Source organism: Bos javanicus, chromosome 6, assembly GCF_032452875.1.
Source record: "Bos javanicus breed banteng chromosome 6, ARS-OSU_banteng_1.0, whole genome shotgun sequence".
Taxonomy (NCBI): Eukaryota; Metazoa; Chordata; class Mammalia; order Artiodactyla; family Bovidae; genus Bos; species Bos javanicus.
The window spans coordinates 11916081-12049277 of NC_083873.1; the positions used below are offsets into that span (position 1 = coordinate 11916081).

The 133197-nt window shown below is 39.2% G+C and overlaps 1 protein-coding gene across 1 annotated transcript; it reads left to right on the plus strand.

Moving 5' to 3' along the window:
• Positions 1–32332: 32332 nt before the first annotated feature.
• Positions 32333–118893, plus strand: ARSJ (arylsulfatase family member J). Its single transcript, XM_061419305.1, has 2 exons — positions 32333–33085; positions 114909–118893. The coding sequence occupies exons 1-2, from the start codon at positions 32685–32687 to the stop codon at positions 116305–116307; spliced, it is 1800 nt and encodes a 599-aa protein (XP_061275289.1). The 5' UTR covers positions 32333–32684; the 3' UTR covers positions 116308–118893.
• Positions 118894–133197: the final 14304 nt, after the last annotated feature.

Below are 133197 nucleotides of genomic sequence, written 5' to 3' on the forward strand. Positions count from 1 at the left end.
CATAACACATCACCAAATCAGGAGGACCAGGCAGATGGGAAACCAGAAGAATACACCCCACTTTGGAAAATGCCCATTATAAATTTGATTTAGGCCAGATAAGCTGCTGGGGCAGGTTAATTTCCATAAGTAAGACATACTTTACTCTCTTTATTTTGTTGTGTTCCTTTAACAGAGAAACCGTGTTTTTCTAAATTCTGATCTCCTGTCTGGTATTGTGCCCCTTGTAAACTTCAAAATACTGGCTAAGAGGGAGATCTCAAGATGTAACATAAACGGTATCTTTTCTCAAGGATGGAAATTCAGCATATGAGCCAATATTGAATTTCTGACAATTATTCATTCACATATTCAACTAATGCATTTTTAATTGAGACAAAGCAGGAAGGTGCTAAGTGCTAAAACTTTGAGCATTTTAGCAAATGGCTACGGCCCTGACATTTAGTAATATGAATTTAAAGGAATAAGACATTTTCTAGTTCTCCATTGATCATACTACCCAGAGCAAACTATCAGATAAAAAATCTCAGAAATAAAAGAAAGACCAGTTACCTGTTTATTCCCTAGAGAGTCAAGCAAAATGAGAATGCTTCTAATTTTTTTTGCCTTGATAAAATCCATGGACTTTGTTGTTCAGTCACTAAGTTGTGTCTGACTCTTTGTGACCCCATGGACTGCAGCACACTAGGCTTCCCTGTCCTTCATTATCTTCCTGAGTTTGCTCAAACTCATGGCCACTGAGTCAGTGACACCATCCAACCATCTCATCCTCTGTCATCCCTTTCTCCTCCTGCCCTCAATCTTTCCCAGCATCAGGGTCTTCTCCAATGAGTTGGCTCTTCCCATCAGGTGGCCAGTTGGGCCTTATACCTTGTCAAAAGATTTTCCTCTTTTGACAATCTAGAGGTAGATTGTCCTCTACCAAGTTGTAACAGCTTGGTAGATGGTTTTATAAATCCTCCGTTTATAATTTGAAATTGGAATAAGGCATTTCAGAATTCTCATCAATTTATTTTATAGATCATAAAATTAGTATCTAGTGACTTGCTTAAGTTTTATCTGCAAATCAGTAGTTAGAATAATCAAATCCTCAACTTAAACAATAGTATCTCCTTACACCATAAATTTTCTTAGTTAAAAAAGGTACATTTATTACTTTATCTGTTGCGGTTTCTCTCCTGCAGGGTACAGGCTTTAACAATTTCACTGGTATTGGGGGAGTGGGGACAGAGGATGCCCAACTCTGCTTCATAGAGCCTTTGGAAAGGGCATTTGTATATAGAAAACATTCCATTGATATATACATGAAAAACAAATCAAATCAAGTCATGACATTGAGAAGTTTATTATGTTTCTCTTTGCTTAACATTTATAGTCACTGATAAAATGATATTTCTAAAATATACCTTTGAAAGCCAAAAATGTGTTTACTTCTCCTATAGCAAAAAGATGGGGAAACCTGGAAAGTTGCTTTCTGTGTGTGTTTGCGGTGTGTTTAATTTCTAACTCCTTTAGTTTTCCTTTATAGTTTAATTTTGCTGTTTAATACTGAGTTATATAAAGTTGTCAGAATAGGCATATATCTTCACAAACAACTATCCTTATTTTATGGATTAAGACACTGAAGCTCCCAAAACACAAATAACTTGCCTTGAACATTATTACCTTAAATTCAACAAAGCCACTGATATTCATTGTTCAAATATCATAAGTAAACTACTTATTGAAGGGTTTTTATGTAATGTAAAATAAACAACAAAGGAAAATTCTGTCTCCAATTAATGATTTTTTTTTAAGTTAAAATACAATTCCTGATTTAATATATTCTGTTCCCTTGAGGTTAAAAACAATGTGCCTATGTGTTCAGGGTCAAACCCAAACCTCCATTAGAAATTAACAAATTTTCATATAAATCATAAAGAAAACTTGAAAACTTTTCACCTACCATATACAAATAGCAAAGATTTTTGTATGAAGTAAAAAAGATACAGATATCTTTCTCTTCTTTTCTCTCTAGTCATTAATTTTTCCTTTTTCCAAATATAAGTACTTTTTAAATTATATTTATTACTTAACTTTTTTTGTATAGAATCCAAAAAATATTGAATCAGTACCTGCAAATGCTGGCGCAACAGCAATTTCTTATTAGAGTGATCATCCTTAACAACAATTACACAATCAGATATGGTCTAGGCAAGTCTTTCGTTTGTCAGTTTTAAAATAACACAGTCCTACTCAGGAAGTTAGCAAGAATGCATATTTCCATCCAGGTGGGAGATGTACAGCATGATCACTTCCTGAGAGAGGGCTTAAGGCCCATCCTTTCCAGGTGTTTGGTATATTTTTGGCAGTCTTTTCTATTTGCTTCTTCCACAGGGGACAGCAGAATTCCAAGCTCTTTAGTTACAACATTCAAGATAGATCTTCTCATTGTTTGGGGGGAAAATATTGTGATTTTTAAAAAACTACTTCCAAAAGTTAGAATGTTTATTCAGAGCCCAGTATGAATCACAGGGAAGCTTTCTGTGGACAAAGTCTAATTCTAACAATCTAACTAGGTTAGTAGGTCACTGAAACTATTTTTCCCTTCCTTTAAGCTAATATTTCCAGGAGGTGAGAGGGCTGGGGAATACTCTAAGCAAATATCAATAAGGCTTCCCTGGTGGTTCAGACGGTAAAAAATATGCCTGCAATGTGGGAGACCTGGGTTCAATCCAAGATCGGGAAGATCCCCTGGAAAAGGAACCAGCAACCCCCTCGAGTACACTTGCCTAGAGAATCCAATGGACAGTGGAGCCTGGTGGGCGGCAGTCCATGGGAGTGGACTGCGGGAGTGGACGTCCCACAAAGAGTGGGACGCGGCTGAGAAACTGACACACCTGTACACACACACACACACACACACAAATATCAACGTGATCAGTTTTTCTAAAGTTTTTGAGAACTAACTAGAAAAAAGTGAAAAGTCTGTGATACTACATTTTACAGCTTAAAAGGAAGTCATGGCTTTGCCCATCTCGCTCAGGTATGCCAGCAATGGTAGTGTGACTAGTGCTTTTTCTCCAGTCCTGTGTCCTTTAACTTACTTTCTACACTGTGTCCACTTATAATAACATACATATTTAGTCCCTGCTTTTAATATTTTTACTTTTTTGGGTGGGGAGTATGAAGTAAAAAGGATAGCTTTATTGCTTTGCCAGGCAAAGGGAAACACTGGGCTTCTATGTTTAGGAAAGTCCCTGCTTTTATTTTATCATGATAATGGTAAAATAATTCATCTTCCCTATTGTTCCATGTTCCTCTGTACTTTTTAGCACTGAGACTTGTGTCCAATAAGGTTTTCTATTTACAAACTCCATTATGAACAACAGACCTTGTTTTTTCATTTCAGTGATTATTCACCTTCCACTTTAAGAAGTCACTATGAATTAAAATTCCCATGCTTCTCTCACTTTCAATTAAAAGACAGTACTATTTATTTAACAAGGGAGGAAAAGGCAGGTAAACGTGGTAGAAATCACACTGGACCTGACTTAAGCGACCAGGATCCTGAGTTGGTACAGTAATTCCTGAGTCCAGGATCCAACTCATTCATTCAGATACTATTCATAAAAGTGTTTCTAGATCTCAGATTCTGTGCCAAATACTGAAATAATATAGTGCACAAAACATTCATTTTCTCAGTCCTAACACAATGTGGTGAGGAAGATAAGAAGTAACCAAATAATCACACAAATTAAAAATATTATTACAAATGTAGGCGAAGTTTGAATACATCTGAAAGGTTAATATGTGCATCAGATATCCTAGAGGAAGTGATATCTGACCCAAGATATGAATAGGTTGGACACACAGAGCAGAGAACACGGGTCTGGGCAGAGTAGTCTTTAAAGAAAGGCCCTGAAGTTATGGTTTTTCCAGTGGTCAGGTATGGATGTGAGAGTTGGACTATAAAGAAAGCTGAGCACCAATTGATGCTTTTGAACTGTTGGTGTTGGAGAAGACTCTTGAGAGTCTCTTGGACTGCAAGGAGATCCAACCAGTCTGTCCTAAAGGAAATCAGTCCTGAAATATTCACTGGAAGGACTGATGCTGAAGCTGAAACTCTGATACTTTGGCCACCTGATGAGAAGAACTGACTCATTGGAAAAGACCCTGATGATGGGAAAGATTGAGAGTGGGAGGAGAAGGGGATGACAGAGGATGAGATGGTTGGATGGCATCACTGATTCAATCGACATGAGTTTGAGTAAACTCCAGGAGTTGGTGATGGACAGGGAAGCCTGGCGTACTGCACTCCATGGGGTCGCAAAGAGTAAGACATGACTGAGCGACTGAACTGAAGCAGCAGAGTAGTTTAAAACGGAACTTTAGGTCCTTAGGTAAGGAGAAGACAGTACCAGATATGATAGAAAGAGGCCAGATCCTGCAGAATCTAGGAGGACTCGTTAGCAAATTTGGTCTCAAAGTTAACAGCAATGTTAAAAAAAAAAAAAATAGAATTGATGACATTGGATTTGCATTTTAAAAAACTGCACCAAATCTGTGGAGTATGGATTAGAAAGGTGTAAAAGCACAACGAGGGAAAAGAACTTTACAGGAATCCAGAATGTAGATTATGATCATTTGGACCAGAGAGATGTTTAGTAGGAGAGAGAAAAGTAAATGGATTCAAATACACTTTATTTGAGGAGTGAAATGAACCAAATTTTATGACGAATTGGATATAGCCAATGAGAGCGTCCATAGGGACCTACAGGTTCAGGGCTTGCAAACGCCATTGACTGAAATGGGCCATGTTTGCAGGGAATGTAAGAAGTCTGGTTTTACATTACTATGTTTGGGGTATCCTTGATCAACAGCTTGGAAACCGCTCACTTTCCATACCTTTAAAATGAGAGACTGAGTAAATCATTTCTAAGACTCTCTTTCAACTATATACTTTGATTTTATTCTGTCGCTTTTAAATGTTTTTTAATACTGATTTTTATTTGCTTTTAAATTTATTTTTACTTATTTTTTACTTGTATTTATATTTGTTTTTTATATTACTTTTATTTTGTTGTTGTTGTTATTTATGAATTCACTGGACCTTTTCCCATGGACTAGGGTTGGGGAGGTTGGGATGATTCTAGCACATTAAATTTATTGTGCACTTTACTGCTATTATTATTACATCAGCTCCACCTCAGGTCATCAGGCACTAGATCCTAGAGGCTGGGGACCCCTGTTTTAGAGGGAAAGATCTTTGGTGTTCAAATTGTCAACTTATAATTTATTGCTTTTGGCCCTAAACTGAATACAGTATCCAATTCCCTATTCAGTTCCTCTGTCAGTTGTTCTTAAACATTTTTACAGCTCTCTTTTCCATCAGGGGAGGATGGTGCAGTGGGAACAAAGGACTGGTAAGAACAAAATACCATTAAAAATGTAGAAAGACAGTAAATACACAAAGAAGATCATAAAAGGAAATTCTATGGTCAAGTCTACAAATGTATTAAATAGTGCATACATTTCAGAAAGTGTAAACTGCAATTAGCTCAAGGCAACATTACATATGCAGTGATAACACAGGGTCCTTCCTGACAATGGCAGTAATTCCAACTATCTTTATGGGCTTGTTAAAAGTAGGATTTGGTTACTGGGGGATCTTCCCTGGTGGCTCAGACAGTAAAGCGTCTGCCAATATGCGGGTAACCCGGGCTCAATCCCTGGGTCAGGAAGATCCCCTGGAGATGGAAATGACAACCCACTCCAGTGCTCTTGCCTGGAAAATCCCATGGACGGAGGAGCCTGGCAGGCTACAGTCCATGGGGGTCACAAAGAGCTGGACACAACTGAGTGACTTCACTTTCTTTCTTTCTTGGTTATTGTGGAAGGCAGCCTCTAAGATACCCCAGTGATCCCCATCTCTTGGCATTCACACCTTTGAATGAAAGCTGATCTTTCTGGTTGTATTCCATCCCTAACCCCACACTTAACTAAAAGCCAGGAGTACATCAGAAAACTACTATTTACAGCATATGCCAAACAGACCTTTCACTCTTCACTTGTTCTCTGTCTGAAAGATTCAACTGCCAGTAGGAATGCAAACTTCAGTTATAAACCCAAACTTTTGAATTTCCTACACAAGAAAAATTGTATGCTGTAAATATACCCCCATGTTTTTTTCATGAGATTATCATTTACCCCCACATCAACTATGTATCACCACTTGATCTCCGAAAAATCTTAGGAAGATAGAAATAACACATTAACATGGAAATCACACTTTGATGCTTCTGTGATATGCTGATTGTTTCATATAACCCTCACAGTAAAAAACTATAAAGGACATTAGCCCATTCATGTAGAAACTAGGCTATTTAAAGAAGCTCAATACATTACTAAAGGTCTTATCTACAGCCAAGATTCAGTACATCTGAATCTGATCCTGCATGTCTTAGAGATATGCTTGAAGAAGCAGCCCCCAACCTCCCCAAGAGACGATACTCAGTATCACCAGCTATCATAAATGCTGTTTCCTCACAGGACCAGTAGCAGATTTCCTTGCAGCTTTCAGAGTTGGGGATGTTTCTTGTTGTTTTGGAATTCTTCAAAAAAATAAAAAAATAAATAAAAGAGAGCCTTCAAAGAATGTCTCCAAGGGTACAGAATGGCATTTCTTTGTGCCCTTGTCAGTTTCTTCTCTCTCTCTCTCCCTCTCCCTCATATTCACTCTTTCTTTTTCGTCCTTCCCCTTTTCTCCTCTTCCTTTCTGTTTCTCCTATTGCCAGATGTGTATTCCTTTCATATTACTGAAATCTTCACATTCTGTCCTCTTTTATTCTCACTTCCTCCACTAACTCCAGCAACTCTTCCATCTCTAGACCTCTAGAGTGTGTGGAGAAACACTCCTTAAGCCCTTTCTCCTTCTCAAGCATGCCGTGTGATCTGTTTATGATGCTGGTGTTCACCTTCAGCAGGAAGGAGGAACTCTCCCAGCAGTCACCCAGATGGACTTTCAGCTTTCATCCTCCTGGTTAACGATGGCATTCCTAATGGAAATCTTGTCTCCTGGGGCACAGCTGTTAACAACTTATTTGGCTAACTGTGCACTAGAAAACCAAATACATCCATTGCCTTCTATTTAAGCTGATTTGAACAGGGCTTCATCTTAATCTTCCAGAAGGAGATGAAGGGGTGGGGTTGGTATGGTTATTTTTCAATTTGGGCTCCCTATTCCTAAAGAGGAAAGAACCCCTGCTCAGCCTGTTAAGCTGCATTTTAATTCTTCAACTCATCCCTTCTGAAAAAGTTAACACAGTCCTCTCAGGTGAGTGACTCTCAAGCAAGGAAACTGGCCTGTGAGCCAATGCACCATTTCTTTCTGCTGCCATACTATCGATTGTAAAAGCAGACCTAGCTACATAGTCAAAACTTCATTACCCTTTATTCTAGTGTTTGCTGTAACATGTGTATGCATGCTCAGTCACTTAAGTCGTGTCTGAATCTTTGTGACCCCATGGACTGTAGCCCACCAGGCTCCTCTGTCCATGGGATTCTCTAGGCAAGAATACTGGAGTGGGTTGCCATATCTTCCTCCAGAGGATCTTCCCAACCCAGGGATTAAATCCACATCCCCTACATTGCAGGAGGATGCAATGTAGTGGTTCTTTACCACTGAGCCACTAGGAAAACACTTTTTTGTTGTAGCACACTTCTTAAATATTTAAGTGAAGAAATAATAAAAGAACAAATTAATAAATATGAGTCATCTCAGTGTACCCATGAAAGATAAAAGCAATTTTTTTCAGCCAGACATTTGATGGACTTTGGGAGTCCTCATAACTTCCCAATCAGTCTCTCACTTCCAAAGGGGCAAGGGGACGGGGCTGGGAGGCGGCGTTGGAGAAGTAGAGTTAACTGAGACATTTTTCAAAGTTAAGAAGCGATATCAAAGATCCTAGAACCTTAATATTCACTGAGATAATTAAACACAATGTAGAAAGGACCCTGATTCCGTGTAACATCAATATCCATGAGCACTCTTCCTTCAGCTGATATTCATTAAGTATTGCTATAGAACAGACATTGTGCTAAGCCCTAAGTCTAGCAAAGCCTGACCTACTCACTACTGCAGTGGGGTTGGGGAGGCAAGCATCAATCAAATGCACCATCGTTATAAGCTAAAATAAGCATTCTGGACAAAAGGCACTTAATGTCCTAGACAGACAAACACAAAAGAAACAGATCTGTTTTTTTTTTTTTTTTTAATATAATTGCTGAATGTAGAAAATCAATTGGAGGAAACCCAAGTAATTCATCATTGTGCAAAGTAACTGACTTTTTAATATTAGATTAATGAAAATATACACAGAAGAAATCTCATCTTGTGTGCACTTGTCTGGAACTTTGAAAAATAAATTTTATATTCTACACAGGAAAACATATAAGCTGGGCAGCACCCAGGCAAAATTACTCTACACTCAAGGTACTTTTGATGTTTCCCTGTGTATTAGTTTCATGCATGGTTTAACTGGAGTGGGGTCTCAGTGGGTGGGAGGCAAGTACCCCTTGTTAAACCTGCTGTAGTTGTGTGTGTTATAAAACTTCAGGATATGGTAACAGTGGAACTACATTCAGCTGCTTGTTATTTCAGAATCAATGCATTAGTTCAACAACATGGATCTTTAATAGGAACCACAACACAAAATATACTTTTTCATAACAGATTCCTCTAGTTACTTCCAGAAAATAACACTGATTTAAGAAATTCAACTAATAGACACGACATCAACATGTTAAAATTAGAACAGTATGGGGAAAAGCTACCTTTTTATTGAAAGTGAGTTCTTTCCATGTTTATATATTTTTTCTTCTTTTAAATTTATTTATTTTAGTTGGAGGCTAATTACAATATTATAGTGGTTTTTGCCATTATATATTTTTATTTTCTCTAAATATTTAATTATCCTTCCATTATTCTGCTATAATCTTTTCCCATTTAATCTCAAATTATTTGAAACACCATTACTTGCTTACCACTCCCTATACAGTCTAACATTTCTAGCATTTAAAGTATTTACTTCCTTCCCTTACATTTTGACTTTTTCTACTTCACAAAATAAGAACTAGAAATTTTCTCACTACAAATGTCATTAAAGTTTATAGCATTGAGGGAAAGAATGCTTAATCAAATCATAATTATTTTCCACCTATCAAATTATAAATTTGAAAAGCTCCTATTAGACTAGTCGTAAGAAAATCCCATGGATGGAGGAGCCTGGAAGGCTGCAGTCCATGGGGTCGCTGAGGGTCAGACACAACTGAGCAACTTCACTTTCACTTTTCACTTTCACGCATTGGAGAAAGAAATGGCAACCTACTCCAGTGTTCTTGCCTGGAGAATCCCAGGGATGGAGGAGCCTGGTGGGCTGCTGTCCATGGGGTCGCACAGAGTCGGACACGACTGAAGCGACTTAGCAGCAGTAGCGGCAGCACACCTATAATTATACATTATTCTATGTTGAATTCAGAGACACATAAGTTCACTGGATAGTTTCACAAAAAAGATATTATATGATTTAATGTATATTTACATGTAAGTTTTTGCTCAAACTATTAACATATTAAAAAGGAAGTGTCGACTCCTTAAATTCATTCACACCCAAAGAAATTTATGACTGCTACAAAACTAGTTTCCATGCAGTATTAAACTAAAAGAGACAGAATACATTCTATTTCCAAAAGTTTTTAAGGTGGATTTTTTTATAAACTAGAATCAGACTGTAGTTCATAAGCAGACCTTATAGCTCAGAATTCTCAATATGCTAAGAGAAATGTCTGCAGAAAATCTATTTTTTTTTTATTTATTGTGACAAGTAAACAGAAAATAGCCACAAGGGAAAACATGACCTATAAAACCTTATTTTTATTAGCTGAATCTTTGGTATCACAAGGAAATTACATCAATTACTATAATATGTAAAGCAATGAAATGCCTTTCCCGTAGTATTATTTTCATATGGAAATCTGAAAAACAACATTCTAAAATATGGAATGCAATTTTAAAAGATATTTAAAAAGACTTATCAGTAAAATGTGTCCATTTTGGATTAAGAATAATATAAAACATTTGCATGTATTTTAGTATCACCAAACAACGTTGTTAGTATTGCTACAGCTGACCCAGCAACTTAAGAATCAAACACTTCCTAAGAGACTGGAGTGGGGGCAGTGGGGGGCTAAGCATTATATTATATTCCATCTAAATATAGCATAGTCATTACCAATTCCACTTATTTTCCACTTTCTGAAAATTAAATTCCTTCTGAATAACTGAATATAAGAACTGACTTCATTAATATTTTTACAGAGGGCTATGCTTTTTTAACTTTTTCTAAATCAAAATCTTCCAGTATTTAATTTATAAAAAAGAAGGAAGGCCTCTACTTTTAAAAATAATAATAGGGAGCATGATGTCATGAAAAAAGGAAAGCTTGAAAGCAGAGACAAGAGAGACCCCTCGCTTTTCATTGCCAATTGTGTCTGGGATCTGCGATGTGACCTTGAGAAGTCAACTAACAACTCAAAGCCTCGCTTTACTTGTCTGTGAAGCAAATACAAAGTTATAGTTACCAGCTGTTTCCAGGGTCCATGAGTCTGGGTGGGATCTTCCCATGTCACATACATGCACGTCAGCTGGGCTTGGCTGAGCCTGTATGGGACCAAAAGGCATGTGCTCCGTCACGACGCCTCCGCCGTGGCCAACACCACACACGCGGCACCAGGCTGCAGAAGGTCCAGGGAGGCATCGTTCCTCCCACCGGACACACCAAGTCTGCAACTACATATGGAGCAAGGCCTCTGTCAGAAACCTGAAAACTAGCTGAATAGCTAGCTCCTTCATGGGAGGAAATAAGAAAAGCGGCACAGCCGCAGATACGTAGGAGCGGCTGAGACAGTCTCGCGATAAACATGCTCCGTAGGAGACCCACAATCGCGGAGAAACTCAGAAATTATCCATCTTGAAATATCCTAATGGAAAAATATTCATTGAATTTACTTCTTTTCCACAAATACTGCCAGAAATATGTTGAAATTCTGTATGTATAATATTGAAGGAACTTCTTTCACAAAAGGCTTACTATATGACAAAAGTTAAGGTCAGAATAGACTTTCTACTATGTCCATTAGATTCATGACTTTTATTCCCAGCTGCCTGTTGCCCTCTAGTTTTGCATCTCCTTTCTAAGAAGCCATTCAACTCGTTTTTCTCCTCACCTCGGTACCTGGAATCAGTCCTTGTTGGTCTTTCCATTCTCAGTTCAGCATGCTTCTGTTTTAGGAAAAGCATGCTTCAATCCTGACCTTTTGTTGTCAGCCCTTGAATCATGGCCTGGGTACAGGCAGAGCCAAATTTACCGCAGGGTGGTTTGGCAACGTGACATTGCTGGCTAGCAAGCAACACCCAAACTGAGTAGCTTAAAATAATAGTCACTTTATTTGCTCATGATTTCTTGAGTAAACTGGGCAGTTCTTGTCTGTGCAAGCTTGACAGATCCCAGTGGTCACTCAGGTGTGTCGGACTCTTTGTGACCCTATGAACTGTAGCCTGCCAGTCTCCTCTGTTCATGGGATTCTCCAGGTAGGAATACTGGAGTGAGTTGCCATTCCCTTCTCCAGGGGATCTTCGAACACGGGACTAAATCTGGTTCTCCTGCATTGTAGGCAGATTCTTTACCGTCTGAGACACCAGAGAATCCCCAGAAGGTGGGCTGGGGCTAATGATCTTGGATGGCCTCCTTCATAACTAGTTAGGCCTGCTGCTGCTGCTAAGTCGCTTCAGTCGTGTCCAACTCTATGCGACCCCAAAGACGGCAGCCCACCAGGCTTCCCTGTCCCTGGGATTCTCCAGGCAAGAACACTGGAGTGGGTTGCCATTTCCTTCTCCAGTGCATGAAAGTGAAAAGTGAAAGTGAAGTCGTTCAGTCATGTCCGACTCTTAGTGACCCCATGGACTGCAGCCTACCAGACGCCTCCATCCATGGGATTTTCCAGGCAAGAGTACTGGAGTGGGGTGCCATTCCCTTCTCCGAGTTAGGCCTAGTGGGCTTCATTTCTGGAAGGACAGACAACTAATCTCTGCTTCATGTAGTTTCCTATCCTCCAGTAGTCTAGTTCTGGTTTCTCGAGCTTCTGAAAAATGGGAACAGAACAGACAAGTCCCCAAGTACAAGCCCTTTTTAAACCTCCATTTATATTAATTGTGCTTGGGCCCCTTTGAACATAGGAAGTCACATGGTCAAGCTCAGATTCAAGGACGGGAATAGTGATTCCTTCTCCTGATGGGAGGACCTTTGCAAAGAGCAGCATACAGAGAGATAGGAAGAATTTATGACCAGTTTGCACAAAAGGCTGAGCCTAAAAATAGAAGCCAATATATCACAAATATTAGGGGGAAGGTGAAATTTTTGATATTGGAAATTTCAAAAAGGCATTAAAGTTATTATTATGGAAAAAATCAGTACTAAGTTGGATTTTCTTAAGATGATATAGGATCCTGATGTTTTAAATTATATGTGGAACAAAAATGGGCACTTCTTTTCATTACTTAGAGTCTTAGTCCATTTGGGCTGCTATAGCAAAATACCACAGACTGGGTAGCTTCATTTCTCACAGTTTTGGAGGCTAGGAATTCAAGATCGAAGTGCCAGCATTGTTGTGTTCTCGTGAAGACCTTCTTCTTGGTTCCTATCAAGGACTTAAAAAATATGCACCGTCTAAAGGTTGAGAGTTATATTTTATTCAGTGGGAATTTTTAGGACTTCAAGTCTGGGAGACAGCATCTTAAGTAACCCTGAAAGAACTGCTACCAGTAGTCAAGGGGAGGAGCCAGTTTATATAGAAGTTTTGCAACAAAGGGCAGGTAGTCTGAACATCAAAAGATTATTATTGATTAGAGAAAACCAGATATCCCAAGTTAAGGAATTCAGCACTTTTCTATGTGTGGGAAGATGCGGGCGTTTGGGTTCACAGTAAGCATTCCTTCAACATGCACCTCAGCTCTCTGGGTCCAGTTTCCTGTGTTTGTCACATCCTGAGTTTCCCCAGGACTCACCAGAGCGAGTGACTGCAGTCTGATGGCTGCTAGATGGCAGATATTGTTTCTTTCCTGAATTCCCTTCAGTTCAGTTCAGTCGCTCAGTCATGTCCGACTGTTTGCGACCCCATGAATCACAGCATGCCAGGCCTCCCTGTCCATCACCAACTCCCGGAGTTTACCCAAACTCATGTCCATCGAGTTAGTGATGCCATCCAGCCATCTCATTCTCTGTTGTCCCCTTCTCCTCCTGCCCCCAATCCCTCCCAGCATCAGAGTCTTTTCCAATGAGTCAACTCTTCACATGAGGTGGCCAAAGTACTGGAGTTTCAGCTGTAGCATCAATCCTTCCAATGAACACCCAGGACTGATCTCCTTTAGGATGGACTGGTTGGATCTCTTTGCAGTCCAAGGGACTCTCAAGAGTCTTCTCCAACACCACAGTTCAAAAGCATCAATTCTTCAGCACTCAGCTTTCTTCACAGTCCAACTCTCACCTCCATACATGACCACTAGAAAAACCATAGCCTTGACTAGACGGACCTTTGTTGGCAAAATAATGTCTCTGCTTTTGAATATGCTATCTAGGTTGGTCATAACTTTCCTTCCAAGGAGTAAGCATCTTTTAATTTCATGGCTGAATTCCCTTAGGACTCACCAACTCACCATCCATGGTGGTCACAACTGCTGATGATTGTGGCATCCTCTGTTTACTGATGTGACAGGAAATATTCCATTTCTTACTATCTAGTGCCTCTTGCTGTGTCCTTGCATGGTGGAAACAGGGATCTCTCTGGAATCTCTTTTATAAGACATTGTTTCCCATGAAGTTTCCACCCTTGTGACTTAAGCACCTCCCAAAAGCCCCACCTACTAATACCATCACCTTTTGAGAGGTTAGGATTTCAGCAATGCATTTTGGGGAGATACATTCAGATCATAGCACTTAGAAACTCCAGGGATCTACTTTCAGTCCTCCCTTTCTTTGTTCGCATCCATAGTTGATACAGTTTTAGAAGAAGCAGTTTCAGAGGTAAACCTGAAACTAGACAGCGCATCCTCATTTTATGATGCCAGTAATATTAATATAGATTCAAGATACAGTCTCATCATGCTGGGTGCAGAATCCCTAACTCTGCTGTATTATTTCATCCAAATGTGAGCAGATTAGCAATTTATGTGTTATTTACACTAACCAAAACTATCAGAAAATGATCAAAAACTCAAAAATCCTAGTTTATTTTTTGAATTTATTATTATAGTTTCAGTAGCCAAATAGGCTGCCTTTGCTAGTGAAGGTAAATGCTTTCTAATTCCTTGTAATTTAAATAGTAATAAAAGGTCAAGCAGTGAGAAATCACTCAAGGCAAATAGATATGATGATTCTCAGGAGATATTTCATGCAGACACAGATAGAAGCTGAGAGTGTCTAGGCTCTAAAATGAAGGGGAAACCTATATCTGTCATGTTTTCACTATTAAATTTGTCTGTATCCTTCTGGCGTGAGCTTATCACATGTAGATGACAATTACATCAGAGCCTACTTTACACTGATTACATTTTAGACTTCAGAAAGGTATGGAAGAGGAGCTTCAAAATCATTAAAAGAATTACTAAAGAGCAAGAAAAATCCCTGCTGAGACTGAATAGCATAAAATCAAATAATACTAAACAGCATGGAAACCAAAGTAAATAAAATAGTGCTGAATTTACCTAAGTTGGGATATGATTGCTCCCATATAGACAGTGCGTGTATGCACATGCATGCGTGTGTGCACACGAGTGCACATTCACGCTCACTTGTGTCTGACTCTTTGCAACCCCATGGACTGTGGCCTGCTAGACTCTGTCTATGGGATTTTCCAGGCAAGAATACTGGAGTGAACTGCCATTTCCTATTCCAGGGGATATTCCCAATCTAGGTATCAAACTCCCATCTCTTGCATCCCTGCATTGGCAGGCAGATGCTTTACCACTGCTCCACCTGGGAAACCCTCCCATATAGATTAGGCCCCTGTTTTAGACTCTCATAGGACTAGATATATCATCTTCAAAGCACTCATCACAATTGTAACTAATTACCCATTATCAATTCTCCCAGTAAACTGCAATGTCCATGAAAGCATGGAAAATACGTGTCTTATGCTCTGTTGTATGTATTTCCAATGACTGAGCAATAGCGGACCCTCAACAGGGGATAGTTGAAGGAATGGCAAGGCAGGAGGAAGGACAAAACAAAGATGTAAAACAAGCACATTAAAAATGGATTGAGAAGATGTGAACGAAGTGAAGGAATACATAGTAGAGGAGCCTGGTCACACATGTTAAGAAAGGAAATGATCATCCACTGAAATAATTATAACAAGAATATATTTGGTAGGAATAAGAGTAGAAATAGGGCATGAGCAAAGACTTGTCGTTTTGAGGGATTAGGGGACCCAAAGTGAAACTAAGCCTAAGGGTGATTATTGTGGAGGCAGGAAAGAGATTGGGCAGTTGAAGAGATTGATAAATTAAAAAGCCAGAAACAGTACTGTAGACCTAGCAAGAGAGGCACCCACTCCAGGTCCCACCCTGTAAAGGACCTGCTCTCTGGCTCTCTTCCAGTTCTGTTCCTTCCCAGAAGGCAGGAAATCTACTCAGAGTCCACATACCCTCTTTTAGATCACATGTGGAATACACAGGACCACAAAATTCCATGCAAAGATCCTGTTACAGATCTGTTATCCTGAGGGTGGGCAACACAACAAGAGTATGCTCCTTGGATCAAGGTGGGAATAAGCCAATTTAGCAGGATACAGTTTGGTCCTGTGTGGTCTGGAGGGTCTGCACACCAAGTATCTAAGGCCTTCTGGTGCAGGAGCCGGGACAGAAAGAGAAAGGCATGAACATGGACTTGGGGCCTCCTGAACCACCAACTTATGACAGGGAACTCTGACAAGTTCAGGAATTCTAAATAGGCTTCCAGATCATTCTGAAGGTAAATATATATGCTAGCTCTCAAGTGATATCTTTGGGACTTCCCTGGTGGCCCAGTGGTTAAGACATTGTGCTTCCAATGCAGAGGGAAGGGGTTCCATACCTGGTTGGGGAACTAAGATCCTGCATGCCATGTGGCATGGTCAAAAAATAAAGGAGTCAAATGATATCTCTGTTTCCCAGGTACATTCTCTTGTTCTTCCTATAATAAGAGAATGCAGGATTTCTAGGGCACAGACAAGTTGCTGCTGCTGCTAAGTAGACACCAGCTAAACTGAAGAAGTCAGAGATTTCAAACCAAAGGAATTCATTGTATAGAGGAGAGTAGAAGCTATTTTATTAGTCTATTTATTAGTCTATTTATTAGTCTATTAGCATGACATATGGAGAAGGAAATGGCAACCCACTCCAGTATTCTTGCCTGGAGAATCCCACAGAGGAGCCTGGTGGGCTACAGTCCATGGGGTCGCAAAGAGTTGGACACAACTGAGCACACATCTAGAACTGGACATGGAACAGCAGACTGGTTCCAAATAGGAAAAGGAGTACGTCAAGGCTGTATATTGTCACCCTGCTTATTTAACTTATATGCAGAGTACATCATGAGAAACGCTGGGCTGGAAGAAGCACAAGCTGGAATCAAGATTGCCAAGAGAAATATCAATAACATCAGATATGCAGATGACACCACCCTTATGGCAGAAAGTGAAAAGGAACTAAAGAGCCTCTTGATGAAAGTGAAAGAGGAGAGTGAAAAAGTTGGCTTAAAGCTCAACATTCAGAAAACGAAGATCATGGCATTCAGTCCCATCACTTCATGGGAAATAGATGGGGAAACAGTGGAAACAGTGTCAGACTTTATTTTTCTGGGCTCCAAAATCACTGCAGATGGTGATTGCAGCCATGAAATTAAAAGACGCTTACTCCTTGGAAGGAAAGTTATGACCAACCTAGATAGCATATTCAAAAGCAGAGACATTACTTTGCCAACAAAGGTCCGTTTAGTCAAGGCTATGGTTTTTCTAGTGGTCATGTATGGAGGTGAGAGTTGGACTGTGAAGAAGGCTAAGCGCTGAAGAATTGATGCTTTTGAACTGTGGTGTTGGAGAAGACTCTTGAGAGTCCCTTGGACTGCAAGGAGATCCAACCAGTCCATCCTAAAGGAGATCAGTCCTGGGTGTTCATTGGAAGGACTCATGCTGAGGCTGAAACTCCAGTACTTTGGCCACCTCATGCGAAGAGTTGACTCATTGGAAAAGACTCTGATGCTGGGAGGGATTGGGGGCAGGAGGAGAAGGGGACGACAGAGGAGGAGATGGCTGGATGGCATCACTGACTTGATGGACGTGAGTCTGAGTGAACTCCGGGAGTTGGTGATGGACAGGGAGGCCTGGCCTGCTGTGATTCATGGGGTCACAAACAGTCAGACACGACTGAGCGACTGAACTGAACTGAGCACACAGCACAGCATGACGTAAGTATTGAATATTCAGATATGACACATAGGTATCCAGTTTCAGTCTTGAGACCAGCTATGTAATGTTAGGGGTGGGCCTAGGCAAGATGTTTACCTTATGCTAGAAGGCTGTGATTTTGTAATGATCTTTCACTACAGGTTGATCTTGACTGGTTGTGGATTTCTTAGTATCCATAACTACTCTTACTTTTACATGGAAAGTTAACCAGATTGTTCCACAACCACTCGCTTAGGCTTAGAGTTCCACCCACTCTTATCAGCTGAATACTGAGCCATTCATTTTCTCAGGAGTCTCCAGAGGCCAAGGGTTTTTCTGAAGTCAGAAAAGTAAAGAAAACTGGGGTGAGATGAAGGACCTATATGGTGCTTGAAGCTTTTAAAACACTTTTATGTTTTATCATCTCAATTTTGTTTTTAGAACCACACTGTACAAGTAGACGTGTGAGTGCTCAGTAGCTCTGTCGTTTCTGACTCTTTTGTGACTCTATGGACTGTAGCTTGTCAGGCTCCTCTGTCCATGGGACTTCTCAGGCAAAATACTGTAGCAGGTTTCCATTTCCTCCTCCAGGGGACCTTTCCAACCCATGTCTCCTGCCTGGGCAGGCAGACTCTTTACCACTGAGCCAACTGAGAAGCCATGTGCAAGTAGATGGGAGGTATTCTTTTCTTTCTTGACAGCTGAAAAAATTGAGAGCTTGCACTTTGGTGGATACCAGACCTAGAACTTGAATCTAGTCTTCAAGTAAGGAATCCATTTTTCAAGTAAGGAAAGAAGTAACATATTTACAAATGTTGAGGATATATTTTAATGACATAAGATATGAAAACCTACAACGAATAACTATATATAAATTCACTGTGAGAAGATGATGTAGTACTCTTTGAAAAGACAAATTCTACTCTTCAGCTTCTGTTTTGAAATCTTTTTGACTTCATCAGTTTAGCTGGTTCTAACAGATGAAGGCCTCGAAATCCTATATGTTTATTAAGGAGAGAGAAAAGCAATATAAAAATGAAACAAAGGATATCATTTTAGGGCTAGAATTCTTCTTACTCTTAATTTTTACTTGATGTCACTGAAGCTCAGAAAAGTTAAGTAAATTGCCCTTAATCACAAAAAGACGGAAAAATTTGACCATGAAACCCCATCTGATTCAGAACTCTGAGGCTTCCTTTCTCTCTGCATCCCTTGTATTATAAATAGTGGTTGCATGACTCTTTCATCACAAGGAAAGTGGGCTTCCCTTGTAGCTCAGTCGGTAAAGAATCTGCCTGCAGTGCAGGAAACCCTGGTTCGATCCCTGGGTGGGAAGATCCCCTAGAGAAGGAAATGGCAACCCACTCCAGTATCCTTGCCCAGAAAATCTCATGGACTAAGGACAGAGGAGCCTGGTGGGCTGCAGTCCATTGGGTCACAAAGAGTCGGGCACGACTGAGTGACTAACACTTACTTACTGACTCTTTCATCAATAAACCTTTTTTATTCTACTGAATTATTTTCTTAAGATAAATGTCAAAGAATGCTATTACTGATCTAATGGGTTGTGATATTTGTATGGCTTGTGATACAGTATTGCAGTATCTATTGTCATACTGTTTTTTAGGGATATATCAAACCAATTCTCTCAGCAGAGTACCTATTCCACTCCAATCTTAACTAATATTACATATCATATGTGATTCTTTTTACTAATTTAATAGGTATGAAAATGTATGATAGTTTGCTTTACTTTATATTCCCCTCATTACAAAAAGATAATTAATTTTATATTCTTTTGATCAATTTCTACTTGCATTAATTGTTTGCCCAAATTCTTACACACTTATTATTGGTGGTCAAGATATTTTTCTTATAAATTCAAATTAACTATATGAAAGGCATATGATCTCTTTTCTTACTATCATGCTCAGTCACTTCAGTCATGTCTGACTCTGCAACCCCATGGACTGTAGCCCACCAGGATCCTCTGTCCATAGGATTATCCTGGCAAGAATACTGCAGTGAGTTGACATTTCCTTCCCCAGGGGATCTTTTCAACCCAGGGATCAAACCTGTGTCTTCTGAGGCTCAAGGCTGCATTGGCAGGCAGATTCTTTACCACATAAGCAACCTGGGAAGCCCCATTTCTTGCTATCATATGAGAAATATTTTACCAATTTATCTTCATTTCAAGGTTTAGCTTTAGTAACTAATTTTCATACAGTTAAAATTTATACATGTTACATTGAACAAGCATAACAAAGTTCTTATGACTTTGTTTTTAATTTCTAAGTGTTCTTTAAATTCTATGAACCTGATGTCTCTTGCACACAGATTTCCTCACTCCTGAATAACAAATAATCTTGTGGTCACTGTATATCACAAAAGTGAGTGAAGTCACTCAGTCGTGTCTGACTCTTTGTGACCCCATGGACCGTCGTAGCCTAACAGACTCCTCTGTCCATGGGATTTTCCAGGCAAAGGTACTGGAGTGGGTTGCCATTTCCTTCTGCAGGGGATTTTCCCAACCCAGGGATGGAACCCAGGTCTCCAGCATTGCAGGCAGATGCTTTGCCATCTGAGCCGCCTGGGAAGCCAATATATCACAAAAGCCGATCTTAACTCAGAATTAGGATGCTCAATCATATATAATTAGGAAAACTCTGAACTTCATCATATAACAAATCTTTTGTCCCTTCCCCAGATCAGTATTACTTCAGTCTGGAAACCAAGAGTGTTTTCCATTTCTGTGTTCCCTGCCTAGTATTTCCACTTCTCCCTCCCTAGCTTGTTAACTTCAAATTCTGCTCCTCTCGGATCAGTGTGCAGGGAGGGAGAACAGAGAAGGGAGTCAGGTAAGTTCTAGAATGAACCCTGTGCTGCATCTAGGCCTAGCAGGTGTTCAGGGTGATTTTCCTCATATGGACTCCCTGCAGTGACTTCTCTGCATTTCTCTTGACATGGGAACAGGCATCTATTCTAAAGAGGTCTGTTCTAAAGAGGCACCCTCTCAGAATGGACAGCTACTGTGTGATTCTCTTTATGGAGGTCTGCCTGAACCTGTAGGAGACCTTTCTGAACATGACAGATAATTCCAGGCCTGCTTCTTTTCACAGGTAGCCCACATCTGGTTCCCAGGGAACTCTCAAGCATCCTTTGCCCACACAATCTCTGGGAGAACTGGCCAGAGTTTTCTCTTCCTATGCTATTCATTGACAGCCAGTCCTGATGCTTTCTGAAGCAACATCTAAATAGCAGACCACAGAACCTCAGAGTCAGTATGTCCCACCTTAGAACCACATAGGCAGGTTAGGTGTTTTCAGGGCATGCCAACTACTTTATGAAAATATGTCTTCACAAATCCTCTTCAATCTCCATACACCCTGACCCTTTATTGCCTTGGCATGGGTAAAAATTTTCAGAGTTGCCAAACTGGTTTTTAATAATCTCCTTTGAGAACTGGTATCTTGTTCTGGCATACCTCTTTGGAAAATCACAGCTTGAATCTTGGCACCTCTATTAAAACTTCTGATTTAATACTCTGTTAAAAGTATTTCATAATCAATCATTTACCACTGAAATTTCTGTATCAATTAAATACGGAAAATAGAATAGTTTCCCCATATATCTGATGTATAGTCAATTAAATTTTCTGCTGGAGTTTCTTTCATTTAAATTGTTAAGCTCTCCAACTTCAACTGGATGTGTTTTTGCCTTGGTGTGTGCTAATTATTCTTTTTTTTTTTTTTTGCTATGGTTACATAATTATCCAAGTATGTTTATCTCTCTGTTTTTAATCCTTTCTTCCATTTTGAAAAGTTTATTTTCATATATGTATCCATTTTTGGCCTCTCCTTGCTTTCATTAATCAGCATTTAATTATTATTGTATAATAATATGTTCTATTATCTGGTTAGGCTGGGTCTTCCCATTGCTCTTCTTTTTGAGATTACCTCATGTTGAGGTTTTGATTGAATGACATTAAATTTAGAAATAAGTTATAATTTAGGAATAATTATTATAATAAAAGAAAATTAAAACAAATATTAAAATGCTTACAATTGTCACAGGGTTCTATGTGCTTTTCAAATATTAACTCATCTAATTCTCAGAATAACTTTGATCTATTTAATTATTGGCCCTATTTCTTCACTCTTACTATATCATCCACAGCTTTGTCATGGCCTAATGCTGTGAAAGTTCTGCACTCAATATGCCAGCAAATTTGGAAAACTCAGCAGTTGGCCACAGGACTAGAAAAGGTCAGTTTTTTTCCAATCCCAAAGAAAGGCAATGCCAAAGAATGTTCATACTACCGCACAAATGCACTCATCTCACACGCTGGCAAAGTAATACTCAAAATTCTCCAAGCCAGGCTTCAGCAATACGTGAACCATGAACTGCCTGATGTTCAAGCTGGTTTTAGAAAAGGCAGAGGAACCAGAGATCAAATTGCCAACATCTGCTGGATCATCGAAAAAGCAAGAGAGTTCCAGAAAAAATCTATTTCTGCTTTATTGACTATGCCAAAGCCTTTGACTGTGTGGATCACAATAAACTGTGGAAAATTTTGAAAGAGATGGGAATAGCAGACCATCTGACCTGCCTCTTGAGAAACTTATACGCGGTTCAGGAAGCAACAGTTAGAACTGGAGATGGAACAACAGACTGGTTCCAAATAGGAAAAGGAGTACATCAAGGCTGTATATTGTCACCCTGCTTATTTAACTTATATGCAGAGTACATCATGAGAAATGCTGGGCTGGAAGAAGCACAAGCTGGAATCAAGATTGCCAGGAGAAATATCAATAACCTCAGATATGCAGATGACACCACCCTTATGGCAGAAAATGAAGAGGAAATAAAAAGCCTCTTGATGAAAGTGAAAGAGGAGAGTGAAAAAGTTGGCTTAAAGCTCAACATTCAAAAAACAGGAGGAGAAGGGGACGACAGAGGATGAGATGGCTGGATGGCATCACCAACTCGATGGACATGAGTTTGGGTGAACTCTGAGAGTTGGTGATGGACAGGGAAGCCTAGCGTGCTGCAATTCATGAGGTTGCAAAGAGTCGGACATGACTGAGCAACTGAACTGAAGTGAACTGAATCCTGGGAAGGATGTATTTCCTACCCCTTGACTCTGGACTTTGTCATAAGATTTGCATTGGTGAGTAGGATGGAAAGAGATAAGCTGAGTATAGAAATATGCTTCCCAACTTAGCTTGGTCCCTTGTGCTCCAGTCATTGCCGTAAGAAGAATATGTTTCTATCCCACTGAACCAGGAGGGCCAGGAAACACTTAGAGCAAAGATGGCCCAATGGATGCACAGATTATAAGAGTAAATTATTGTTGCTTTTAACCATTGAGTTTTGGGGTGGTTTGTTAAGCAGTATTGTTTGGCAACAGCTAAGTAATAAGCCACAATATTCAATAGGCACTATTATTATTACCATTTTAAAAATGTGAAAAAATGAGGCAAAGAGAGGTTAAGTAACTTACTAGCTAGCAAATGGGCAGAATGGCTCCAGAGTACATGCTTTTAACTATCTTCACAATATTTGAGCCTTCATTTAAAAGAAAGTTTAGTCAAAACCGTATATTCTATTTTTTTCATCTTCTAATATAAATATATACTTTTCTTTATAAGGATGCCACACATCTCATCTAGTTTATTCTGAAATATATATTTGATGATTATCAGAGTTTATCTTTATAGATTTTGGACTAAAACTTTGTTTTATTTTTCAACCTACTTTGTTATCAATACTTTAAAACTTTAGAGCTCCGTCATTGTCAACGTTGGTAAACACATGAGAAAAAAGCTTTAGTAAGCTATTCACCATTTCTGTCCTTTATCGAGCCCATCTTTGCATGAAATGTTCCCTTGGTATCTCTAATTTTCGAGAAGAGATCTCTAGTCTTTCTCATTCTATTGTTTTCCTCTATTTCTTTGCATTGATCACTGAGGAAGGCTTTCTTATCTCTCCTTGTTATTCTTTGGAACTCTGCATTCAAATGGGTATATCTTCCTTTTCTCCTTTGCTTTTCACTTCTCCTCTTTTCACAGTATTTGTAAGGCCTCCTCAGACAGCCATTTTGCTTTTTTGCATTTCTTTTCCTTGGAGATAGTCATGATCCCTGTCTCCTGTACAATGTCATGAACCTCTGTCCATAGTTCATCAAGCAGTCTGTCTATCAGATCTAGGCCCTTAAATCTATTTCTCACTTCCACTGTACAATCATAAGGGATTTGATTTAGGTCATACCTGAATGGTCTAGTGGTTTTCCCTACTTTCTTCAGTTGAAGTCTGAATTTGGCACCAAGGAGTTCGTGATATGAGCCACAGTCAGTTCCCAGTCTTGTTTTTGCTGACTGTATAGAGCTTCTCCATCTTTGCCTGCAAAGAATATAATCAATCTGATTTCGGTGTTGACCATCTGGTGATGTTCATGTGTAGAGTCTTCTCTTGTGTTGTTGGAAGAGGGTGTTTGCTATGATCAGTGCGTTCTCTAGGCAAAACTCTATTAGCCTTTGCCCTGCTTCATTCTGCATTCCAAGGCCAAATTTGCCTGTTACTCCAGGTGTTTCTTGACTTCCTACTTTTGCATTCCAGTCCCCTATAATGAAAAGGACATTGTTTTGGGGTGTTAGTTCTAAAAGGTCTTGTAGGTCTTCATCAGATCAGATCAGATCAGATCAGTCGCTCAGTCGTGTCCGACTCTTTGTGACCCCATGAATCGAAGCATGCCAGGCCTCCCTGTCCATCACCAACTCCCAGAGTTCACTCAGACTCATGTCCATTGAGTCAGTGATGCCATCCAGCCATCTCATCCTCTGTCATCCCCTTCTCCTCCTGCCCCCAATCCCTCCCAGCATCAGAGTCTTTTCCAATGAGTCAACTCTTCACATGAGGTGGCCAAAGTACTGGAGTTTCAGCTTTAGCATCAGTCCTTCCAAAGAAATCCCAGGGCTGATCTCCTTCAGAATGGACTGGTTGGATCTCCTTGCAGTCCAAGGGACTCTCAAGAGTCTTCTCCAACACCACACTTCAAAAGCATCAATTCTTTGGCGCTCAGCCTTATTCACAGTCCAACTCTCACATCCATACTTGACCACAGGAAAAACCATAGCCTTGACTAGACGGACCTTTGTTGGCAAAGTAATGTCTCTGCTTTTGAATATGCTATCTAGGTTGGTCATAACTTTCCTTCCAAGGAGTAAGCGTCTTTTAATTTCATGGCTGCAGTCACCATCTATAGTGATTTTGGAGCCAAGAAAAATAAAGTCTGACACTGTTCCCACTGTTTCCCCATCTATTTCCCATGAAGTGGTAGGCCCGGATGCCATGATCTTCGTTTTCTGAAAGTTGAGCTTTAAGCCAACTTTTTCACTCTCCACTTTCACTTTCATCAAGAGGCTTTTGAGTTCCTCTTCACTTTCTGCCATAAGGGTGTCTTCATAGAACCGTTCAACTTCAGCTTCTTCAGCATTACTAGTTGGGGCATAGGCTTGGATTAGTGTGATATTGGATGGTTTGCCTTGGAAACGAACTGAGGTCATTCTGTCGTTTTTGAGATTGCATCCAAGTACTGCATTACGGACTCTTTTGTTGACCATAATGGCTACTCCATTTCTTCTAAGGGATTCCTGCTCACAGTAGTAGATATAATGGTCATCTGAGTTAAATTCACCTATTCCAGTCCACTTGAGTTCGCTGATTCCTAGAATGTCGACGTTCTCTCTTGCCATCTCCTGTTTGACCACTTCCAATTTGCCTTGATTCATGGACCTGACATTCCAGGTTCCTATGCAATATTGCTCTTTACAGCATTGGACCTTGCTTCTATCACCAGTCACATCCACAACTGGGTATTCTTTTTGCTTTGGCTCTGTCCCTTCATTCTTTCTGGAGTTATTTCTCTACTGATCTCCAGTAGCATATTGGGCACCTACCAATCGGGGGAGTTCCTGTTTCAGTATCCTATCATTTTGCCTTTTCATACTGTTCATGGGGTTCTCAAGGCAAGAATACTGAAGTGCTTTGCCATTCCCTTCTCCAGTGGACCACATTCTGTCAGACCTCTCCACCATGACCCACCCATCTTGGGTGGCCCCACACGGCATGGCTTGGTTTCATTGAGTTAGATAAGGCTGTGGTCCATGTGATTAGATTGACTAGTTTTCTGTGATTATGGTTTCAGTGTGTCTGCCCTCTGCTGCCCTCTAACAACACCTACCATCTTACTTGGGTTTCTCTTACCTTGGCCATGGGGGATCTCTTTACGGCTGCTCCAGCAAAGCACAGCCGCTGCTCCTTACCTTGGACGAGGGGTATCTCCTCATGGCCGCCCCTCCTGACCTTGAACGTGGAGTAGCTCCTCTCGGCCCTCCTGCACCCACACAGCCACCACTCTTTGGACGTGGGGTTGCTCACATCTTTTAAAAATGCATTTAAAAAGTGGCTGTATCTGTTAAGTGTCTGAGTACATGTTTAGGTGAAAATAAATAATCTACAGAAAAAAAGAAAATAGCGTTAACAGGCATGCTGTCTTACTGCTGCTGCTGCTGCTAAGTCACTTCAGTCATGTCCGACTCTGTGCGACCCCATAGACGGCAGCCCACCAGGCTCCCCCGTCCCTGCTAGGCAAAGACAAAACAAACAAAATCTTGTTTAGGGGTATGTGGTTTGCAAGTTAGGGCAATTCTGTCTATCCACATTGGGGAGGGTACAGAAAATGTCATATTTATGATGAGAAGCAATATAAATATTTCAAAGATATCCTGGTGCTACTCCCCATTTTTCTGCTCATCTGTGGCTTTCTTAGCTTCTCCATTTACAGATAGGCTTCTCACGTCCACTCCTTCGTTCCACCCTTCACCCCTGACCATCCAATACCCTTGGTGTGGCCACTGAGGAGCTCCAGGCCACGCTGTGGTACCTTATTCTGAGCCCCTCTCTCTGGTAGTGAGGATCCTGCCGGGTTACCCAGTTTTCCCTGCCAGCAAACTTTTCCATTAATGTTATCCAATTAAATGAAGTCATATCTGTGTCTCTTGTGCCTTTGTCCCTTGCGTTCCTCTTAGTTGATTTACTTCCTCCTTCTAAACTTTGAATGAATGCTCTCTTCCATCAGATGACATAGCCATTTGTTGTTGTTCAGTCGCCCAGTCGTGTCCAAGTCTTTGTGACCCCATAGACTGCAGCATGCTAGGCCTCTCTGTCCCTCGCCATCTCCCGAATTTTGTTCAAGTTCATGTCCATTGCATCAGTGATGCCATGCAACCATCTCATCTTCCTCCTCAGAAGGAGAAAATGGTGTCAGAGGACAGAGCCATAGCATAATTCTTTATCCTAAGGAATATATTACTGTAGAAATTTTATCCATCGTGACAGTTGCATGACTCTAGTCTTCACTCCCTAAAATCTCTCCCTAAAAACATCCTGGGATTTCTTTTCCTATATTTTTCATCATCTCTTGCTCTAAAACAAAAATCCTCAAGAGACTCGGTACTCTCAGGGTGAAACTACAATTCTTCAAACTTATCAACTGAGGCAATTCATTATTAGTCTATTTCTATAAATCCCAGAAATAACCTCAATAAGATTTAATAGAATATATTATCATGCTATGTCCTATTTAAAGGACCTCATCACTTCTGATGCCCCTGGAATCAAGTTCCAGCCCTTCATACCTTTTCAAAGCTCTTCAATATCTGGTGTCACTTGAACTTTCTAACATTATTTCCCAAACTCCTCCAGTCCAAATGTGTCTCAGCTGGTTGGTATTCTCTTTTCTTTTTCATGAAATGTCCTTCCTTTAACTTCTTCTTTCCTTCCCAAATTTCCATCATACTTTAAGACATAGCTTTAGTCCCACCTCTTGTTTAAGTTTTGCATGAATAATCAGTTCACACTAATTTCATCTCTAAGCAATCCTGCTTTTCTCATCTTTTAAACTGAACCAAATAATACCTTTAGTTTTTGTATAATCATTCTATAACTGGAGGAGTATATTTGCAATGTGACCACATCCAAGCCAAAATAAACCTAAGATGTGATTCCATAGGGAAGCTGATGCCTGAACACCAAAATACCAGCTCAGAAAAGAAGTAGAAGTTATTGGGGGTCTTTAACTTTGGATTTCATGAGGATGTTAGAACTATTGCTTAGAGTACATGAAACCCAATCCTATAATTAGAAATGTGAAGTTTATATAGTTAAAATATCAGTAGAGGTACAATAAAGGCTAGACCATTAAACTGCCTCTGATTTTATTCTCAAGTCTTTCTTATGGATGTGGGTATAACCCTTACCTATTCCCTACTGTGGGCAGGGCACCCAGCTGATGGATTTTACCCTTCAAGTCACATCTCAGTTGGTCTGCCATGGCATGACCATTCTTGTTTCTTGGCTCTTACTACCAATTGTAAATAGTTCTTATTCTCCTTTTGTGTTAGTCCTGTTTATTCCAGAAGTGGCTTTTTTAGGGCTGAGTTCTGCCTTTCCGTCCTACGTGTGGATTGTCTGCATGCCTTGTGTGGGAATTGGAATTCTCCAGCTCTAGCAGCTGTGTTCTGTCCTGTGTGGCTGGAAAACATCTTAAAACCACTTATGGGAAGAATATCTTTTGAAAAACATGGGTCTTGAAGTCATACAGATTTCTAAGTCTAAATTTCCTGCATAAAGGGGATAACAAGCAAAATAACATCACCTTCAATTTGAAGGTCATTTCTTGTACCACCCTACTCACTAACCACACCCAGTCTAAGACACCTTTCTTTCTTTTAAAATTTTTTTGAATTGTTTCTTCACTTTTGAATACTTATCTGAATAGTTATACAGAACACCACAGAATAATAGGTATTAGAGTTTGGTGATGATTAGCTTATCAGTATATTTCTTCCCCACCACAATTTAAGTTCCACTAGAGCTGAGGCCACCACCCTTATGACAGAAAGTGAAGAGGAACTCAAAAGCCTCTTGATGAAAGTGAAAGTGGAGAGTGAAAAAGTTGGCTTAAAACTCAACATTCAGAAAACGAAGATCATGGCATCTGGGCCCATCACTTCATGGGAAATAGATGGGGAAACAGTGGAAACAGTGTCAGACTTTATTTTTGGGGGCTCCAAAATCAGTGCGGATGGTGACTGCAGCCATGAAATTAAAAGACGCTTACTCCTTGGAAGGAAAGTTATGACCAACCTAGATAGCATATTCAAAAGCAGAGACATTACTTTGCCAACAAAGGTTCGTCTAGTCAAGGCTATGGTTTTTCCTGTGGTCATGTATGGATGTGAGAGTTGGACTGTGAAGAAGGCTGAGCGCCGAAGAATTGATGCTTTTGAACTGTCGTGTTGGAGAAGACTCTTGAGAGTCCCTTGGACTGCAAGGAGATCCAACCAGTCCATTCTGAAGGAGATCAGCCCTGGGATTTCTTTGGAAGGACTGATGCTAAAGCTGAAACTCCAGTACTTTGGCCACCTCATGTGAAGAGTTGACTCATTGGAAAAGACCCTGATGCTGGGAGGGATTGGGAGCAGGAGGAGAAGGGGACAACAGAGGATGAGATGGCTGGATGGCATCACCGACTCGATGGACGTGAGTCTGAGTGAACTCCGGGAGTTGGTGATGGATAGGGAGGCCTGGTGTGCTGCGATTCATGGGGTCACAAAGAGCTGGACACGACTGAGCAACTGAACTGAAATGAACTGAGAGCAGAGGCCTGGCGGGCTGCAGTTCAGTCCAAGGGGTTGCAAAGAGTCAGATAGGAGTGACTAACACTTTTAAGTGGGGCTTCCCTGGTGATTCAGACGGTAAAGAATCTGCCTGTAAATGCAGAAGACCTGGGTTTGATCCCTGGGTTGGGAATATCCCTGGAGAAGTGAATGGTTACCCACTCCAGTATTCTTGACTAGAGAATTCCACAGACAGAGGAGCCTGGTGTGCTACAGTCCATGGGGCTGCAAAGAGTCAGACATGACTGACCAACACTTTTCAGAACAAAAGCTATGCCAGACATAGTTTACCATTGTTTCCAGCCTATAGCACTGGCCCAGCTCCTCAAATATTTGTTGAATGGGTAAATTCCTTATAAGGCTGGTGGAGAAGGAGAGGAGGTAAAGAGTGTAAAACACTATATAAATATTTAGAGCATGTGTGTGTGTGAGTGTGTGTTTATCAGTACACAGAGTACTACGGTTAGTACATGGTATTTGGTTAAAGGTCTGTCTAGTCCAAGCTATGGTTTTTCTAGTGGTCATGTATGGATGTGAGAGTTGGACGATAAAGAAAGCTGAGCGCCAAAGAATTGATGCTTTTGAACTGTGGTGTTGGAGAAGACTCTTGAGAGTCCCTTGGACTGCAAGGAGATCCAACCAGTCCATCCTAAAGGAGATAGTCCTGGGTATTCACGGAAGGACTGATGTTGAAGCTGAAACTCCAATACTTTGGCCACCTGATGCGAAGAGCTGACTCATTTGAAAAGACCCTGATGCTGGGAAAGATTGTGGACAGGAGGAGAAGGGGACGACAGAGGATGAGATGGCTGGATGGCATCACCAACTCAATGGATATAAGTTTGGGTAGGCTCCAGGAGTTGGTGATGGACAGGGAGGCCTGGCGTGCTGCAGTTCATGGGGTCGCAAAGAGTCAGACACGACTGAGTGACTGAACTGAACTGAACTGAACATTTATTTTTTTATTCTTGCTTGAAATCTGAACTGAAAATAGCCCTCCCTCTTGCAGTAGCAACACAGACACTTCTTGTTGTTATATCACTGACTCTCCCCAGCTAAAAGTAGTGGATTGATCTGAATGTTCATTTGCCTCTTTTCTACTGAAGCACCTGATTAGGCCACAGAGCTGGGAGCATTACCTCACAGTGCTTTCAGTCTCCCAATACTCAGTTCTCTCATTACATATTTGGTGATTTAACTCACAGACCTGCTAAGATCACATTCCCAAGCAGTCTTCTAAAACTGCCCATCTCTCCACAGACTAACCAGAATGGCCTCAGAGAAGAGAACAGCCTAATGGAAGACTACACGTGTTAGCAAAATTACCTGCATGGAGCACATAGAAAGTTTCAAAGGTGTTAAGTTTCCATTTTACACATTTCGCCTAGAAACTTAACAGGAACTTCAGCAACATGGTGGAATATGATACTGTAAACCAATTATACTTCAATAAAATAAATAAGTAAATAAATACACAAAAATAAATAGCTAAGTAAAACTTAGATTTATATCTAGGCAACAAAGAGAATCTGACATTTTATGTGCCAGCACATAGTAGGTGCCCAATAAATAGCTGCTGAATAACTTTGGGGAGGGGGAAAGTATGTCTCAGTGGCTCCTGGCCTTGATTGCCTCCCCATCAGATACTATAAACCCCCTTCCTGTCTTGGAGCAGGGCTTTAAAAACACTACTCTAGTAAAAAGCAGGCGTATCCTCACAATCAAGACAAGCTTTTGTTTTACTCCACGGTTTAAAAAAAAGGGGAGGGGGGCAGAGTTGCCCGAATTTCTAGATGGGAAATGGTGGTTTCTTTACTGCAGGAGTGCAGACCGGCCTCGTGGTTCCTGGGGGTGAAACGTGCAACTCTTCTTCCTCTCCGTGTTCTTGGCTGGAGATAGCTGTGGGTAAGTTTGGGGAGATGGAAGAAGGCGATTTCAGTGTCTTCACGTAGAGACGCTAATCAGGAAGTCAGCAATAGCCAAAAATCAGGAAGCCAGCAATAGCCAAAGGAAATTCAACTTGTAGTCGCGACTGTTTGGAAAAAAAAAAAAAAAGAGGCGGGGATAAAAGTAGGAAAAATTGGGGGAGGGGGAGGCTAGTAAAGGAAAATCAGAAAAGAGAGTGTGTCTGCGCACTCTGTTGTTTCTCCTGCGCTTCCTTTCTCTCTCCCTCCAGAAGCTAGAAAAAGTTTGCAGGCGCAGCAGTCGGGATGGGTGAGCGGGATGTTGATCTGCAGACCCTCGAGGAAAAGCGCCTGCTTCCCTCTTCTCCATTCCCGCAGCCGTCTTCCCCTCTCGGAAGGACGGAAGGCAGTCCTCCTGGAGACCCAGGGAAGCTGTAGCCCGCGATCCCGCAGGGCTCAAGCAGCGAGCAGCACTGTCTCTCTGGCAAAGCCTCCCCTACCTCTTCCATCCTCCTCCCGGAAGGGAAAAAGGCAAGATCGAACCTCTAAACCGACTTTACCCCTCCCCCTCTTCCTGGGGGAGCTGAAGCAGAAAGTACGGTTCTGTGATTCACTGGAGAGAAAAGAGGGTGGAGGCAGCAAAGAACTCCGAGTGCCAAAACTAAGTTGGTTAGCTGACAAAACGCACGCAGCTTGCAGCGCTTCCGCGGGTGCTCCAACCCCGCGGAGACCAAGCGTGCTTGGCGCGGAGCAGGCGCGGGGTCAGGGACCGATTTGCGCCCCGAGGGCTCCAGGGGCGAGGAGAAGTTCCTACAACGAAGGGGTGGTCAACGGTGGAGGGAGATCGGTTAAGCGGGGTGTTTTTTACTCATTTGGCCGCCTGGAGAGTGTCGGAGAGATTGGCAAACGCCTGGGAGAGAAAAGAGAAACAGAGCCCTGAAAGAGTGGAGAAAGTGATCAGGACTCCGGTTCACTGCCTGCAGCTCTTTATCTGCCTTGGCTAGTGCTTTTTATCGGCGGTTCAGCTTCCCAGTACTTTGCAGCTGAGGGGACTTCTAGACCGACGGTCGATCCCACATCCTTCAGTGCGCGCGCCTCCCAACTCCGCAAGACCCTCCTCAACTCCTCATCCTCGAGGGCGAAAAGTTCCGGCCACGAGTAGTTCCTGCCCAAGGTGATTTTCAGTTCCTTACTTGATTTTTTTGTTTTCCTCTTGGGAACTTTTGGGTGGAGGCTTTGACTTTTTGTGTGGAAGCTACTTTGGGGAGCGAGGAGGGGGGGAAAGTGCAATTTGATGGAGAAAAGCGAATCCTTGTTTTCTCACACGTCCCGTCCCTTAAGCCACCACTTCTAGAAGATTAAAGTTGTTGGACGTGGGGACAGCTGAGAGGAGAACAGGACTTCTTTCCAGGTGGAGCCCCTCCACCGCCTGTTGAGTCTGTTCCTCCTGCGTGCATGTGTGCGCCAGCGGCGGCGCGGGGTGCGTTGCTCTGCTTTGGAGTCTCAGCTGGGACCAGAGTGAATGGCCCCCAGGGGCTGCGCGGGGCCTCTGCCTCCGCCACCTTCTCCACAGACCTGGGTCTGGCCCAGAAAGATGCTAGCCATGGGGGCGCTGGCAGGCTTCTGGGTTCTCAGCCTCCTCACTTATGGTTACCTATCCTGGGGCCAGGGCTTGGAGGAGGAGGAAGAAGGGGCTTTGCGAGCTCAAACTGGAGAGAGACTGGAGCCCAGCGTAACTGCCCTGTCCCAGCCCCATCTCATTTTCATCCTAGCGGATGATCAGGGATTTAGAGATGTGGGTTACCATGGATCAGAGATAAAGACTCCCACTCTTGACAAGCTTGCTGCCGAAGGAGTTAAACTGGAGAACTACTATGTCCAGCCTATTTGCACACCGTCCAGGAGTCAGTTTATTACTGGAAAGTAAGTGTTACTTTATTCTTTGCAGATATCTTAAGCATTTAATTAAGATGCAGCTCCTAACTTAATGGAGTTGCAGTAAATATGGGAAACGAAATGAATGAATGAGTGAATGAATGGATGGATTTAATGCATTTAGCTGTGGTGGGTATTAAAATGGATGTCCTGTTGATGATCTTGAAAGTCTCCTCGCTAGATTAGTCTCATTTTCCTTACTCTCAGCCTGCTGTGAAGTGCGTTCAGAGTTTTAAAATGAGATCAGAACTTATGAACTCCCATCTACCAACCAGAGATCTCCAGAAGTGTTCCTTTCTAAATGGATTTTGGCTTTTGAGCTCTCTTAGATTTTGTTTCCGGTGTCAGAATTCCTAGTCACGTCACTGGTAAGAGAAATAGACCAAAATTTTTCTGGACTCTTGGTTTATTTGTAAATCTAGGATTGAATAATCAAAGCCACAGGTAAGCACAGAGAGAAGAAGGGCAAAGAAACTTATGGAAGGCAGTGTAAAATCTGGTCAGTGTACATGGGACTCTGGGTCTTTGATAGGTAATTTTCTCTTACAAGATCATTAGGGAAGGCAATATGTAATCACCAAGACAGTTCTCAAAAAGGGGAGAAAATACAGTGGTAAATGCTCAGTATGAGTTAAAATTCATCCGAAGTCTTCCACTGTCCCTCACATGTCTGGGGATTTTCTGATTAACTCTAAGAAAGATAAGATTATTTGGATGCTTAAGAAAGTGTTTTTAATATTATTGTTACTTTGCTAAATAGCTAAATCTCCTACTCAGGGCGTTCACTCATTCATATTTTTACTCTATCCTATCCGAATATAGGTTACTATAACTAGTTTGCTGGTCCAAATTCAGCCTGTGGAATGGAGATAAACTAGGAGACCCAGAGGTTTAGCTCGTGGACAGAGGTAGAAGAAAAGCCTTAGAGGTTTCAGTGAATGAGTCTTGTGATTTCAGTTTCAGGGTAGACTTGCTTCAGTGAAGTTGTTCTTGGAATTGGTTCCTGTAAGAGTAGCCAGTATCCATTGGAAAAATAAAGACTATTTTGTAGGAATCTCTGTCTTGCAGAGACTTTTGCTTACTACCCGATTTCCACTGCTTAGCAAACTGTCAGAAGTTAGCATCACTGCCAGAAAAAAAAAAAAAAAAAATCCAATCATTTCCTGTCTTGAGAGTGAGAGTAAAGAAGACTCACTGTACTTAAGAGTCATTCTAAAGGTTAACTGTGGCATCAGAAAGTCAGGGGCATTTGGTATTTATAAAGTAGCAGACTGTTGGCTAGAAAATAACAAGTCCATTTGATGGCCTGAGGGTCAAGTTCTTTATATCTAATCCCAAACATCCTTATATTTGGTATTTGAAATAAATTTGTCGTAAATGCTTCACTGAAACTCTTCGACTAAATTTATAGAATTTGGATTTATTCAGATAGCTAAGAGTAATTGAAAAACATATACCTAAATGGTATTAATTTATCTTTCACAATAGAACATTTAAGACTTTTTTTTTTCATCAAAAAACATCTAGTTCCTAAAGCATTATCTTGCACTGATAAAATATCTAGGTTTTTATCTTTCAATCTTGATGTTTAATTAATGACAGGAAGCAGAAGTCAAGGTGGAAATAAATTCTCATTTTTCTTTGTTGTCAAAGGTTGACTTTCCTGTCTTTTCAATGCAAACACCTCAGGAAAAGAGTGATTCTCCTTGTTAAATTTTTCTGTTCAGTGTAACAAGTTGTGTAACTGTTTTATAGAAAAAAAGTTCAAATAACTACTGTGATTTGACTTAAATTTCTGTTTGAATTAAACAGTTGAAGACGTTTACACTTTCAGTTCTCCTTTTAGACAAATTGCTGGAACCTTCCTTAAATGAACACAGATGTAAGAAAGAAAGTGGTTATAGAAGCCTGGTTCTGGGTCTAATATTCATAATGCAAGCCCAGAAAATATGATCATTTGTCCTCTACATGGGTACTTTTCTATTATTTCTGGATCCTCTAAAGTTAATAGAAAACCTAAATTAACGAATTACATTAAGGGAAAGAACAGGTTATGTGGAATATGATAAAATTCAAAGACTGTCACATTTATGAAGGAAGAGTTGAAGTGATTGAAGCTGCAGCTACTTTTGATACTATTAACAAAACAATCCTGCCTTTATATTTTGCTGGAGTCAAAATGTAAAAATCTATTCCCTTATACTGTACATAGCTATGATAAATTCCAATTTCTTTAACAATTTACATCCTATCAGTCTGGCAATATTGAACATAAGCCAGCCTGTCAATAAGCATTCACTGTGTACAGATGCCATATTGGAACTGTGAGGAGCAAAGAAGTAAGCCCTAATCTCTGGACCGTGACTCTCAAGTTTGTGCACAAAGAATCAGCCCAACTGCTAGTAGCTGAAGTATAGTCTTCCAGCTTCAGTGGTCTGGGGTTGAGCCCAGAAATTAATAGTAATTTAACAAACGTATCCAGTTATTCTAATAATGATACTAATATAAACTGAGTGTTAATATTAAACACTGGCATCTACTGAGCAGTTCCTGTGTTCCGAGATAATGCATTTTTATCTCATTGAATCTTTCCAACAGTTCTATGAGGTGGTTGTTACTGTTATCCCTACTTTGAGTAGATGTGGCAGTCGATTCCAGGAGAGAGAGTAATGCAGACATTCTGTGTACTGGGCTTTGAGAAACAACACTGTAAGTGTTCAAAGTTAGACTGGAGATAGAAAGGTTGATTGAGAAAGCAGCTGCCTACATTTGATTTATTTCAAAGTAATTTTCCCACCTTTAAAAAAAATAGTTTTTCAAATAAAGACATATAGCAATGACATCATTTCTTCTTAAAGAGAATATAATGAAGGCCTCAGAAGAATTATAAATTTTGCAAAATTTAGATGTGTTTCATGCAGACTTTAGAGTTGAAAAAACTGGCAATCTGAGCTGAATATATATCTTTGGCAATACTTTTTTGTTCTGACTAGTTATTCATTTTTTCCCACTTGAAATACCATGATGATCATTTAACAAATGTAAAGATAAACCAAATAATGTGTATTTGTAATACGATATTTGATTTGATAAATTAACAAAAAAAAAAAAAAAAACAACCCCTGCAACTCACCAAGGGTAATCACGACCCAGCTTCTAACACTTTATTTTGCCTGTTTTTGAACTTCATATAAATAGAATGGTAGAAAAGGTATTTTTTAATGTCTGGCTTCTTTCTATTAACATTTTGTTGTAAAATTCACCCATATTGTCGGCTGGAGTTATAATCCACTTATTCTCATCAGTGAATAGTGTTCTTTTATATAAATATACTATATTTATTCTTCCATTCTGTTGAATGACATGTGGGTTTTTTTGGTGTTGGGCCATTATTAATAGTGCTGCCATAAACATACTTGCATATATTTTTGGTGAATATATTTGTATGTGTCTAGGGTATCTATCAAAAAGCAGGATTACTGGATAATTGGAATATATATATATATATATATATATATACACACATATATATACACACACACACAGTTTTTGTAGATACTTCCTAGCACTTACCTAAAGTGGCTCAGCCACCATATATTCTCATTAGCGATGGAAAGTTTGCTTCACATTATTGCTAACACTGGTTGGTATCTCTTTCATTTTAGTCATTTTGGTTATTATGCACTGGTATACCATTATGGTTTGGTTTGTATTTCCCTGGTGACTGAAGAAATTGAGCATATTTCATATTTTTATGGACTGGATATTTACTTGTATCTGATTTTTTGCCTGAGTTTTCATTAGGTGATTGCTTTTCCTTATTGATTTGTGGTAGTTATTTTTATATTCTATTCCTTTGTCAGATATTTGAATTGCAAATGACCTCTCCCATTCTGTGACTTGTTTTTTTCACTTTCTTAATGTTTTTTGATGAACAGAGGGTTTTAAATTTATTATAGGCTTATTTATAATCTTTTTCTTGATGTCCTATTTAAGGTATCTTTGACTAAATCAAGATCATTACAATGGTCTTTTAAAAAATTTTTATAGTCTTCTTTTTGTTTCCATCTATAATTCATCTGGAATTAATTTCTAATGTGGTATAAATCAGGATTCAAACCAACTGTTTTCCATATGTAAACTCACTTAATCCACACTATTTATTAGAAATATACTTTCTCCACTTTACCACAGTGTCATCTTTTTCATAAACCAGAAAAGGTATGTGTTTGGGTCTGTTTGTGGACTCTATTCTACACCGTTCAGTTCAGTTCAGTTCAGTCGCTCAGTCGAGTCCGACTCTTTGCGACCCCATGAATCACAGCACACCAGGCCTCCCTGTCCATCACCAACTCCCGGAATTCACTCAGACTCACGTCCATCGAGTCAGTGATGCCATCCAGCCATCTCAACTTCTGTCCCCTTCTCCTCCTGACCCCAATCTCTCCCAGCATCAGAGACTTTTCCAATGAGTCAACTCTTCGCATGAGGTGGCCAAAGTACTGGAGTTTCAGCTTTAGCATCAGTCCTTCCAAGGAAATCCCAGGGCTGATCTCCTTCAGAATGGACTGGTTGGATGTCCTTGCAGTCCAAGGGACTCTCAAGAGTCTTCTCCAACACCACAGTTCAAAAGCATCTATACCGTTAACGCTGTCCATTCTTCTGCCAATCCTACATTCCCTTAACTATTGTAGCTCTATAATAAATATTGATATTTGTAATGTAAGTCCTTTTACTTGCTCTTCTTCCAAATTGCCTAAGCTGTTCTTTACTAGTTCATTCATTTTCATATGAAAGAAGGGAGGGTATAGATGTACAGATTCAAAGAAGTTGAAGGATTTGGTTTTGGAGAATATGAGGTAGTTCTCTTCTGATTATTCTACTTTCTAAGTGAAATAATAAATGAGTTCATTAGATGAGAATGAGAATCTTAAGATTTAAAGACAGATAGAAAATATTCTAGGAGAGTGAGAAAGTGAATTAAGTAGAGAAGTGCTGTAAAAATACTGGGGCCACGACGAGAACCCATTTGAGATCTGCGGCCATAAATTTAAACAGAGACCAGTCCTCACTTGTTTTTCTTGCACCATGTTCAGGTGTGTGAGTGCAGAAGAAGCACTGTTGAAGAGGTGGATTTCACTAGATTTGGAGCTTTGCCAAGTGAATAGAGTAGGTCTTTAGACTCTAAACTTGGCAAAGGAAAGAGGAAGACTATAAGCAGTTTATATTCTTTTAAAAAGTGCCAGGGTCAATGGATTGTCTGTCTAGGGTTGGAGTGAGGACACTACAGTCAACTTGGAAAACTGGAAAGGTAGATAATGATGGTTGAAGAAATGCATGCTGAAGCAAAATTTTATAAGTAGTGCAGTTTTTAGAAATGATAGGAGAATCGTGAGATGGAGGATAAAGCTTTAGAAGTGAAGGCAAGGTGTGAGACAGACATGGAGTTGATGGATCACTTGGGTGGATATTTGAACCATTAAGAACAATGGGAGAAATTGTATTAAAGAGCACAGTAAGCTAGTTGCTGGAATCTGACTGGAAGCAGAGAGAGGGCAGGGCCTGGAATTGGAGGACTCTAATAGGAAAGATTGTTGTTGTTTAGTTCTCTTAAGTTGTATCTGACTCTTTGTGACCCCATGGACTGTAGCTCCTCGGAATCCTCTGTCCATGGAATCCTCCAGGCAAGAATACTGCAGTGGGTCGCCATTTCCTTCTCCAGGGGGATCAAACCCACATCTCCTGCATTGGCTGGCAGATTCTTTACCACTGAGTCATCGGGGAAGCCCATAATAGGAAAGATAATGAGCCTCTGATCTGTTGCCTGACTTTTCAAAAAAGTTGAACCTTTAAAAAGAAATAGGAGCCAAACCATGTAGAAGTGCCACTAGGAAAATACCCAATCCCTGCTTCGGAATGCTTGATAATTGGCCTGTGGGTAGAAGAATCGTCTTAAGTTGAGAGGATAACCAGCAGTCAGCCAGAGCAACAAGATGGAAGGAATGTCCAGGAAACAGATGAGGTCATAGAGGATTTTGCTGATGACAGATTTTTAGTAACAGAAGCCTCTTTGGAAAGAAGGAGTTAAGAGGGGAGAAGGATTTAATCAGAGCAGAGAATATACAGTGATATATATAGAGAGAGATTAGACTCTGAGTGAAAGATACATTGTAAAGATTGGAGAAAGACTGCAGTTCTTGTGAAGATTGAAATAAAAGGAGCTGAAAAGCATGGTGAGAATTTTTCCAGATGATCTCTTAGGAAATATGTGTCAAGTTGTAATTACAGCTTCTTTCTAGAGATTGACTGAGCGGGGCCTCCTCCCTATCCATAGCCAGCTACTGCAGCCACACTGTACAGTCAGGCACACAGTCAGATCTGGGGGTTTTGTCCAGAAAAACAAGATCTGTGTTGGCTTTTTGCAGTGGGCTGTAGCAGCAAGAGAATGTGTCTTCCAGTAGTTTAGAAACTATTGGTTTCAGATATGAAATTGTCAGCTAACAATTACCCCAGTAATGAAAACCTTGAAAGAGTAATTGAACTCTTTTGATATCAACCAGAGTCTTGGCCTTCTCCAGTCAATAGAAATTGACTAAAGGCCAGATAAGAAATTCAGGCAAGGCTTTACTGGGGCTCCTGTGCTGGCTGCAGGACGGAGCAAAATAAGTCACAAGATCCATTGCTCCTCCCCCAAGGGGAGGGGGCAGGCTTATTCCTTATATGGATTGAAGGTAGGGGTGTGTCCAGGGGGGTCAGACTGGAGGAGTGGCTTAGATGGTTTGCCCACCCCTTTGTGGTATTGAGTGCAGGGTGCATGCACAGTACCCTGTTTTTGCTCCTGGCTCTTCAGAAATGGCAGTTTTGGTAGGCGGGGGGAGGGTTGTCTTTTTGTATCTTTTTGTGCAGAATTTGCCCCAGGGGCACAGGCACACAGTTATTTTTAGTCCTATATTGTTTCTTTATATTTTGTAGCTTGAAGAGAGGTGTGTCCAGGTACAAACATTACAGCCCTGAAGCAAAGAGTCCCAGGACCCAGCCTGGGAGAAAGATTGAAGAAAGCAAAGGTTTCTTGATCGTTCCATTTCACAGACATGTGATACATACACACAATATCCACCCCCCACACACACACTTAGATTGTAAACATCAAGGATCATGCATGCTTCTTCCATCCATTTCTTTTCTCCAAGACCTAGTTTTAAATAGTGTTATACACCCTAAAAGTACACAATAAATACCAGTTACTAAGAGTTCACTTATTGCATTCATAAATATTTAAATAATACGTAAACATTTAGAAAAATGTTTGTAGTTGGAGAAGTTTGGAAGGAACACTTTGGCTTTGGAACATGAATGTTAATAGCAAATGGCCTGCGTGACTTTAAAAACCTCACATATCCATTTCAAAAAGAATGGCTCAATAGATGACACCATTCAACAAATAGCTGTCTCTTCCTGTTTTACCATATGGATTTTCCTGGCAGTAGAATCAGAGTCAAGTAAGCTATCTTGCACACCCTTCTGATCAAAGACCCTACTTATAAATGAGTCTTTTTAAAAAGACACCCTTTGAAATGAATTCCTATTCAGGTAAATCTGATGAGTTTCCTGAATGGCTGTCCTGTAAGGTGTAAATTTATCCAGGTGCTGAAGTTCAGATCATTTTGTTTCATCCTTATGACCTCTCCCAGAGATCAAAGACAAGGGAGGAACCAAAAGGCTTGGAACTCCTGCTTCTAGTAGGAGCTCAGCATGGAAACTTTATTTCAAAGTTTCGTTTCGTTTGGACTTTTTACTATAGCAATATTATGGAATTCATTTTTATGTAGTCTTTTTCTGTATTTTACTTTGATATAATTAGAGTGTGTAGCAATGTTCTTTTCTCATTCCAGATATTAAATATTCCCAAGAGTGTAACTTCATTGAGACATTCATTTCCCTGTGTGCTTTATTACAAAAAAGACTTTTTGTCCCTCCTGCTTTTCCTCCTCTCTCTCCCTAATTCACCCACCACATTTGCTTTACTGGGACATGACTCATTATATCACCAGCCTCAGCAAACTAGGGTCTCTAGTTCCCAATGACTACCGCAGAATGGGGAAGGAAAGTGATTTTTACTGAGGGCTTCCTTGTGCCGGTTGCTTTTCAAACATCCTGTCATTTGACCTTCACATCACCCTGACGGTAAAATATTTTTATAATTTTGACAAATATTTATCAAATATTTAACAAATACCCTCATTTTATAGGTATCTGAATGTTTTAGAGAAATTATGTAAGTTTTTGGTGTTCACACAGCTTCTAAGCAGCAGAACATGTATTGGAATCTAAACTCGTGTGGCTTCAACGACATCCTTGCTGTTTTCATCACCCCATTCCTTCTGCCATGAAATTTGTAAATACCTTAGTCCAGTCTTCGAAAACAATTTTAGCCTTATCTTTCTTTATCTTTAAACTCTGTACTCCAGCGAAAAGAATGATTCACTGTTTCTCGAGCATGTCTCATACGTGACTTTCTCCCTCCTTTTGCACAGACTGTTTCCACTCCTTGGAATTCACATCCTATCTCACTTGGCCCTAATGCCAGTTGCTCATTAAGACTCGGCTAAAATACCAACTTTCCTATACAGGTTTCCATGATTCCTTAGCCAGAAATATTTATTCCAGTGATGACCTTACATAATTCTTTCTGTTACTGTCTTATTAGGCACGATTTTCCACCTCGTTCACACGCTGGTCCCCTGAGTGGCAAGGCTGATTTATTACCTCCATAAATTTCACAGCAGCCAACCCAGTGCTTTGTACGAACAGGCATGAAGAATGAATGAATGAAAAGATGAATAAACAATTATGTATTTCCCTCTGGCAGACCATGTGACACAGCAGAAACAACAGAATATAGTGAGGAAATCTGATTTACAGTTCTGATTTAGGAAAGTCCAGACTATGACCTTGAATGAGTAATTTAATCTTTTGGAGACTCTATGATTTTATCTATATAATAGGAGTAATGACAATCTCAAAGGTTGTAGCACTTAACTGAGATAACATATGAGGAAAATAATTGGAAAACTTTCAAGTATTATATAATTTTTAAGTAAAAATTCCTCTATATTTAGAACTATATCTCCTTAATGTTTAATCACTGATTTTAAAAGAACTGACTACTTGTTCTTTTGAAAAGCTGTGTGTGTACTCATATCTCTTTTCCAATTTCAATCTATAAGTACAAAAATTTACAAGTAAATCCCTTATATTTCAATTTTAATCTATTTTATCCATCACAGTTTTTCATATGATATTTTTAGTTCTGAAATGTCCAAGAAGGTGATTAGGGCTCTATTTTTCTTTTAAGTTTCTGCACTTGGAGGTTGTATGTGTTGCTGTTGGTTGTCACGCTTGGCGTGTTGCTCTCATCATGCTTGGCAGAATCTGTTGGAACCCTGCTAAGCCTGTGACAAGCAAAAGCCAGATGTATGTTTAAACAATAACATTAAGAGTACCACACTAAATGAGAATTAAAAGTTGGGTAGTGGAAAGGCCAGTGATTAATTATTTCAAATTCCTTCAATCAACAGTAATTTAAAAACATTTTATTGAATATAATTCTGTAACTTATTTATGTTTGAGTGCTAGCTTAGCTTAACCCAGGGATGACCACTCAGTAGGTGTGCAATAATGAGTTTTGAATTAAGATTTTGTTCGAGGCTTCATAGTGACTGGAATTTCGTGTGCTTTATAATCACTATTTCATTACCTCTTAAATGGTTATACTGCCTGCACCATTTGAATCCACAGTGCACAGTAAGACCTGAGTGAAATCTCTGTCAAAATCACACAGTCAAAATTATGCCACTCGCTGCATAAAATCTTTTAGAAGCTGCCATTACCTGTAGACTAAAGCCCAATTCCTAACTATTTCATATCAGGACCTTCAAAATCTGGCCTCTGACAAGATTCTGGTACAGTCTCTTAACACTTTCCCCTTATACCCTCTTTGGATTATCACTGCCAGGATACCAAAGCTATTCCCCTTAAAGCCCTGTTCCCTTCTAAGCAGAATTCGCTTTTCTAGAATGTTCTTCATTGTCTCCTGGAAAAATACCATTGCATCCTTCCCGACCATCTACGTCCCCCATCTCCCCTCCATCACTTCTTTGATCATTTACACCTTTATACACAGGTACACGTTTTTTGGCCTATATAAGATGCAGCAGTCAGTACACAAATGATAAAATTCTTAGAATTCAAAGGCATGTTGCACACACCTTTTTCCAACAAAGAACATTGTTGATCATTTTAAAGTAATGAATGGGGACTCTTCTCTCCACTGACCAGATCATGTCTCTATCATATGGTGAGTATCAGTCTACCAAGTACCTGGGCTTGGCGGAGAAAAAAGCCAGAAAATGATTATTAAGTCATTGTCCTCTTGCTGAGGAGTACATTGACTGCTTTCTCAATACTTGGTTGTTCTCCAACTTGTTGGAGGAGGAAAGGAAGTAGCCCTGGATGAGAAAAAGGCTGGGGAAATGGACAAGATCCTGTGAGAGTACTGGACTGTTCCATGCACAGTGTCCAGACAAACTGGATAAGCATAATTTGGCAACATTCAGTGTCTGAGAAGGTCCAAGTGAGTAAGTGGGCATAGAAGCAGATGTCTGAGTGACAGCCAGTATTTGATTAAATTAAATTCATGATCACAGATCCAAAATATGCACACAAGAATGCCCAGTGATCCTTTAATCACTGGGCACTTTTCTGTTCAGTGTGTCCAATTCTTCAGAACTTTCAAGATTTCAAGTATGTGTCCAGTTCTTCAGAATTGTATCCTCTAGTTTGTGTCCAATTCTTCAAGATTTCTCATCTCAAGCTGCCAATATCCCCTCATCAGCTCACTGCTTTACTTCAAAATTCCATTGAGAGAAAAGAAGCAATAGGGAATTATCTCTTTCATATTGCTATGCTATGCTATGCTAAGTCACTTCATTTGTGTCCGACTCTTTGTGACCCCAGAGATGGCAGCACACCAGGCTCCCCCATCCCTGGGATTCTCCAGGCAAGAACACTGGAGTGGGTTGCCATTTCCTTCTCCAATGCATGAAAGTGAAAAGAGAAAGTGAAGTCGCTCAGTCGTGTCCGACTCCTAGCGACCCCATGGACTGCAGCCCACCAGGCTCCTCCATCCATGGGATTTTCCAGGCAAGTGTACTGGAGTGGGGTGCCATTCTTTCATATTACCAGTACAAAATTTCCGAACCCAGTGGCAGCAGTAGCCACGTTGTCTGCTTTCCTTCCTCCAGTAGGCATTGAAGTACTTGCATCTGTCAGACACACACCTCCCAGAGCTTCTTGCCTCCTCAGACACTTGATTTTACGCTTTTTCTCTTTTATTGTTAAATGTTTTAATCTCCACAAAATCATTTTCATCTGCATGTGAATGAATTTTAGTTCCTTGCATCCACAAACAAAAACATGAAAAAAAGTTAATTGACCCAATTTCTCTGCTCTCCCACCTAGCAAAAATTCATGAGTTATCTATACTTGGGAACTCCATTCTAAATTATTAATTTATACTACATTAATCTATAGTTACATCTGTCAATCTACATTTATCAATAATTATCAATCTATATTATACTATAGTTATAAATATATTGCAATATTATAATTATCAATGTTTATTACAATTGTGATAATATAATCTAATGCTATAATGTTAATTGTATTAATGTATGCCATAATAATGTATACTATAATGTTAATGTATACTATGGGTGATCAAAATTTTAAGATTTTCAATCTGTAATTTATTAGAAATTTACAGAAAGATTATGCCATAATCTTGGATCTGAAAAACTCAAGAAGTTTTTAATTGCTTTATTAGACTTAATAATTATCTTTGAGATTGAATTTCATGAGGTTAAAGACCATGTTATATCTTTTGAACACGTCAAGTTCTTACAGAAGATAAAGCCATAATAAATATATAATAAATTTATGTGAACTGAGTAATTCATATTCATCAATTCAAGTTTAATTTAGATTTTGTGAACACTCTTAAAAGTATCAGTTCAAATACCTAAAATCAGTTTTTTACTTTGAGTCTTGTTTGGGTGTCTTTATAATGCTATAAAATTAATATAACTATACATTTTTATAGCTAAATGATTTAGTTGAAGATAAAATCTTAGACATAGAGATGTGACATTTATTTGGAACTTAAGTATTATTTGGCATATATATATTTTATATGTGTATATTAATATATAATACAATTTTCTAAATTATATGAGGGCATCAGAGGGCAGACACACTGAAACCATACTCACAGAAAACTAGTCAATCTAATCACACTAGGACTATAGCCTTGTCTAACTCAATGAAACTAAGCCATGCCCGTGGGGCAACCCAAGATGGGTGGGTCATGATGGAGAGGTCTGACAGAATGTGGTCCACTGGAGAAGGGAATGGCAAACCACTTCAGTATTCTTGCCTTGAGAACCCCATGAATAGTATGAAAAGGCAAAATGATAGGATACTGAAAGAGGAACTCCCCAGGTCAGTAGGTGCCCAGTATGCTACTGGAGATCAGTGGAGAAATAACTCCAGAAAGAATGAAGGGATGGAGCCAAAGCAAAAAGAATACCCAGCTGTGGATCTGACTGGTGATAGAAGCAAGGTCCGATGCTGTAAAGAGCACTATTGCATAGGAACTTGGAATGTCAGGTCCATGAATCAAGGCAAATTGGAAGTGGTCAAACAAGAAATGGCAAGAGTGAATGTCAACATTCTAGGAATCAGCGAACTCAAATGGACTGGAATGGGTGAATTTAACTCAGATGACCATTATATCTACTACTGCGGGCAGGAATCCCTCAGAAGAAATGGAGTGGCCATCATGGTCAACAAAAGAGTCCAAAGTGCAGTACTTGGATGCAATCTCAAAAACGACAGAATGATCTCTGTTTGTTTCCAAGGCAAACCATTCAATATCACAGTAATCCAAGCCTATGCTCAAACCAGTAATGCTGAAGAAGCTGAAGTTGAACGGTTCTATGAAGACCTATAAGACCTTTTTAGGACTAACACCCCATTATAGGGGACTGGAATGCAAAAGTAGGAAGTCAAGAAACACCTGGAGTAACAAGCAGATTTGGTCTTGGAATGTGGAATGAAGCAGGGCAAAGACTAATAGAGTTTTGCCAATAAAATGCACTGGTCATAACAAACACCCTCTTCCACAACACAAGAGAAGATTCTACACATGGACATCACCAGATGGTCAACACCGAAATCAGATTGATTATATTCTTTGCAGCCAAAGATGGAGAAGCTCTATACAGTCAGCAAAGACAAAACCAAGAGCTGACAGTGACTCAGATCATGAACTCCTTATTGCAAAATTCAGACTTAAATTGAAGAAAGTAAGGAAAACCACTAGACCATTCAGGTATGACCTAAATCAAATCCCTTATAATTATACAGTGGAAGTGAGAAATAGATTTAAGGGCCTAGATCTGATAGAGTGCCTGGTGAACTATGCATTGAGGTTTGTGACATTGTATAGGAGACAGGGATCAAGACCATCCCCATGGAAAAGAAATGCACAAAAGCAAAATGGCTGTCTGGGAGGCCTTACAAATAGTTGTGAAAAGAAGAGAGGCAAAAAGCAAAGGAGAAAAGGAAAGATATAAGCATCTGAATGCAGAGTTCCAAAGTATAGCAAGAAGAGATAAGAAAGCCTTCTTCAGCGATCAATACAAAGAAATAGAGGAAAACAACAGAATAGGAAAGACTAGAGGTCTCTTCAAGAAAATTAGAGATACCAAGGGAACGTTTCATGCAAAGATGGGCTCGATAAAGTCCAGAAATGGTATGGACCTAACAGAAGCAGAATATATTAAGAAGAGATGGCAAGAATACACAGAAGAACTGTACAAAAAAGATCTTCACGACCCAGATAATCACCATGATGTGATCACTGACCTAGAGCCAGACATCCTGGAAGGCGAAGTCAAGTGGGCCTTAGAAAGCATCACTACGAGCAAAGCTAGTGGAGGTGATGGAATTCCAGTTGAGCTATTCCAAATCCTGAAAGATGATGCTGTGAAAGTGCTGCACTCAATATGCCAGCAAATTTGGAAAACTCAGCAGTGGCCATAGGACTGGAAAAGATCAGTTTTCATTCCAATCCCAAAGAAAGGCAATGCCAAAAAATGCTCAAACTACCGCACAATTGCACTCATCTCACACGCTAGTAAAGTAATGCTCAAAATTCTCCAAGCCAGGCTTCAGCAATACGTGAACTGTGAACTTCCTGATGTTCAAGCTGGTTTTAGAAAAGGCAGAGGAACCAGAGATCAAATTGCCAACATCCGCTGGATCATCGAAAAAGCAAGAGAGTTCCAGAAAAACATCTATTTCTGCTTTATTGACTATGCCAAAGCTTTTGACTGTGTGGATCACAATAAACTATGGAAAATTCTGAAAGAGATGGGAATACCAGACCAGCTGATCTGCCTCTTGAGAAATTTGTATGCAGGTCAGGAAGCAACAGTTAGAACTGGACATGGAACAACAGACTGGTTCCAAATAGGAAAAGGAGTATGTCAAGGCTGTATATTGTACCCTGCTTATTTAACTTATATGCAGAGTATATCATGAGAAACGCTGGGCTGGAAGAAGCACAAGCTGGAATCAAGATTGCCGGGAGAAATATCAATAACCTCAGATATGCAGATGACACCACCCTTAGGGCAGAAAGTGAAGAGGAACTCAAAAGCCTCTTGATGAAAGTGAAAGTGGAGAGTGAAAAAGTTGGCTTAAAACTCAGCATTCAGAAAACGAAGATCATGGCATCCGGTCCCATCACTTCATGGGGAACAGATGGGGAAACAGTGGAAACAGTGTCAGACTTTATTTTTTGGGGCTCCAAAATCACTGCAGATGGTGACTGCAGCCATGAAATTAAAAGACGCTTACTCCTTGGAAGGAAAGTTATGACCAACCTAGATAGCATATTCAAAAGCAGAGACATTACTTGTCCGTCTAGTCAAGGCTATGGTTTTTCTAGTGGTCATGTATGGATGTGAGAGTTGGACTGTGAAGAAGGCTGAGCGCCGAAGAATTGATGCTTTTGAACTGTCGTGTTGGAGAAGACTCTTGAGAGTCCCTTGGACTGCAAGGAGATCCAACCAGTCCATTCTGAAGGAGATCAGCCCTGGGATTTCTTTGGAAGGAATGATGCTAAAGCTGAAACTCCAGTACTTTGGCCACCTCATGCCAAGAGTTGACTCATTGGAAAAGTCTGTGATGCTGGGAGGGATTGGGGGCAGGAGGAGAAGGGGACGACAGAGGATGAGATGGCTGGATGGCATCACTGACTTGATGGATGTGAGTCTGAGTGAACTCCGGGAGTTGGTGATGGACAGGGAGGCCTGGCATGCTGCGGTTCATGGGGTAGCAAAGAGTCGGACACGACTGAGCGACTGAACTGAACTGACTAAGCCTTATAATTTGTGTATAAATATTAATATCCACATTTTACATAAGAAAAAAATCAAGCTCTCAGAAGTAAAATGCCTTTGGCAAAGTCCTATGGTAAGTAATGAGACTAGAATTCCAACCCCAAAACTATGATTTTCCACTACATTACACAGATGGTTGACAGGATGGATTTGGTATAGCTAGCTGTACAGCTTATCTTTAGAGTAGAAATAAATGAGTATCTTGTTCAACAACAAAGAGCTAAATATAGTTATTCTAAGAACCAGAACTCTTTTAAAACTGGCTTTCCCATTCAGTTTGGGAAAACTGGGCTCCATTCTTGTTCTTCATTTGTTTTATATATAAATTAAGGATAATGTTATGAGTTTACCTTTCAGAATTTTTAATACTTAAATTATTAATCAAAATATTAACCACTGGAGAATTTGCTAAAGCCTTCATTCCTTTCGTTCCTCTGGGCGCTTCCTCAGATATTTTTTTCAAAATCCCACGGACGGAGGAGCCTGGTGGGCTGCTGTCCATGGGGTCGCTAAGAGTCGGATACGACTGAGCAACTTCACTTTCACTTTTCCTTTCATGCATTGGAGAAGGAAATGGCAACCCGCTCCAGTGTTCTTGCCTGGAGAATCCCAGGGACGGGGGAGCCTGGTGGGCTGCCGTCTATGGGGTGGCACAGAGTTGGACACGACTGAAGTGACTTAGTAGTAGTAGTAGTAGGAGTAGTAGGGTGGGCCCTGAGATGCCACATCTCTGTCAGTCTGCCTGGTAATGCTGAAGTTGTGCATCTGAGAACTACATTGATAACATATTGATAATACATTGATTGATGACAGTACAGTTTGGGCATTTAATGTTCCATGACTGTGTATTACCATCTGTATCTCTCTCTCTACTTTTTTAACCATTTATGTAGCAGTCACTTTATGCATCCTGAAATTAAAGATGCTAGGAAATGTAGGCATTTGGACACGTTGCTTTTTTCTTGTAGAACCTTTCTACTACAAGGCCAACCCAAAGAAAGTAGACATTTATTTTGGGGTCTTGTTTAACTCAAACTATGAATTTGATCAAGTTGGCATCAGTTTCATATACATGTATATCCTAATTTTCTACAAGGTTGTACACACTCTAGCACAGCTGAGGAATTCATTGTCATCACTTACCTTTAAAAGAAAGTTGAGGCATTTGGATCAGGAGTCCAAGATTTGCTAAAGTAATTTAATGACTTGGTTCTAACAATAACACTTTTCCGATCGCTTTTCTTTCTCTCCTTCTTTGGCCCTGTAGGGGCTTAGTTGTGGCACACAGGTTTCTCTAGCTTCTCTAGCCATTGGCTGCTCTCTGGTTGTGGCACGGAGGCTCCAGAGCACACTGGAAGGCGGATTCTTAACCCCCGGGCCACCAAGGAAGTCCTGCAGATCTCCTTTCTGGTGTGGCTCTGAATGTCTCCGATGTCAAAATAACAACAACAACAAAAATAGGTAATTTAGAGGTTTTTTTGAGGCAAATGTTTATATTGTCACTCAGTCCACATCACAAATGTGTGAGGTAGGTGAATGTTAACGTTACATATTGAACATTAACCTCAACGTTAATGTTTAACATTGAGGTTAATGTTAAAAATATTTCTCAGTCTTGTAAAGGAAATCCCCAAAGTCAAATGCAAATCCTTAGACATTCTATAGGGGAGAAACTATGCATTGACTCATTTGTCAGACTTGGTGTAAGTCTTCCTAAAACTTCCCATTACCAGTTAATAGTTCAGGAGGTAACGATCCTTGATGTGGTTGGGCTTCTTGTTTTTATTTCCTTGAAATTCATTTATTCATTCATTCAATACTAAGCACCTACTTTTTGCTAGATAGTGTTCTAGGCACTGGGAAACATTTCAGTCAACACAACCTCCAAAACTCCCTTTTCTCGTGGTGGTTATATTCTAGTCCTAGGAGACACATCTAGATCAGATGTATAGTGTGCTGGGGGCAGAATGGGCTTCCCAGATAGTGCAGTGGTAAAGAACCCACCTACCAATGCAGGAGACATAAGAGATGCGGGTTTGATCCCTGGGTCGGGAAGATCCCCTCGAGGAGGGCATGACAACCCACTCCAATATTCATGCCTGGAGAATCCCATGGACAGAGGAGGCTGGCGGGTTACATACAGTCCATGGGGTCGCAGAGTGGGACATGACTGAAACGTGTGCACGACATAGCATGCACAGGAGGCAGTATGCCCTGTAAAGGAAAACATACCAGGAAACAGGGCAGAAATTAACAGATTAAGGGTTAAGGGTGAAGAGGGCAATATCATGGAGGTCAGGGAAGGCTTCACTAAGAAGGAGGTGAAGGATGGAGCCTCCTACGTCACTGCTCCAGGCAGACAGAACAGTAACTGCACTGGCCCCATGACAGGAGCACCCCTGGTCTGCTCACTTACCATCCAGAGGCCAGTCCAGCTTGACTGGATCAGACAGGGGCAGGGGAGAGTAAGGGGAGGGGAGGTCAAGGTGGTCAAGGGACCCAGGTCCTGTAGTGCATTGCTGACCAAGGCAGAGACTGACTTCCACTCTAAGTGAAGAGCAGAGGGGTGACACGACCCACCTTGGGTGTTAACAGAATTGCTTCAGCAGATGTGCTGAGGGTAGATCCTAGAGATAAGGTTTACAGCAGGAAGACCTAGAGGCCTAGTAAAGAGACCATAGCACTAACGTGTTTGAGAGATGATGGGCTGTGGAGAGGGGTGACAGAGAGGGTTAACTCTGAGCACGTTTCAGAGGCAAAGCAGAAATTTGCGGTAGACTACAAGTGGGTTGTATGATTGGAAAGAAAAAGATGAATTAAGTACAATTTTAAGGTCATTCATTCTGCTGCTAGCAAAAACACAAAAACAGAAACAAGTACTCACTCAAGCAGATTAAGTCATAATTTAGAGAAACCTCTTTAACAATTACCTTGTACACTTCAAAGCCCACTGGTGAAAAAATAGCCTGTTTCTCCATTCTCCTTCCTTTGCCTGACTCCTTGATGTTTGAAGGATTACAGTAATATGTATATTTTCATTATATACATGTATATATATATTTCATTTTATGGTATAATTTAGGGACTTCCCTGGTGGCTCAGACGGTAAAGTGTCTGTCTGCAATGCAGGAGACCTGGGTTCTATCCCTGGGTTGGGAAGATCCCCTGGAGAAGGAAATGGCAGCCCACTCCAGTATTCTTGCCTGGAAAATCCCATGGACAGCGGAGCCTGGTAGGCTACTGTCGATGGGGTCACAAAGAGTCGGACACGACTGAGTGACTTCACTTCACTTCACTTCATGGTATAATTTAAGCGAAGAGTAGTAAATGGTGGTCAGAAGATCTGCATTTGTGTTCTAATTTAGCCACTTCCTAATACTTCAAATGAAAGACCTTTGAAGCAGCTTAGATAAGTGTGGAAGAGGGGGCTTTTTAGAGCAAGGATGGCTGTCCAGCCCCAAGGCTGTCCCAGAATGGTACTGACTGGGTGAATTCATCATTCCTGTCACTTAACCACACAAACCCTGCACATGTAGAGTGTCTTAAATGGTTGATTTTTTTAAAAAAGGAAACCAACAAGAAACCAACAAGTTCATACCTGGTGTATGAACTCAATATTCCTCTCGGTTTCTGTCATGCTGAAAATGCTGCTACTTCACACTGGGTGTCAAGTGTATGCAAACACGCATGCAGTCACACGTTTCTCCCTTTCTCTTGGATCACTGTCAGGACCATTCGGTCTGGACAATGCTTTGTGCTTAGCTCTGCACCTGTAAGTTTAGAGTTACAATGTTAAGGCATTGCTTCTTGTAATACAGTGGTTTTCATTTACATCCATTTTGCGTCTCAGTTTGAAATGGCTAAAAGTAGAAGATCTGCTTTTATTTTTAGAAAAATAGCCATTTAGGAAAATTTTCCACTTAGGTGATCTCTTCTTTTTGCTCTTCACGTTAGTAAAACTCTTCCTGAATAACTTATAAACCACCTCAGTAAGTTGTGTTACTGCTGACTTCTGCTGTTGTTTCTCTGGACCAAAGAGTCAGTCAACAGCTGTGCAGACACTGAGAAAAGCTATGGTGAGAGGAATGTTTGTGGCCATGCATTCACCTTAGTTAACCCCCTACAACTGAGATCAAAAGGTTATACCAGAGCATGTTTCCCTTTCTTGGATTTTAAGAACAAGCACTGCAAAAAATCTCCTACTGATGGGAAAGAAAATTTTCAATGATTTGTTTCTTAAAGAATGCTGAATATAAAGAATCTTTCCAGTCCCTCCTCTAAGTCTCTTAATTTTAAGTCTTTGTGTGAAACTGTAGCCAAGCCACATTGTCCTGTCACGTAAGTGTTATTTCACTTCCCAAGTTGCTGGAGGCCTTCTCCTGGTCTCAGAAGCAGGCTCTGAGTACACATCCCAGGCTGTCTACACAGGAACTGGACGGCTGTCTCTTTCTCCATTACTTGCTTTTGACCTCAAGGAGCTGGCCAGTTCATGCATGTTTGTCTGCCATACGTAAATTGGTTTATTTCCTTGTTGGACTTAAAACCTGCTCTGTAATTTACAGACTTTTTTTTTTTTTTAAACCGTGGAACTTTTTATTCAAGTGAATTCTTTGATGGAATAGCCCCGTATACAAAACATACGAAAGCAGAACTGCTGCTGGAGAGAGTTCCCAGCCTCAACCCCTTCCTTCTAATGCAGGCTCACAGCCCCTCCGTTCAGTCTCCAGGGCTCCAAGAGACAGATATTGATAGAATGGACATTACTTAGTACCTGAATGAACATAGCTTGAAGTGGAGGAGAAACTAGAAGATTTTCAGAAAAGTTCTATTCAGAGGACTGGGAGATCATAGAAACATTAACCAAAATAAGAATTAATCAGAATTCAAGGTGGGGAATATTCTAACTTTAAACCATGCTCTTTGGCTTTATATTTGGACTCCCATTTTCAGAAACCAAATACCATTTGCTACTATGCGACCATATACAATCTTCCGGTGAGTTAACCTTAAATTAATTATAGTTGCCAAATGGTCTGAAAAAATCAAACTAAATGAATACAAAGTGAAATATAGCATCTGTAAAATTTATATTTAAATGCTATACATGATCATTGTACCTACATAAATTAAAAAGGATAGCAAATTGAGGTTCCTCTAATAAATGTTGAAATTCAGAAAAGATAAGACATGAAAAAATTGTGAATCACTTTATTGTACACCTGTAACATATATAATATATACATCAACTATACTTCAATTTTAAAAAAAAGACATGAAACAAATTTATTGTGATTTCTCTCTTACCCTGGCCATTCATAAAAGTTAAACACTCTGTCTCCCTTGAGACTGTGAAATTGTTCACAGGTTCACAAAAGTCCCTGATGTTCTAATAGCTGAGTGTCCTGAGGAACTTTATTACTCTGACTCACGTTTGGCCAGAATGATTCAGCATTAGGAAATTTATTCGCTGGGTCAGGACTGTTCTGTGCATTTGAAACATTAAACAGAAGATTTTTAAAAGGAAATGCCGTGCATATTTAGAAGTAAAGCTGTTAATGTGACGGAGCACTGGACTGAGGATAAACAGAAATCATTTCTCCATTCCCCAACCCCCGCAGTGCACTGTTGGCTTCTGAGGTGTGTGTTCTAGATAAGCCATTCAAAAATATGTCTGCAGCAATTTGAGGCAGATTTCTTAACAACATTTGCCTGAAGAGAAATGTTCTTTTCAGTTAGTTCTAGTTATTATTACAATATTTATGGTCCTTTAAAATCATTATTTTCAGAAGAAAGACATTTTATCTGCCCCTCCAAACTCAAAAAGCTTTGATTCTGGAGAGGTTGTTAAAAGGGTAAGTGGAATAGAAATAAAAAGAGTGTGTGTAACCTGTATGAGGGCTTTGGCCTTGAAACAAAAGCAAGAGAGAACTATGTGGTAATTTAAAAAGTAGCAGGTTCAAAGAGAGGGCATTTTCAAGATAGGGACAAATGCTTGAAGAGGTGGGTGAAGGCACAGCAGAAAATAGAGGGGAGTTTAGTGGGAAGTAAGTGATTAAACCAGTGAGAGAGGTAAAATTATGCCACAATCATCCTCTTCGCAGCCTATTTGAAATATTACTTATTCTTAAGGATCCAGATCAGTGTCCTCCAAATATGCTATGTATTAAGCCTTGGTATATAAAGACATGTGTGTGTGTATATGTGTGGGTGTGTATTTATAAGAGCTATAGACAAAATATTCAGGTTACTATATAAAGAGAAAAATAGCAAATCTATAATGCAGAGGCTTGGTATTTATTAACACTAATGATGCACAGACCTTCTTTAATTATGATAGGTGTCTGGTTTGGGATATCTAGTACAAACAGAAAAATAATTAATGCATTCCTTAATCTTTCTACACATAGTGAAATATTAGACTGCATTCTGTCTTTAATCATAACCTTGATAACACTGTTCTTGCTCCTGGTTAAGCATGCAAGTTTTTATTTGACACTAATTTTGCTTCTGTAGCTCTCTCCAGTTCGGCTGGATTTTCATATTGCAGTGCTTTATGCACAGGGACACTGAGTAAGTTGGCTGATTCTTCACCTCGTTTTTTACCGGGCAGCCTCACTCAGTTCAAGTTGCAGAAGAAGAACTGCTGTTCAGCTTTCATTTCCATGGCAGTTTGGAAGGAGAGAGTAAGAGGAAACAGAGGCTACAGGCACCAGCAACAGCTGGAAGGCATCTCTAATTAAATTCCAGGCAGACTTGGGCCACATTTATAACTTTCCATATGCTGGCTTACAGTTTCTTTTAAAAAGGTTCCCAAAACAACTTGCAAATTTTAAAAGATTTTCTGCACTTGTATATGTCACTCAGTACAAAATGGTTTTCTTGAGCACCTTAGCATGGAGAATAGAATGGTAATCAGTCGTGTCCGACTCTTTGCGACCCCCTGGACTATAGAGTCCGTGGAATTCTCCAGGCCAAAATACTGGACTGGGTAGCCTTTCCCTTTTCCAGAATGGTAATCACTGGCTCCTGATTTAGGGGATGATATCCAAAGAGATGTCTTTGAAGGTCTGTGTGCTTGACCCATTTGTTATTTATTCATAAAAGTTTTATGACTGCCATTACATCATAAGATTAAAAGATGTGTTTAAGCCATGTGGATGAAATTCTATCTGACTATTAAGGTTTTTCTTCACATGGGCAATTTGGAGTCTTTCTTACAAGTTAATGTTACTTAAAAAAAAAATTAAACAAACCATTGTGTTCAATATACAAACAAATGAGTGGCCATGAACTATGAGAGGATATGTTGTGCTTTTGTACGTATGGCTTTGTATTCAGCAATAGAAAGAGAACTTTGGAGTTGTTACGTTTTGTCTTTCAATGCTATATCCTGGAAAGATTGATTTGAAATTTTCCTACTTGATGGAATTAAAAGTCACATTGTTGCAGAAGAACTTTAAAGACCCATTGCCATTCTTAAATAGTTGATTTAATTTTACATTTTAAATGTATTGCTTAGCTTTGCAGTCATACAAGATTTATTTTTGTGTTCCCTTTTCTCAGGAGGGGACTCTGAAATTAACTTTTAAAAATCAGATGCTTAAAGAAGCCTTAATGCTATTAACTTACTGTGTAATGAGTCCCCTTCAAGACCTGCCTCCCCAAGCCTGGCCCTGCCCAAAAACATTTCATAATTATGATCTACTCATAGTTATTAAAAACATTAATTATTCTAAAGTAAAATGTATTATCTGTGTGACAACACGCATAGTTCTGTAGGTTCATCTTACCTGTACGATTGCAACAGCTTGTGAAATGTCTGTGGGCACCATTCTCTTTTTCCACCACTTTTTTCCCTTAAGCCAGTGAAATCCGCTCACTCAGTTGCATATTGGATGGTGCTCTTTCTTGACAACAGGGAGCCTACATCGTGACACAAAAGACCCCTCGCAAACTAGTCCCTCGCTGTCTTTCCAGAATTCTTTCTCATCTCTTCTCCAAGTACCCTGTTAATCTACTTATATGTCTGATCATGTCGCCATTTCGTGAACTTACCTCTTTCTCATACTTTTATGCCTTTTCATGCTGTTCCTCCTGAAGAGCCTCTTACCTTTCTTATCCTGTGTATATGTGATTTATCCTTAAAAACTCAAGTCAGATTTTACTTCTTAGGCCTCTTTCTGCAGATGGGTTTCTCCTTTTCAATTCATGTATTTTATGTACACTCACCAGTACTAAGCTCTCATCACCATATTCTCCATTGTACTTTGAGCTCTTCAAAAGCATAGGCCTTGTCTTTAAAAATTTAAATTTGTTCAATATGTGAAACTGCTTGGCATGTAGTGAACAGTCACTGAATATCTATTAAGTGAGTATATGTCTTACTGATTTTTAGTGTATTTGTAATATTTCTTAATATTTTTGCTTTCATTAGCTTAGATCCCTGTCTCCTATTTTTCTTAATTCTTTATGTTATAAGGGAACAATATATGTTAACTACACCTATAAAGAGAGGAGGTTCCTTTGGATCCCAATTATTTTGTTTTAGATGTTTTTTATACAGCAGGCTTTATCTCTCTCTCTTTCAAAATTACTATATGCTCCAATAGTATTCTCATATTTTTGGACAAGGACATTTTAAAAGATTTTTTTTTTAATTTTTTTAGCTTAGTGACTATTCAACTTTTCCAATGCTGACTTGAAAAAATATTCAATGCATGTCTGTTTTAACCTTTCCCATGTATCCAATCTTGGTTAAGAGATGGGGTTCAATGAATATTTGGTTATAGTTTAAATTATATCTTGTTCCAGATAATTAGAAAGAAACCTAAGGCAGTTGGAAATATAAAGGCAAAAAAAAGAAAAGAGAAAAAAAGGGAAATTATTATCAGACTGTATGCCAAATAGCTACCATTTGAGCAGAGTTGGCAAAGAAGCCTAAATATATGTTGTTCATTTTTCCAAATATTTTATGTCCATTTGGATTTCTCACTAATATGTTCTGTGGAATAACAGTTATATCTCTATAATAAATTTCTAATCAGAATTTTTAAAGTTATAAAACTGTTTTATCCTTACTGAATAATTTAATTTTACTTAATATAAGTGGAAAGATTTTTTTATTTTACACATTTCCTTAACATATTAACTTTCTGATTAAAATCAGGATATAATAGGGAGAGGTTGAGTTATGTACTTTGTCTTCTCATAAGTAAGATGATGTATTATTTTCTAGAACAATCTGGGAATGAGTTTTATTCCTTCTGTAGCAGCTTTGGACAATCTATTTGCTTTATGTTAAGTTGGAGCTACATGATAGCTGAAGAATTTCTCAAAGTTAATTTTTACTGAAAAAAATAATGAAGAGAACATCCAAAGCATTCTCTGATTTTAAAAAGTCATAGTTATTTTCAACTGCATAAGCAGCAAGGTTCCCCTACCTAACCAGTTAAGCTTCTTCACGGTCAGTGGAATTAGACTGCTTACCCTGAGCTACCATTTTCGTAAGTTATAAATACCTTTATTCATTCTTTAGCCTTATTTCCTGAAGCTTTTGTTTTGGTGGAGTGTTTTCTGTTTCCTCATGACTGCGTTACACATGTATTAAGAACTCGACGTGAAGTAAATGTTAGCAAAGCACTTAGTTTTCATAAGCTAGATAATGGTATATACAGATATATTTATACTCTCATTTATATAATAAATATGTGTGATTCAGAAAGCACATTTTTGTGACTAGCTAATCTCCAACAAAATAAAACTTATAAAATAAACTAATATAGACTGGATAAAATAAAATACAATAATTCAGCGAACATTGCATTCTTCCTAATAGAACTGATTTACATGAAATTTTTTCACATAAAGAAAAAAGCATCAATGAAGATAAAGAGATTGCATGTTATCTACTAGGTGGTATCATTTAAATTTCTCATATTAGGACTTTTTAATGGTGCTTTTATACCTTATATATATATAAACAAAAAGACAATACAGTGCTAAGATGATAATATTTTTTAAAAAGCAAATTAAGGAAAAAGAATAAAAGGAATTGGCCTATTTCTATAGGGCATTCAGGGAAGTTGTCTGTGACAAAGAAACATTTGCAACTTGAATGAAGTGAGGGACAAAGTAATTTCACAATTGATCCAGGCTGATGGAACGACAGTGGCAAAGGCAGTCAGCTCGGCGTGGCTGAGGAATGGCCAGGACTCTGGTGTGGAGTGAAGAAGCATAACGTGGTGGGAATTGAGAACAGAGGCGAAGGCAAGGGCCAGACATAATAAGGGCCTTGAGACTTAACCCAAGAGCGATGAGATGCCACGAGAAAGGTTTTGAGCAGATGTGCCATGATCTAATTTATGTTTCAGAATGATGCATTTTGTCTTGAGTTTCTCACTCAGACTATATGAGGCAGAAGACTCCAGATTCACAAAGGATGATGTGTCTCCCGGGATAGAGTAAGATTTGCTGTCTCTACTCATAGCCTTTTGAATACTGAGCTAGGCCCAGGGAAGCTGGTCCACAGAAGCAAATACTGACCCCCAAACAAGCCTCTACTACAAAATACAGGCTCACGCACGTGCACGAATGTAGTCTGACTCCCCGTGGTTCCGAGGCAGGCTTCCCCAGTCCTACCCTAAACCCAACCCAGTGTTCAGAAGCAGAGAACACCACCACTCCTCGCTGTAGCAGCCTCCACAGCTTGTTTATAAAGGCCCCATCTGGTAGTGCAGGGACCTTGTCCCTCAACCCAGTCCACCAGTGGAAGCATTTGGTAGAGGTAGAGCCTCGTCAAAGGTGGACAGCTCCTAGACCATTTCTAGTGCATCACTGAGGCTCTGCCGTGAGGGGGTCAGTGGGACCAAAGAGCCCCCGTTTATTCTGGCCTCTGGACAAGATCAAAATCTTGTTCATTATCGTCTTTGTTTCTGTTAAAATTACAAAATTGTCGTTTGTGATTAAAATAAAAAGCAGTTTTAGTTTAGCTACTCAGAACTTCATAAGCTATTCTTTGTTTAAATATTTTCATGTGTTGCTCCAAGCTAGAGCATTGCTTTTAACTTTTTTGGAATATTTCTGCTATAGAGATGCTACAGGCCTTTTTATAAAAAGTGTGAGCTCCAACAGGCTTCATGTGAAAGCACATTAACTACTCTTAGAGATTACATTTTCTTATCTAATTAAAGACATGGTTATCTATTTTTCCCTCACTGAAATGAATATATATCTTTTGGTTCAGAAACCTTTATAATTGTAACAGCACTTTCATCAAAAGTAATCAAAGTTAGTATGCTTTGAAACTTTATTTTCTTAACACTTGTTAAAGCAGTGATCTTTATTCTGAGGCATAACATTATTCTTGAGTTCTTGGCACTTTTGTGTAGAGTACTTGTCAATGACCGTGAGGATCCCTGGATGAGGTTTTAGATTGGCTAGGGCTATAATCTACCCAAACTGCAATTTTCAGTACACAGAAAAAAAGTTCAGATAGAATCAAATAAAGTGGAACTAAACAAAAACATTTAAGTTGACTTCAATAACATAGCCAAAGTTTCGGTTTAAAAAGATTCTGTTTCTATACTACAAATGGCTCAAAAACATTATCTTCATGAAATATTAAACCATAAAACCTATTGCTGGAAGATATTAAAAGGCAATATTTTCTTTAAAATACATTAAAAAGTATAATAACAACATTATTTTACCTCCAATGTAGAATTTGTTCAAATATTTTTGAAAAGAGGCATCACAACATTGTATAAATAACACTACAATTGGAATCAGAAAGTCTCATTTTGGAATTTGAAAGTTATGGTTTTAAATATTGTCTTTTACTTTGTGATATTACTATTCTTTTATTTTTTAGTTTATTTTTAATTGGGGGAAAATTGCTTTGCAATGTTATGTTAGTTTCTATACACAGCAATGCAAATCAGCTGTGTGTGTGTGCACGCCCTCGGTCATGTCTGACTCTTTGAGAACCCATGGACTGTAGCCCTCCAGGCTCATCTTCCATGGACTCTTCCAGACCAGAATACTGGAGCAAGTTGCCTTTTCCTACTCCAGGGGATCTTCCCAACCCAGGGATCAAACCCGTGACTCCTGAGGTTCCTGAAGTGGCAGACAGATTCTTAGTGTCATTAGCCACAGTTAAACATATCTCACCTCCCTCTTGAGCCTCCTTCTCCTCCCGCATCCCGCCCCTCTAGGTCATCAGAGAGCACCAGGCTTGGCTCTCTATGGTATATATTAATAGCAAATTCTCACCAGCTATCTGTTTTATGCACAGCAGTGTATCCATGTTGATGTTCCTTTCTCCATTCATCCCATTCTCTCCTTTCCCGACTGTGCCCACGAGTCCATTCTCTAGTCTGAGTTTCCATTCCTTCCCTGCAAATTGGTTCATCAAGTCCATTTTTCTAGATCCCATATATATGCATTATTATATGATATTTGTTTTTCTCTTTCTGACTTACTTTACTCTGTTTAACAGGCTCTGGGTTCATCCACCTCATTAGAACTGAGTCAAATTCAGTCTTTTTAATGACTGGGTAATATTCCATTGTATATTTACTATGTGATCTTAACTAGTGCATTTTACTTCCATACGATTCAGTCCCCTTATATATAAATGAGGATTATAACAATTATGAAGGTTAAACAAAGCCACGTGTAGACTAGAAAGCACTCTGCACATGTTAATCATTATTATTTTCATGGTATTTATTGAGCTTTACTCCTGTGAGCTTGGTGCCTGGAGAAACTTAACAGGCTACATCCTAGTAGGTTCTCTTATAATAAAAACTCTGGCACAGCCCCTGCAAGATAGTGTGAAACCTGGGCTTCTGAGTATTTCAGCTGATTCTCTTTACCAAACTGCTTATTTAGTTATATAATCACTCAGATATGGTTACCATGAGTCCATGTAGATTTAGGACCTGGAAGAAGTTAGCTAATCGGTTGAGTTAACATACAAATAATAACCAGTCTGTCCAGTTACTTTGATAGATTTTAACAATAATTTGGGGGGGTAGGGGCAAATAAGTGTAATATATCTGCCATGACTGCTCAAGGACTTCCTCACACGGGACCTAAGTGCCACTGGATCTAATAAGACCCTGAAAGTGGCATTAGCCTGTTCCCAGTAATGGGTGTTTCCATTTTGCAGTTCCTGCTCTACCATTCTATTATCCCTTGCCTATGATCTCTCTTTCCTCAGATTTCTCCAATGATTAATTTCATCCATCTGTCATAGACTCAAAAACAGATGCTGTGTGCTCACATATGCTAAAGAAAACAGTCAAGAAACTGAGAGAAGAATAGAAAAGAACATAGCTTTGTTTGTAGGAGAAAAGGAGGAAACCAAAATAATTCAAGACAGATAAGTGTATAGAAAATAACAAAGCAGAAGCATTACTGCATTAGAACAAATTACCAATTATTTCTAAGGGCGTCCATCTGGCTCCCAGAGTATAGGTGTTGAATGTTTATGGACGTTGCAGAAACAGCACAAATTTAAAAGGCGTGGCTCTATTTTCAGCAAGTGGGTCCATTAGAAGATTGCTGCCTGGTATGCTGCTGCTGCTGCTAAGTCTCTTCAGTCGTGTCTGACTCTGTGCGACGCCATGGACTGCAGCCTACCAGCCTCCTCTGTCCATGGGATTTTCCAGGCAAGAGTACTGGAGGGGGTTGCCATTGCCTTTTTCGGCTGCCCAGTGTGAGCTGGCTTCATCTCTCTCGCTGCTGTGAGATAAATTCCCACCTGTACATCAAAAAATGCCTATAGTAACTGGAAGTCTTTGTTCTTGGAACAGTTAGTGTGGTACGAATTAAAAGAGATAGATATGGACTTCTAAAGTACAGTCTATGTTTAACTTTCAATGAGATGAAGATATTTCAGTTTATTGAAACAGATGTTCCTAAGTACTTTATTTGGAGCAGAATTTGAAATAAACATTATTTTTTTTTCTTTGATAAGCATTTGAAATCTGTATCCTCATAAAGGATGAAAACAGGCAAATAATATGAATTACAGATTTGTGTTACATGAACTTGAAATTTTGTTCTATTTCATACCAGTTGCAGATTGTATTTCTTTAAAATCAGAGAACGCTACTATGGAAACACATATTAATATCAAGGAAAAATCTTTCATGATTGCAAGGAATATTTTTTATGTGCTGGGAAAAGAAGGGAGACCCCACTGTTAACAGAGTTCCATGTATTCAGATATATAATGGATATATTCAGCTATCTAACGAGATATCAGTGACTAGGAAACCAAAAGACATCCTTTCAGAAAATCTAAAATAGATTTTGGTTTTAATATATTATTTTAATTACTTATCTGCTGAGAAAGTCATTAGAAACTCAGAACAGTAAAGTTATGAAGAACCACACTCATTTACTTAGTCCTAAATCTTGTTCTCAATATGCACTCAATATGCCAGCAAATTTGGAAAACTCAGCAGTGGCCACAGGACTGGAAAAGGTCAGTTTTCATTCCAGTCCCAAAGAAAGGCAATGCCAAAGAATGCTCAAACTACTGCACAATTGCACTCATCTCACACGCTAGCAAAGTAATACTCAAAATTCTCCAAGCCAGGCTTCAGCAATACGTGAACCATGAACTGCCAGATGTTCAAGCTGGTTTTAGAAAAGGCAGAGGAACCAGAGATCAAATTGCCAACATCTGCTGGATCATCGAAAAAGCAAGAGAGTTCCAGAAAAACATCTATTTCTGCTTTATTGAGTATGCCAAAGCCTTTGACTGTGTGGATCACAATAAACTGGAAAATTCTGAAAGAGATGGGAATACCAGACCACCTGATCTGCCTCTTGAGAAATTTGTATGCAGGTCAGGAAACAACAGTTAGAACTGGACATGGAACAACAGACTGGTTCCAAATAGGAAAAGGAGTACGTCAAGGCTGTATATTGTCACCCTGCTTATTTAACTTATATGCAGAGTACATCATGAGAAACGCTGGACTGGAAGAAACACAAGCTGGAATCAAGATTGCCGGGAGAAATATCAATAACCTCAGATATGCAGATGACACCACCCTTACGGCAGAAAGTGAAGAGGAACTCAAAAGCCTCCTGATGAAAGTGAAAGTGGAGAGTGAAAAAGTTGGCTTAAAACTCAACATTCAGAAAACGAAGATCATGGCATCTGGTCCCATCACTTCATGGGAAATAGATGGGGAAACAGTGGAAACAGTGTCAGACTTTATTTTTGGGGGCTCCAAAATCACTGCAGATGGTGACTGCAGCCATGAAATTAAAAGACACTTGCTCCTTGGGAGGAAAGTTATGACCAACCTAGATAGCACGTTCAAAAGCAGAGACATTACTTTGCCAACAAAGGTCCGTCTAGTCAAGGCTATGGTTTCTCCTGTGGTCGTGTATGGATGTGAGAGTTGGACTGTGAAGAAAGCTGAGCGCTGAAGAATTGATGCTTTTGAACTGTGGTGTTGGAGAAGACTCTTGAGAGTCCCTTGGACTGCAAGGAGATCCAACCAGTCCATTCTGAAGGAGATCAGCCTTGGGATTTCTTTGGAAGGAATGAAGCTAAAGCTGAAACTCCAGTACTTTGGCCACCTCATGCGAAGAGTTGACTCATTGGAAAAGACCCTGTTGCTGGGAAGGATTGGGAGCAGGAGGAGAAGGGGATGACAGAGAATGAGATGGCTGGATGGCATCACTGACTCGATGGACGTGAGTCTGAGTGAACTCCGAGAGTTGGTGATGGACAGGGAGGCCTGACGTGCTGCGATTCATGGGGTCGCAAAGAGTCGGACACGACTGAGTGACTGAACTGAAATCTTGTTCTAGAATGCTTTCAATATACTTAAAAACACTGGCGTTTTGAATCTCACATTTCTTGAAACAATTTTGTTCAAACTGTGTCACACATCTTTGACATCAGTGACCTTATCATCACTTCTGCTACTTTTTGAATCTTTTTCCTCCCCAGAGCACTTTATCTTCATTTCCATCTAAGTTATTTAACACTCAGCAGTTTTAAAATCCTTTTCTATGCTACCACTAATCATGGTGGGGGTTTTTTTGTTTGCTTTATAGATACTAAAATTATAAACCCTTTTTTACCTCTTTAAATATTTCCTCCATTAATTTATTAGTATGCATTTTCACTAAGTTGATCTGGTGCTAAATTTTGTGGCCAATATCTGGGTCAAAAGGTCCTGATCCTATTTGAAATTCAAACTGTTGGTGAGAATATTTATTGCACAAAGTTTGTATTAAATCCATAGAACTAAAAAAAAATGATTTATTACAAACTATACATTTACCTTAAGACTTTAAAGAAAATAGAATGTATTTTGTTTATATCCTGCTTAAAAAAAGCACAATGAGCTTCAAACTGTAAAGAATTAATGAAACATGATTACGATTACTAGCAAATAGAAGCCCAAGGTAAATGTGTTCCCTCTCCACAGATTTAAGAGAGAAGGCCAGGACCTTGAAGTCAATTGTCACAGGTTTTTGCCATGCTCTCTTCCCAGAGTTCTAATGATTGAGTCAGGATGCTCTATAGTCTTTCAGCATTGCGAATACATGCTTTGGTGCTCCAGAGACCTCTTTTCAGATCCCAGTTTTGCACATAATTTCCTTTTTATGAAATAAGGATGCTGTTACTTTCCAAAGGTTGTTCCAAGAATGGGAGATGGTGTTGCTTTATTACTAGACATATATAGTAAACACTCAGTAAATTGTATGTATCATTGCTGACTCTGTGCCATTTTTGATCTTAGCTTTGAATACAGACCTCAGCCATAATGCCAAGACGCCAGTTGTTGAGGATATTTCTGATGTTGAAATCACACTTCCTAAAAATCTGTGTCCTTGCTGTGTCCTCCATCTGAGTGCTGACTGGCGGATCCATCTTGGTCATCCCAATTGTACCCCAGTTATGTGAACCGTGTATATAAACTGGAATTTTTAGATAAGCCTAAAAGATTTGCTTCTCCTACAAAGGACTGGCCTTCAGCCCATAGGTATCTTGTCCTACCAGCCATCACCCAGTACACTCCCTATTTCTCAGCCCTCTATTGCCCTCTAGTGACTGCTTTCAGCACTACCTCATCCAAGGGTTTATCCTTGTACTGATGCACTTGGTTACCTGGATTAAGAAATTGTAACAACAACTGGTTGAATTGAGACTCCACAGTGGATTAAATTACTTGGCATATTTGGAACAGTAACATATGTGTGAAAAAATTGGAAAGCAGCCATTCCATTGAGAACTGAGAAGTCAATGCATCAGAAATTGAAGGTATGTAGCATCCCAGTGTCAAAAAGAGAAAAGTCTGGATTTTAGGAGCAAGAGTGCTTAATTAATTATGGTGACCTGATTAAAATTTCTGCTTGACTAGGCAGTTAATTGTTATTGAGTAAGATTCGATCATTAAAATCTATCCCACAGTTATTGAGAATACATCCCTCTCACTTAATTTTCTTTGGGCATGCCAACATCAGGGAAGTTACAGGTATACAATATCTCAGTTTCAACAAATTTTATGTAAAAGCCAATCCTTTTAAATAAAAAATAGACTTAATGATAAGTAAAACGTTGAGTGAGCCATTCAAAGTGAACTGTGAAATCAATCAAAGTTAATCTGAGGGCAGGTCTCCAGTAACATTTTATGAGCCTTTGCTCTGAGTTAATGCTATCCCCTCAAAGTCTTTAACACATGAATCAGGTTTACCAAAACTAACAGGGATGGACTAGCTAACATACTGGACAACAGAATCAAGTATCTTCTGGGTCATCAAGTGGCAAGAAGAATGAGATTTTAAAAAAATCAGGAAATGGGAAATTCTCTGTGTAGATTCACCAATTAAACTGTTCTTCTACAAGATGCAGGAAATCTGGCTTAAGAAAATCAAACATGAGAAAAATAACTTAAGGTTTTAGCTGCCTGTGAACTCATCATGTGCCAGCCATGTGAACTGCCAATAAATTGATGTGACTTCTCACAAAAGTGTAGACTGCACATCAAGGAAGGTAATAGTCCTGCTGAACTTTGCACTGAGACCATATCTGGAGTGTTATGTTCACCTCGCAGTACCCGATTTACAGAAGGACATTGATGAGCTGGACTGCGTGCCAGGGAGGAGATCTGCAACTGCTGAGTGTGAGGATAGGCTGGAAGAGCTGACACAGCTCTGCAACATGGCAACTGTCTTCACATATTTGAAGAACTGTAATGTAGAAGAGAGTCTGCATTTATTAAGATTCCAGACAAGTAAGTAGAGCCTGAATCAATCCAAATAAGAACCTTCTATTAGCAGACTCCTCAGAAAAAAAAAAAAATGAGCTGTCGTGAGAAACTGAAACTCCCATCTCTGGAGGCTTTCTAGAACAGGCAGTGAGACTAGGAAACAGGTATGGCTCTTGACAACTTTACTCGTTGGGCTTTTACATGCCTTTCCTGTATATCTTTTAACGTCTATGATTCTGATTCCTTTCCCTCTTTTATATTTGTTTCTTTAAACATGGAAACCTTCACTTAGTTTCTTTTACTCCCCAGTTCGTGCTCCCGGATTTGTGAAGTTGGATGAGAAAGTGCTGTAAACAGAATTACATAGTATCCTGGCCAAGCCAGTATGCCAGTGTTTCCATTGTATGCAGATTTCTTTAAGAATAGGATGCTGTCTCACAACAGACTCCAGAGAAAACAATTCCTGTTTCTATGCCTAGTTATGGGATAATCAGAAAAGCATAACCTCTTAATATGCAAGCCTTTATATTTAGTGACTATAAAAATAAAGAGAATACAGACACTTTAGCATAAGCCTAAGGAGCTGGTGAGCAGTATTTTGATATTCATGTTACAGAACCAAATAGAATATATGTAATTCCAGAATTTGCAGGCCCTTTGAAATAAAATCAATCTCTTTCTCCCCACCCTTTGCTCTCTTTGTTTTCCTTTTATTCCCTCCTACCTCTGCTCCATTTTTCCTCTTTCATTCAAGATTTTCTCACAGCTGTTGCAGAATGATTCAGTGGTGCCCCATTCCTGTGTTTCTCTTGAGCCGTTTCCTTATAACCAAACCAAGCCAACTGCGGGGTCCAGGGCTCATCTGGCTGGTACTTTGTACATCTGCTGTGCTAGGAAGAGCTTTCCCTTCACCAGCTGGCAGTAAAGTAGCTATGAGGTGCAGGGGAAGGCAGGTTTAGGGGGAGCATAAAAGGAACGAGGAGGGTGTAGAAGAGGAATCTCCTTTCTTCTCTGCAGTGGATTTCCTTCAGGACAGCGCTGGACAGCTGAAATTGCTTCAAAGGGAGGGACATAGAGAAGCTGTTCTTTCAGAAGCAGGTTTCTCCTTTCAGACAACCCCATCTTACAATTCAGTACATTTTATTAGAACTTCTTTTTATTTCCTGAGAAACCATGAAGTTTGCATCTGTGTAGCATACATTTCTGTGGACCCCAGAGTCCTGGCATTTACAGCATCTGACTCCATTCCCAGATTAAACATAGGAAAAACCTAGGAAAGAAAGTTCCCCTTAACTTTTTTTTTCCTCCAGAGAGCCTTTAAAAATCAAGTGAAGAGGCTTTGAGCCATAATAACAATGATCTTCATCTGCTTTGCAGGGGTGGTGGGAGGCACGAGGAAGTAATATGTTATATATGGGGTGGGGTAACTCTACACATTTAAAAAGTGCTTTATTAGTCACGAGACCATCAGCTTCATCTCTTATGCCTTCATTTTTCCATATGTAAAATGACACCAGTGAACTTCCTGACAGTCCAGTGGTTAAGAGTCTGTGCTTCCGCTGCAGAGAGCATGAGTTGAATCGTTGGTTGGGATAATAAGATCATACATGCTATGCATCATGGCAGTAAACAAATATAAAATAACACTAGTGTATATAACCCATGGGGTCATTATGAGAAACTTATAGGAAGAAGGAAAGTAACACCCTTAGACAGGGACAGCCTGAAATCAAACCTCACTAACGCTCGGCTGTTAGCATCATTCTTGTCTGTTTTTAAGTTGGACTCGGAAGGGGGCATCAGTAAGTATTAGTCCAAAGAGAGCTGGTCTTTGAATACCCGCCCTAGTTCACTGTGGGCAGACTATGAACTTTGTTGAGAAATGGCAGATTCTAGTGTGTGCCTCCTTAACTTTCATCCACATGCCTTTTTCCTCCTCCTTTGATGAAAGTCAAGCATATAGGAAAGATGGTTTCTGGTTTTCACTTCCAGGCAGGGGAAGAAAAAAAAAAAAGTGCCATAGGTGAGATTGCACATTTCTTAAAGATGGACTTCAAGAACTCATTGAACATCTGTTGCAATGAAGACATAACAAAAAAATGAAGAGCAAAGCCAAATGAAGACATACAGAAATGAAGAGATCCAAGAAGCCTGGAAGAAGATGGAGAACAGCACAGGGCTGTACACATCTCCTTCTCCTGTGCAGGGCTGTATAATTCATAGCAATAGAATTGCTATGTTTCCCAGAATAAGCTTTGGAATTTGGGTCTAAAATATGATTTCCTAGACATCAATAGATAAACTCAGTAAAGCACAGTAAAATTCAAGGCTATAAGGATAACATTAACAGTAAGCTAGGAAAAAATCCTAGAGTACAGCATGCTTGCGACTATTATCAAGGCATAAAAAGCTTACATGGTTCATTTCAAAATAAGTGAAGCTGCACAGATATTACAAAATATGGCATTTTGCATAGTTTTAAGGTTCCAGGGAATGTTCAAATCTACAACGATTAATTGTAAAGAAGATTCCCAAGAGTAATAATTTTCCATTTTTTCCTGGTTCAAATTTCTTGGTGATTATAAACCATTTGAGTTTACTGATCTATAGTATGAAAGAATACACATTTCATCAAGTAATTCCCCACTCAGACTCCTGTAGATAAGATAGTAGAATGAAGTCATAAATAATTCACAAGCATATTTCTTCTGCAGAGGAGGAAAAATTCTACCCTTTTTGGGTCTCTGGCTGGGCCTAAGAACAGATGTAAGACAGATGAACAGGAGAAAAGTGTACAAAATTTACTGAATGTTTACATGTACATGGGACCCTTCACAAGAGAACGGAGATTGGAAGTAACCAGAGCAAGAAGCTCTTATACCTTTGGGGCAAAAACACATTTGTGAAGAATTGACAGACAAAGGGATTTGGGCTGTGGATAGTAAATGGTGAAGAAGTAACAACCAGATGCTTATACAACCTTCTCTAAATTTCCTTTCTCTGGTGATAAGAATGTCTCCCTACCTCCTGGCAGAGGGGGCACCTTTCACAGAGGAGGCTTATCTCCTGCTTTCAGGGAAGAAGCAGGAATTTCAGAGTGACCTTTCTGCTTCTGCTGGTTCCTCAAACTCTTTCAAGCTTAAAGTATTCAATCTACTAAGTTGCCATATTTTGGGGTAGTGTTTCCTGAACCCCATCATTCATAATATAATAATACAAAATTATATATTTTAATATATTTTGGTTAGATAAAAAGCTTCAAAACTTGCTTTCCAAAAGCTATAATTGAGGAAAATACTCTGTATCAGGTAAATTTAGTGATATGTTTTACTTGTTACACTTATCCCAAGTAAGTATAAGGTTTCCCAAGCTAAATGATCAAAATGGAAAGCAAAATTTAAGTAACTTGTAAAATGCAGTTTATATAATTTCTTTAATTAAGGCAGTTTGTTTTCTATTTAATAAAGATACAGCTATTTTTTCACTTTTAAATCACAATTAAAGTACCTATACATAACAGTTTGAAAATTTTGACTATATTTGTCAAATGTTGTATGAAATGTCTTATTGATAAAAATAAAATTCAAATGTTTTCCACTTAGTTCATGGAATCAATACATGACATTCATCACAGTTTTTTAGTGAATCATCAAATATTGAATACCACTTCATTTTGTTGATGATGGATAAAAATTTGATTATATTAAATTTTAAATTACACAAATAACCTGTAACTATTATTACAGTATCCTTAAAATTTGTAAAATTAAGAAGTAGCAAATGTGTTTAGGAATAGAAAATAAAAACCCAGCCACAGCATGTGAAAACAAAACAGCTATAATTCAAATTACCAAGATGACTTTAATCCTGCATTTGCTTCCTCATGACTACCCACTGAACTCAACTGTAATAATGTGTGTGAAAATGCATAGTATAATTTATGCAAATACAAAATGTTATAGATGCAGTGTTACTGCTATTATTAAGGTCAAGGAGAAATGTAAATTTATGAACATGAAGAGTTTGGCATATTAACTATATAAATCGTAGTTACATGTTTGTGTGTACATACATGTGTGTGTGCCTATATGTGTGTAGACTCTGATGCTGGGAGGGATTGGGGGCAGGAGAAGGGGACGACAGAGGATGAGATGGCTGGATGGCATCACTGACTCGATGGACGTGAGTCTGAGTGAACTCCGGGAGTTGGTGATGGACAGGGAGGCCTGGCCTGCTGCGATTCATGGGGTCGCAAAGAGTCAGACACGACTGAGCGACTGATCTGATGTGATCTGTGTGTATATATTACATTTCTTGATTTGTTTTTTACTCTAAAATGTTCATGTGCAAAGCTTGGTATACTGATCCAGTGTGAAATATGGCATTTTTAAGCTACCTTCAACATCTCACCATTGTACTCCTTTCAGTACATTTTTTTATCCTTATAAAATGGTACTTGCTATGAAAAGGAATCTTCTCTGTGTGAAATTTCTGTGTGCCTGTATTGTATTGTTGTATTTAGACTCAGTGGTTTGAGTCATTCTAAAATGGTGGTTACAACATTTAGGATTTATTTTCACTTTAATTTTGTAGAGCAAGCACAATCCCTGTGGTTTCCAGTTCTAGGAAAGCATGAAGGAAGCTTTGATAAGAGGGGTGAGAAACACGTCTAGGAGAATGGAGGAGTAAATTCCAGCTCACTTTTTATTTCTTCTCTAACCTGGGGAGTGTGGTTACAAGTGACTCATACCTCTCTTATTTTAGGTTACTCATCCCAGTAACCACAAGACACATTATTTTACACCAAGAAGTGATTCTTAGTGGGAGGAATTAAAGAATAGAAGAAAGCACTTTGTGAGAAATTGCTTTCCTAGATCACTCTGCCTGCATCTATGAACAGATTGCTATTTTTAAGCCCCAAAGATCCTCTCCCAACAACCAAGATTGTTGGTTCAAATCAGAAAATAAGCTGTGTGAAAACTGGGAGAATTATTTTTCTTTTCATAAGGAAGAGAGTAAAAAGGAATCAAAGAACAGGCAAACTGTAAATACATAGGGTACTTATAAACAATGGTTATATCTATTTATACAAATGTCGAATACATAAAGGTAAACTGTATTAAGGATTTTAATATGGAAATGTGGCAATGGTCCAGACTTACAATGGCAGTTAAGCTACTTTTCTCATACTTGCTCACAATGCCTTTTTTGAAGGATGATCAAAAAACGAAAACCCAAAATCCCTTAGAATATGAGTATCTTAGTAACAATTCCACGTGTACTCAATCAAAATACCAATATGATGCATGTCTCTACTAGTAAGTTATAATACTAACTATTCAAAGTTTACTTATTTCTGTCTTTTCCTGTCTCATTGTCAGAAATGGACATTTTAAGAGAGATCACGAAAGAACTAATCTCAGCAGATAAATTTCCATTCAGATTTCAAAAATATCTCTTGATTTTTAATGCACTGTTTTTTAATGCATGTTAAAAGATTAAACTGAGGGATATTAGAACTTTTTACTTGAGCAAAAATCAAATCAAATTGGGCAACATCCAGTCTAGCAGATAGAAAGGAGTTCAGAGGGACCTATACAAAGTGAAACATGCTGTAGGCAAAAAGGAGCAGAATAAGGAAGTTACACTAGGGGATAAACAGTGGACTGGTTATTGCAAAGTTAATTTCTTTGGGGAATGGCAGGGGTCTGTCAGTCAGATTACCCAACTAGTGGTGATCAGGCAAGTCCTCACTGACTGGTTTTATGATTCATTTCTGGGAGAGCCTAAACAGTAATTAAGTTGTGTTGGTCTTTTGACATGAAGTTTTAGCACAAGTGACTCCATTGGGGCTGATTGTCTGCTTTCTAATACATGTAATTTCAAAAGATAAAATTTTTTACTGTTTCTTATATGTAAAATAAGCATGTCAAAGATTTTATTAAAGTCGTTAATTAGGGAGAGAAACATGACTATGTCAATATTAGTTCAAATGAGAATGTGAAATGATTATATATGCAATCATGAATGCTAAAATCAATTTATTAATAAGTATAAAACTGGTTAATATTCAGAGGGCAATAAAATATAATGTTTGGAATCATATTTTTTATAGGATAGAAATCGGTTGTATTTCGACTGGACAAAATTCATTTGCATTGCTATGGAAAAGAACCATTTATATTACCCTCAATTTTCTACCACTTAACTTCTAACCCCTACAGATGTGTACAATAGCCAAGTCAGTTGTAAGACTCACCCCCCCCCATAGAATTGATAGTCTCCAGAGGATCCCATAGAATACTAGACACCCCTGAAAGAACTCTTTTGCCCATTTCCAGATCTTGAACAATATTTCCTTGACAATGTATATAATTTTACTGAACAAGTTGGTCTTAGCTGTTTTTTTCTTTTAGGCAGTAAATCCCTTTTGGTGACTGGAAAACTCCAAAATTACGAGGAAATCTTTCCTCAAGACATCTGCCTTATGAGAAGCTATGAGATTAAAACGGCAGTGTCCAGTCCTTTAGACAGAGCTGTTGATTTCTTTTATTTTTTATTGGAGTATAGTTGCTTTACAATGTTCTGTTAGTTTCAACTGTACGACAAAGTGAATCAAGGGAATCAGCTATACATATACATATATCCCCTCTTTTTTTGTATTTCCTTCCCATTTAGGATGTTCCTTTTCTAGTTTTCCCATTGTCCACACAGTTGCTTAATCCCAAATCCTAGAAATAATCTTGGCTCCTGTTCAGCCATCTTTGTTGTTGTCACTCAGTCTCTATGTGTGTTCAGATCTTTGCAGCCCCATGGACTGTGGCACGCCAGGCTTCCCTGTCCTTTACTATCTCCTGGAGTTTGCTCAAATTCATGTCCATCGAGTCAGTGATGCCATCCAGCCATCTCATCCTCTGTCACCCCCTTCTTCTCCTGCCCTCAATCTTTCCCAGCATCAGGGTCTTTTCCAGTGAGTCACCTCTTTGCATCATGTAGGCAAAGTATTGGAGCTTCAGCTTCAGCATCATTCCTTCCAGTGAATAGTCAGGGTTGATTTCCTTTAGGATTGACTGGTTTGATCTCCTTGATGTCCAAGGAACTCTCAAAAGTCTTCTCTAGCATCACAGTTTGAAAGCATCAGTTCTTTAGTGCTCAGCCTTCTTTATGGTCTGGCTCTCACATCTATACATGACTACTGGAAAAACCATAGCTTTGACTATACAGACCTTTGTCGGCAAAGTGATGTCTCTGATTTTTAATATGCTAAGTTTGCCATGGCTTTTCTTCCAAGGAGCAAGCGTCTTAATTTCATGGCTGCAGTCACCGTCCACAGTGATTTGGAGCCCAAGATCTGCTCTATCCCAACTATACATATACATGTGCGTATACACATCCCCTATCTAGCCCTGTCAGATCTATAAGCCAATCATTTCCTAAGTATCAGTTCTCTAAGTCTCCTGGTTCCAAGCCACAAAACATCACTTGCCTAGATTATTACAACAGCATTCACTGTTTGCTTTTTTGCCACCATAATTGCATTCTACACAAGTTAGGCATAGAGATTTTGAAAAGCTTAAATCAGATCATATGACTCCCCTGTTTAAAGCTTTACAATGGTTTTAAACCCATTTCAGTTAGAATAAAATCAAAATTTATGAAACAGTCTACACGGTCCAACATATTCTGGCCCCTCCTGCCATCTTCCCTCCTTCCTGTGCCCAGCCACACTGTCCTTCTCTCTGTTCATGGATATCTCTCTCTGTTTCCCAGCTCAGGGCCCTTTCATTTACCCTTACTTCTGCTCGAGAGACTTTCTCCATATCTTTACTTGGCTTCATCTCATCATTCAGGTGTCAGCACAAAATCCACACCCTCAAAAAAGTCTTGCTTTCCCCCCTACCTGATATATCTTTTCTCAGTCCCTCTGCCATTAGCTTGTTTTATGTTTTTTCCATAGAAGTTATCACTCTTTGGATTTTTCTTATTTGCTAATTGATTGAATTGTTATTATCTGACTCCCCTGGTTGGGGGTGGGGAGCAAGGCACTATGTCTCAGGTATACTCTGGTGCTTGGCCCAAAGGAATGCTCAACTAGTATTTGTTAAAAGAAAGCATAGATAAGCCCCAGTAAACATGTTTGAGATATTTATACAGGAGTTTCTGCTCAGGGTGGAGAATGACTCTGCTCCATCAAATGTGTCAGAACATCACAAGATGGTACTCAGCATGGTGATCAGTCTAGTCCTCCATGTCACAGTGGAGCACAATGGTGTCAGAGTCTCCTGCACAGGTCTTCAGTAGATTCCTTAGGAGCAAGAGGCACCAGTCAGTCCTCAGTTGTGAGCTAAAGTGTGAAGTATAAGGATTCAGTCAGTTCTAATGAGGTGGATGAAACTGGAGCCTGTTATACAGAGTGAAGTAAGCCAGAAAGAAAAACACCAGTACGGTATACTAACGCATATATATGGAATTTAGAAAGATGGTAACGATAACCCTGTATGCAAGACAGCAAAAGAGACACAGATGTATAGAACAGTCTTTTGGACTTTGTGGGCGGGGGGGATGATTTGGGAGAATGGCATTAAAACATGTATAATATCATATTTGATGCAGGATACAGGAAGCTTGGGGCTGGTGCACTGGGATGACCCAGAGGGATGGTATGGGGAGGGAGGTGGGAGGGGGTTCAGGATAGGGAACACGTGTACACCCATGGCGGATGCATGTTGATGTATGGCAAAACCAATACAATATTGTAAAGTAAAAAAAAAAAAAAAGATTCAGGATCATAGGAGCCCTAGAGAGGAACAAGAGCAGGGAGGGTGGATATTGGAGCCTATTGCAAATACTGACTCTTCTCTGTCAACTTTTAACAAACATCTGAGCAATTCCAAGCCCACGGTGGTGAACTTTGCTATAAGGATGTTAGTAGCTTCCAGAAAAACCCTGAGACCGCTTGGGTTTGAGGACACGTGTTGGGATCCTCTAAAGATCAGAGTCTACTTTTGTGAATGAGTGTCTTGGGATCCTTAATAAAAAGGTACTTTGACCGCTAGTTGTTACTGTTTTTTACTATCTAGGTAAATTTCTGACTCATTAGGCCAGCTACTTTCTTCACCCACATCTATTATCTATCAGGCAGTCAGTTCAGTCATTCAGTCGTGTCTGACTTTGTGACCCCATCACCAACTCACAGAGCCTGTTCAAATTCATGTCTGTCAAATCAGTGATGCCATCGAACCATCACATCCTCTGTCGTCCCCTTCTCCTCCTGCCTTCAATCTTGCCCAGCATCAGGGTCTTTTCATATGAGTCAGCTCTTCGCATCAGGTGGCCGAAGTATAGGAGTTTCAGCTTCAGCATCAGTCCTTCCAATGAATATTCAGGACTGATTTTCTTTAAGATGGACTGGTTTGATCTTCTTGGAGTCCAAGGCACTCTCAAGAGTCTTCTCCAACACCACAGTTCAAAAGCATCAATTCTTTGGCACTCAGCTTTCTTTATGGTACAACTCTCACATCCATACATGACTGCTAGAAAAACAATAGCTTTGACTAGATGGATATTTGTTGGCAAAATAAAGTCTGCTTTTTAATATCCTGTCTAAGTTTGTCATAGCTTTTCTTCCAAGGAGCAAATGTCTTTTAATTTCATGGCTGCAGTCACCATCTGCAGTGATTTTGGAGCCCAAGAAAATAAAGTTTCTCACTGTTTCCATTTTTTCTCCATCTATTTGCCATGAAGTGATGGGACTGGATGCCATGATCTTAGTTTTCTGAATGCTGAGCTTTAAGCCAACTTTTTTACTCTCCTCTTTCACTTTCAGTAAGAGACTCTTTGCTTTGCTTTGTTTTCTACCATAAGGGTGGTGTCATCTGCATAACTGAGGTTATTGATATTTCTCCTGGCAATCTTGATGCCAGCTTGTGCTTCATCCAGCCTGGCATTTGGTATGATGTACTCTACATAAAAGTTAAATAAGCAGGGTAACAATATACAGCCTTGAAATACTCCTTTCCCGATTTGAAACCAGTCTGTTGTTCCATGTCCACTTCTAACCATTGCTTCTTGACCTGCATACACATTTCTCAGGAGGCAGGTAAGGTGGTCTGGTATTCCCATCTCTTTCAGAATTTTCCACAGTTTATTGTGATCCACACAGTCAAAGGCTTTGGCACAGTCAGTAAAGCAGAAGTAGATGTTTCTCTAGAACTCTGTTGTTTTCTCATTGATCCAATGGATGTTGCAATTTGATTCTGGTTACTTTGCCTTTTCTTAATCCAGCTTGAACATCTGGAATTTCATGGTTCACATACTGTTGAAGCATGGCTTGGAGAATGTTGAGCATTACTTTGCTAGTGTGTGGAATGAGTCCAGTTGTGTGGTAGTTTGAACATTCTATGACATTGTTTTCTTTGGGATTGGAATGAAAACTGACTTTTTCCAGTCCTGTGGCCACTGCTGAGTTTTCTAAATTTGCTGGCATATTGAGTGCGGTACTTTCACAGCATCATGTTTTCAGATTTGAAATAGCTGAACTGGAATTCCATCACCCCCACTAGCTTTGTTTGTAGTGATGCTTCCTAAGGCCCACTTGACTTCACATTCCAGGATGTCTGGCTTTAGGTGAGTGATCACACCATCGTGATTATCTGGGTCATGAAGATCTTTTTTATACAGTTCTTCTGTGTATTCTTGCCACCCCTTCTTAATTTCTTCTGCTTCTGTTAGGTCCATACCATTTCTGTCCTTTATTGTGCCCATCTTTGCATGAAATGTTCCCTTGGTACCTCTAATTTTCTTGAAGACATCTCTAATCTTTCCCATTTTATTGTTTTCCTCTATTTCTTTGCATTGATCACTGAGGAAGCCTTTCTTATCTCTCCTTGCTATTCTTTGGGACTCTGCATTCAAATTGATACATCTTTCCTTTTCTCCTTTGTCTTTAGCTTCTCTGCTTTTCTCAGCTATTTGTAAGGCCTTTTCAGACAACCATTTTGCCCTCTTGCATTTCTTTTTCTTGGGGCTGGTTTTGATCACTGCCTCCTTTACAGTGTCACAAACCTCCGTCCATAGTTCTTCAGGTACTCTTGTCTGTCAGATCTAATCCCTTGAATCTATTTTGTCACTTTCACTGTATAATCATAAGGGATTTGATTTAGGTCATACATGAATGGTCTAGTGGTTTTCCTTACTTTCTTCAATTTAAGTCTGAATTTGGCAATAAGGAATTCATGATCTGAGCCACAGTCAGCTGTCTGTCTCGTTTTTGCTAACTATATAGAGTTTTTCCATCTTTGGCTGCAAAGAATATAATCAGTCTGATTTTGCTATTGACCTTCTGGTGATGTTCATGTGTAGAGTTGTCTCTTATGTTGTTGGAAGAGGATATTTGCTATGACCAGTGTGTTCTCTTGGCAAAACTCTGTTAGCATTTGCCCTACTTCATTTTGTACTCCAAGGCCAATTTGTCTGTTACTCCAGGTATCTCTTGACTTCCACATTTTGCATTCCAGACCCATGATGAAAAGCACATCTTTTTTGGGTGTTAGTTCTATTATTTCCACCAAAGAGTTAATTATTCTAAGGCTATGATAAACATAAGACTTGGGTCTATTTACATAAAGACTTGCTATTTGCATAAACATGTGGGAAATATGTCTCATATTTTAGGACTTTTTCATTATAGAATAAGTTCTGAAGTTCTAGCAGCACTGCCCATTATGTATGCCAACTTAAAATGAAGATCTGAAAAGATCACTCATATCCACTTCTTGCCGAATCTAAGAGCGTTCCCTAGGCATTCTTATTGTGTTCTACTTTGTGGTTAACGCAGAAAGGAAAGATCCATGGCAGAGGTGGCAATTACATTGGGCCTTTAAATATGAAAAAACAAATATGGAAGTGGTTCCAGAACAAGGATTCATTTTGAATAAAGTCACAGGAGTGATGTTGTTTGGGATTTATTTGAACAATAACAAGATGAGTCCTTGTTATTTGGGTCTCTGAAGATTTGCAGCTATTATTTCAAGTGCCTCATGTTCTGCAATGTCTTTATATTATGTGTACTTTGCAGGTAACTTTTTTTAGCAACAAGATTATATCATTAGGCTTTATTTTGTAATATATTACTCCTGAAGCTTCTTAATAAATTAATTTGAGTAGAACAACAGAGAAAGTGAGAAGGGTATAAATATGAATTCAGAGGCTGTTACCATCATTTGACTAGGTCTTTTAGTCACCCCAGGATCTAATCTTTCTTTACGTTTTTGCTCACTACTTGTCTCGCGTTTACCTAACAAGATTCCTTGTAATTGGTATCCAGTCTTCTTCCTTCAGCATCTCAACAGTTTAATCATATTTCAGGAAAGTCAGATCCCTGACACTTTCTCCAACCTGTTCCCACTATCATCCCTACAAATCCACATTCTGGAAAAATGACCTCTTATACATTTCTTACCTCTCTAAACCTCTGATTTCTAATCTGCAATAACAATAACAATAAATCTAAGAATTGTGCTACAGTAGATAGTGAATAAAAATATTTTGAGTATTCTTATTTTTGAATTGCTCTGCTTTTAACTTGGCAATATTAATTTAAGATTTTGTCTTGCATGAATATTATACATGAATACTGTATGTGAATAATTTATATACATGAATTATTTGCTTCATTTAGATTATAATTTAAAGTGTAAGTTGTATATATATATTTTTTTGTTTGTTTCCATCACAGAGTTTCTTATTTTGCCTTATACATTAGGTATTTAATTCATGTTTTATTTTGAATTAAGTGACAACTAACAGTTTTTAACAGCACATTTGTCTTGGATTGTGATTATTTGGGGGCTTCTGGGGAATCAGCTATATCCAATACTTTATTTCATTGTAAGTCATCTGAGGGCGGTTAGGCATGCCTTCCCATCTTTTAAACTCCTAGGATTTCTTCCATGTGGTATGAAACAAATAAATATTTGATGAACCAAACATGAACACAGAAGCAACTCTTGTATTATTTTAAATTCTCTGAAATGCCAAAGAACTACACATTGGCTTGCTTATGTATGTAACTGAAAAGTGGGGTTTTTTTGTTATACAACTTTTGAAGGCTTTAGGAACTCTGACTAGTGTATCTTATTTTCAGAATATAGAGGCTGTTCTCGTGTCCCTGTGTATCTCACATTTTCATCTGGAAAGATGGCATTTTGTTCTTTCTGGAAATATTTATGAGCCTCTACAATGTTCCTGACTCTGTGAAGAGCACAAAAGTTCAGATGAAGAACCAAATAGAAAGAGCTGTTTGCTCTCTGTTAATATACCTTCAAAGGCTACTCAGCTGGAAGGCTATCTCCATTTTTTTCTGAAATCCAGAGTTTTACTTTAGGAGGGCCTTGTAGAAACTGGAAAAGAAAAAGGAAATCAGTTAGTTGTGCAAGGGAATCATAAGAACCTTACCCCAAGAGTAGGGTTTTTTATGGCCTGTCATAATACTTGGATTTAACTGGAAAAAATTTTCTCTCATTTTAAATTTGTATTCCATTTTGAATTTACTGGAGTTTTAAGGTGGATAAAAATCCATCTTTGGTAACTCCACCTCCTTCTCTGAGTTCTCTGTCTTTATCCTCATTTTCTAGGCATTCAGTATTATCCTGTTGCTTAATCCAGAAGGACCTTATCTCACTAAGGTTTTCATATTTTACAGATGCATTAATGTTCCTCTGTTCACAGACTTCAATGCAATATAACTAAAAGTACAGATATGAACCTATGAACAGAGGATACTAAAGGCACATTAATATTTCATTTGAAATAGCCAAATACTTATTTTATTCTTAAAGATGTTTTTAAAGTTATTTTGCTTCATTATTATTCTTCTTTTATGAGCTCCAAAACAAAAATTCAAGCTGTAATAAAATATCTTCACCTCTGTGATTAATGACAGCACCCTTCTAATTATTTTTAGATTTAAAAAAACCTACAGTGAATCTCAGTCTGGTTGTAAAAGAATATGTACTAGTTTCTTTTTTTAATGATTAATTTTGTGGTTAGTTTATTTCAGTGTAGTATAAAAAGTAGAAACCAAGTTATTTTTTAATTAGTACATTATTTTTAATTTTAGCTATTAGTTTTCTCTTCTTTATGTAGTAATTCTTTAAGCAATTCTCTATGTCTAATGAAAAATGCATTTTTCTGTGTGGGTTATGATGAGGAAGATCATATTATTGTCTTCATCTTATGCAAGAGGTAAAGGACACTATAATTTTTATATTCATTGCTTTTTAGTGTGTAAATCCCATATAGCATCCTGCCAATGTCAAATAAATGGTGAATATTCACAAAGTACCAGTCATTAGCAGTGTGCCCATTTTTCCAAGCAGCTTTCGTCATTTGTAATAGTTAACTTTATTCTTATTCCTTAGTCTTCATTCTGCCACAGGCCTGTAGTAAACACTCATGCTGTACTACTTCATACTCTGCACCAGACACTTTGTAGTGCACCAAAAAGGTAGTGATGAAGAAGTCAGACAGGGCCCTCGCCACATGGAACTTCCATTTTGGTTCCAGTAGAACTTGGAACTTACATTCTAGTTCCAGTGCACAGTGATAGGGAACAAATAACCCTATGAGAAGATAACTTCAGATTATGCTAGGTGGGAAATGCACAGGTTGAGTTGACAGAGAATACCATTTAAAGTTCAACCTTCACTTGTGTGTGTATTCATTCAATATATTTATTTCTTAAGTAGGAGTTATGTGCACCCGGAATTACAAACTCAAGTGCCTGGATGTGAAGTGTGTAAAGCAGCTCCCTAATGAAAGTTGTGCATTTCAAATGTTCTTCAATTTTTTTCTTTTTTTGCTGGCCAAACCTAATTACCCTTTGGAATACATCGGTCTAATCTATCTACCTCTGCATGGAAACATCCTCTTTTTTAGAAAGTTCAGTTCAGTTGCTCAGTCATGTCCGACTCTCTGTGACCCCATGGGCTGCAGCACGCCAGGCTTCCCTGTCCATCACCAACTCCTAGAGCTTGTTCAGACTCATGTCTATCCAGTCGGTGATGCCATCCAACCATCTCATCCTCTGTTGTCCCCTTCTCTTCTTGCATCCAGTCTTTCCCAGAATCAGGATCTATTCCAATGAGTCGGTTTTTTGCTTCAGGTGGCCAAAGTATTACAGCTTCAGCTTCAGTCCTTCCAATGAATGTTCAGGGTTGATCGGATTGACTGGTTTGATCTCCTTGCAGTCCAAGGGACTCTCAAGAGTCTTCTCCAACACCACAATTCAAAAACATCAATTCTTCAGCGCTCAGCCTTCTTCACAGTCCAACTCTCACATCCATGCATGACTACTGGAAAAACCATAGCTTTGACTAGACGGACCTCTGTTGGCAAAGTAATGTCTCTACTTTTTAATATGCTGTCGAGTTAGTCATCATGTACAGTGATTTTGGAGCCCAAGAAAATAAAGTCTGTCACTGTTTCCATTGTTTCCACATCTATTTGCCATGAAGTGATGGGACCAGGTCCCATGATCTTCATTTTGTGAATGTTGAGTTCAAAAACTCAAACTCTACTCTCTAGTAAATTATAAACCATGTGACATCCTTTCTGTTTGTCCAAGCAAAATTAGTTTCCTCCTCTTCAGGGCAGACAAATAATTTTCTGTTTTGCATGTATTTCTGTTTATGTCTTATTCTCCTTACTTAGCCCTTTATTACTTATATACCTTGGCATTCATCATGACATCTAAAGTTGTTCCTTAACCACAGAAATTGCTCAATATGTGTCTATTACATGAATGAGGAGAAGGTCAGACTAAGTCAAAATTATTACCTGTATGATCATTTTGTGTTTTCTAGCTTAAAGCATCATAGTTTGTATTTATTTACATTGTGAATTATGGTGAGGATATAATGGACAACACATTCCCTAATTATTTGGTTTTGTTGTTGTTCAGTTGCTAAGTCATGTCCGACTCTTTATGACCCCATGGACTGCAACACACCAGCCTCCTCTGTCCACTGTCTCCCGGAGCTTGATCAAATTCATGTCCATTGAATCAATGATACCATCCAACCATCTCATTCTCTGTCACCCCCTTCTCTTCATGCTTTCAATCTTTCCCAACATCAGGGTCTTTTCCAGTGAGTTGGCTCTTTGCATCAGGTGACCAAAGTACTGGAGCTACCTAGAGAAGCCCTGAATCAGGTTTACACCAGAAAACTGGTTTTGTTTGCTCTTACTTTCTTGGATCAGTTCATATTCCAGTTGAACTTAAAAGAGAAACTCCACGGTCTAGAATATACAATTTTAAATTGTTTATTGTTTTGAATTTACATTTATTGTTTTGAATTTGTGACTTTTGAGGAGTGAGGTAAATAAAAAGTTTTATTTGAGCCTTGTTATGTATGAGGCAAGTATTAGATGTTAAAATGGAGTTATCATGTAAGCAATTAAATACAAGAAGCTGGGGTTTGGAAGAGAGATTATATATCTGAAGATATAAATGAAAGACATTGAAAGCCATAAGATTATATGGGATCCAAAGTTGAGCCTGAGCACTCCAGAGTTAAGAGTAGTAGATGGAGGGAGTCAAAAGGATACTAAAAGGAAGCAGCCAGTGATGTAGGAGGAAAACTAAGAGAGAGTGTTCTGGAAGCCAAGAGAACAAAGAATGTAAAGGAGAAGCAACTGTTCAGCTTGCTGAAAGTTACTCGTGGAATCAAGAGAGAGGAGGACTGATCATTGACCATTGAACTTAACAACATGATCAGTGGTGATCTTTCAGTGGATGGTGGGTAGAAAAACCTACTAGAAATGTGTTCAAGAGAGAATGGGAGAAAACTAGGTGGAAATACATGTCAACAAATATTTCAAGGGGCAGTACCTGGAAAGGGAAGTAGTGTCAAGAAAAGACATTGTGTAAGATGGAATAAATAACAGCAACAGTGTTATGTAAGTTGCTGGGATTGGTTCAATAGAAAGGAAGAATCTGCTGATGCTAAAGATAGGGTAGCAGAATTTCTGAAAAGATGATTCCTGGGTAGATGACAGAGGTCATGAGATCTACTGCGCCAGGTGGAGGACTGGATCTGTGAATGAGGAAGGAACACACAGTGTATGAGCACAGAAGCAGGGAGCTGGTAGATTGGGATGAGTACCCTGTGGAAATTAGAATAGAACCTGAGTGGTTCTGCTTCCTCCTGTGAATCAAGAAGTAACTTTACGAGCTGAGAGTGAGGCTGAAGGGAGAGCTGTTAGAGAATTGAGAGGAGGAGTGTAAATATTTTATCTAAGGAATTGAGAGAGGTGATGAACATGGAAAATAAAGTAGGAATTAATGGCTATCACCAAGGGGCCCACTTGCAATTCATAATAATGACTTTAAAGTGAGACTGCTGCTGCTGCTGCTGCAAAGTCACTTCAATCATGTCCGACTCTGTGCGACCCCAGAGATGGCAGCCCACCAGGCTCCCCCGTCCCTGGGATTCTCCAGGCAAGAACACTGGAATGGGTTGCCATTTCCTTCTCCAATGCATGAAAGTGAAAAGTGAAAGTGAAGTCACTCAGTCGTGTCTGACTCTTAGCGACCCCATGGACTGCAGCCTACCAGGCTCCTCCATCCATGGGATTTCCCAGGCAAGAGTACTGGAGTGGGGTGCCATTTACTAGCACACATCATTTTAGTTTTTTTCTTTTTCTTTTTTTTTTCAAGAAATGGCTTAGGCAGAAAATTGGATTTAGATTAGCACTGAAGTTTACTAAAAGAATGTGATAAAGTTAGAAGGAAAGAAGAGTTTCGCACATGTACAAAAAGGTAATTACAAGGACTTCACATGGGATTCATACTAGGCAATGGTATAAGGATAGTGAAAAGGTAGTAAAATGAATTGATAGCTGGTCTCAGTGAGCACAGAATTAAAAAAAAAAAATTAAGTGCTAGAAGGAATGAGCTGGAAAAAAATAACTCAGTGCTTAGAGCATGCAGTGCTTGAAACTGTGACTTGAGTGGGGTTCCCATGAATGGTAATGATAAGATCTAAAACATGATCTCAGGAGTTGGTAGCTGCGGGGACAAGATCATGGGAATAGAGGATGTCAAGGAACTGAGTTCAGGATATTGGAGAATAATTCGTGTGGATATTGAAATTGAGTTGCAGAGTGTTTTGCAGTAAACCAAGAGCCAAAAATCTGTAAACCTGAAGGAGAAGAAAAACTGAAGTTCGGTATCTTATCTAGTCTGATAACATGGAATTCAGTGTTCAGGTTTATGGGGAGGAGGAGAACTGTTTGGAAGTAATAATGAAGTGCAGGTAGGGCATTTACCCTGCTTTCTGCCTGAGTGTTAGGAGCAGATGGAAGCAAGAAGGGCCACCACTGGAGGGAGCTACAAGGAGTGGAGTGCTGTCAGAGGAGAGCCAGCTGTCAGTGGCAACAAGATAAAGATCACATTCAAGAAAAGATTGAAGATTAAATTAACTTCACTTACTCCGGCTCCAGAAGACACATGGTGTTGGGGAGAAGTTGAAAATGGGAGCAAAGGGAAGAATGAATATACAGAGCCTTCATGAAATTGGAGACAGTGATGTGAGGAAACTCAGGTTCCATCTGGCTTGTGACTTAAATAGGAATAAAAGACCAAATAGGAGTGGAGCTGAGCCAGAGCGTGGTGGGCACCTGTCAGAGTTGAGGGGAAGGGTCTTGCCAGGGGTCTGCAGAGCTAAGAATATACTATCAGCAAACATGCTTGACACATGAGATTGTGGTCTTGATGTTCATGAGTAGAAAGGTAGAATGTGAATAGAGAGTCTTGATTTTTGCTACAAAACTCTGATCATTTACAAATTGATGATATTCTATAGAAATATAGTCTATGATGTTTCTTACCTTATAAAGGAAAAGGCTTGTTTAGGGAATGATTTTTATGAGTTTTGCCAGATTTAGGCTGATATTGTGGTTCCAGGAATTCATATATGTTTTGTCATTAACTTCTTGGGAAAGTCTGGATTTTCACATAACACAATTTATAGATAGTATCCCCTCCCCATTATTTCCCTTCAGTTTCCCAGAGTCTAAGCTTCACTACGAATATTTTACTTTATTGTAGTTATGACGGGGACTGAGTATGCTGAGTGAATAAATTTCTTGGCCCATGCATCAGTTTTAATTATTTAAAAGTACATTTGTACTCTTAAATCTCCTGCTTAAGAGTGAAAATCAGGTAACTGCTTGCAATCTAAGTAATAGCAAATTGTTGACATCACTGAGCTGTTTTCTTTTTCTCGCATTTCTTGCATCTTTCCCTTGTCGACTTCTAGTGGATTCTCCTTGTTGCCACTTTTGAGGCTGTGATGTTCAGTTCCTGTCTTGGTTTCTTTGTTGGTTTATTACTTCTCATCATTCTTTTCTGGCTGGGATTAATAATTTCATTGTCCCTTTGTTTACCTTTCAGTTTACTTTGATTCAGCATATTAAATTGCGTTTTAGTTTCTCCTGGATTGAGATGTTCCTTGTTCTTCAATTCAGTTCTAATTTTTATTTATTTGTTCTTACAATTATTACGTTTTTCTTGCAAATATTCTGAACACCTTGACATGAGTTCTTGCTTACATGTAAAACTTCCTCAGAGGAGAAAGATATTGGCTTCTCCCATCCTAAAATAATCCAAGAATTATTTTGAACCATAACCAGGGGGAAATCGCTGGTTTGTTAACATTTATTTAAATAAATTTCAGTAACAAAATAGGGCTTCCCAGATGGCACTAAGTGGTGAAGAACCTGCCTGCCAGTGCAGGAGACATGAGTTCCATCCCTGGGTCAGGAAGATCCCCTGGAGGAGGGCATGGCAACCCACTCCAGCATTCCTGCCTGGAGAATCCCATGGACAGAGGAGCCTGGCGGACTACAATCCATGATGTCACAGAGAGCCGGTCATGACTGAAGCAACTTAGCATGCACACAGTAACAAAATGAGGAACGGAGTAGACAGGAGTATGACTGTTCTTTAAGTGGCTTTCCTGTCTTCTAAACAGATGGGGAAAGATGCTCAATTGTTCTTCTTTACCCTTTATAGCTTTGGTTATCTCATTCATTGCTTTTGCTCTTTCCTTCCATTTAGTTTTGAATCACGCTAGGTTCCAGAGGAGAGTAAGTTGTTAAAGAATAGAAAAACTTCACTCTTATTTTTCCTCTTGTTCAAAATATTGAATTTGGGCCAAACCAAAGGAAGCTAAGCCACTGACAGTCTTTACTTTTATGCATATTTATTTATACTTCTGTTGGCTCCATCTCAGAAACATATGTGAACCATATTGAAAAATCACACTAAAAAGCAGTATTTAATTATTGGTACTTAACTGGCTGATATTTAACTCAAGTGTTCATGGTTCAGAGTGTAGTATTTGAGTTTTCAGCCACTGCGTTGAAAATGGATCTTTTTCCTACAAATAGATGCTTAGTAGCTGGCATCATAAGCACATAGACCAAGTAATTATTTATTATCCTAAAATGCAAATTTTCATATGGTATAGAATGCTATTGTGTTGACATAACCACTGCATTCATTCTCTGCTTGATGGAAGCCAAATTATAAGCAGAAAATGGTTAGTGAGCCTAGAACTGGTGGACATGCTTATGATTCTAATGTTTTATAGCTTTCTAAGTTTTATGGATTCTAAGCTTTATTTTTTGATTGCAAACAACTTGGACATGCTTATGATTCTAATGTTTTATGGCTTTCAAGTTTTATTTTCTGATTGGAAACAACTTGGAATTAAAAGATTAGCAGGTTCCCCCAACATATGCATATATATTTATTTAATCATGTATTACATGTATAAATACTATTTAATATGTATTATAAGAAATAATACCTCCCAAATCAGAAATTTTATAAGAATTTTTAAATATACACAGTAGTTCTAATCTTTTCTTTATGCCTTGTACCTCCCCCACGGTGGACACATTAGCTTGGAAACCACTGACCAAGTGCTTTGCCATAGAGGTAAACTTGTCACTGCTGCTGCTGCTGCTGCTAAGTTGCTTCAGTCGTGTCCGACTCTGTGCGACCCCATAGACGGCAGCCCACCAGGCTCCCCCATCCCTGGGATTCTCCAGGCAAGAACACTGGAGTGGGTTGCCATTTCTTTCTCCAGTGCATGAAAGTGAAAAGTGAAAGTGAAGTCGCTCAGTCGTGCCCGACTCTTAGTGACCCCATGGACTGCAGCCCACCAGGCTCCTCCATCCATGGGATTTTCCAGGCAAGAGTACTGGAGTGGGGTGCCATTGCCTTCTCTGAAACTTGTCCCAGTTACCTGAAAATAGAAGAGCTGAACATCCAAGGCACTTAAATAGCAGAGCAGCCTTGGAAACACAAGAATGAAGACTGCCCCTCTCACCTCTTCTTATGGGTGACTTGCAGGCCAATGGTCCTCGTTCTGCGTTACACAGTCCTTTTTATATAGGTGTGAATGTCACTGGTAATTGTGTCAGTGTGTCAGATGTCAGTGAGCGTCTCCATCAAATGACTTTTATAGATACCAACATTCTTCCCTAACCTGGTTAATTTTGTACTTTAATTCTGACAGGATACATCTTGGTCTTTCTCCTGAGTTTGTGAGATGCTGCTCTCACTCCCCGCTTCAGAGCAGTCCACACTGTTGCATTGTGTGCAGTGTAGCTATTCCTCGTTCTGTGGAACATCCTCTGATTGCCCAGTCAGTCAGTTCAGTCAGTTCAGCTGCTCAGTCGTGTCCAACTCTTTGCGACCCCATGAATCACAGCACGCCAGGCCTCCCTGTCCATCATCAACTCCCGGAGTTCACCCAAACTCATGTCCATCGAGTCAGTGATGCCACCCAGCCATCTCATCCTCTGTCGTCCCCTTCTCCTCCTGCCCTCAATCCCTCCCAGCATCAGAGTCTTTTCCAATGAGTCAACTCTTCACATGAGGTGGCCAAAGTACTGGAGTTTCAGCTTTAGCATCAGTCCTTCCAAAGAAATCCCAGGGCTGATCTCCTTCAGAATGGACTGGTTGGATCTCCTTGCAGTCCAAGGGACTCTCAAGAGTCTTCTCCAACACCACAGTTCAAAAGCATCAATTCTTCAGCACTCAGCTTTCTTCACAATCCAAATCTCACGTCCATACATGACCACTGGAAAAACCATAGCCTTGACTAGACGGACCTTTGTTGGCAAAATAATGTCTCTGCTTTTCAATATGCTATCTGGGTTGGTCATAACTTTCCCCAGACGTTGTCAAAAGTAGGGTATATGAAGCTGGCTTCCAGTGTTCCAACCTTTTATTTCAGTACTTCCCTCCTTTATAGTGGGGCTTCCCTGGTAGCTCAGATGGTAAAGAATCTGCCTGCAATGCAGAAGACTTGGGTTCGATCCCTGGGTCAGGAGGATCCCTGGGAGAAGAGAATAGCAACCCACTCCAATATTCTTGCCTGGAGAATTCCATGGACAGGGGAGCCGGGGGGCTACAGTCCATGGGGTCGCAAAGAGTCAGACACGACTGAGTGACTCAACACACTCCCTTGCAGGGGGCTCCAGTGCACCATCGTGCAGTGCCCTGTTGGTATTCCTCATTGCCCAGTCCTGCCCTTTAAGGACAGCTCCTGGGCTTTATGCCTGTGTCCCCCACTTCCAATATTTTGAAACTTTATGTTTCCCCATTCCTTAGTAGAGGAATTTTCTCATGCTGTCACTCGAAAGCTAACATATCTTGAAGACAATAGAGTTCTATTGGCAAAGTCCAATCATCAGACACCCCAGTTAGCTAGTTTTACCTGTCCTTTATCACTCGAAACCCTCGCCAACATCCTCAACCCTGGCTCTTGCCTACCAGATTGAGCTACTTAAAATTCCACCATTGTGCCAGTTCACATCATTAAGCCTCTGCTTGAAAAGTTTATTCCTACCCTCTTCACTTTTGTGTTCTATATTCAAGACCCAGGGAATATTTCTTTGAACTTTCTTGAAATGCCAACATTTGACTTTCCATATCACACTGCCATCACCCCTATTTAAGCACTTAACTGGCTGAATTGAAATTACCTGGATGTTTACCTTACCTTTTATTGTTTGGCTGTAAACTCCTTGAAATAAGCCACTAGGTCTTACTCACCTTTGTTTAAGCAGCACATTGTTTGGGAAGAAAGAGAGGGAGGGAGGGAGGGAGGAGGGGAGAGAAGGAGGAAGTTAACTATAAAACTGAAGAAAACTAGAGAACTCTGGGTCGTCTATCTTTAAACAAATAAGTAAATATTTGCTGGAAATCTTTCATAATATGAAGAGTAGGACATAAATTTGAAGTTTTATTGTTATAAAATAAAAAACAAATTATCTTTGTTCCAACCTCTTCATCTCAGTATTCCTGCCTAATTTACATCTTATGATGCTTTTAGAATTTTATACCACTTTGATATGCAAATTTCAAACACATACATTGCTCTGGAAAGATAGTTCATATTTTATGGATTATAAGATGCCATTAATAGTAGAGACCCCAATATATCAAATAAAATCATGTTAAATATGTAAGTTAATTATAAAATACTTAATTTTGAAATAGTTAAGTAATGAAAAATGAGTATTTTAGAATTAGGGACTATGGTAATATTACTAACAGTAAAATCTGAGAATTACTGAATGCTTACAAAAAATAAGTACTTTACATAAATTATAAAACTTATTGCCCAAAACAACCCTAGGTGATAAATTCTACTACTATTATATTACATAAGAGGAAACTAAATGCACAAAGTTCACATTGGTAATAAGCCCTCAAAATGTATATCTAGGTACTTTTATGCTAAAGAAATGTGGTCCAGTGGAACTTGTGTTCAATGATAAGAATATTCAATATCTGTGTCATTCAGTATGGTAGTGACTTTGCAGCTTCAGCAGCAGCAGCCACTAGCCACAGGTGACTGTTGAAACCTTGAAAATGTGGCTATAAATGAGAAACTGAATTTTAGTATCAGTTCAGTTCAGTCACTCAGTCATGTCCAACTCTTTGAGACCCCATGAATCGCAGCACTTCAGGTCTCCCTGTCCATCACCAACTCCCAAAGTTCACTCAGACTCGTCCATCGAGTCAGTGATGCCATCCAGCCATCTCATCCTCTGTCGTCCTCTTGTCCTCCTGCCCCCAATCCCTCCCAGCATCAGAGTCTTTTCCAATGAGTCAACTCTTCACATGAGGTGGCCAAAGTACTGGAGTTTCAGCTTTACCATCATCCCCTCCAAAGAAATCCCAGGGCTGATCTCCTTCAGAATGGACTGGTTGGATCTCCTTGCAGTCCAAGGGACTCTCAAGAGTCTTCTCCAACACCACAGTTCAAAAGCATCAATTAGTTTAGTTTAACTTAATTACTTTTAATAAAAACAGCTGCAGAGAGATTTATTTTACATAATTGGCTCACATGATTTTAAAAGTTGACATGTCCAGAAATCTTCAGGATAAGCCAGCAGGCTATAAACCCTGCAGTTGAGTATGGAGGCACTATACTGGGAAAATTGCCTCTTCTTCAGAAGACTTCAGTCTTTTTCTATTAAGGCCTTCAAGTGCTTGGAATATGCCTGCCCACTTTATGGAGGATAATCTGTTTCACTCAATCTGCTGATTTAAATGTTACTCTCATCTAAAAATATTTTCACAGAAACATCTAGAATGTTTGACCAAATATCAGGGTACCATGGCCTAGCCAAGTTGACACAAAAATTAATCACCACATAGTTCACTCAGCACTTCTGTATGCAATACACAACAAACTACATTGTTGCGTAGATACACTAGAAAGGAATTTGGTAATAAATTGAATTGCTTTCATAAACTCAAACAAAACTGACAGGTTTAATAGATCATCAGATAAAGCATTCTAACTTAATGTTAGTTGTTTCAGAATATTCTAAAATTCTTTCATGCTGTCTCATTACTGTCAGATACTACTTTCTTGTTTCCTACAGTATATGAGGAAAAGTGTGAGGAGGAGGAGGTGGAGGAGGAGTGCTCCGTCATGTCCAGCTCTTTGCAACCCCATGGACTGTAGCCCTCCAGGCTCCTCTGTCTATGGAATTTTCCAGGCAAAAATACTGGAGTGGGTTGCCATTTCCTTCTCCAGAGAATCTTCCTGACCCAGGGATTGAACCCACGTCTCCTGCATTGACAGGTGGATTCTTTACCACTGAGCCAGCTGGGAAGCCCAAAAATATGAGGACTGAAGTAAATATTATCATTTTCCCATATTGAATATATCATAATGATTAATGGGAGTTAAATCTACCATTACTTTCATAAAACAACTACAGAACACAACTAATATATTTGGGAAAAAGCATAACGATAGAGCTGATGGGATATTATGTTATACATCCCATAATTAAACATGGAACAATTAGCAAATCATAAAAGAATAATTAGAATATTTGTTAATAACCCTCCTTATAAACACTTATAAAACATAAAACACTTATAAAACTTAAGTGTTAAATTATACTTCTTCATTTACTGCAAACTCTTAGTAATTGGAATTAATAAAATGAATAACAATACTTGATTTGGGCTTATTTTTAATGTCATACCAAGGATTTTGGCTCAGTACTTTTCTAACAGAGCATCTTTGAATAAATCATGAAGTTTTACTTAAGCAAAGGGCTACCTTGGAAAGAGAAGTGAAGTGAAGTCGCTCAGTCATGTCTGACTCTTTGCGACCCCATGGACTGTAGCCTACCAGGCTCCTTGGTCCATGGGATTCTCCAGGCAAGAGTACTGGAGTGGGTTGCCATTGCCTTCTCCAGGGGATCTTCCCGAACCCAGGGATCCAACCCACGTCTCCCGCATTGTAGGCAGACACTTTACCGTCTGAGCTAGAAGTAGACAGATATTTCCTGCAGTTTTGAGTGTTTTTCTCTGTAGCAGACATTACTTCCTTCACAAACTCTGATGTTGACATTGCTGTCTTTCATATTTTGAATGAAGAAGATGGATCACAAGAAAGAAAACATCTGTCCTGTTCATGTCGTACAAGCATAGTGATTGTTACTAGTTTTTTCTTCTTAGAATTATTTGAGAATTCATTGATATTTAGATATTTAGACTCACTGTCCACCTGAAGTTTTCACCAAGACACCTCATTCCTGGTTGTTGTCCATCAGGCTGTCTGTAATGTGGCTGTTGTGAAGGATGAAATTTTATGTTACATTTGGATTAGAAACGGCTAGAGGCAGCTATTATTTTAGTAATTTGCAAAATGGAAAGCTGAACTCAAGTAACTGTAGCTTTCTGACTAAGAACAGAAGCTATGCCATGTGTTGAGTTTAATTAACACAAGGCTGGTGAGATTATTCCTAGAATGATGGGTTAATAATCACTAAGTTGGTGGCTTCATTTACAACCTAGATAAGCAAGCCTTTTTAATCAGCTTTGTGGTTAACCTAGTCTCTTGGTTAAAAGTTACATTCCTGGTAGATTAAACAAATTTTATAGTTGCAGGTGAATAACTCTGAGACCCTCTTGTCCCCTCTCAATAAACATTAAACATAGGAGCTGTCATTCAAGATAATAAGAAAAAGAGTGCATAAGCTAAAAGAATCTTCTCTAAATCCTTTGCACACACCTCCCAATTCCCAGTCTCTTAACAGCCTGGTTCTTTGTGTTCTTCCTTCTGTTACTGGAATGAGTAATACTCAACACCGTTTATGGAAGTTGCAAAGCACTTGTGTCAACAAGATTCTTTTCACTCAGGGCTTGTCATCAAATACCATGGTTTTCTATCCTTTCTTTTCATTTTAACCAAAGATGACTCAAAAGTTTAAAACTTAACAGTTTTTCTTTCTACACTTGGGTTTCCCAGTGGTTTCACGGTTATGGTTACTTAAAAATGTGTAGCTGTACATCTATTTCAGAGAATTTTAAACAATATTCTGCTCTCTTTGTTTGGTGAGTTGAATTCTACTCCATAGAATGTCCACACAGTTCAGCCGTCCCAGTCTTGCAGTAACCCCAGCTTTAATGCTCCAGGATATCATTACTGGTGCTATTGCTTTTTATCAAATACCTTCCTTAAACTTGGCAGTGGCCCAGATTAAATTGTTCAAGACTGAGAATGTGACATTTCTGGTTATTCTGGACCTCAAAGCTATTCAAAAAATGTTCAAGTTCATTCTTATTCTAAAAGGTTTGATAAGGTACATTGAATGCAGATTGCCTTTCTCACAGTAGGCATTCAAAACAGGTCATGGTGATAACTCATGCCCCATGGGGACTTACATTTGGGTGTGGACTTTGATTCTAAGTCTGTGCCGCTCCAGATTCTTTATGATTTCTCTCCTTAAAGTTTTCATTTTAGGAGAATTCAGGCCATCTTCCAGCTTCTAATGGCTAGCAAAAGTTACTGATTCATAGATTGCGAGAACAGAAAGGCCCTGGAGACTTCCTAATTCCATATTCCTTATTTTATATAAGAACTTTTACAGTTTTGTGAAAGGAGTTTCCTGATTTGGCTAGTATATTTCTTTAGATGTAACACCTATAGTTATCCTAACCCATTTCTGCAAATGTACCAGTAGTCTGTAATGCACAGTGATTCTGCAAGTGATCCTGAGTAATTTTCATGTTTGCTGCTTTGTTTTATAAATGTGTACTTTGCTTGCTCACCTGTGTTCAGGACTTCCCTTGTGGCTCAAAAGATAAAGAATCTGCCTCCAATACAGGAGACCTGGGTTCAGTCCCTGGGTCAAGAAGATCCCCTGGAGAAGGAAATGGCAACCCACTCCAGTATTCTTGCCTGAAAATTCCATGGACAGAGGATCCTGGTGGGTTACAGACCATGGAGTCGCAAAGAGTCTGACATGACTGACAGACTTTTTTTTTTTCTTTTGTGTGCTCACCTGTGTCCAATAGCTACTGAACACTTTTCTAAAGAGTATTTTATGAGATTTGAACCTTTATGTAAACATTATATATGTTTACATAAATTTACATTTATGTAAACATTCTATAGAAGCCTTACCATTCATACTGAAACTGCCCTGTTAGAAGATCTAGAGAATAATTTTGATCTTTGGCAGAATGGTAGTATCATTTTTTTCTAACTCCCAGAAACTAGCTGTTGGCTTTTATACAAGGGAATATCAAGTTACTTTCTCTTTATTAAAATGCAAAGGGGTATAGAACAAAGTGTTCAGTATACAGAAGGAAGTGCTTCCTTTCCATAGAACTGTATGTTTCTAGTTCCTACTAGAAATCTTTAATAAAACATGACAATACTCACTTTACAGAGCTTGAATCCTGTTAGATGCAAAGCTGTTTCAACACCCAGATTGTCTCTATGAGAGGTATCTGCAGGATTCTGTAAGTGATCTTATTCTTTTAGAATAAGGATGAAGTTTAATATTTTTTCAACAGGACTCTGTTTTGTTCTTATACTACTTAATAATGTTTACTAAAATTGTAGGGCTTCCCTGGTGGCTCAGACAGTAAAGAATCTGCCTGCAATGTGGGAGGCCTGGGTTCTATCCCTAGGAAAGACCCCCCGGAGGAGGGCATGGCAACCCACTCTCGTATTCTTGCCTAGAGAATCCCCATGGACAGAGGAGCTTGGCCGACTACAGTCCATGGAGTCACACAGAATCAGACATGACTGAGCAACTAAGCACAGCACAGCAGCACTAAAATTGTATAATACTTCATTCTCTATTAGAGGGCCTCTGTACATATTATCCTATGTAACTTTCACAGCAACCTCAAGAGAAAGACATGTGTTACAACTCAGATCATATTAAGTGAATGTCAGATGTCATTTGGAGCAGTCATTTAGGTAACCACCACACCCTCTTTCATAATCAGGGCTGGCCAAGGCCCTTCCCATCATTTCTCTGCCTTTCCTAGGCTGTGTTCCTGCATCTGTCCATCTTCCAGGTTCCTCTTCTGGTCGCTGACCCATGAACTTCTGCCCTCTCCTTTCTCCATAAGATTCCCAATACTATTCTGAGGGCTTACTAACTTTTCTGAAAACGTGGGGTCATGTTGCATAGCAACAGGTTTCTGCCATCTCTCTGGCTCGCCACCTCACTAACTACCCCTGCTCCTCACACAGGAGGGGATACTTAGGTAGAGGAATAATAAGCAACGGATCCAAGTGATGGAGCATGACCTGAAAGCCATGTGTTCCGAGGACAGATCCAGAGCTCCACTTGTTACTTTAAAAATATCAATATTTAGCACATTATAGTTTACATAGACATTTTACTTATGTACACTCATTTTAATGTCTTTAATAAAACTGTGAGGTATTATCTTTCCATTTTGAAGAAGCGGATGTGGACACATGGAGAATTGACTTACTTTAGCCAATGCCTGTTTGTTAATGCTCAGCTTTACCCTTTTCTTTGAGATTTCATTTACCTAAAACTGATTTCATCTCTTTGTGGGGAGTCTTATGGTGTCCCGAGGATTTCTGTTAATTACTAGGGGTTCACACAGTCTCATGGTCATCTCTTCCTAGAGCTGAGCCCTGATCTCAGCTAAATTTCATCTTCTTCCTAGGACAATATACCTTTCAGCTTCAGTGCAACCCAGATATGAAAAATAGTCTTTTTTCTTTACTTATTTTACTTTTTTTGGAAAAACTAAAGCCAGCTACTCCAGAAGCTGAAGAAAGCAATAGAGAAAATTTTCACCACTGAATTTTACCAGAAATACTGTTTTGGCTTTAAAAAATCATTTTTTTCACTTTACTAGAGAGTTAACAGTGGAGTCAGTGTTAGAATTTCTACTCCTAATCTTTTGTTCTTTTTACCACAAAATACTATTTCTGAGAAGTATTTGTTAGTTAGGTTTGGTAATGATTGATATATCTATTCAGAAGATTTTAATCATAGAATAATTAAGAGAATATTAAGACATCAATGGTTCTCAAACTTTTTAGGCCTCAGGGCCCTTTTGCACTCCCCAAAATCACAGAAGACTCCAAAGTCTTTTGCTTATTTGAGTTAATACTGTTGATTTTTGCCATAATAGAAATAAAAACTGAGAATATCTTAAAATATTTATTTATTTTAAAATGATAAACCAATTACATATTAACATAAATAAGATAGTTTTATGACTATAACTATGCTCTTCTAACGGAGAAGGCAATGGCACCCAACTCCAGCACTCTTGCCTGGAAAATCCTATGGACAGAGGAGCCTGGTAGGCTGCAGTCCATGGAGTCGCTAAGAGTCAGACATGACTGAGCGACTTCACTTTCACTTTTAACTTTCATGCATTGGAGAAGGAAATGGCAACCCACTCCAGTGTTCTTGCCTAGAGAATCCCAGAGACGGGGGAGCCTGGTGGGCTGCCGTCTATGGGGTCGCACAGAGTCAGACACGACTGAAGTGACTTAGCAGCAGCAGCATGCTCTTCTAAAAAGAAGTGAGAAAGGTAGCATTATTTTTAATTTTACTGTTCTCTTTAATACCTGACTTAATAGAAGACAATTGGATTTTCATTGTTGTTATATTTGAAGTATGTGAAGGAAACTTAGCTTCTTAAAGGTATATAGCTGAAAAAGGGAGATGTATTCAAATCATATTTTTAGATACTTTTGATACTCTTCTTCATTACGACACCAAAATTCGACAGGTGGTAATTATTGGAGACCACACAACAATCAAAGGTTTGGAAACGAGTTAAGTCTGCCAAAACTCTAGTAACTCCATTGAACCTTTTGGGTTTTTGTTTTTTTTTTTTTGGTTGTGTTTCTCTGTGCTAGACACAGCTTAAAGCACTTTGCATGGTGGGGGTGGTGGGGGTGGTTTAGTCACTAAGTTGTGTCCAACTCTTGTGATCCCAAGGACTATGGCCTGCCAGGCTCCTCTGTCCATGGGGTTTCCCAGGCAAGAATGCTGGAGTGGGTTGCCATTTCCTTCTCCAAGTACTTTGCATATACTAGCTTTTTTAATCCTCATAATAACTCAATGAGAAATGTGCTAATATTAACCTCATTTTCAGGTTACTGAAGCAACTGAGTAAACTGAGGCATAAAAATGGAAATGAGGAAACTGGTGAGTAGAGATTCTCTGCAGTGAATTTGCCATTTTAATCCTCAGCTCTGTTGTTTTACAGGATAGTAAATTTAAAGTAAAATAACCCTTAATGACAAGGGCAAGTAATAGAATCACAGAGTTATTGATAAGTGTATTGAACACTCTAATAACATAATAGAGTGAGAAATATCAATAACCTCAGATATGGAGATGATACCACCATTATAGCAGAAAGCAAAGAAGAACTGAAGAGCCTCTTGATGAGGGTGAAAGAGAACAGTGAAAAAGCTGGCTTAAAACTCAGCATTCATAAAACAAATAAAGGGGGGGGTGGGAATGGAAAGAGTGAGACTTTATTTTCTTGGGCTCCAAAATCACTGTGGATGGTGACTGCAGCCATGAAATTAAAACACACCTCCTCCTTGGAAGAAAAGCTATGACAAACCCAGATAGCATATTGAAAAGCAGAGACATTGCTTTGCAGACAAAGGTCTGTCTAGTCAAAGCTATGGTTCTTCCAGTAATCATATATGAATGTGAAAGTTGGACCGTAAAGAATGCTGAGCACTGAAGAATTGATACTTCTGAACTGTGGTGTTGGAGAAGACTCTTGAGAGTCCCTTGAACTGCAAGGAGATCAAACCACTCAATCTTAAAGGAAATCAATCCTGAATATTCATTGGAAGGACTGATGCTGAAGCTGAAGTGCCAATACTTTTGCCACCTGATGCAAAGAGCTGACTCACTGGAAAAAAGACCCTGATGCTGGGAAAGATTGAAGGGGACGACAGAGGATGAGATGGCTGGATGGCATCACTGACTCAGTGGACGTGAGTTTGAGCAGGCTCTGGGAGATAGTGAAGGACAGGGAAGCCTGGCTTTTTGAAGTCCATGGGGTCGCAAAGAGTCAGACACAACTGAGCAACTGAACAACAACAATCCTTCTTCTTACAAAACTGTCTCTATTAAGAACATTTATTTTTTAAAAGTAAAACTGAGTTTCCCTATAGATCAATGTGAATTATTTCTTTGCATTCTTCTATAGACATTTAAAGGAATCGACAAATTAGTCAAGTAAGGTTGAAAATAAGCAACCACATGGGGTAAACTTCAGTTTGACAATTGAAATTTCCAATCTGACTGTCAGGAAGAAAGACAGTGGGCAAGACAGTAATTCCCTCGTCCCAAAAGATGACATTATCTTTTGCTTTGCTTGGTTTCATCATTTGCACACAACAGAGCAGTGGGAGAAGGATGTGGAGTTAAGGAGTTCATGGACAGGAAATGCATAGAAGAGAGAAGGTACAATAATAGTTAAAACTAACATGTGTATGCCGGTTCTCAGCTGTGTCCATCTCTTTTCACCCCATGGATGAGCCCGCTGGGCTCCTCTGTCCATGGGATTTCCCAGACAAGAATACTGGAATGGGTTGCCATTTCCTACTCCAAGGGATCTTCCCAACCCAGGGATCGAACCCTCCTCTCCTGTGGCTCCTGCATTGCAGGCAGATTTTTTACCACTGAGCCACCTGGGAAGCCCAACACTTGTGTAACATTTCACAATGTTCTGTATGTTTTCTGTATTTTATTTTCTATAATCTTAACCAAAAAAGAAAACAAAACAAAACAAAACCATGTGTAGGGAGTCTTCAGGGCATGTTTATTTTTCTTTTTTATCTCCAATTTTTAGAATTATTATTACTATGAAGTATTTCAAGCATACTAGAACTTCTTAAGAATAATTTAGCAAATACTCTGGGTATTTTTCTACACAAAGGAAAAAAACTGAATCAAAGGAATTATTATATAAAATTAAGTCAGTTGTAACCTTATTCTTATACATGGGGTAGAAGAAAGATGATCTATAAGAATGATTAGGGCAAGGGAGTCTGTTTAAATTTGCTAAATTTCTTTCATTTAACTACTTACAAAGTTCAAACCTCAGAATATAAAATATCAATTCCACTTTTTTATCTGCCAGCACTAATTGCTTGTTAATACTGCCACTTTAATAATAAATCCTAAGCTATTTAAAATAGTTCAATATCTGTATTTGGGACAGAATCAATAGTCGTCACTGTTAGCAAAGCCACCAATAAAAGGGCAAAGCCACCAATAAAAGGGCAAAGCCACAGATAGATTAGAAGTCCATAAGTTTATCTTCTAGGAAAGAAAATATTTAATACACGTCAGTTGGTATCTGTGTTCTATTTCTAATGATGGCTACATGAAAATTCACGGCTCTAGCCTTGAGAATTTAGTCATACCAGTTAATAGAATTTTTATTCAGTAACTGTCTTTACCTTCAGTTGCAACTGCTTTACAACAGAATTACAAGCTTCCTTTACAAATAATGCTAATTTATTGAAAGTGCGTAAACCAACTGCCTCGAGGAATTATCGAGTATACTCTTTTCTAAGCTTCCCTAAAACATACAAATCATTCTCTACTTTTGATTCTTAGTATATCATAAATGCCCCATAGAGTCATTTACCATAAGTTCTCGCTATCTGTCCCCTGCACTGTTCAGTGCCTGGAATGTTGTAAATTCTTCATAAATATCATTCTCGTTAAACCGAATTTGTGAATTTGTCTGAAGACTGCCATCATTTTCTCGACTGAGCCACTGCAAGCCATGGCTTGCAGCTAAGACACTGATGTCTTCCACATGAGTTTGTCATGAAGTAACAAGAGGAGCTTATCATTCAGTTCAGTTCAGTCGCTCAGTCGTGTCCGACTCTTTGCAACCCCATGAACTGCAGCACGCCAGGCCTCCCTGTCCATCACCAGCTCCTGGAGTCCACCCAAACCCATGTCCATGGAGTTGGTGATGCCACCCAACCATCACTGTGTGGCTAATTTCAGGTGCAAAGATACTCAGTTATTTGAAAGAGAATTCCAAACCATGGGTGGGAGGAGGTAATCCTGCTCAAAGATGCAAGAATGTCCCCACAGTGTTGTTGGTCCAATTTCTACAGAAGACACTTGGGGAACAGAAATATCAAGCTCTAAGTTTTTATTTTTTCCCAAAGTCAGAACCATAAAGAAAATGTTGGACTTTACCAACATTTGAAAATATGGCAGTCCTGTTTTCAAGGGAATTAACTAAATGATGAACTGATAAATACAGAGAAAAGTGTATTCATAGTTTCAAAAAATATTTAAAAGATTTTTTAACAAGGAAGCTGTATTTTACATTGAAAAATTTCAGCAAAATATTAGCTAAAGATATTTTCTTTAACACATCCTGTCTCTAGGGCAAAACTGGTAACATGAAATGTGGTTTAATATTTAAGCTATTCTCTGTTCTACACCTCTAAGCACATTTGGTGTTTAGAACAGAGGAGATAAATCACATTTTTCTACATTGATTTAATAATACTCTATGGTAGTAGTGAAAATAGCAAGAAAAATAGAAATTTTATTTTGACAGTATGGGAACACTTTGCTTGACGGAATACGTGTGTCCTTGAAAAAGTCTCTGTAAGTTAAATTATTTTAAATGTACTCTGGAGTTCCCTGTTAAATTTTACTCTGTAAATAATTTCACAAATAAGGAATCAATTGACTATATAAGTGAATGTTCATTTAGTTAGATGTTTGACAGTCTTTATGTTTTAAACTTTATTTTTTTTAAAATAATGAAGTGTAGAAAGTCCAGTATGTCTTTAAAAGGAATACATCCAAAAGATAATACAGGAAAAGGGGGTCATGGCAAAGTCTCTGTAGTTAGGGACGAAGCTTATTTTTTTTATGGAAACTAACAAAAATTTACGCACACTATGCTGCTGTTGCCTAAGTTGCTTCAGTCATGTCCGACTCTGTGTGACCCCATAAACGGCAGCCCACCAGGCTCCTCTGTCCCTGGGATTCTCCGGGCAAGAACACTGGACTGGGTTGCCATTTCCTTCTCCAATGCATGAAAGTGAAAAGTGAAAGTGAAGTCGCTCAGTCGTGTCTGACCCTCAGCGACCCCGTGGACTGCAGCCCACCAGGCTCCTCCATCCATGGGATTTTCCAGGCAAGAGTACTGGAGTGGGGTGCCATCGCCTTCTCCGACACACACTATAGATGAGAGTAAAAAGAATGTTTTCAGAAAGAAACCACTTACCGTGTGACTTGCAGCCATGTGTTTTAGGAGACCAGGAAAACTGTAATCAGTGTAGCAAGTGCCTTCCAAGGATAAACAGCAGGCTCTGATGACCAGCAAACACCATTCAGAGGCATGAGTTTTTAAAATTATGTGATAAGTTATCCTTTTCCTTGTTTAGTAAAAGGAGACACCGGTGGTGTAGTGGTAGAGAATCTGCTTGCCAATGTAGTAGAGCGGGTTAGATCCCTGGGTCTGGAAGAGTCTCTGCAGAAGGAAATGGCAACCCACTCCAGTATTCTTGCTTGGGAAATCTCATGGACAGAGGAGCCTGGTGGGCTATAGTCTGTGGGGTCGCTATGAGCACAGAATTCATTTAGCACATACCATCCTCTTTCTTCTGTTCCAAAGGTAATCTCCCAAGTAGATGTCCTTACTGAGAAGAAAATTCCTTGATAAAATGAATTAGTGTTTCCATTCAACTGGCATTTAGATTTCTTTTTTTATTTACCAAGGCTAACTAATGCCTTGGTAAAATTAGTCCCATATTAATAATTAGTCCTAGTAGAATAAGCTAGTTATTTTGAGACTGATTCATCTGGATTTCATCTATATATAAATTTATGTAACAGAAAGTGACAGCTTCTTCTTCTCCCACAATTATTATCCTCTGGAAATAATCATGTCTGAGGGTTTGGTGTGTATCTTTACATTTTCTTTCTCTCTCTCAGTGAATGCTGCTGCTAAGTTGCTTCAGTCGTGTCCGACTCTGTGCGACACCATAGATGGCAGTCCACCAGGCTCCCCCGTCCTGGGGATTCTCTGGGCAAGAACACTGGAGTGGGTTGCCATTTCCTTCTCCACTCTCTTTCACACTTATATTTATTCATTCGTTCATTCAAAAAAAAAAATACTTACTGAGATCCTATTATGAACTAAGTATTATTTTAGGTGGTGCAGATACAGCAATGAATAGACCCTGCCCTCATGGAACTGAAATGCTTTTTATTATAAAGAGATAATAATGCAGTAAGATATTCTGTAGGCAGATGTTCTTGCACTCACTCAGCAGTATATCATATGCACTTACCCACGTCAGTGCTTAGAGCCACACATGTTCTTTTCTTGTTTCTTTTTCACTTATAGTCTTGAAGTAGTCTGTGCTCACCATCTAGACATTTTCACTTTTCCAGTCATAGCTTACAAAAGTCTGGCCTTCTTCCCACACCATTCTACTAAAATATTATTTAACAGGTCACACATGCTCGTAAAATCCAGTGACCCTGCTCAGTTCTCACCTTCTTTGGCTCTTTCACAGTATGGAATGCTATGGCTCTGTTAAACAGGTGACTCTAACTCCCCTCTGCTACTCTATTTCACACAGTAGCTGTTTCATCTCAGACTCTCCCTGGTGCTCCTTGCTTTAATTCTAAGTGTTGGCATTTCCTTGGCTGTCAGTCTCTGTTCTGTCTTTAGATGGTGTCACGTGCTGTGGTGAATTCACGTACGACCTATATGCTGCTGCTGCTGCTGCTAAGTCCCTTCAGTCATGTCCAACTCTGTGCGACTCCATAGATGGCAGTCCACCAGGCTCCCCCGTCCCTGGGATTCTCCAGGCAAGAACACTGGAGTGGGTTGCCATTTCCTTCTCCAATGCATGAAAATGAAAAGTGAAAGTGAAGTCTCTCAGTCGTGTCCAACTCCTAGCGACCCCATGGACTGCAGCCCACTAGGCTCCCCCGTCCCTGGGATTCTCCAGGCGAGAGTATTGCAGTGGGCTGCCATTGCCTTCTCCGACCTATATGCTAATGAGTGTCAAATCTTTGTTGTTTCATCCTGTGAACTATCTTACACGTGCCTCCAACGTAATGCAGAGCAGGATTCACCATCTTCCCACTCATTCCTGCTCCCCTTCCAGGATTTCTTAGTGCAAGAAGCTTCTTTTCCCTCAGCCACCCTGATCAGACATTCTGAACTCATTCTCAACATTTCCCTCTCCCATGCTTCTCACATATAGCCTGTAACCCTATTAAAAGTCCCTCTTTATAATCTCTAATCTTCTCTCATTCTTTCTGTTACCCATCTTCGTTTTGACTATCAACATTTATCTCTTAGATTAGCACAAATCCCCTTGCTTAAGTCCTGTTCCATCCCAATGCATTCTTCACATTACAACTAGAGTGCTTTTTATAATGCAAAACTCATTATTATGTTATTCTCTTTTCAAAAACATTTCTCTGGATTCCTGTGAGCACTCCATTAAGCACAAAAGCCTTAGCAGAGCTGGAGGCTGTCGAACCACTCTCTGGAATTCGGAACCTACTTGTCTATATACTCTCATCTCCTGCCAATTTGTCTGAATCTGTGTTCTCAGAGGGCCAAACCCTCTCTCCCTTTTTGTATTTGAACGTCATGCTTCTCCTGCTGAAACTCTCTTTGCCTTCCTTTCAGCCGTTCACCTGGATGGCTCCTCCTCTCTCAAGAATCATCTCAGCATCATGTTCCCTTGAGAAACTGCTTTTGTCCCTGTTGTTGCATTTTAAATATCTGTCCTTTTCCCAAATTCACCCAGATACTCCTATGATTACACTCAGATCTAACATGGTCCCTCCTAGGAGCATTCCCTGACCCTGCTGTGAGTACCCAGAGAATGCTGTGGCTGTCTTTGTTGTAGCTTTTACTCCAGTCGTGATCATTATTATCTGTAGACTGAGATCCTTGAGAGCAGGCCCATCTTATTCAACTTGGTCATCCCCAAAACTAGCAGTGTCTGACTCAGGGTGGGTAGAAGAGTGGTAAATAAGTAATTCATCTAAACTATGCCGCGTTTTCATCTCATAAACGAGTGGATGTTTGTTCATGAGATGAAAGACAAGGCACAGACTTGGTGTGACACCCCTCTCCCACCCTCACCCTCCACCTAAACAATGAAATTACACCTGTAAATAGTTATACTCTTTGAGACCAAAAAGAAAAAAAAGGATGCCACTTGGAAGGAAGTAATAAAGGAACACCTTTCAGAATATATATTCCTAACATACATATCTGCGTGACATTTGATTCGTAAGCTGTGATCATTTGTACTTGTCTCCTTCCCTTCAATTTCTTACTGCACTATTGGCTGCTTTTGTACCCTGTGACCATCCTGGACTTTAGAATCTGCGTGAAACTATTAGGATTCATTTCTTTCATTGTTGTGCTTGTACTTATAAGGCAAAATTAAATGTGTAACTGGATTAAAATAATAATATTGGATTATTATTTTAATATTAGACACTTTTTAGAAAGGAGAATTCAAAAATTACTGCCACTGCCAGCACTCAGTAATATAAATTAATATTTTAAAAAATTACAAAACTTTTCATGTGTTCTAATGCCACGCTGAAAGGTCCACTTAGCTCTTTTCTTTTAAGTTGGCGGAAAGTGAGAATGGTGGTTGTAGATTTAATGAGATTTGGCATCAGCTCTAGTTTTACTATTGTTCAAATGAAATTTTCTTCACATGGTAGCCAGATGGAGACAAAAAAAAAGTCCACTAAATTTCAAAATTAACTTATTTTTTACCAAATATAATTACAGTGTGTATTCAGAACACATTATGTGAAAAACCTATCTTTTAATCTAACTTTATATTGTTCGAAAGAAGTTAAATATATATTGATACATTGTGGAAACTTCTTTGTCAGTTGGCTGTACGTAATATAAACTTGGTTTTGTAAAGCTGCTTTGAGCTTATATGGAATTCTTTATGGAGACACTAAGCTGCAGTCCTTGACCCATGAATTTTTCTAGAAGGAACCTTAAGTGTCATTTAGTACTTCTTTTCCAGTTCAGTTGTGCCTTTTATAATATCTTTGGTAGATTTTTTTTGGTGTTTGTTTCTTTTCTTTCTTAGAATTTTTTTCCCCCCGCTTTGAGTTGAAATCTGCCTCCTCGCACTGTTACCCATCAGTCCCAATTATATACTACAGAAACAGAGACCAGATGGTCCATCTACCATTCACCAAGTTCTGAAAGCCACAAATCCAGAAGTCATTCTTGATTTTTCTTCCTTTGTCCTTCCATCATCCTTCCCTCACTGATTTAGCCCTAAAAGTTCTAAGTCCAAAGCATCCATTTGATCTATCCACTCCCATTTTTATGGCCACTAGATGGTAGTCCAAGCTACCATGATCTTTGACCCAAACTACTTCAATAGCCTTAAAAAAATCTGTTTTTGCTTTTCATCTGTCTACAATCTCCTTTCTATACCAGTGATCTGCAAATGTAGTCCTGACACCCCAGAGCAATGCAGGATAATTCATTAGAATGCAAGAAGAAATGCCAGAAATTCTATTTATATTTATTTTTACCTCATCTAATTTAATTTCTATTTTGTATACATTTCTATAATTATTATAATTAATAAAATAGTACAGTGTATATACTTGAGCTCTTTTCTTTTTTGCTTTCTATTGAATTCATAGTCTGATAGATTCAACTTTCCACAGTTATTTATGTGGTTGTATGTAACTAACATGTGGGCAGTTGATTTTTTTTAATTAATATGGAATGCCTTTTGTTTAGATTTTCTTTTTAAAAATTTTGAAACCATCTTGTACTTACAGAACATCTTCAAGTAGAGCACAACATGAATAACTTGTTTTTCCTGACCCATTTGAGAGTTAATTGCTGACCTGATGCCCCATGATATCCAGTACTTTTTTGTGTATGTCCTGCACAGTTACCCACATTATCCAAAACACAGCTATCAAGAACATGAAAACACTTTATTCACATTTAGTTTTCAGGCTGCATTTAGGTTTTGCCAGTTTAACCATGTTCTTATTGTAACCATTTCAGTTCAGAATCACATATTTCATTTATTCATCATGACTCCTCAGTCTCTTTCAAGCTGGAAGTTTCTTAGTCCTTGTTTGTCTTATATAATCCTGATACTTTTTTTGTAGCATGTCCCTCAGTTTGGTTTTACCTGATGTTTACCGAGGATTGGATTCAGATTATGTACTTTCGAGCAGAACACTGTGGAATCAATGCCATGTTCTTCTCATTGCATCTTACCTGGTAGCACATGATGTTGATTTGTCCCGATTACTGACGATGTTAACTTTGATCATTTGATTGATGTGTTAATTGAACACTTCCACTGTGTGCTTACTCTTTTCCATATAAACAGTTAATAAGTGTTTTGTGGGGAGGTACTTTTATATCATATTACATATCAAACTTTTCCTGTTTACTCATTCATATTAGTATGAATTCAAGGTTTCCTGTTCTATTCAGTGGGTGTAATTTATTACTATCACTGTTTATTTTGATCCTTGCATTGTCCCAGAGTAGGCCCATTAAGACTCCCTTAATTTAGTATTCTACATTTTTTTGATATATTCCCTTTCAGTCTTTAAGCCCTTCCTTAACTTTATATTTCATTGTATTTGTTTCAACAACAATTCAGGTCACTTAGATTACTTTGAGTTTTCATTATCCACTTTTAACTATTCCTCCTAGATAATAAACATGTCTTCTATTTCTTTATTCCAATCGTAGATAATAATAATCTATGAGTTAAAGCCAAAGAAAGGGTCCAGTTGTGCTGTTTCAGAAACTATCTTCCAGATTGGGAATTCTCAACCAGTTAGTTAATGTTAATCAATGTGCTATTTTGTAATTTTTGTGAAGAATTATCTGATTGGCCTTCCAGTTGGTTGTTGCCAAGTCGGTGTCACTGACAAGCCAAAGACTCTATCAAGAACTTCCCTAGATCCCAACCATCTCCTTCTTGAAAAAAGAAAAGTTGTTAACATTCAGTGCTGTTCTCCATGACTGATAGTGCTGACTCCACCAAATCCCAGGGTTCAGAGAACTCATACCTTCATTGCTAGTAGGATCATTACTTACAGCCAACTTAATATAACAGCTCTGGGAGCAGGGGGAGAAACAAAACAAAACAAAAACTTAATTCCTGGCACACATCATACACTCAGTAATACTGCTTAACTAAGGAAATGAATAAATAATGAAGATTAATGCAGATAAATTAATCCAAACTTTCAATTCAGTTCAGTGCAGTCACTCAGTCGTGTCCGACTCTTTGCGACCCCATGAATCACAGCACGCCAGCCCACCCTGTCCATCACCAACTCCCAGAGTTTACTCAAACTCAGGTCCATCGAGTTGGTGATGCCGTCCAGCCATCTCATCCTCTGTCGTCCCCTTCTCCTCCTGCCCCCAATCCCTCCCAGCATCAGGGTCTTTTCCAATGAGTCAACTCTTCTCATGAGGTTGCCAAAGTATTGGAGTTTCAGCTTCAGCATCAGTCCTTCCAATGAACATCCAGGACTGATCTCCTTTAGGATGGACTGGTTGGATCTCCTTGCAGTCCAAGGGACTCTCGAGTCTTCTCCAGCACCACAATTCAAAAACATCAATTCTTCAGCACTCAGCTTTCTTCACAGTCCAACTCTCACATCTATACATGACCACTGGAAAAACCATAGCCTTGACTAGACGGACCTTTGTTGGCAAAGTAACATCTCTGCTTTTTAATATGCTATGTAGGTTGGTCATAACTTTCTTTCCAAGGAGTAAGCGTCTTTTAATTTCATGGCTGCAATCACCATCTGCAGTGATTTTGGAGCCTCCCAGAAATAAAGTCTGACACTGTTTCCACTGTTTCCCCATCTATTTCCCATGAAGTGATGGGACTGGATGCCGTGATCTTCGTTTTCTGAATGTTGAGCTTTAAGCCAACTTTTTCACTCTCCTCTTTCACTTTCATCAAGAGGCTTTTTAGTTCCTCTTCACTTTCTGCCATAAAGCTGGTGTCATCTGCATATCTGATGGGTCTAACTGTAGCTGTAAGTATACACTAGAAAGTTTCCAAAGCCCAAAGTCTGGATTCCAGTACAAAACTCAAAACTTACAGCTGTAAAACTTAGGAAAGCCCCTAAATTACTCTGAGTTTCGGTGTTCTTTTATTGTTGTTGTTGTTTTTCGATGGAATTAATAAATGGAACCACCCTGACTGTTCCACACAGTTCTGGAAACCAGAGAAGATCATGTTAATGAAAATTTTCTCTTTGCAATTAACTGATATGAAAGAATAAGATCATTCTTATTGTGAATATGCAGGGCTGTCATCCAGTTGATTTTCCATTATTTTATAAAGAAAAAATTAAGGGCAGATTTTTCAAATGCCTATCATTTTCCTGGGGCTTCCCAGGTGGCTCAGTGGTAAAGAATTCACCTACCAAGCAGGAGATGCAGGTTTGATACTCGGTCGGGAAGGTCCCCTGGAGAAGGAAAGGGCAACCCACTCCAGTATTCTTGCCTGGGAAATCCCATGGACAGAGGAGCCTGGTGGGCTACAGTCTAGGGGGTTGCAAGAGAGTCAGACACAACTTAGCGACTGAACAACAACAAAATCATTTTCCTAATCTACTTTCTTAATTCTCCTCCTTTTTAGAAAGAAAATGAAGCTAATTTTGCAGGACTTTTCTTTTTGACCCTACCTAATTTGCTTTAAAAGAAAAACGCTCAAAAATTATCTACTTAAAAATACGTTCTCAAATTTTTCTAGGATCAGCATAAGCCTCATTATTTGGTTTATAAATTCTTCCTGTCTTTAATTAGAAAGTTAGATTAACTTCTCAAGACTGACAGTATCTTTCCTCTGCTCCTTGATTTCTTAAGAAGTGCTGGACTTAACTCTTGAGGAGACAGGAAAAGTATCCAGTTTAGCCTGTGTTGTTCAGGAGCCCGTATCACAGCCTGGTGAAGCAGGTTGGAGGAGGTGGGGGGATATCTCTGTATCTCTATTCTCCCATCTATAAAATGAATGTAAACAATCCTACTTCTCACCCTTGTAACGAGGACTAAACACAAAATGCATGCGAAAGGTCTGTCGGTTATAAAACTTGAAAGACATATGTTAGTAACATGATTCAGAACTCTGGGATAACAATAGTAAAACCTATGACTTATTGAATGCACTCTCTTTATCAGATTCTGTGCTCTCTTTCAGGGCTACAGCAATCCAGTATATATTATTATCCCTCTTTTACAGATGAGGAAATGGAGAATCGGGGGGGGTTAAGTACTGCTCAGAGTCACACGGCTAATAGGCAGTAGAACAAATTCAAACCCTGATTTCTCTGACTTCCAAAATAAAACATACCCTTAACCCCTACCTCTGATGCTGCATCAAACATCTCTTTGGTCCCAGAGTCTTGAACTCATTTAAGCAGGAGCTTCCCTGAAAGCTCTATTCTGTTAGGAACTGCTGCCAAACCTTTATATTGTTGATTCTAAATTTTCCAATATGAAAACCATTCTACGCTGGAGAAGACAGAGACCACACAGTTGATTAATAGCTCTGTACTCTCTTCTGTGTCTGCCAACACTGTACCATCTTCTGAAAGCAGCAGACCTCTTTCCTACTCTTTCTGTGTGTGAACAGTTTCTGTATTTTACACTTCTCAAAAGCCTCAATTCTCTTTGCCCTTAGTACCATGTGCAAAAGTGCCCAGTTTTAATTAGAAAGACTTCAGTTGGTTAGCTGTTCAATGAATTAAATAGATACTCTGGCCAACTACATTTTCTACATAAGACAATTAGTAACCCATGTCCACAAATCCTTCCCCACAGTCTCACAACATACAGATTTCTCCTTTATAAATATCCTCAATGTTTATATTGATGGAGAAGGCAATGGCACCCCACTCCAGTACTCTTGCCTGGAAAATCCCATGGACGGAGGAGTCTGGTAGGCTGCAGTCCATGGGGTCGCTAGGAGTCTGACATGACTGAGGGACTTCACTTTCACTTCTCACTTTCATGCATTGGAGAAGGCAGTGGCAACCCACTCCAGTGTTCTTGCCTGGAGACTCCCAGGGACGGGGAGCCTGGTGGGCTGCCGTCTATGGGGTCACACAGAGTCAGACACAACTGAAGTGACTTGGCAGCAATGTTTATATTGATAGGTGCTATAATTTGTCATGTGCTTATACAGAAATTAGTGGCTTTAGAAGTTAATGGTTTAGATCTTGAACTGGATCAGAAACTCTCGAGCAATAATACTTTATGAATTTAGGACTAAATTATATTTATTAAAACCTTGTTTCTTTGGAGTTCATTACCGTATTCATCGTGAACTTCAACAGCTAAATGATAAGCAGAGTAGATGGGGCCCATATGAATACTGCCTGGACATTACTACAGCTTCTGTAAACCTTCAGCCTGTTACTGCACTTGACACTTTGAAAGAACTCACAGTTGCATTATATTATCATTTGAACATTTAAAGATAAACTAGTCAATCCAAGGCATATATAACATGTTGGACTTTATTCAATTGATTTTTTAAAGTTATTTTTTTTATCTCAGTATAACTCTTTGTAATTTGATTCCAGGAATATTTTGATTTTTACACTAACCCTTTTTGCAAACTTTGTTTTCTCAGAATGTCTATATTTCCTATTCAAAAATTGTTTTGAACTTATATAACAAAACTATAGAATTAATCATTTTTAAGATGGCATGAACTAGTGGGCATATCTTGACCCAATTGAAAATTCATACACTTATGTAATAATATGGAGAAGAAAATGGCAACCCATTCCAGTATTCTTGCCTGGAGAATCCCATGACGGAGGAGCCTGGGGGGCTACAGTCCACGGGGTCGCAAAGAGTCTGACATGACTGAGTGACTTCACTCACTCACTCGTGTTATAATAACCATTCTCGGGGGGGATAAAAGCCCTTGGCAAATATCCTTGGGAAGAGAACAAGGCCAGAAATCAACATATATTTAATTTTAATGTATAGAAAGGTTACCTCTATTTCTTATACTAAATTGTAAGTGAATGTAATTTTCTTAAAAAGAGACAGTGGGAAACATATGAAAGGATTCATTTCCTACTGTTCTTAGAAAAATGTAATCTTTACTTAGCGCTAGCTAAAACACTTTCTAAAATGGCTTTTCAACAACAATATATTGTGATTCAGAGATGTTCTGTTTCTCTCTACAGAGATTTAACAGGTTTTGACAATCAAACAGGATATTTTTATATAATTTTTATATGTATTTTTAGTACTTTCAAATCAGCTTGAAATAAATTATTCAGAAAAATGATTTAGGAGCTAATGTGAGGTCTTTCGGAGAAGGCAATGGCACCCCATTCAAGTACTTTTGCCTGGAAAATCCCAGGGACAGAGGAGCCTGGTGGGCTGCAGTCCAGGGGTTGCTAAGAGTCAGACACGACTGAGTGACTTCTTTCACTTTTCACTTTCATGCATTGAAGAAGGAAATGGCAACCCACTCCAGTGTTCTTGCCTGGAGAATCCCAGGGATGGGGGAGCCTGGTGGGTGGCCGTCTATGGGGTCACATAGAGTTGGACACGACTCAAACGACTTAGCAGCAGCAGCATCAGTGAGGTCTTTAGACCAAAAACAACAGTAACAGCAACAGCATATTACGAAACCAAACTTGAATCCCCTCACCTGGGTTCAGTAAAACCAATCTACTGATACTGGGTTGTGGTGAAGGAAAAAGTGTTTATTGCAGGGCCCCCAAGCAAGGAGTCCAGACAACTAATGCTCAAAAGACCCAAACTCCAAGATGAATATTCTTCTGATTGGTTGATGGTGATGTAATCAGGAATCAACATCTTCAACCTTCTGATTCCAACTGGTCTGGGTTCTTTGTGCTTGTGGTCAACATATAGTTAACTTCTTCCACCTGGTGGGGGATTTCAGAATCTACAAAATAGCTAAAAGATAAAGCTCAGAATATTATTTATGGCCACTGAGGAGAAACTAAAGTTCTTTGACTTTGTTTAATGGCTAAGTTATTATTTTTTTCATACTTGAATGTTCTCCTTTGTTTCTACATTTTCTCACTTCTTTGATTAAATATATTCTTTGGAATTTGGGGAAGGCCTAGAAGGCAATGGCACCCTACTCCAGTACTCTTGCCTGGAAAATCCCATGGATGGATGAGCCTGGTGGGCTGCAGTCCATGGGGTCGCTAGGAGTCGGACACAACTGAGCGACTTCACTTTCACTTTTCACTTTCATGCATTGGAGAAGGAAATGGCAACCCAGTCCAGTGTTCTTGCCTGGAGAATCCCAGGGACAGAGGAGCCTGGTGGGCTGCCGTCTATGGGGTCGCACAGAGTCGGACACGACTAAAGTGACTTAGTGAAGTGAGAAGGGTATAGTTTTCCTACAAATAAGAAGCAGGAGAGGACATGGGAGTGTGGCAGTGGTGGGGAGGGGGAGCGTGGTCTGTCCTGAGAAGGCCCCATAGGATCCTTGTTGTTGTTATTTTTGAGTCACAAAGTCGTGTCCGACAGCACATCAGGGCCTTTTCCAGCGATTGGCCTCTTCACATCAGGTGGCAAAGTATTGGAGCTTCAGCTTCAGCATCAATCTTTCCAGTGATATTCAGGGTTGATTTCCTTTAGGATTGACTGGTCTGATCTCTTTGCTGTCCAAGGCAATCTCAAGAGTCTTCTTCTCCAGCACCACAGTTGGAAAGCATCAATTCTTCGGCTCTCAGCCTTCTTGATGATCCAACTCTCACATTCATACATGACTACTAGAAAAGCTCCTCCGTCCATGGGATTTTCCAGGCAAGAGTACTGGAGTGGGTTGCCGTTGCCTTCTCCAAGAGAAAAACCATAGCTTTGACTATATGGACCTTTGTTGGAAAAGTGGTATCTCTTCTTTTTAATATGCTGTCTGGGTTTGTCATAGCTTTCCTTTCAAGGAGCAAGCATCTTTTAATTTCATGCTGCAGTCACTGTCCACAGTGATTTTGGAGCCCAAGAAGATAAAGTCTGTAACTGTTTCCATTGCTTCCCCATCTATTAACCATGAAGTGATGGGACCAGATGCCATGATCTTAGTTTATTGAATGTTGTGTTTTAAGCCAGATTTTTCACTTTCTTCTTTCACCCTTATCAAAAGGTAGTGTCTCTTTGCCTTCTGCCATTAGAATAGTATTATTTGTATATCTGAGACGGTTGATATTTCTCTCTGCAATCTTGATTCCAGCTTGTAATTCATCCAGTCCGGCATTTTGCATGATGCACTCTGCACATAAGTTACATAAGCAGGGTGACAAGCCTTATCATACTACTTTCCCAATTTTGAACCAGTCCGTTGTTCTATGTCCGTGTCTAATTGTTGCTTCTTGAGCTGCACACAGGTTTCTTAAGAGACCGGTAAGATGGTCTGGCATTCTCATCTCTTTAAGAATTTTCCAGTTCCTTCTGATGCACACAATCAAAGGCTTTAGTGTAGTCAATGAAGCAGATTTTTTTTTTCTGGAATTCTCTCGCTTTTTCTATGATCCAAAGGATGTTGGCAATTTAATCTCCGGTTCCTCTGCCTTTTCTAAATCCACGTTGTACATCTAGAAGCTCTCCATTCATGTACTGCTGAAGCTTAGCTTGAAAAATTTTGAGCATTGTCTTACTAGCATGTGAAATGAGCACAACCGTATGGTAGGATCCACAGAATCCTGCTTGTTTACAAACACTTAAATTTATATTCTTTACTTGATCATGTTAGTTTGGTGCATCATATAATTAATTGAATAATTAAAGTTTATTCAAATTAATTCTGTTATAAGAATTTTAAAAAGACTTTGAAATAAGTAATGAAATTTTAGTTTCAAAAGTACTGATTTAAAGTGAAAATGTATTTCAGATGTTAAATGTGTAGCTAATTATGGCAGGACTTTTGGGTCAACAGGAGAAATACTGAATTGATCATATTTTATTTGGGGTAGCATTTATCTTCAAAGAAACATTATTTAATAGAAGAGTCATTGTTTTCTGTGGAATCTCTCTTTTATCCTGCACTGACACATTTTTTACTCTTTTGTTAGGTATCAGATACACACCGGACTTCAACATTCTATCATAAGACCTACCCAGCCCAACTGCTTACCTCTGGACAATGCAACCCTACCTCAGAAGCTGAAGGAGGTTGGATATTCAACACATATGGTTGGAAAATGGCACTTGGGTTTTTATAGAAAAGAATGTATGCCCACCAAGAGAGGATTTGATACCTTTTTTGGTTCCCTCTTGGGAAGTGGTGATTACTATACACACTACAAATGTGACAGTCCTGGAATGTGTGGCTACGACTTGTATGAAAATGACAATGCTGCCTGGGACTACGACAATGGCGTATACTCCACACAGATGTACACTCAGAGAGTGCAGCAAATCTTAGCTTCCCATGACCCCAGAAAGCCTATATTTTTATACATTGCCTACCAAGCTGTGCACTCTCCACTGCAAGCCCCTGGAAGGTATTTTGAACACTATAGATCCATTGTCAACATTAACAGACGCAGGTATGCTGCCATGCTTTCCTGCTTAGACGAAGCAATTAATAATGTGACCCTGGCTCTAAAGATGTACGGTTTCTACAACAACAGCATTATCATATACTCTTCAGATAACGGAGGTCAGCCCACAGCAGGAGGAAGCAACTGGCCCCTGAGAGGTAGCAAAGGAACCTACTGGGAAGGGGGGATCCGGGCTATTGGCTTCGTGCACAGCCCGCTCCTGAAAAACAAGGGCACCGTGTGTAAGGAGCTCGTGCACATCACTGACTGGTACCCCACTCTGATTTCACTGGCTGAGGGGCAGATTGATGAGAACATTCAACTGGATGGCTATGATGTCTGGGAGACCATAAGCGAAGGCCTTCGTTCTCCCCGTGTGGACATTCTGCACAACATTGACCCCATTTATACCAAGGCGAAAAATGGCTCTTGGGCTGCAGGCTATGGGATCTGGAACACTGCCATTCAGTCTGCTATCAGGGTGAAACACTGGAAATTGCTCACAGGGAACCCAGGATATAGTGACTGGGTGCCCCCTCAGTCTTTCAGCAACCTGGGGCCAAACCGGTGGCACAATGAGCGAATTACCTTGTCAACGGGAAAAAGCGTGTGGCTGTTCAACATTACAGCCGACCCCTATGAGAGAGTAGACCTTTCCAACAGGTATCCCGGGATCGTAAAGCAGCTCCTCCGGAGGCTTTCCCAGTTCAACAAAACTGCAGTACCTGTCAGGTACCCCCCGAAAGACCCCAGAAGTAACCCTCGGCTCAATGGAGGAGTCTGGGGGCCATGGTATAAAGAGGAAAGCAAGAAACAGAAGCCAAGCAAAAAGAAGGCTGAGAAAAAGCAGAAGAAAAGTAAGACGAAAAAGAAACAGCAGAAAGAGCGCTCGTTTCCAAACTGCCATTCAGGGATTTCTCGTGGATAAGTACAAATTTTTTTCTTGTCTTCAGTTCAGTTCAGCTCGGTCACTCAGTCGTGTCCAACTCATTGCGACCCCATGGACTGCAGCACGCCAGGCTTCCCTGTCCATCACCAACTCCCGGTGCCTACTCAAACTCATGTCCATCGAGTCTGTGATGCCATCCAGCCATCTCATCCTCTCTCATCCCCTTCTCCTTCTGCCTTCAATCTTGCCCATCATCAGGGTCTTTTCAAATGAGTCAGTTCTTTGCCTCAGGCCAAAGTATTGGAGTTTCAGCTTCAGCATCAGGCCTTCCAATGACTATTCAGGACTGATTTCCTTTAGGATGGACTGGTTGGATCTCCTTGCAGTCCAAGAGACTCTCAAGAGTCTTCTCCAACACCACAGTTCAAAAGCATCCATTCTTCAGCACTCAGCTTTCTTTATAGTCCCAACTCTCACATTCATCCATACATGACTACTGGAAAAACCATAGCTTTGACTAGACGGATCTTTGTTGGATCCATTGGATTTTTGTTGGATCTTTGTCGGATTTTTCCTCTCTGGTTAAATTTAAATCAGTGCCAGGTTTTTCACCAGTTTCTAGGTGAACCAGCAAATTTGACTCAATAGGATCCCTGCCATCAGCACCAGACAGTTTTCATATTGTGCTACTCCAGAGACTTCTGCCAGCTGGAAAACTTGTGCTCAAAGCTAAAGGTGCTACTCTTGGGAGCCACGCTTAAAGCAGAATGGAGATGTTTGTTTCTCTTGCTCCTTTATGAAAGGTGGTCTGTGATGAGTTCAACTGTTGTGCTTCCGTCAGTTGACCAAACACTATGTTTTAAATTATATCATTAACTTTAACCGGCAATTGATGGACATGCTAATTTAATGGAAGTTACAGGGTAACATGATTAAAAACCACCTTTGATAAGTCTAGTCAAAAGTTGTATCACTTCAAAGGCCTTGAAAAATGCTCTTTTCTTAGTGAATTTTTGTATTTCTATCACAGGACACTTGGGTTTTTTATGAATTCTATTTCATACATCATTTCCTTTCCTGTGAAAATAAGCTGTTTTTCTCACATGTGAACAGCTTGCACCTCACTTTAACATGCATGAGAGAATGGCAAATAAGAATATTTCAGCACACTGCCAAAACGTGAATGTAACTATTTTCTGAACACTTTAATAGAATGATGTTTCAACACAAAGTACATAATTTATTTTTACAGAAGAAATATTAATTATTTTGTTTTCATAAAAAGTTATACAAATGAATTTTAATTATTTTATTTTATTTTCTATGTACCATTATAAGAATTTTATTTCATATTGTCAAGATTATCAAGCACTGTAATACTACAAATTGTGTGTGAATTTGTAGAATATAAAATTAAAAAATTATAAACATCATTGTTCAACCATTATTGTGAATGTAAGAAGATGAATATATTCCTTACAAATTGCTTGGAAATTCAGTGTTTGTATAGAATTGAGAGACAGCTCTATTGTTTCTATCATAAACACTTTATTTATGTATCTTAATTATTAAAATGACATATTTTTTAGCACCAGAAAATTGTGTGGCTTTTCTGATTTAATGTCTCTATAGAATTACATTAGTCATTTTAACAAACAAAAGTCTTTACCAATAGGCAAATGAAAGTATGATATGCTAACAAACATAGTAACATAAAATGGATTTTGCAAATAGGCAGTGTTTACACCTGGTTATTGCATGGAGAAGAGTATTCTCTTGTTAATAAATACAATTTATAATGACCCTACTCTTACACCAAGTGACCATGGTGGGAAGATACAAAGAAGTGAAAATATGGCTCCTACCTAGAGTAGTTAAACATCTAGTTTGAAACTCACACATGCAGACATCATGAGGCGGCTTAAAGGAGCACGATCTGTAGTGAAGTTTATCATGAGTGATCAGTGAGGACAAGTTGGTGTGGTCCCTGTCAGCCCCGGAGTTATCTTTAAGGTGCTTTCTCCTAATACTGCCTGTACGTCTGAAAGTGTTTACACTTGAAAAATCTGGAGTTAGAACCATGATGTGTGATATTACAACTGTGATTAAAGACATGTAAGCAAATTTTTTGTTTGTTTCTTGAGGTAACAATGGAATTTTACTCAGCCATAAAAAAAAAATGAAATAATGCCATTTGCAATAACATGGACAAACCTAGAGATTGTCATACTGAGTGAAGTGCATTAGACAGAGTCATATCACGTTGCTTGTATATGGAGTCTTAAAGCATGGTACAAATGAATTTATTGCAAAACAGAAATAGAGTCACAATGTAGGAAAAAACTTAGGGTTACCAAGGGGGAAACAGCAAGAGGAGGGGTAAATTGGAAGACTGGGATTGACATATATACACTACTATGGTATGAAATAGATAACCAGTGAGGACCTACTGTATAGCACAGGGAACTCTACTCAATACTTTGTGATGACCTATATGGGGAAAAAGATCTAAAAAAGAACAGATATATGTTTATGTATAATTGATTCACTTTGCTGTACAGCAGAAACTAACATAACTTTGTAAAACAATTGTACTCCAATAAAAATCAATTTAAAAAAAAGAAATGTATGAGGTGATATTGTTGTTGTTTTAATGTCACTTAAGTCATGTCTGACTCTTTGAGACTCCATAGACTATAGCCCGCCAGGCTCCTCTGTCCATGGAATTTCCCAGGCAAGAATACTAGAGTTTCTTGCCATTCCTTCTCCACGGGATCTTCCCAACCCAGGGATCGAACCTATGTCTCTTGCGGCTCCTGCATTGGCAGGCAGATTCTTTACCACTGAGCTGCCTGGAAAGCCCCTGAGTTGGTATGGTCAGTTCAGTTCAGTCACTCAGTTGTGTTCAGCTCTTTCTGACCCCATGGACTGTAGTATGCCAGGCGTCCCTGTCCATCACCAACTCCCGGAGTTCACTCAGACTCACGTCCATTGAGTCGGTGATGCCATCCAACCATCTCATCCTCTGTCGTCCCCTTCTTCTGGTCTCAATCTTTCCCAGCATCAGGGTCTTTTCAAATGAGTCAGTTCTTTGCATCAAGTGGCCAAAGTATCAGAGTTTCAGCTTCAGCATCAGTCCTTTCAATGAATGTTCAGGACTTATTTCCTTTAGGATGGACTGGTTGGATCTCCTTGCTGTCCAAGGGACTCTCAAGGGACTCTCAAGGGACTCTCAAGGTGGTATGGTAGCATACTATTAAATGTGTTTATATCAGAATTCAAAAGACAGCTTCTGACAGTCTTTGGAAATATATAAAAGAATTGATAGACTTGCCAAAATTACTAAAATGGACAATAATACAACTTTTAAAATTTTTAATTTTTCATGAAAATATATATATTTCCATTTTATTATGTAGAATAAAGTACTATTTGAGTTTGTGCTTTGTCAACTGAATATTTAAATGAGTCTTAAAAATCAAAGGCATGCTGTCAGTGTTTTCCTTTCTTAGTGGCACATAAATTAATGAGTTGTCTTAAAATAGATGGTATCTTATAACATCAAAGATAGAGTTATTATTACATTAAAAAAGAGTTCTGAGAAAAAACAAGTTTGGGAAATGTGAAGTTAAACAAGGTTAAAGGGGTCCATTTATGCAGACTTTCTTACAGTTTTTAAAATCCTAGCTTGCCTTGTAAACCTCTAACAGAAGGCAGTTTTTATATAATGTTTTCTAATTTACTTCATCATAAAACCCTTGTCTATAGCAACTTACATAGGACTAGACAAAGTGTGAAACAGACTTTGGAAATTTGTAGTGTAAAAGCATAGAATCTTCTAGAAGTCCCGAGCAAGACATAAAGGAGCAAAGAGGCAAATTAGGATCATAAAAATTGCTCACATTTGAGCCCAGTGGGTATTATGTAATATGGTGGGATTTTAAATTCTCTATAAATGACCATAACTTTCACAATGAGAATAACCCACAGTTTTCTACCTGGAAATGATTTCAATGATGTTCACTCTTTTTTTTAACTAATTTTTACTGGAATGTAGTTGCTTTAAGATGTTGTGGTAGTTTCTGCTGTACAGCAAAGTGAATCATCCACACATAGACGTATATCCCCTCCCTTTGGGCTTCCTGTTGGTTCAGGTCGCCACAGTGCATTAAATAGAATTCCCTGTGCTATACAGGATGTTCTCATTAGTTTTCTGTTTTAACATAGTATCAACAGTGTTTGCATGTCAATCCCAGCCCCACAATTCCTCCTATTCTGTCCTTTCCCCCTTGGTATCCATATATTTGTTCTTCATCATCTCTACCATTTTTCTGGATTCCACAAGTTCACTGTTTTTAAGAGAGTACCCATCCCCCACACGTGACTCTGGGTAGGCTGTGATTTAGAAGTCTATGTCTTGCCCTTAAGGAACTAAAATCTAATATAGTAGTCATGTATAAGTAATGAACAGAAATGTTTCCAAAATGTTTCAACAAATCACTAGGTGTTTCAGGATATCCAGGGAGAAAAATACTGTGCACTTGATTTCTACGCCATAAGCATTAAAACTATGATCATATGGGGCATTTATTTGCAGGTGTCATTTTCCTGAACTCTGATTCTTAGGTTGTACTTCTAGAGTTGCCTGTGGCTTTTCCAAGTGTAGATGGCACCTCTTTAAAACCTCTGATCCTTTTATTAGGATAACAAAGGAAACTCCTGGATTGAAATATAAGTATCCCCCTAGCTTTGTCAGAAAATAAATGGTGGATGTGGCTTATGTGTCTTGTATAGGAAAGGATCAAAATCATTTTATTCAAATAAAAATCAAAACTCTGTGGTACATTTCAATCACTGAAAGAATCCACACCAGGACTGTCAAGTCTTGTTTCATTTACATACTTTTCTTTCACTTTTCCCTTTTAAAAATCTTTAGAAGAGAAGCTGTCCCTTCGATAGTTGGATGAGTAGATAGTACATTTGATATTGTTGATATTTCTCTCTGCAATCTTGATTGCAGCTTGTCATTCATCCAGCCTGGCATTTTGCATGATGCACTCTGCACATAAGTTACATAAGCAGGGTGACAAGCCTTGTCATACTACTTTCCCAATTTTGAACCAGTCTGTTGTTCTATATCCATGTCTAATTTTTGCTTCTTGACCTGCATTTGATATTCCAAGGTACATGAATTTGGCATCAGAATTAGTTTCTTAAGCATTTTATTCCCAGGATTCTTGGGTATGTACATTGTGAATTTGTCAGTAGCCATCAGAATGTGTGTTATTGGCAGGAATAAACTGGCTTGCTAAAAGTAGCAAACAGAATTCTTTTGTCAGAAGTTAATAACTTCATTGATTCCTTTTAGTGCAATCACTTACTAAAATTCATTCATGCAATAAGTTTTTATTAAATCCTACTGCCTGCTTGTTAGGCAATATTGGTGCTTGAGATTCATCAGTGAACAAAATAAGTAAAACTTCTTATTGCTTGTGCAGGTGACTGTCTAGCCCAGCAACACAGATAATAAATAATAAACATAAGTAATAAGTAAATTACATTCTACATAAAGTAGTGTGAAAAAGAGAGAGTAGATCAGGATAGGGGGAGGAATTATTTAACACCGGGTATATCCATCCATTTATTCAGCACTTGGTAAGTGCCACATCTAATGATACACACTGGGATATGGTGACAACACAGGGAAGAGTCCCTGTCTTCAGGAAGTGCATGTCTATGCTCCTGGGAGACACAGCCGTCTCCCAGCAAGTGTATGTCTATGCTCCTGGGAGACACAGCCGTCAGTCAAATAAACAAACACCCTCCTCTCCTCCACTCTCTTCCCCTACTTGCTCTTTCAGCATAGACTTATCACCCTTTAAGATATTTCATACTTTACTCACATATTTTATTTCTTCTGTAGCTTATTTAGAAAAGTAGTTTATCTCTACTCTCCATCTGTATGGCCAGTATGTAAAACAATGCCTGGCTCCTGGTCAACATTCAATATAGATCTATTTTTTTTGAGTGAATTGATAAAATAATTACCAAAAAAAAACCACGTCAACTACATTTGCTTGGGTTTCCACTTCCATTGTTGGGTAGGAATTTCACTGTTGAAAAACAGAACTAGTCATCCCTAATACTCTAATACCATTCCTCACAATAATAGCAATGATATAAAATGCTAAAGTGTCTATGTAGCATTAGAGAAAACTAAATAATGTATAGCTAAGGAACAGAATAGTACAGCAAAAACCAAGCAAAATCACAAAAAGTTGAGAGTATATTTTATCTTTATTATCTAACAGGGCAGAACATAATTATTGTAATACTATTTTGAAAATAACAATACAGTAGTTTAAATGAGAGTTTTCAGAAAGGAGAAGTAGAGACTTAAATTATGAATTTTTGTAGCAAGTCATAAAAGAGAAAATATAAATGGCGAATAAACCTTTGTTTCTTCATAGAATTATGAAGCAAAATGGACTATATCTCACATCCTTGGGTATCTTAAGAAACTCTCCAGTTTGGCAGAGGAAGAATTGTGCTTCTTTAAAGGTAAGTTTTTCTTACATATTTTATTGGTTGTAGCATTTCTGTGGAGTCCATTGATTCGCTGATTAGACTGACAATATGAAACACATGACAGCCAGTGTTGTCGTTGGGAATCAGGCAAACTTGAACACATATACTTACCTTTCCATTTCATATCTATGATTAGAAATTTCCTTCCCCTCTCAAACTTTCTACAATCCTATACTATTCTTTTTCAATTGGGTTATGCAACTTTGAATAAAATCAATCTTAACAAATGAAAAGGTGTAAGAAAATAACAAATGCTTATTAAAAATATCTATCTATTCACTCTTTGCAGAAATCCTTTAGCTGTTAATCCTTTAGCTTTCTCCACTTACTAGTGGAGAAAGTGAAAGTGTTAGTTGCTCAGTGGTTTCCGACTCTGCAGCCCCGTGAACCGTACACACCAGGCTCCTCTACCCATGAATTCTCCAAGCAAGAATACTGGAGTGGGTTGCCATTCCTTTTTCCAGGGGATCTTCCTGACCCAAGGATTGAACCCCGGTCTCCCACACTGCAGGGCAGATTCTTTACCATCTGAGCCACCAAGGAAGCCTATAGTATCTTATCTAATGAACCAAATAGAAATAAAATTTAGAATAAACGTCCAAAAACAATTTTCAACATGACATATTAATTTCTCTGGAAACAATACTTTAAGAATTAAAGTCTATTCAGCCTTAAGAGATGTGAATGACTGGGGAGTAATTTCAATTGAAATCTAAATTCTAAACAACTGTGGGAAAGAATGTTTTTATAACCAAGGTTAAAAAAGTAAAGCAAAACTTGGATTTTACTTAATTATCTGAAACTATATTCTTATGTCACCACCACCAGAACTTCCAGAGGCTCCTTTTCAGCAAAAATAATGGCAAAACTCATTAGTCATAGACTCATTTTGTCTCTGTGTCCCACTAACATCCCTCTATTTTAAGGTTTTCCTGATTGGAATAATCAATCCCCTCTAGCACCTAGAAGGTAGGGAATTATCACATATAACACCCACATTATCTACTACTCATTCAGACTTAACAGCAACAAAATGTAGCCGTTCAGACCAGGTCGTTCCAAAACATGCCTCATTGGAATGTTAGTTATTTTGACTTAAAGTCACTTTAAAAGCAGCAGATCAAGCAGGACACTTTGGTCTTCCTTTTTTCTTCTGGAAAGGAGACAAAAATCGCAGGTGAAAGTAATCTTCTCTGTATCAGGAGGAAAGAAGACATTCTTATCACCAGAGATGGGAAGTTAAGGCTGAGAGAAATCGGTACCAATGAGCTTGTTAAACCAATCCTCATCTTCCTCGTCACATTTTCACAAATCACTGTGCTAGCCCAAACCCCTTTGCCTTGTCACGTCTTCACAGTTTACTATCCTTTGTCCATCCCAAGCCATAAGCTCTAATTGCTTCTTTGGGTCTTCATTTTCCTGGGAAGGTGCCCATGTACATGTAAAAATAAAATATAGTCTTTCTATTAAATTTGTTTTTCTCTTCTTCAATTTTTGTTCAGAGCTGTAAGAGTTAACTTAGCATTTCAAAGGTCACACGAAGCTATCATCTCCCTGCAGGGAGGAGTCTGAAGTGACTGTGTAGGTGGGGAGGATAAGTGGAGAGGTTCTCCCCTCCTTTTTTCCTTGGACTCTGTGCTTACCCACTTCCCAGCACCTGGACTGTCGCTGGACTGTTTCTTCCTGTCCTTTCACATAGAACCATGGCTCCACATGTTACATTCATGGTACTTTTATTATCCATCTCCGAGTCCCACACCCTTTCCTGCCCTAGAACTAGGCACATAGATGCCTGTGTCCAAAAGATTGTTATTTGAATCCGTCCCATCCTGAAGTTTCCTGGCATAAAGGGATGCGTGTGTAGAGCTACCAGCCAGTTGATTAGTCGCTACGTCATGCCTGACTGTTTGCAACCCCGTGGATTGTAGCTTGCCAGGCTCCTCCATCCATGGGATTTTTCAGGCAAGAATACTGGAGTGGCCTGCCATCTCCAGAGGATCTTCCTGACTCAGGGATCAACCCTGCATCTCCTGTATTAGCAGGTGGATTCTTTACCACTGAGCCACCTGGGAAGCTCTCCCTTGCCCGAAAGAGAGAGAGTAAAACCCAACAGCACCATTTAGACTGTTTGTCTCAATCCTACCTCCCAGTCCTTGGGGAGCAAATGTCTTTCAGTCCTTTCAACCTGTCGGCTACTGGTTTCTGTGACCTTCTTTCAAATCCTGTCAGCCTATGGGGATCTCCTCTGTCTCTCTCAGCAAATCATGTTTCAAACAGGAACCCATCCTTGTCAGCAAAACTGATATATTTTTACTCCCTATATTTCTTCATTGTCATCCAGAAAGCAACCATGAAGCTTCCAGAGGAGAGATCAGTCGTCATTTTCATTACTGACTATAGTGACTGCACCAGTTGCCTTCCTTCAGGTTACCAGATTCTGTGTTTCCCAAACTGCAGTTCTGGATGTTGCTAAACCTGGACTCGGGTCCACTCATCAAAAGTGCAGCAAAGCCAACCTACTGACACTGGGTTGTGGTGAAGAAAAGTATAGCTTATTTGTAGGGCACTATTAAGGCAGAAAGTGAAGAGGAACTCAAAAGCCTCTTGATGAAAGTGAAAGTGGAGAGTGAAAAAGTTGGCTTAAAGCTCAACATTCAGAAAACGAAGATCATGGCATCCGGTCCCATCACTTCATGGGAAATAGATGGGGAAACAGTGTCAGACTTTATTTTTGGGGGCTCCAAAATCACTGTAGATGGTGACTGCAGCCATGAAACTAAAAGACGCTTACTCCTTGGAAGGAAAGTTATGACCAACCTAGATAGCATATTGAAAAACAGAGACATTACTTTGCCAACAAAGGTTTGTCTAGTCAAGGCTATGGTTTTTCCAGTGGTCATGTATGGATGTGAGAGTTGGACTGTGAAGAAAGCTGAGTGCCGAAAAATTGATGCTTTTGAACTGAGGTGTTGGAGAAGACTTCTGAGAGTCCCTTGGACTGCAAGGAGATCCAACCAGTCCATTTGAAAGGAGATCAGTCCTGGGTGTTCTTTGGAAGGAATGATGCTAAAGCTGAAACTCCAGTACTTTGGCCACCTCATGCGAAGAGTTGACTCGTTGGAAAAGACTCTGATGCTGGGAGGGATTGGGGGCAGGAGGAGAAGGGGACAACAGAGGATGAGATGGCTGGATGGCATCACTGACTCGATGGACATGAGTTTGAATGAACTCTGGGAGTTGGTGATGGACAGGGAGGCCTGGTGTGCTGCAATTCATGGGGTCGCAAAGAGTCGGACACGACTGAGCAACTGAACTGAACTGAACTGAAGCAAGGAAAATGGGCAGTTCATGCTCAAAAGACCCAAACTCCCCATAGTGGTTTTCAGGGGAGGGTTTTCAAAGGCAGTGTGAGGGGTTGCTGCGGGGTGCCTGATCACCTTGTGCTCGATTCTAGCATTAGTTGACATCAAGGTGAAATTTCTAGCATTGTCAGCCTTCTGGTTTTAACTGAACTAGGTCTACGTGATTTTGGTCAGCAGTTTTCATCTGGTGGGGATCTGGTTTCTGTGAAGACAACTTAGGAATGTGTGTCAGACCTTTATCTATATCTCTGAGGGAAGTGGGAGTTTGGTAACTCTGCCATGTGGCTGATTTATAGTCCCACTTGTTACCAGTTCCCCAGCCCAACAGCTAGTCTTTGTTTCTACATGTTTACATTCCTAATTATTGACTCTTGAACCAGCTTTTGAGACTCAGGGGAGGCCCCGAGACACTAAAGCAAAAGTTGTTTACTTCAAAAGATGGGGACATAGGGGACTGTATACAATTTGGTTCAGTTCATTTCAGTTCAGTCGCTCAGTCATGTCCGACTCTTTGCGACCCCATGAATCGCAGCACACCAGGCCTCTCTGTCCATCACCAACTCCCGGAGTTCACCCAGACTCACGTCCATCGAGTTGGTGATGCCATCCAGCCATCTCATCCTCTGTCTTCCCCTTCTCCTCCTGCCCCCAATCCCTCCCAGCATCAGAGTCTTTTCCAATGAGTCAACTCTTCACATGAGGTGGCCAAAGTACCGGAGTTTCAGCTTTAGCATCAGTCCTTCCAAAGAAATCCCAGGGCTGATCTCCTTCAGAATGGACTGGTTGGATCTCCTTGCAGTCCAAGGGACTCTCAAGAGTCTTCTCCAACACCACAGTTCAAAAGCATCAATTCTTCGGCGCTCAGCCTTCTTCACAGTCCAACTCTCACATCCATACGTGACCACAGGGAAAACCATAGCCTTGACTAGACAAACCTTTGTTGGCAAAGTAATGTCTCTGCTTTTGAATATGCTATCTAGGTTGGTCATAACTTTCCTTCCAAGGAGTAAGCGTCTTTTAATTTCATGGCTGCAGTCACCATCTGCAGTGATTCTGGAGCCCAGAAAAATAAAGTCTGACACTATTTCCACTGTTTCTCCATCTATTTCCCAGGAGGTGATGGGACGGGATGCCATGATCTTCGTTTTCTGAATGTTGAGCTTTAAGCCCACTTTTCACTCTCCACTTTCACTTTCATCAAGAGGCTTTTGAGTTCCTCTTCGCATTCTGCCATAAGGGTGGTGTCATCTGCATATCTGAGGTTATTGATATTTCTCCCGGCAATCTTGAATCCAGCTTGTGCTTCTTCCAGCCCAGCGTTTCTCATGATGTACTCTGCATATAAGTTAAATAAGCAGGGTGACAATATACAGCCTTGATGTACTCCTTTTCGTATTTGGAACCAGTCTGTGGTTCCATGTTCAGTTCTAACTATTGCTTCCTGACCTGCATACAGATTTCTCAAGAGGCAGATCAGGTGGTCTGGTATTCCCATCTCTTTCAGAATTTTCCACAGTTGATTGTGATACACACAGTCAAAGGCTTTGACCCCAAATAAACTCTTTCCTTATCTGCAGCTTCTTGCATTATTTTCTTTTGGTTGACAGTAGGAGTGTCTACTATGCACTTACCCTGTGATGCAGCAACTCCACTCCCGGATATTTACCCCAAGCTAGTGATCAAACCAGTATATACCTAGCAAAGCGTTTTGAACACCAGTATTTACTTAATATTGAACACAAAACAAAAAAGGCCTAATATAATCACTTGATATTTTAATCATTTTTCTACCATGTTAACCAACACGTGGACATTAGTGGAACCTAAATAAACATCTTACCCGCTACATATTATAGAGGGCTGCCACCAAGTGTCATGCCAACAAGTTTCCTTCAACTGGTTGAAGCCATATGTAACTAACTTTTAGTTATTTGAGTCAAATCCTTTAAAACCAGAGCTTTCCTGGTGGTCAGATGGTAAAGAATCTGCCTGCAATGCAAGAGACCTGGGTTCGATCCCTGGGTCAGGAAGATCCCCCCCTGGAGAAGGAAAGTGACATAATGTGAATGATTTGATGAATGTTGAAAGTGTTGGTCATTCAGTCATGTCCAACTCTTTGCAACCCTGTGGACTGTAGCCCACCAGGCTCCTCTGTCCATGGAATTCTCCAGGCAAGAATACTGGAGTGGGTAGCCATTCCCTTCTCCAGAGGATCTTGCCAACCCATCGACTGAACCCAGGTCTCCCACATTGCTGGCAGATTTTTTACTTTATATTGAATGGTAACTACAATTAAATCTGTATATACATTTCACTCACAATTGATCCATGTCTAATCATCATGATTAAAATTCAATTCTGACCAAAATTGCTAATAAATATAAACGGAAATAAAAAGGCATGCTGATATGCATATATGACTTTCTATTTGTATGATACACCACCGAGGAAACTAGAATACTCCTCAGATCTCTCCATGTCGTTATCTCTGCAGTGACTACCCTTTTGTTTCTCTGCCCTGCCCCACTCCACCACTGCCTCTTTTCTTCTGCCCACTTGTCTGTCTCCTACTCCCCTTAGGCTGTCCTCTTTCTTGTACTTTCCTAACCTTCCCCACCTTTCAATAAATATAATATATTTAATATCTCTAAAACACTAAACAAACCCACTTGTTGAAATTTAATGTTAACTCCTGTTAGTTCTGATCACCTATCTTTAAAGAAAGTCGTTGAGCAAACCTTCATGTTTAGGAGAGTCTATTCCAAATTGCCGTTTATGTTCCAACCTAATCTGGGAGTGAACAAGACTACTGATTGAAATTTGTATTTTTACCTACAATCAAGGTAGTGATAATATTTCAACACAGATGACTTTATTTACTAGTACCAGATTCACAACTATTTTTGTGTGTGGATTTCTGTATTTAATTATAATCATATAATGTTTGCTTGAATTATGGTTACAGAACTAATTACAGCTATTACTGGCCATTAAATGAGGAAATGTGTTTGCAGCTCAAAAATTTGTCTTGTATTTCCTAGTGGAAAAGGGCATATACTGACAGTTATATAAAATTATAACTAATTCTAAGTGGATTCACATTATTACCCTGCATAATAAAACAATAAGCAAGTCTCTGCTTTATAGATTATGAATTGTTAAATATTTATATTATTTCTGCTTGCCTAAATTGCCAATATTTTTATATTTATGTTCAGTTTTGTAAGTAAAATTAATGTAAGATTTAAATAGTTATGAACAAAAGATGAATTACCATTTTTCTATTAAATTGCATTAATTCTTTCCATCATGAAGTAGTTTATTAAATTATCTCCTATTCACTTTCAGAATTGATGCATTTGTCAATTACCTAACAGGTTGTGTTAAAGGATAATTTCAGTAGAATATATTTTGAATTATTCTAAGTTGTGACTGACACAATTTAAACAATTAACACAATCTAAATTATGACTAACAATTTTAAAGAAACTATTTCATGAGTTACCTAATCCTATGTCTAAATTTCACCTAACCCTTCCTATTAAAAATGAAGTTATAGTTTCAATAAATTTAATATTATTAATACATTATAGTCCTCCTTTTTCCTCTAAACATCATTTGAATATTTTTTCTACCATGAATTATTTTGTTTCCTTTAAAATTCTAAATAAATGTTGGATTTTTTTGTCAATATGGAAATATTTTAATTTCCTTATAATTCATACTAATTTACTTCATAATTTATTTTTTCTTTATATCATCTTTCTCTTTTGACATTTGTCTTTAAAATGTCTTTTTAAGCTGCCAGTCACTGATCTGAACCATTTCATTAGTTGATTTTGATGTTGTCCATGCTTATGAAATACTGCCAAGTAAATCCTTGAAAATTTTTCTTATCATTACTTGTCTTTTCTCTTACACTAAAAAAAAAAAAAATTGTGTACTATTTCCATGCAAGATATAAATTTCTGATATCTGACTTCTAAAGTCTATTATCTCCACTTCAAGAAGTGAAGAAACTTGAACAAATAGATTTCAGCTATTGTTCAAGGGTTTTATCCTTTTATCTTATATATATACACTACTGACATTCTTACTATTATTATTTAATATCTCTTTTTAAAACTTTGATGTATCCTTCAAGATTTGAGTAAATCTTAAAGGATATAAATAATGAACAATACAATTGAATTTGCCATGCTAAAACCCTTCACCTAGTTCTCACATTCACAATGTGTCACTTAGAAATTCTCCAGGAATCAAAAATTTAACCAGTGTTACTGAATGAACTTTCTATAATTGTGTGTGAAAATAGAGGAAATGTCTATTTCATAAAAACACTAATAACTTAACTATATTCATTTTACTGCCTTTCTCTGAATCAGAAACCCAATCCTGATATATAAGTAGAAGAAAAGTAGTTATCTGGAAGCTTCAAATTATTGAGAGAGAGAGAGAGAGAGAGAGAGAGAGAGAGAGAGAGAGAGAGATCCTCTACAGAGAAAAAACAAGAAACACAAAAATTTTATTACTCGGATCCAGGTCTTTAATTTTGTTTTCTTGCAACATGAGAAACAGGAGAAGTCTGTAGGAAAACTGTGTTCTCTTAGACCATTTGGACAGGGCATGCATTCTTATTCATTAGGGTTACTAACAGAAAAAGGATTACTAGGAGGCATATCATTGTTAAACATATTATGAGAGACAGTTTAAACTCACTGGAGGTCATGACTAGATTAAAATGTTTTTAAAACTGCATGCATAGGACTAACAGACTGAAATGACTGACAAGAAAATTTTGGCTCAATATAAGCAAGAACCTTCTAGCATTTCGTGCTGCTGTCAGTGCAACGTGGTAGACTCAAGAAACACTGTGTTTCTGTTATTCAAATAAATCTAACAGAAGTGAAACACTACACGTGAGGGGTATATCCAGACCTGGTGTGTTAATTGGAGCCAGGAGAGTCACCCAGAGCCCAGACTGCTATATAGTAGTTTGGGTCCAAAACCACCTTACACAGACAACCAGAAAAATGACCTCCCACGGTTTCCCAGTCCAAGTTTCCTTCCCAGGAGTGATTGTAATGAAGTGAGTATGTGTGTACATTATTTATTTTTCCTGACTTCAACTGAAATCAGTAAAAAAAAAAAAAAAAAGAACAAGAGGTTTGTGCCATACTCAGAAGCTGGTGAGCATACAACTTCTCACTCTGGGATATCATTCAAATCTCCAGTCTCATGACTTCATCTTTAGTTGATGGCGTACACCCATTCCAAACTCATTTCCAAACCTATCTCCAAGAAAGATAGGGCCTCCTCTATTTGTAATTTACTTCATGTTCATGTGGTTTTCTCATTAAAATGTCTTCGCATAAGAAGACACACCTGTTGCCAGGGCAACCTAAAAGCACAATTTGTCTCCTTAAAACCTACGCTACCTGGACAAATTCCCTCTGTATTCTTGGTTGGCCTCACTTTTGTGCTATTAAAATGCAAGCATTCTGCAGTTTCCTCATTATTTTTCCTGTTTTTTCGCAGTCTTGTTGATCTATACTCTTTTCCTTTGATTCGCTGATATTTTATTTTTATTGACTAGTTTGAATGCATTTCCTCACCTTGAAAGCATGGTAGTTTTCCCATCTTTTGCATATGTCTGTGTCAAAATTTTTATCTTCATTAAAAAATAAAGAGGGATCAACTTTTGTATTTTAAAATCCTATAGTTAATAAAATCTTCAGTATATGTTAGTAAAATCTTCAAGGAATGGAGGTTAATACATTGCATTTTTGTACAAGCAGTGGAACCACGTATGAGTGTTACAACCACTTTTTAACTTGTGCTATTTTTATTTCATCACAGAATCTTATCTCCTTTAACTTGCTTAACATGCTCAAATCAACTGTAATCATTTATTTCCCTTTTGACATTAAAATTGAAATCCTGGCCCCTGGTAGCCCTCTCACAAACTAACCGCTTGTCTTTTTCCATACTACCTCAGATATTTCTGAAAGCATCTTGTGTTTCCTACTGTCTATGGGTCTCTCAAGGCAAGAATACAGAAGTGGTTTGCCATTCCCTTCTCCAGTGGACCATGTATTGTCAGAACTCTCCACCACGACCCATCCATCTTGGGTGGCCCTACACAACACGGCTCATAGTTTCATGCAGTTAGACAAGGCTGTGATCCATGTGATCAGTTTAGTTTGATGGACATGAGTTTGAGCAAGCTCTAGGAGTAGGTGATGGACAGGGAAGCCTGGGGTGCTGCAGTCCATGGGATCACAAAGAGTCAGACACGGCTGAGCAACTGAACTGACTGAACTGATCTTAGGGTTTGATAACATTTAAGATATGGCAAGCCTATTCTTATTTTTCCAGTCCTAAGAGGTACAATCATCTATGTTTCAGGAAGTTCTGGATTACATTTAGAGGCAAATAATATCAGAAACAGTAATATTGACATTAAATCATACATTAGACTATTCCATGTGACTGCAAGAGGCAAGAAGTGACACCAGAGGACCCAAGAAGTGTCTGCTTGCTTCGTTAACACATACTGAACATTAAAAAGTATGTTCACAAATAACATAGTGAAGCATAATATTTTAGCTTATTCAAAATTATGAAAATGTTAAAAGGGCAAACAGATTACAAAAGAGAAACTTCATAATAGTGTTTTTCTTTGCATGTTGAAACAAATCATATGCAACAATACAATTTTCTCAAATAGAAGAGACAATTAGAAGCAATAGTTCTTGTCAATAAAATGTCCTGCCCTTTCCTCTAATATATTCAAGACTGAATAATGCATCTTAAGGAACTTTAAAGTTAGTTCTTTTCTATAATGATAGGACTTTTAAATTGGTAGCTTGGGAAAGAGGTCAGAGGACCTATTTTTTTCTTATGCATCTTAGCCAGTTAATTACTATAAAAAATCAGTAAATGAGGGAACCATTTCATATATGTTTATTTTGAATAA

What these genes read in the sequence shown, in the direction of transcription:
- ARSJ (XM_061419305.1), top strand. Translation starts at nt 32,685, where the DNA reads ATGGCCCCCAGGGGCTGCGCGGGGCCTCTGCCTCCGCCACCTTCTCCA. An exon ending in AGTCAGTTTATTACTGGAAA is followed by an intron (nt 33,086 to 114,908) that starts GTAAGTGTTACT and finishes CTCTTTTGTTAG; the next exon opens with GTATCAGATACACACCGGAC.